This window comes from Vipera berus (assembly GCF_964194415.1).
Source record: "Vipera berus genome assembly, chromosome: 1".
In the NCBI taxonomy this organism is placed as follows: Eukaryota; Metazoa; Chordata; class Lepidosauria; order Squamata; family Viperidae; genus Vipera; species Vipera berus.
The window spans coordinates 16847303-16969198 of NC_138202.1; the positions used below are offsets into that span (position 1 = coordinate 16847303).

General features: G+C 42.1%; 2 protein-coding genes across 3 annotated transcripts; both read left to right on the top strand.

Moving 5' to 3' along the window:
* The first annotated feature begins 40381 nt into the window (after window positions 1–40381).
* PDE4C (phosphodiesterase 4C) lies at window positions 40382–97384 on the top strand. Of its 2 annotated transcripts, none has more exons than XM_081312940.1 (15): window positions 40382–40411; window positions 60176–60367; window positions 61023–61059; window positions 62555–62628; window positions 64908–64960; window positions 67622–67734; window positions 70871–70964; window positions 75025–75203; window positions 76475–76573; window positions 77069–77233; window positions 78686–78785; window positions 84969–85123; window positions 90230–90352; window positions 91161–91343; window positions 91728–97384. In XM_081312940.1, the coding sequence occupies exons 2-15, from the start codon at window positions 60336–60338 to the stop codon at window positions 92265–92267; spliced, it is 1947 nt and encodes a 648-aa protein (XP_081169066.1). In that variant the 5' UTR covers window positions 40382–40411; window positions 60176–60335; the 3' UTR covers window positions 92268–97384. The 2 variants fall into 2 exon arrangements, with proteins under 2 accessions (XP_081169066.1, XP_081169065.1); XM_081312939.1 differs by lacking the exon at window positions 40382–40411 and adding an exon at window positions 40669–41589.
* A 2573-nt stretch (window positions 97385–99957) lies between these two features.
* RAB3A (RAB3A, member RAS oncogene family) lies at window positions 99958–119446 on the top strand. The gene is made up of 5 exons (XM_081345491.1): window positions 99958–100064; window positions 109107–109334; window positions 112520–112638; window positions 115289–115413; window positions 117188–119446. Exons 2-5 carry the CDS (start codon window positions 109107–109109, stop codon window positions 117376–117378), a joined length of 663 nt encoding a protein of 220 aa, XP_081201617.1. The 5' UTR covers window positions 99958–100064; the 3' UTR covers window positions 117379–119446.
* Window positions 119447–121896: the final 2450 nt, after the last annotated feature.

Consider the following 121896-nt stretch of genomic DNA (forward strand, 5'->3'; position numbering starts at 1 on the left):
ATTCTGGGAGTTGAAGTCCATGAGTCATAAAAGGACCGAGTCTGAAGACCCCAGGAATAATGCCTTTTGCGGAGATTGGATTGTTACTTTAGTAATGGAGCACCTGGTTAGTGTGGATTGTTTTTCGATAGACTTGCTTTTTTAATTTGCCATTGTTTCCTTTGCTGGCCAGGATATCCAGGAAGGGTTACATGTTTTCTTTTTCCCTTGTGAATGTTATTCCTTTGAAGATAAGTTGATATCTAGTTGCTTCTTTTTTATTGTGATGAACATGCCATCTACATACTGGATCCATATTTTTGGTCCTACTTGTGGGGATGCTACAGCTTCTAGATCTGCATTACAGTCTTTGTTATGAGTTCTGTGAGTGGTTCCTCTGATTTGTTGATATATTTGTCCATCATACTGAAAGCAGGTAGCAAAGCAGAGGTGGTAGGTATTTCAAGCTTAATGTATTTGGCTAGATTTTATACTACTGCTGCCATGGATTTTGTTTCACTAGTTCTGGATCTATTTATCTATTAGATTTGATTGCCACCCATCTCGCATCGAGGTGTCTCTGGACAGCTTATTTATTGAGTTATTAGCTATGAAAGGCTGTAACATTGAATGAAACCATAATTTCGTCTTCTTCTACTTTTGATTTTCTGGAGGCACTGTAATGAGAAGCTGATAGAAGATTTGCTTCTCTCTCTGATTAAAAAATAAAATGAAAAATATTGAAGACATTAAACAGTAATAAAAATTATAGGAAAAGGGGAAGATAGTCAAAGAGGAACACGAAAGATACAGTAACAACAAAATGCCATTTCTTAGTGTGTATCCAGGCAAGTCTGCAACGTGTGGTCAAAAAAAAAAGTCAAGATGGTAGTTACAAAAGCGTGATCAAAGCTCCCTGTTTTTTTTATGAGTATTACAATATTGCAGAGCCAGCATTTTTTTGACCACAGCCTGTGGACCATCCTGGGCTTATCTAAAAGAGTAGGATTGGGGCTGTGTGGCTGCCTAAAAGGAGTGTGGATGCTGTTTCCAGAGAGCAAGTGCAGTGCAAAAGAAAGCACACCATCTGGGTCCCATCTGAAGATGTTGCTTTATAGCAGGGGTCATCAAACCTGGCTATTTTATGACTTGTGGACTTCAACTTCCAGAATTCCTCGACCAGAGTGCCTGGGAGATGAAGTCCACAAGTCATAAAAGGGCCAAATTTGAAGACCCCTGCTTTATAGCATAGGTGGGGAACGGTGGTCCCTTTATGACTTGTGGACTTCAGCTCCCAGAATTCCTTGGCTCAGGAATTCTGGGAGTTGAAGTCCACAAGTCATTAAAGGGTCATCATTCTCCACCCCTACTTTATAGAGTAGATGGAACTTGGAGCACACTGATGCTGTCAGATTTTACAGGACAGGTAAACATCACTTTCTGATTGATATATCCAGATGGAAAATGAGTTATTGGTTCTTTATGTTACAGCCAATTTAATTTATCAATTCTTTTATTATGCACATTTATCAGATAGGGGAAGATATTCAGCATTGGTTACAACTGAAGCTACTAACATTAGATTAATAAAATGGGAACATTGGAGATCATACAAAAGGTTTTTGGCATGTTTATATATTTTCCTCTACCCTCCTTTGAGTAGGGGATCTTCTTCAATTCAGGGTTATCTTTCCTGAAGTACATACAGTACATACATGAGACATCACTTGCACGTTGTTGTTGTTGTTTTTTAAAAAACCAATAGGCATGCACATATAGGAAACATTTATTCACTAATTCATCCATCTATCCTTCAAATTTCTAGGTTGCCAAACTCTAAAATGATTCTGTCTGTCTTTACAATGAAAAGAAAGAATACATAGAAAGAATAGCAATCACCCAGAGGGATCAAATAAACAAAATTTCCTCCACTTATGGCCTGACTGAAAGGGTCCTGACCATGCACTAAGGCTGGGGAAAAGCCAGATTTTAAAGCTTATTTAAAAATGAGTAGCATAAGGGCTGTCCTATTTCTGAGGGAATGCTGTTCCAGAGGGCAGGTACAGCAATGGACAAGTTTTACTTTCTGGGTCCTACTAGAAGCCCTGCCAATTCTCTTTTTTTTTTTATAAATGAATCTTTATTTACATTTTGTGTTAAAAACACACCATACACCAAGAAAGACAAAAAAACATATACAATATACAAAAAACAAAGAAATCGAAAAATTGAAAACCATTTCAAAAATTTCACATTATATCTACTTCTAAACTAACAATTATATTCCACTCATTAAGTCTCTTATAACTATTCAACTCCAAAGCTTATTCATTAACAAAGGCTATATCACTTCATTTTTGACCAACCTCCAAGCCACCCTCATTTCTTTAATCTTTTATCCATCCAAATATACCATTTATTCCATGATAGAAATGCTGGTGTCTCTTCTTTACCCTTCAACTTCTTGGTCAATGTGTCTGCTTCTGCACAATCAAGTATTCTCCTAATTATAACTTCATCCGGCGGGGTATGATTTGCCTTCCAAAATTGAGCATACCCCATCCTTGCCGCCGTTAAGATATGTAAAACCAAATACCATATTTTCTTCTTAATATTTCCAGGCCTGGAGCCAAGCAGATACGTCTCTGGTTTAAGATCAACTAAACACCTTGTGATTTCCTCTATCCATTTTTGGATCCTCATCCAATATCTAACCACTTCCGGACATGTCCACCATAAGTGATAGTATGTGCCAATCCCTTTACCACACTTCCAACAATCGGCCGACAATAGAGTGGAATCCAAGTCAGGGTGAACCAAAACATCAAGGGCCAAAACTTCCCATACCTATCCTGCCCTCTAAGACAAGCCTGGGGACCAACAAGATCATGGGCTAGAAGTGGTCTGCAGAACCTTTGAGTAGAACTAGGGACTTCCCAAATGCTCTTTGGCTTTTACTTCACTCTTCGGTCAACTCCAGTATTTCAAACTTTGCTGCAATGCCACAGTCTTCTGATGATAAATGATTCTGCAACCTTCCCAATAAGTAAATCCAAGAAAGAAATATACCATATTACAAAGTAAAAAGGGACGTGGTGGCTCAGTGGGTTAGGACACTGAGCCTGTCGATCAGAAGGTCAGCAGTTTGGCAAGTCGAATCCCGAGTGCCGCGTAACAGAGTGAGCGCCTGTTACCCATCCCAGCTTCTGCCAACCTAGCAGTTCGAAAGTACGTAAGAATGCAAGTAGAAAAATAGGGACCACCATGGTGGGAAGGTAACAGCGTTCCGTGCTCCTTTGGCGTCTAGTCATGCCGACCACATGACCACGGAGACGTCCTCGGACAAGCCCTGACTCTTCGGCTTTGAAACGGAGATGAGCACCGGCCCCTAGAGTCAGAAACGACTAGCACACATGTGCAGGGGAACCTTTACCTTTACTATTACAAAGTATGTTGTTTTGTTCATACTTGAAGCCTTACTGCTCAGCACAACTTGTAAAATGGCCACTTTTAGCTTTTCTCTAAGCATCCAATAAAAAGTTCTACTTTGAAAGTTAGAATGACGTTTTCCCTGATGCATGTATTCCAATTCTGCTGATGTTTCAAAAGGCCTTGAAGGACCTTTGGTGAAGGTAAATGAACCCTCAACCACCACCACTTTGTTTACTATTTTTTCTTCCCATCTGGTTTTTTGTCTTCCTTCCCATTTTTATTTTTTCTCTATTGTATTTTTTTTCTTGTAACTGAAAGTTGGACTTTGAATGATCTTGGAGGTCTTCTAGCCCACCCCCCTGCTCAGGCAGGAAACCCTATACCATTTCAGACAAATTGTTGTCCAGTCTCTTCTTAAAAACCTCCAGTGTTGGAGCATCTACCACTTCTGGAGGCAGGTTGTTCCACTGATTAATTGTTCTAATTGTCAAGAAAATTCTCCTTAGTTCTAGGTTGCTTCTCTCCTTGATTAGTTTCCATCCGTTGCTTCTTGTCCTGCCTTTGGGAGCTTTGGAGAATAGCTTGGCTTCCTCTTCTTTGTGGCAGCCCCTGACATATTGGGACACTGCTATCATATCACTCCTTCTCTTCATTAAACTAGACACACCCAATTCCAGCAACCCCTTATATGTTTTAGCCTCCAGTTCCCTAATCATCTTCTTTGTACTCTTTCTAAAGTCTCAACATCTTTTTTATATTGTGGTGACCAAAACTGGATGCAGTATTCCAAGTGTGGCCTTACCAAGGCATTGTACAGTGGCATTAACACTTCCCGTGATCTTGATTCTATCCCTCTGTTAATGCAGCCTAGGATTGTGTTGGCTTTTTTGACAGCTGCAGCACACTGCTGGCTCATATTTAAGTGTTTGTCCACTAGGACTCCAATATCCCTCTCACAATTACTATTATTGAGCCAGGTACCACCTATTCTATGCCTGTGCATTTGGTTTTTCTTGCCTAGATATAGAAACTTTTTTTCACCACTGAATTTCATTTTGTTAGATAGCACCCAATGTTCAGGTCTGTCAAGATCCTCCTGTATCTTAAGCCTGTCTTCTGGAGTGTTGGCTATTCCTGCCAGCTCAGTGTCATCTGCAAATTTGATGAGTTCCCCATCTATCCCCTCAGTGATGAAGATATTGAAGAGTACTGGGCCTAACACAGAGACTTGGAGTACCTCACTGCATACTTCCCTCAATGTAGATGCAGTTCTATATAGTGGGAAGATACCCCTAAAAAACTAAGTGATTCTATTGTGTAGTGGGTCCGACGCAAGGAAGAGACGCCAGCCGGTGTGTGAGTTCAGCTCTTTATTGGAGGGGGGTAGCGAACTGGGGAATGAGGGTTACCTGGCCTCCTTAAATACCTAGCCAGGTAAGCGGACAGCTAATGGGGTTGGCCCTAGGTTTCACGCCGAAACTGGGTTTCCCGCCAAAACCGTTCAGGCCATAACACCACTCCCCCCTTAGAGAAGAACCACATAACAATGAACAACTTGCAACTAACTATAACTATATACACTGTGTGTCAATGATAAAAAAAACAATGCAACTGTGTAAGGGTCATTTGCACACATAGTCCGACAGGTAGGCAGGTGTCCTGTGGGGCTGGGTGGACCGTCTGGGTGTGGCCTGGCCCTGGGCTTGGACGGCTGGTTCCTGGGGCCTCTGTGCTGGGTTGAACAGAACTGGATTCAGGAGGCCCTCCTCCTCTGGCTCCTGCCCTGTGTTGTTTCCGGTTGGGCTGGCCTCTCCTGGGGTGTGGCTCTCCGGTTGGGCATGTGTGGTGCGCTCAGGGACTCTTCCCCTGAGCTGGTCGATGTGTCGCCTTATGTGTCTGTCCCCCTCCACCCTCATAATGTAGGAGAGGTGTCCAGTTATTTCAACCACTGTTCCTGGAACCCATGGGTGCCCTGCCCCGTAGTTCCTTGCCCAGACCAGGTCCCCCACGTTGAGAACTCTGTGTGCTGGTGATGATGACGATGACGAGGGTGATGATGATGATGCTGATGGTGGTGGTGACCTAACCGTCTCGGGTGCTACCCGGTCTGGGTGTAAACAGTCCAGCTTGGTGATGAGGCGCCGTCCCCATCGTAGCTCTGCTGGGCTCTTCCCGGTAGCAACGCATGGTGTAGTGTGCTGGGCGAGTAGGAATTTGGCCAGTCTGTGGTGCCAGTCCCCGCTAATGATGCGCTGGAGTGCGTCTTTGGTCGTCCTTACCATCCGTTCGGCTTGCCCGTTGGTCGATGGATGGAAAGGTGCGGAGGTGGCGTGCCTAATCCAGTTCGCCTTCAAGAACACCTGGAAATCAGTAGCGGTAAACTGAGGCCCATTGTCAGACACAATTACGTCGGGGAGGCCATGTGTGGCAAAGAGAGCTCTGAGCACCTGGATTGTCCTCCCCGAGGTCATGTTGGGCACTGGGACTACCTCCAACCACTTGGAGTGGCTGTCCACCACTACTAAGAACAGCTGGCCCTGGAATGGCCCTGCATAGTCAATGTGGATGCGGGACCAGGGTGTGTGTGTGGCCTCCCACCTGTGCACGGGTGCGTGTGGCATTTCTGGTCTGGATCTCTGGCACGTGTAACAGGCCTTGACCCGTTCCTCAATGTCCTTGTCCAGCCCTGGCCACCAGAGGTAGCTTCTGGCCAGGGCCTTCATCCTAACCACCCCCGGGTGTCCCTCGTTTAAGGAGTCCAATACCCTGCCCCGTACTGCGGTGGGAATGATGACTCTGCTTCCCCAGAGGAGGCAGCCCCTGTGTGTGGAGATCTCATTGCACCTGGTGAAATAGGCCTGGAACTCAGGTCCCGGGGACTTGTCCTGCCACCCTGTGCAAACCCAGGAATGTACCCTGCTCATGATGTTGTCTGTGGCTGTGTGGCTGGCAATGTCCTTGGCATGAACTGGGCACTCTGGCAGCTCCTGCAGTGCTAGGATCTGTGTGGCTGGGGCTGGGGCTGGATCAGGGGTGTCTATGGGTAGCCTACTTAGACCGTCTGCGTGGCCCATCTCCTTCCCTGGCTTATGCACCAGCTTGCAATTGTAGAATGCAAGGAAGATGGACCATCAGAGCATTCTGGGGGACAGGATTTGTGGGTTCTGCCTGTCCATTGTGAACAGGCCCAGGAGTGGTTTGTGGTCCGTGTAGACAGTGAACTCCCTGCCATACAGATAATCGTGGAATTTTTTGATACCTGCCATGATTGCCAGGGCTTCTCTGTCGATTTGTGCATAGTTTCTTTCTGCTCCAGACAGCGTCCTGGAATAATAGGCTATGGGGATTTGTGCCCCATTGGGCTCAAGGTGCCTGAGTACTGCGCCCACACCGTAAGGGGATGCATCGCATGCGATGCAAATGGGCTTGGACTCGATGAAATGGGTTACTGTGGACTTATCCGACAGTAGTGCTTTCAAGGCCTTGAAGCTATGGTCGTGGGCGGCAGTCCAGACCCATGCTGCCTGCTTGTCTAGTAGCCTGTGGAGTGGCTCTGCAATGGCTGCCTTGTGTGGGAGGAATGCATGGTAGAAATTCAACAGGCCCAGGAATGCCTGTAGCTCTGTCTTGTTCTTGGGTGTGGGTGCTAGCTTGATGGCCCTCACCTTGGATTCTGTGGGGTGAATTCCCCTGGCATCTACTCTGAACCCCAGGAATTCTGTGGAGGGCACCCCTATGCTGCATTTCTCCCTTTTGAGTTTAAGTCCAGCTGTGCGTAGCCTGGACTGTACCTCCCTGAACCTACCTGCTAGTTCTTCTGCTGATGCTCCTGCAATCAGGATGTCATCAAAATAGGGGCAGACTCCTGGGATGCCCTTGAGTGTCTTCTCCATGACTTCCTGAAAAATGCCAGGAGCCACGCTAACTCCAAACTGCAGCCTGTTCACCCGGAATGCCCCCCTGTGTGTTACTATAGTTTGAATGTCAGCTGTAGCCCGCGTGACCGTGAGTTGCTGGTACGCCTGCGCAAGATCGAGCCTTGCAAAGATGGCGCCGCCTTGGAGGGAAGCGAGAACGTGGCTGACCGTGGGGACCGGGTAAGCGTGCGGGTTTAGGGCGCAGTTCACCAAACACTTGTAGTCGGCACAGATCCTAATTTCCCCATTGGATTTGAGGGGGGTGACGATTGGGGTTTCCCACTCCCCCCCATCGACGGGCTCTAAGATTCCCTGGGCCACTAGCTTATCTAATTCGCGCTCTATTTTTTGTTTGAGTGCGAAGGGGACTCGCCGTGGCCGGACCCTAATTGGGGGAACGTTCAAGTTAAGCTTGAATGATATGGGGGGCCCTGTGTACCTGCCCAGTGTCCCGTCGAAGACGTCTGCAAACTCCTTGCAGACGGTCTCGACAGGGTTCCCGGGATCCGGTGGATCCCGGTGACTGCGATTCCCAGGGCCTCGAACCAGTCTAGGCCGATTAGGCTGACTCTCCGGCCCTCTACTACTACAACCCCCAGGTGCTCTTCACGACCCTTAAACCCCACCGAGACAGTGGCCTCCCCTCTTACCTTGACCGGTGAGTTCTGGAAGTCGGTCAGGGTTAAATTTGTAGGCTGTAATTTAATCTGCTGCTTGCTCCGGCTATTTATGTAGTTAAGGATCTCGTCTGAAATGATCGAGACCACTGATCCAGAGTCAAGCTCCATGCTGCAAGGGATGCCTTGCAAGCGGATTGTTAATCTAATTTTAGGTTTGAGTAGCCGGCGGCTACCCGTGTGATTAATGGCCAGCCGGCTCTCAACATAGCCAATTCGCGTTTTGGTCGGGGCCCCAGTACCTTCGAATGGCGATTCCTCCGGCTGCAGCTCATGGATCTCCTCTCGGGGGCGGCGGCTACGGCAGACCGTGGCTATGTGGACTGTTTTCTTGTAGGCCTGGCACGTGGCTGACCGGAACTTGCAGAGGCTACGCACGTGGTTCCCACCACACCCTGCGCACTTCTGAGGGTTAGCGGCATTGCTGGGAGGCCTGGGCTTGTCTGGCTGTCTGGCTCGCTGGTCTGGGGTCGACTTCCGCTGGAGGAGGTCGATGCTCTGGTCGTCCTCCTCCAAGGCAAATTGCCGGTGAACGCTGGTCGCCTGGTTGCCGGACCGGGTTTCCTGGCAGGCTTCGACGGCCCCGCAGGCCGCTTCGTGGGCGAGGATGGCGTCCTCGGCTTCCTGGAGCGAAACCTCCTATCTCTCGAACGGGCGCTCTTGCAGCTGCCTGTCACGTAGGCCGCAGATCAGCCGGTCCCGTAGCCGCTCCTCCAAGTTCGAGAACCTGCAGGTGACGGCAGCTTCTCGTAGGGCAGCGAGGAAATCGGCACCGGTCTCGTCGGGGCGCTGGTCCCTTTTTTCGAATTGTGACCGCGCGGCCACCTTGGAGCGCCGGGGCTTGAAATGGGTGTTGAGTCTGGCCACGAGGTCCTGGTACGCGACAGTGTTGATGGCCTCCTGGGGGAACAGGTTCGCGGCGATCTCCAACAGCGCTGCCCCCCCGAGGCAAAGCAGTGCTGACACCTTCGCACCGTCCTCTGATATCTGGTTGAACCACATGTACAGTTCAACGTGAGCCAGGTAACGGGCCCAGGTCTCGGGGTGGCGGGTGTCGAACTCGCGGGGTTGTCCGGCTCTTGCCATGGCGGTGCAGTTGCGGTCTACGTCGCGGTGCGGTGTGTGGTCTCGGGTTCGGATGCGGTGACCAGCGTGGTCCGGTCGGCTGGTCGGCTGGCGGTCATGGGGGAGAAGGAAGGAAAATGCCTTTCCCTTCAGCTCGCGGAGCGTTTCCCCAGTGACTTCAGCTCTTGGTCGGCAGCAATCCCACCTTCGTCGCCACTATTGTGTAGTGGGTCCGACGCAAGGAAGAGATGCCAGCCGGTGTGTGAGTTCAGCTCTTTGTTGGAGGGGGGTAGCGAACTGGGGAATGAGGGTTACCTGGCCTCCTTAAATACCTAGCCAGGTAAGCGGACAGCCAATGGGGTTGGCCCTAGGTTCCCCGCCGAAACTGGGTTTCCCACCAAAACCGTTCAGGCCAACGCCCCCTGGTGGCTTTTGCTATGCAGGTCCCTGCATACATAACAGATTCTAAAATTCAACATGAATTTTGTGGCCAATTATCAACAGGAAATAAAATAATGATAATTTCCTGGAGTTATTTTTCCAGATATATATTTCTTAGGAGGAATGACATCAACTTAGCAATTGGCATTTGCAGCACCACTGCAGATTCCTCCCCACACATATTAGATTTGCTGTCACCCAAACAAGCAGACGGAGAGCTCTCCAACATATTCCAGCCTGCAGTTGTTATTCTGTTTTGAAAACAATTAATAAGCCAATATGTTTGTTACTTTGAAGTTGCTCCATCTGAAACTGGAATCTGAAAGTGTGTCTGTGATATGCAGCATTTGGCCCCACACTGCATTGTTGGTCAATGGTCAAAGGAAAGAAGCTGAATTTCCTTGTTCTTGCTGTCCATTGCCGCAAGGATAGGTGAGAAATGTGCACAGTAAGTGGAAAAATAAGCACATTTAATAATGTTCTCTGGATCAGAGATGAACTTTTGGAGGAAAGTAATCATCTTGTTTTGCCAAGAGTGTGGGTGCACACTGTACTCTAATGCGGTGTTTCTCAATCTCAGCAACTTTAAGATACAGTATGTGGACCTCAAATCCTGCTGGCTGGGGAATTCTATGACTTAACATCCATGCATCTTAAAGTGGCTGAGGTTGAGAAACTCTGTTCTAATCGACCTTTACACTAGCTTATGGAACTCACTATCACAAGATGACAACTGCCTATAATTCAAAGGTTACATACGATATATTCACAGAGTATAAGATCTGTTATGTGGAGGGGTGTCCACAGGGAATGGATAATAAATAAAGTCAAATGGATAGGGCAACTGGACAATTAAAGCTCTATTTTTTATGTGCTTCTTAACGCCTGGATACATTTGGGATCTTAATGCCTGGATATATTCATAATGGGAGAGGTGGTCCTTTACCTAATTAAACCATTCTTGGTTTATGTAGTTTCAGAAATATTATCTCTGAAAATGTTAGCTTTTGTCGCACAGTCGTATTTATATAATCCATTACTTTCTCCCAAAACTTATTAAGTGTAGGACCTTACTAAGTGTAGTAAAAACATGTGTTTTAAAGAAGCATTGTCCATATATGTCCAATGAAATGCTGTTTTGACAATTCTTTTCTACACAAACATGCTGCAATAGACTTCAATACATTTTAAATATTATTTTTGTTATAATTTGAGGTCCATTGATACTCTTGGCTATAGATGTTAAGACATGCTTCCATTGTCTACGGCAATATAGGAACTTCCAATTCTTTATTCCACTCATTTCTTACCAGTTGCATATCAAATTGTTTTATTGATAACAAATATCTGTAAAAACTAATTGTAGAAGTTGTTCTAGTATCTCAGATGTCTTAGGAGTTGAAAAATTTGCTGGTCCAAACATCCCTAACCTCCCTCTAATTTTTCTACCTCACAATTTTTTCCCCAATTTTTAAAGTTGGGTGTCACCATAAAGTAAATTTAGCATGGGAAAAGGGGTCATTTTTTTATTAGACATTACGTTTTATAACTTCCTAACCAAGGAAACTATTCCCAGAGATACTAGAGTTTTAATATATTTAGATCCTAATATAGTCCATCCAACCAAAGATATGTTGCCCAAATTGAGAAAACTAACACCAATTGTTGGCTTCTAACATTCAGTACTTGACAGTAAGCAAACATGATGACATAGCTCCAGATTCCGAAAACCAAATCCTTCTGGCTAAGGATTTGATTATTGCATTTTCTGCAAAGATATTCTTGGAATCAAAGAACCTCATACAATTTTTCTAAACAAACAAAGATGTGTAATTAAAATTATGAAAAGGAATAAATAATAATGTTTGCCCTCTTTGCAACTTTTGGACACTTTTCAAAGATACCGTAATTCCTCTACAAAATTTGTTGCAGTAATCAAGAGGCTGTAACTGTGTTACCAAATCAAAGCCTCTACATTCAATCTACCTGTAAACATTAAAATCTGGCCCCTATTTCTAGGATCTCCCAGATACACCTGGCTGGCTGTGAGAAACAGGAGAACACTAAACCAGATGGATGGGTGCTTGGCATTTAATTTCGCTGAAGCTGTGCACAAAGTTGTCCTAGTAAAACCAGAGCCATAATTGGCAGCCATTAATAATGGTTTTCTTCAAATAGAGGAAAATAATATTTCCATCAAGAGTAGGAAATAATGGGATTTAAGAGAGAAGAGCACAGAGGGCAGCTTCAGAAAAGAAGTGTGTGTGAGGAACAGTGACAAAAATATGAGTCACTCAGCAATGCCCTTGGCCCTTTTTTCCTTCATGCTGTGCCATTAAAGTGTTTTTAAGAGCACCAGCTGAACACGGGGAGATTGCAAATCTCCCCCAGGTCCTTTCAAGTTAAACCTTTGCCTTACCCATATTTTGGCTCTCTAGCAAAGGCAGGCAGAAGAAGCCAAAGCCTCTCCTAGCCAAGAAACCCATTATGCAGCAGGGAACCATAGAAGGTAGATGTGCTAGAGAGAAGTGTGTCTGAAAAGGAAGGGAAATTATCCTTCCGCATGTAGCCTGGAGGACAATAAAATGGCTGGGAAATCAATAACATAGGGCCTGATCAAAGCCCCAGTTGCACAGTCACCTGCCAGTTGATTACTCACAGATGACCCAGGAGCTGCAAATCTAACATTTCTGAGTGCATTTTTGCCGGATGAAACAGATGCCAGGAAATGTTTTTTGAATGAGTATATTTGGGGCTTCTCAGGAAGAATCTCCTGGAGCTGTTTGATGTAGCTACCCTTGGGGGCATCAGTCGCCATGGGTTCCCCGTCCCCCAAGAATATTCTTGGGAGGAACTGAAGCCACTTAGGGAAAAGGTTGCCTGCTTTGCTCTCCCTTTTATCTTAGCATCCAAAGCTGCAGCGGAGGGAGCACCAGAACATCCCAGATACATGTTCTTGGCCTTAGACTGCTACCCACAACTTTTCTACCCACTTTACTTTCTCATACAGGTTGGTTTCTCTTCTTTGGGAACTAAACGTACAAGACAGGCAAGACCGAGTGGCTGTGGATACCGGCATCTCGTATTGTCCAAAATGTTCCATCTCTTTTGATGGGGGGGAGGTATTGCCCCCCTCAGAAAGGGCCCGCAACTTGGGTGTCCTCCTGGATTCACAGCCTAACTTGGAGGATCATCTAATTGCTGTGACCAGGGGAGCCTTCACACAGGTTCGCCTGGTGTGCCAGTTGCGCCCCTTTTTGGACCGAGATGCCTTATGCACGGTCACCCACGCCCTTGTCACCTCTCGCCTGGATTACTGCAATGCTCTCTACGTGGGGCTGCCCTTGAAGTGCACCTGGAGGCTTCAGCTGGTGCAAAATGTGGCCGCACAGGTGCTTATGGGAGTTTCTCGATACTCCCATGTTACACCACTCCTGCGCGAGCTGCATTGGCTTCCGGTTGCCCTCCAGGTGCGATTCAAGGTGCTGGTAATTACCTTTAAAGCCCTACATGGCTTAGGCCCGGGGTATTTATTATTTATTTATTATTATTATTTTTTATTTTTATACTGCCCTTCTCCCGGAGGACTCAGGGCGGTGTACAGAGCAAGAAATATCAAAATACAAAGTACAAAAGTTAAAAAGGATTAAATAATTATGCCCGATATAATACAATAGTTAAAAGCCATGTTAAAACCCAAACCCCGAACCCATCAGACCAGGCCGGCTTGTTCAAATAAATAGGTTTTTAGATCCCGTCGGAAGGAGCGAAGGTCGGGGGCCATCCGGAGCTCAACCGGCAAGCAGTTCCACAGGTCTGGTGCGCCCACAGAGAACGCCCTCCCCCTGGGGGCCACCAGTCGACATTCTCTGATCGGAGGCACCCTGAGGAGGCCCTCTCTGTGGAAGCGCACTGGACGGAGGGAGGTTGACGCCGGCAGCAGGTGCTGCCATAGGTAATCCGGACCCATGCCATGTAGGGCTTTATAGGTCATCACCAGCACCTTGAATCATACCCGGAGGGCAACTGGAAGCCAATGCAGCTTGCGGAGCAGAGGTGTAACATGGGAGTATCGGGAGACCCCCAACACCACTCGCGCGGCTGCATTCTGCACCAGTTGAAGCCTCCGAGTGGTCCTCAAGGGCAGCCCCATGTAGAGAGCATTGCAGTAGTCCAAACGAGAGGTTACGAGCGCATGAGTGACTGTACGCAAGGCATCCCGGTCCAGATAGGGCCGCAACTGGCGCACCAGGCGAACCTGGGCGAAGGCCCCCCTAGTCAAAGCTCCTATATGATCTTCTAAGGAAAGCTGTGAATCTAGGAGGACCCCCAAGTTGCGAGCCCTATCTACAGGGGGTAATAACTCACCCCCCATAGTAAGAGTTGGAATAATCTGAATTTCCTGAGATGCTGGCACGTACAGCCACTCAGTCTTGTCAGGGTTGAGCCGAAGCCTGTTCCTCCCCATCCAGACCCGGACCGCCTCCAGGCAACGGGACATCACGTCGAGGGCATCACTGGGGTGGTTTGGGGTTGAAATAAAAAGCTGGGTATCATCAGCATACTGATGATAACCAACTCCAAAACCATGAATGATCTCACCCAGAGGCTTCATATAGATGTTGAACAGGAGAGGCGAGAGGACCGATCCCTGAGGAACTCCACAAACGAGAGGCCTCAAGGTCGACCTCTGCCCCCTGCCAACACCGACTGTGAACGTCCCAGAAGGTAGGAGGAGAACCACTGAAAAACTGTGCCTCCCGCTCCCAACCCCCTGAGACGCCGCAGCAAGATACCATGGTCAATGGTATCAAAAGCCGCTGAGAGGTCTAAAAGGACTAGGACAGAGGAACAACCCCTGTCCCGAGCCTGCCAGAGATCATTCACCAGCGCGACCAATGCCATCTCCGTGCTGTACCCAGGCCTGAAACCCGATTGGTACGGGTCCAGATAATCAGCTTCCTCCAAGAACAAAGGGAGTTGATGCGCCACCACACTCTCAACAACCTTCGCGAGAAAGCGAAGGTTGGAGACCGGACGAAAGTTATTTAATACAGCTGGGTCCAGGGCAGGCTTCTTGAGGAGGGGTCTCACCACCGCCTCCTTCAAGGCGGTGGGAAAACTACCTTCACTCAAGGAAGCAGTTATCACTGCCTGGAGCCAGCCTCGTGTCCCATCCCGGGCTGCATAAACCAGCCAGGAAGGGCACGGGTCCAATAAACACGTGGTGGAGCTCAGCTTCCCCATGATCCTGTCCACGTCTTCAGGAGTCACAGGATCGAACTCCTCCCAGATAACATCAACAAGATTACCCATGTCCTCTTCGTCAGACTCTGCCCAGTCAAAGTCCAAACCGGTCCGGATCCAAGCGATTTTGTCCGACAGATGTTGACTAAACTCCTCGGCACAACCCTGCAAGGGCTCCTCCCTCACCTCCTGATTAAGGAGGGAGTGGGTCACCCTAAACAGGGCGGCCGGGCGATTATCTGCGGACGCGATGAGGGTAGCAAAGTGGTTAGACCTTGCCATCCTCATCGCCGCGAGATAAGATCTCGTAAAAGACCTTAGTCGCAACCGGTCGGATTCAGATCGGCTGGATCTCCAACAGCTCTCTAGGCCCCGTCTCCGACGCTTCATCTCCCAGAGCTCCATAGAAAACTATGGAGCCCATTGGGATCTGCACCGGGTCAAGGGCCGCATGGGTACAACTCGGTCGAGTGCCTCCGTGGCTGCCTTTTCCCAGGCTTCCACTAGGGCATCGGCCGAGTTGCGAGCAAAGGAGGCAGGTGGGGACCCAAGCGCCACCTGGAACCGCTCAGGGTTCATTAAGTGCCTAGGGCGGAACCATCTCATTGGTTCAACAACCCCATGATGGGAGGTGGCAAAACGGAAGACCAACCGCAGCAGATGATGATCGGTCCATGACAGGGGCGTAACAATTGGAGAACCCCCACCCAGATCATCTAACCACCGTCCAGATAGAAAAACCAAATCGAGCGTGTGACCCCCCCCATGAGTTGGACCCTGAATAACTTGCATCAGGTCCATGGCCGTCATGGAAGCCATGAACTCCCGAGCTAACTCAGATGATCCCCCCAGGGATGGTAGATTGAAGTCACCCAAAACCATAAGTTTGGGGAACTCAATCACAAACCCTGAGAGGATGTCGAGAAGCTCAGGCAGGGCTGCTGCTATGCGATTAGGCGAAAAGTACACCAGCAGCAAGCCCAACTGAGCTCTAGGGCAACATCTCAGGAGGAGGGACTCACACCCGACTATTTGGACAACGGTGGCCTCCCGCGGACATAAGGTCTCCCTCATGACTACCGCCACTCCTCCGCCCCTACCTTGAGCCTGAGGCTGGTGCAGCACCCGGAAACCCGATGGGCAAAGATCAACCAGAGGGACACCGCCCTCTGGGCCCAACCAGGTCTCCGTAATGCAAGCCAGGTCCGCATGCTCCTCCTCAACCAAATCACGTATGAGAGAAGCCTTGCGAGACCACCTGCTGCCATTGTCAACCTCCCATCGCCCAGTTCGCTCCCACAGAGTCGGCCTCCTCAGGGTGCCGTCAGCTAAGCAATGCTGGCTGGCGACCCCCAGGGGGAGAGCCTTCTCTGTAGGCGCACCGACCCTCTGGAATGAGTTGCCTCCAGAGCTGCGGATGGTCCCTGACCTTCGGTCCTTCTGCCGTGACCTGAAGACATGAATGTTCCAACATTCGAGCCTGGACTGACTATAGTTTTAAATTTGGTTTTATTGGGTTAATTGTTATGTATTTATTACATTTATGGTTTAATTCTTTTTTAAATTTTGTATTTTATGTTTTTTAACTTTTTATTGTTGTGAGCCGCCCTGAGTCCTTAGGGAGAAGGGTGGCATATAAATTTAATCAATTCATTTCGATTCAATATGTGTCCTAGGATAATGTTGCAGGATCCTATCTGAGTCGGCCACCGGGACCAGAGGTTTTGTCTTCCTAGTTTTCGGACTCATGCCGAAGCCCATTCTCAGGGAATTTCTCTCTGTCTCCAGAATGTATACACTGAACTGTTCTATACATAGTATTTTTGTGGTGCCTGCTTGCGTGTGGCACCACATGAATACTACGCCTAGAACAAGCCAGTGCATATATTCCAGAGAAGTTCCTTGAGGATGGGCTCCAGCGTGATTCCAAAAGCTTGGAAGGCTAAACCTCTGGTCTCGGTGATCGACTCAGATTGGATCCTAGTACAGGACAGGTCCAAAGAACCACTAGACAGGCGTACCTCCTAATTGACTTTAAAGGCTTGGAAAACACTTATTCCCTGCTAATATTCTTCCTTTCTTATTAGAAATCATTTGCTACCCCAAGTAGACTAAGCCCTCCAATATGCAGGCTTTTTGTAAGAGCAAAGTTTGATGCATGAGGAAAGAAATATCTCGTCTAGCCTTTTATTTCCCCTGTGATCAGTCAAATACTGGGATAAAATGTCCGCAAAGAGAACAAAAGGTTTCTTCCAAGGCTTTTTTGCTTAGCAACGGCTATTCCAAGATAAACTGCTCCTGCATCTGAAGGTTCCATGTTATTTTCACTGTTACTTTCCTCTTCCATTACTCTGTCTAATCCTTTCTTTAAAGACATGTAAGATGGTAGCTTTCATCAAGTAATTAGCATTGAGAGATTTAAAATAATTTATTAAGAGATTTATAATTAATCAGACTACATTATACAGAAAACATTCTTCCATTTGGGCAGCATTTCAACATTTTTTTCTCTTTCTGGATGATGAACAGGAAAATATCTGGCAATAACTGTAATGTTACTGAATGAGCAAGTTTTAAAATTTTCAATTTATTTTTTTGGCATATTTCAGAGGGCTGGGGAATTATAAATGTGTGACTTTTGTGTCTCAGAGACTGAATGTATCTATTTCTGCCCTTGTTTGGGTTTGAAATATTAACAGCAAAATTGCTTTGCTAAAAAAATCAGCCTTTTTTGCTGCCAAAGTTGATTGCTAATATATATTTACGGGGGAATTAAGTAGCTATGCAGAGCCTACAAATTGTCACTCCTGCGTTCTGCATGATCCTGTCTGAAGGTTAAACTAATTTCAGTACTTTTTTCTCAAAATGGCCTGCCTGCTGAAGATTATGCCAATAGCAATTTGAAACACCCATTTCAGGAGAGGTTCCCTCGTTCGAACAACTTCAGAGTGATGGTTTTATATTTTAGTTTTAAATAAAATAAGATGCAAGAAAGGAGCCTTCTCTCAATTAGTACATCTCCATTGATCAGCCTTCAGTCTGCCCTTTCCAGGTACCCTGGATTACCAGACTCATCATTCCCAGCCATCAGGGCCATGGTGTCCAGAGAATGATGGGGGTGACAAGTTAGTAAAGCTAAAATGGAGTAGTTTGGAGAAGATTGCTCTAAAATTCTTTTCCAGATATATTTGTTGCACATTGTTTTATTGTGATTCATTTTAACAATACTAAATGATAGCATACGTGGGCCAAGGTATCATAGTTGTATATTAAATGATTCTTCTACCTTGTAACATTTCTGTGAAACAGGATCTTAGCTTTTCCTTGCAGTGTTAAAAGGGCTGATAAGGACTCTTCTATGCCGTAGCACTGACAGAGCTTGTGATTTTATTAATGCAGACAAACATTTAAAAGAGGCTGCATATAATTCCTTGTCATATTTCTTAGGGAAGCATGCTGTCTCTTTTCTCCAGCATGTAACACAACTGCATATCAAGCAGGACAAAACATTAGGCTGGAGATGAATTTTATTGGAGAGAAGAAAATTCAGATGCCAAAAAAAGTAATTGACTCATTTATTTAAACCCCTCTGCAAATAAGCAATCTTTCCTGAAAATTGTTGCATTTACACACCATCCCCTTCAGTTTGAGGCTTTGGGAGCACAACCCATCCTCCTCAGTCGTTTAGTGCAAAGCTTCTTCAGAGAAAGAAGTCCAGCTGTAGAGCAATATGGAGATGGCCCTGAAGAAGGTATTTGGGTACCATTAGGTAAACACCAACTTAGCTGTGAAAGAAGGAGGAAGTGAAGAAGAAACTCAGTTTTGCCCCACTTTGATTCTCTTTGGTATAAAAAGATAGAGAGAGAATCTGTGTCTGACTTTCAAGATTCTGTTATAATATTCTGCAAGAATATAATACAGGTAGTCCTTGTGCCAAGGTCCCAACTAATGAAACCAAATAGAGTAGAACTCTGAGGCTTAAGAATTCCTCAAAGAGCATATTTATTGGATACATATCGGCACGATCAAAAGTGAAACCAACACTAAACTTTCCCCCTGCCCAGAATTTTAAAGTAATTAAATGTAACAATTCCCTCCCTTCTATTATGCTAATGATCACATTATCCAATAAGTGCATTTGGCAGTCTTTTTGACAGTTCTTCTCTCTGCCTTCAGGGTCCAGTGATAATGACCTTGGTTCCCATGGGATCGTTCTATGTTTAGTCTAATAAAAGTAAAAGCAACCTGATCCCCCCCTCCCTTCTCTTTATGTGGCAACTAAGAATGAACGAGAAAGATGGTGTCAGCTAGATTTGTTGCAGAAGTTAACACCTCAGCTTACAACAGTTCATTTAGTGACTGTTCAAAGTTACAATGGCACGGAAAAAAGTGATTTATGATCATTTTTCACAGTTCCGACCACTGCAGCATCCCAATGGTCACATGATCGAAATTCAGACACTTGGCAACTGACTCATATATATGATGATTGCAGTGTCCCAGGGGCATGTGATCCCTTTTTGCCAGCTTCTGACGAGTCAGTGGGGAAAGCAGATTCACTTAACAACTGTGTACTAACTTAACAACAAACAACAAAAAAATTAGGCTCACTTGTGATCGTAAGTTTCCCAAAGCTTCCTGACACAACTCACCGATATAAGCCAATTCTTTTCTGTGGCAAACTTCTGCTTAATTCTGAACTGGCTTCATGCTGATTAAACTCATGATTTTTTTTAAAAAAAAAAGCTTTATAACCTGTCTGAACAATTTGCAATGGCAGATCTAAATTTTTCTCCAACTTCCTGAGAGAAGGTCATTCTATTTTGGCCCTTCTAGCACTTTCTCTTTTCCCTCTTTCTTCCTCTCAATTCTCCCCTGCAGGGAAGTATTGATGTGTGATATTGATAGAAGAGTCAAATATTCTGCCTAATTAAATTGTAGGAACCCAAATCATTTAGCTATGGAGATTAAAAATAAATAAATGCAATCTTATTAAGTGGAACACTTGCAGTGAACGTAAGCAACACATTTGGCAGGCTTGGTAATTTCTCTGTTTTGTAAGCAGTGGGAAATTTTACATGAGGCCACTGTCTCTGAGGCAAACTATAACAGCAGCCCAGGATGGAAAGATGGATAATAACTCCTTGATAAATAGATTCAGACTTTATATTCAGTTGAAGGGGTTATCATTAAAAGTAGGAAATTACTTACCGTAATACTTTCTTCTCATTGTGTCTTGTTCCATTTCCCCCTGTTATTCCAAAATACTGGCACGCTGGAATCAGGTTTACAATATAATTTCTTTTCTGATTTCTTTTACTGACTTGGAAAAAAGTGCTAATTCACCTCAGCAATGCAGAGTTGTGCAGAGCTCAGATCTGAAAGCAAAAAAAAAGGCTCTTTGGAGGGAAAGGAGTGCAGACAGAATAGCTACAGACTCCATAAATCCAAGGAATCTCTTCCCGGGATAGTGCAGTAGCTGTGAGGGCAAATGTCCCTGCCGAGAAAATGTCCAGTGCCTTAAAGGGATGCAGATGGGTGCTATGCAAATACCCTGAGTTTTCAAATTAACACTTGTGCCTTTGAAACCAAAGCACTGCACTGCCCCCCTCCGCCCCCGTTAATTTGGGAATGGGTTCGTTTGAGGTGTGTGGATTCATGCAGTGGTGGGATTCAAATATGTGAACAGCTGGTTCTCTGTGTGGATGCCGCTTCCGGAAGTCCATTCTGGTCCTGGGCAGCAAAAATTTACCGGTTCTGCCAAAATGGTGCGAACTGGCTGAATCCCACCACTGGATTCATGGCTCTTGGCCCATGGCTCTTCTTCCCACTGGCCCTGGAGATAACTAAGTTTAAGAAAAGTATTATTATTGTGAGGAATAAAAATTCAACTCCAAGGATGTTGGAAAACAAAACAAGTTTTATTAAAGCTTTTGCAAAAGCGGTGGAACTCCTGGTAATGGCAAATCCCAGAGTCCACACCTGACGCAATTTTTGCATAGGTTTTTATACCCTATCCCATACATCATGCCACATCCTTCCAAAGTGAGCCCAGTTGATAGGTCCACCCGGTCACATGCTTTCTGACCGCCTAGCTACCATTACAATTACTAGACCCTCGAATTATTAGATCAAATACCCTTTTGTTCCTATCTTGTCTTCATTCCCTTTTCTGTGACGTGATTTGTAACATCCTGCTAACTCGGGTATAGCCTTATCTACAAGGTGAACTGTTACCCAACCTGGATAATTGCAATTATAAAAGATTAATGTCTTCCTTTGTTTTTCTATAAGAATGCCTGCTTTGTATCTAGAAGCTATGTGTGTAACAGAGTTCATGCTTCGGTTAAACATGGCTGCACTTCGGTTCTTAGTTATACTTTATAATACTAATTCTAAGCAGTTTTTATAAAGAATAAGCCTTATATAAAATGAATTCATAAGCTATATGTTATTCTATAATAGTGTGCACTATTGTAAAAGTATCCTTTGTCAGTATATATATTTCCTCTCTGTTCCTTCATCTTATTATATGTCCTTTCCTAAATGTATCTTAGGTAAGTGCTCTATATGCCTATTCCTTTAACAGAATTGGAAAATTGCAACATGTACATTTCTCACATTATTACTCTGATGGATATGGAGCAATGGTTCTCAAACGTTTCTTTATGATGATTTAACAAACTCCCTTTAAATACCATTTGTGGTCACGGACCATGGTCATGGACTCCCAACACTTAACTGAAGGTTTAAATCATAACATTTCCTTAACCTTTTGCGGACTCCCTGGACATTGCAGCCCCCAGGGGTCCACAGACCACAGGTTGAGAGCCACTCATGTAGAGGTATTTTTTTTCAAAGCTCCAAAATTCAATCCATTATTTAATTTTAATAATATCTTGGTTTGAATCAGACCATCAACGACCAGCCAAATACATTTAAGACATAGAACAGGAAGAAAGGCAACAACCCCCACCATTGTCCTTAGTAATGGGTATTCCAAAAACATGGCTTCCAAACATAGACATTTCAAGTATATTTCATGGCCAGTAGCCATTGCTGGAAGCCCTCAATATACAGGTAGTCCTTGACATACAAGGATAATGGACCCTGACGGTTGTAAATTGGGTCACCCATCTGACTGACATGATTTTTCTTTCTTTTTTGCAGCAATCATTAAGCAAACATGGATGTTGTAAAATGAATGCACTGACCTTTAAATGAACGCCATGGTCATTAAGTGAATCCGTTGCTCAGGATGACACTGTTTTGCTGAAAACCGGAAGTAACTACCAGTTTCCGGCAAAATCATCCTAAAATGGGTCACATGACTGCAGGATGCTGCAAACAGTTGCAAATGCGGCCATGTTGCTGAGCCCTTGAAGTGCGGTCATGTGACTGCAGAGCACTGCAGGAATTTTGGAACTGGGTTATAACTCCCTTCTTGATGGTGGGCCACAACTTCAAATGGTCACCAAGCTAATGGGCATAAATTGAGGACTACCCATAATTCCACTTTAAAACCGTTTAAATCAATAACTGAAACCCCAGCCATTACGGTAAGGAGTTCTATAAGATTTCGTGAAGGACTTCCCTTTCCTACCTGAACAAACTAAAGAAGAGCCTTCAACTGAGAAAAAAATATTTGATGCAAAAATCAAGCAAGAGTAATTGGTTTGAAAAAGAATCAATCTTGTGGATCGTAGCCCACATCGGCAGATGTATAATACAGATAATAAATTATACACCAGGGCTCTGCAGAGCTTTGGAAGTGATTCAAAAAAAAATATTCCAGAGTGGGATAGATGCTTTAAAATGTTGCAGGCAATAACTATGTTGGTGTCTAAATGCTCTGAAGCACTTTTTTGAAATTAGATCCAAGGCTCTGCAGAGCCATTTTTTATACACACACACACACACTTCCTAAGTCTATACGACATATAGCCAATGAAACATAAACTTTCCTACACCCTTATATCAGCAATACCTTATAAAACGCAGTGGAAAAAACAGTGATGTGGTAATAATATAAATTAGTCTGACCTGCCAAAGCATCCAAGTAGACAGATGGATGGATTTTGTACAACTGCCCATCTCAGCAAGTGTCTCTTGGTTAAAAAAATGATATATTCATTAATAAACACTGCTGTAGTCTTAGGCAGAGATGTGATTATGATGATGGTGTTGTTGTTGTTGGTGATGATGATGGTGATGATGATGATGATGATCATCATCATCATCGTCATCGTCGTCATCATCATCATCATCATCATCATCATCATCATGATTTATAGATTCCCCCACTCCAAAAGTCTGTTCCTTCTCATCCAGACCTAAACACCTTCCAATCACTGGGTCAGTACCTCAACAGCTTCACCTACACAATCTGGGGGTGAGTGGTACAGGTGGGTGTCATCCTCATACCAATAATAGCAAATCCTGAACTGATGTATGACCTCATCCAGCAGATTCCTCTGGATGTAAATCAGGAGGAGAGAAAGCATGGAATCTTGAGACACCCCACACGGAAGAGGCCGTGAGTGTGTTTTCCCCCCCTCCCATTAACACTGACTGGAAGTAACCACTGAGGAAGTGGAGGAAGTACTAGAGTGCCCCCCACACCCAAAATCCACAACTGGTACAGAAGAATACAGTACTTTAATACAGATCAATAGTATTGAAAGATCAAGAAGCACAAAAATGGATGCACCGCTTCCAACATGGTCCTACCAAAGTCATCAAAAAGTGTGGCAAACTTTGTGCCTCTTTTATACCCTGAACTGAAAGTCCAGCAGGTTCAGCTAAGCCATTTCCTCCAAGATACCTGGTAGCTACCATTCAATCACCTTCTTTACAACCTTCCCCACAAAGGAAGATTGGAAATTGGATATAATTGTCCAGAACCTGTACCATATCTCATATTCAGTTGTTTTAATCTCCCCAGATTCATAAGGGTGTTGCTCTGAACAACTGGGGCATTACAGAATCTTGTGTCTAGAACTGGCAACAGAGGACATTGAAGCAGGCTCTGATAGAGGCAAAAATTTAGGATGATTAAGTCACTTTAAGTAACCCACTTGAAATTTAATTTTCTTTTAGATAAGTGGATCCTATAACTTTAAACTTATCTTTAAAGTCTCCTTGTCCTGATCTAAGCTAGAGTATTGTAGTAAAAAAAATCCAATTGCAGTTCAGGTATAAACCTATCCCACCAACTGCATCTATGTTTGTCCAGTGATATTAATGGTAGCCTTCCTGTGGTCTTCAAATTGCCTTAGTCCTTGGGGCTCAATAAAAAATTTGAACTCTTTAGTACCTAACTGTAGTTAAAAAAAATTACAATCAAGATTTCTGTTATAGAGAATTAAAATTTAGTTGCCTTCCCATCTTTGTATAGACAAGCACAAATTTCCCACTAGCAGAGATTAGTTTTCCAATTATACTAGCCAAATGAAAATATTTTGTTAAACATTTTGTCAAATATGCATGGACATCTTTTACTTGGAGTATAAGAACTTTAGGCTAGAAAGAGAAGATGAAAATATCCTGTAAGACAACACTGGCAATCACTTTTATAGGGCTATGGAAAAGAACTCTATAGAAATGAAATTAAGAAACAAAAAATGAACTCATGCAGGACAATTATTTTAAGCCAGGGGTTTCACCTGAGTTTTGAGTGCCAGGTAGGGGGCCAGAAACCTGAAAAGAAGGGTTAGGGTAAAGAATTAAATGGGGCTACATCAAAAGCTAAATATGATTAACTAAACTGAAAGTAAATGTAGATAATATGATTAATCACCAAGTATTTCATAATTTCTCCTCTGTTGTATTAATATAGCAAAGTTTGGAAGGAATCTGGGGACTAGTTGCACCTAAACTTTGGGGTAGGGGAAACTTGTAATGCGGAAGTGCACATTCTGTTATAACAGAATAAGCCAAACTATTATCAGAATCCTTGTTCAATAAGCTTATTGTTACCAACATTTTATATCAATCCAATAGATAGAATTCAGAGGATGACATTTATGAGACCTTTGGGGGATGTTTTTAGCACTGTTTATCAGAGGGCATTCTGCAGCTATTCCAATTTGATTTTTTCCCCTGTTTATATGGTGTTTTTAAAAGGTGAAGAAATAGAGAAGTATTGTGGAAAGCTGTGATATAAGCTGTGCCACTGATTATTTAATGAAAGAAGCAACTGGAAGCACCCATTCTCAAGCTTGCACATTGTGCAAATCCATGTATTGTTTAAGCACATTCTACTAAATAAGTTATTTGTGCTGAACATTAAACTATAAGCCATGGTTTCCAACCACAATAGTAAAGTTTAGACAACATGCTCAGCCAAAAACATACCAAACAAGTTATGGCTTAGTGAGATGCATGAACCAGGTCATTATCTCAGAAAAGGGTGAGTTTCTTTGCTACTTCCTAATGTGATTAGCCTATGTTTTGAAAGTAGAAGTAATACAAAGAACTGGATAGCATGGAAGAACAAATGGCTCACACAAGCTATGCAGTGGTGGGATTCAGCTAGTTTGCACCAGTTTGGCAGAACCGGTAGTTAATTTTGTGTTGCCCGGGCCCAGAATGGACTTCCGGAAGTGGCATTCACACAGAGAACCCATTGTTCACATATCTGAATCCCACCATTGAAGTTATGTTGAGGAACACACCTCTTCCATCATCATTCCATGTATCCTACTTGCTTTCTTGACCGTACTAGCTGGAACCAATTTCCTTAAGAGGCCATGAGTGTCCATTGAACACATTTAAGCAGAGGCTGGAGACCAATCTTCCAGTGTGAATTCTTGCCTAATCCATATGATTCTTTCAAACTGAGTTTATATGGCTCTGTTTGGTATAGGGAGTGAGGATGTGTTGCTATTAGAAGGGGAGTGCAAACTGAGAATGTGATTCCACCTGTGGAATTACATCTAAGTAAATGTAGCTGAACTTTAGTTATTTGAGATAACAAGGGGATTCCTTCAGGGATTGGGGATGAACTGGTTTCATTTGTACTTGTTGAAGTTGTTCCCCTTTGTTCAGAAGTACTAATATCAGACAAGTGTCATTGAGATATGAATGCAGAAGCTCATTCCCAGAGGGTTTATTTGCTGCCCTAACAAGGAACCACAGCTTCAACCAAAACAGGTTTTTTTATTTTATTTTTTATTTTACAAAACTGATAGGAAACAGGAAGAAGGCTCCAGATAACCTCAGTGGACTACAGTTTTCATTATTCATATGCAACATGCTGGGGATCATAGCACTGTGAAAATGATGAAGCCTGCTCTAGGTTATGGCTATGAAGCCACAGATTATTGTCTGGATCAGATTAATAAGCCTGTTTTAGTACAGTATCAGGCTTCAGTTTGGGGGATGAAATGATTTTTTGTCTTGTATTAATTTTGCTTTTTCTGTTTTGCTGGGCCATTTTGCTAGGTCATTAGTGAGAAATGAACAAAATGACTTCTCTAATGTACTGATTTCCTATTAGTAAAGCTGAGTGTTGGTTTGTAGACTGTTGTTGCTAATTGTTGATTTAAGCAAAACTGTTTAATGGCTTTTCGTTGCTTGGTTTCATGTCAGCTGCCTCTGGAAAGATTGGCTGCTGCATCATTGCATTTCAAACTTTACCCTTTCCAACTGTTTGAAGAGAAGCCTCAGCTCCCAATAGTGACAGAGATAGGCTCCTGTTTTAATCTTCTAGGGTCCCTTGTGTAACTTCTTGCAGTCCCCAGCATGAGCAGAAATGGGATAAATAATGGGGGGGGGAGTCACCAAGCAGTCATAATCCAAAAAAAAAGAACAGAACCCACCATTTCTTGGTGAAGAATTCTATAGTTTTGAGCACAGGGACAAGTCTCTGCAGAGTAAAATTACCTCCTATGGTGCTTTTCACGCTCCAGAATTGATGCTGAATGTGGTAGGTTTTCCATAGACAGAGTGCTGGGCCCTGCAGCAAATGCACAAATAAGGCCCTTGCTGTGTGCCAGGAAGGCAACAGCCTTCCCTCTCAACTGGAGAGTTGGGGAAAAATCTAATATTTCTAAACCCCTCTGGTTGTTTTCGTCTAATCAGCTTAGCACTTATCACCTCTGAAGATGATGTTTTGTTCTTGTATGGATAAAAATAATAATCAAGATGAGTGGGTGGCAAGCCTGTAGAAGAGCCTTTTCCATTTTACAAGGACTTGAGTAATCTTGTAGCTGTTGAATCAGCTCAGGTTTCATTATGATGAGCTTGCCATCACCCCACTTGGGCTAATCAGCAGCAGAAAAATGAGAGGGGGCAATGGTTTGGGGAAAGTGAGAAAACAAGAATTGTTTAAGAATCGACTTCTTAAAGCAGCTGTCTTTTTTTCCAAGCTGGCATTGGAGGCTGGTAAAGGATGGTTTAATCATAGCTGAGAGATGTTGTGCTTGGCAAGTCTAAGCGCTTTTTCTAAATCGTTTTCAAAAAATGAACAGCCCTAGTGTTTGCATAAGACATAGCACTTGTGCTTTGTTAACTCAAGGTTACAGTTAGAATGTTATGCAAACTCAGTCACATTAGTTTCTTTGTTTGGGGCTAAGTGCAAAGATTTAAAGATAATTGTGGTTTATTCAATTAACTATTATTAAACAAACTTAGCACAAAGTATGAAGCCATTAGGGTGCCCGAGGGCTCTGTTCTGGGCCCAGTGCTCTTCAACATCTTCATTATTGATTTGGATGAGGGGATAGATGGGGAACTCATCAAATTGCAGACAACACCAAGCTGTCAGGAATAGCCAACACTCCAGAAGACAGGCTTAAGATACAGGAGGATCTTGACAGACTTGAACATTGGGCACTATCTAACAAAATGAGAGGCATCTTGGAGTCCTAGTGGACAATCACTTAAATATGAGCCAGCAGTGTGCTGCAGCTGCCAAAAAGCCAACACAGTGGTAGGCTGCATTAACAGAGGGATAGAATCAAGATCACATGAAGTGTTTAATACCACTTTATAATGCCTTGGTAAGGCCACACCTGGAATACTGCATCCAGTTTTGGTCACCACGATATAAAAAAGATGTTGAGACTCTAGAAAGGGTACAGAGAAGAGCAGCAAAGATGATTAGGGGACTGGAGGCTAAAACATATAAGGAACAGTTGCTGAAATTGGGTATGTCTACTTTAATGAAGAGAAGGAGTAGGGGTGACATGATAGCAGTCTTGCAATATCTCAGGGGCTGCAACAAAGAAGAAAGAGTCAAGCTATTCTCCAAAGCACTTGAAGGCAGGACAAGAAGCCATGGATGGAAACTAACCAAAGAGAGAAGCAACCTAGAACTAAGGAGAAATTTCCTGACAGCTAGAACAATTAATCAGTGGAACAACCTGCCTCCAGAAGTTGTGAATGCTCCAACACTGGAAGTTTTTAAGAAGAGACTGGACAGCTATTTGTCTGAGATGGTATAGGTCCTCCTCCTTGAGCAGGGGGCTGGACTACAAGACCTCCAAGGTCCCTTCCAGGTCTGGTCTATTCTATTCTATTCTAATCTATTCTAATCTATTCTATTCCATAATGTTTGTAAATACTGGAAAGACAAAGGGGTTTTTTTTCGTTTGCCTGTATGTTTGCTCTCTTTTTTTAAACCTGGAATTTTGGGAGTATGAGAAAGGCTGATGAGCTTGGGAAACCCTAATTCTTTAGAAAGTCTTATTCCTTTTTCCTTGTTGTCCAAGACTTTGCAACCTTGGCATGGCAGAATGTACTATATAGGTTGTAATCTTAGAGCCCCTTATTCTAATTAATTTAGTTTTAATTTTATTTTTTTAAATAAAATTAAATTAAATTAAAACTTATAATTTAGCCATTTGACTTACACACACACACACACACACACACACACACAAATGCACCATTACAAAATTTCCAGTGACTGCTGCATATCAATATAAGACCTATTTTGGTAAAATCTGTATTCAAAGTTTGTGCCTTTCTCCTACCTATAGCGGTGATGGCGAACCTTTTAGAGACCGAGTGCCCAAACCGCAACCCAAAACCCACTTATGTATCATTGGGTGCCGGGTGGGCGTGGCCAATTGGGTGGGCATGGCCCATTGAGTGGGTGTGGCTGCCATGGTAAAGGCAGACTGGGTGGGACTAAAAAGTTCAACCAATCAATTCCAACTTTGCGAGATCTTTTTTTTTCCACGAGAAGTTGAAATTGATTGATTGAACCTTTCTTTTTTTTTTTGCACACGGCGGCGGAGGCCTAAAGCGAAAAGGTTTTATAAAACCCAGATGAAGGCCCAGGACTGGGGCGACGGCGCACGTGCCCACAGAGAGGCCTCTGCGTGCCACAGGTTTGCCACCACGGTGCTATAGCCTGGACAGCCGTTTCTTTTCTCTTGTTCTAGTAACAAACAGAACTGACCCCGCAGAAGGTCAATCAGATGCTACTAGCCTATATTACTTATCCTCCCAGCTTCCTTTGCTTTATAGAAGTCACGTGAATACCCAGGATTCCTTGGGGACTAAGCCAGGCACCTAGCAGTGAGACCACTCCTTTTTTTTAGAAATCCAGAATAAATAAAGCAGGCAGGCAGCTAACTCAGTTATGCCAGAGTTGGTTGCTTATAGATGTGGGAAATTTTCTTCCTCAGGGTAATTTGATTTAGAAAAATATTGACAAAGCAGAATTGAGGCAGTGACCAGGATTCAGGGATACGTCCTATAAATAATTAGGGCTTTTGCATCTAGGTCACGCAAAATAGAAATGACAATAACAGCAAACTTTGTGTTCTGCATGACTCACTCCTGAAGTCCCATGGGTCAATCCCACTTAGCAAGCTGATTACCTCCCCCTGTGATCTATACTGTAGCTAACAGATTGAAGCTGCTCTTGGTAGCCATTTGCCTAAGAAAACTTACATTGAGGAAGTGGGTTTGCACAGTACTTTAAGTCATAACGTGATCTCCTTTCTTATAGCTAAGAACAATGTGCAAATATTGTAGTTCAAAAAGAAAGAATATCTGTAGTTCAGGAGTGAACTATGGAGTTCTCTGAGCTTGGTTGTTTGCTTTTTAATGTTTCATGACCCAACTAGATAACACCATCAGTTCGAGAGCATCGCTGAATACCAAGTAGCAGGCACAAGACTTGATGAAAACTCCTTAATCTCACAACATGTGGACAAACTTAATCACACATGGACAAACTCGACCAAGTTTCAACTGGGAAATTACTGTATTAGCATCTTAAACCAAGCCTAATCTAAAAATGCTAGGGAATTTCTGGAAGCCTGGCTTTCAGACAAATAGGTTGTTGTCCCCAAATTCGGGTCTTAGCCTGGCATCAAAGCTGATGAAGATACCAGACTTGAAGTGCAGGATTGATTTCCTTTGATTGAAGCACTTCAGCAAAAGAGTTCCCAGCCAACAAAATGCCAGGACCCAGAACAAAGGATTCAGCAAGCTTTTATACAGTTTTTTAAGGCGGAATATAGAAAACATTGTCTAATAGGCTTTTTGAAAATTATCTGAAGGGTCCTCTATTGGCTCCACACCATCCCTATTTCTCAGTTTTAACTAATAAACACTTTAAAAGTTATCTGACAAGTATTCTATTGGCTCTACTTCAACCCTATTCCTAAAAGTTAACTAATAGGCAGGCATCCTAGAAGACTTTTAGCAAGTCTTCTATTGACTCTGTCTTAGCCCTGTTCCTTATCTTAGCAATATGTCTTGTAGGATATGACTGACAGTCAGCTCTTGTTTTCTAATTGAAAGGGGGCCCACCTGTCCACACTCCCTCTTCCTTTATCTTTGTTATGCAGGCTTTGCAAATACTCCATTCCTTCTGAGTTTATGGCATAACTTTGTATTTTTACAGCAAACAGCCCTACAGCAAATGGCCCATCCAGGTCATCAACAGACATATAGAGATAAACCACATTTACACATTCAAAAGAGACAACAAAATGTAGAATGGAAACAAAAATACTAGAACATATCCTCTCTTGCAGTCAGCATTCAGATAAACAGGGATTAACACCAGACAAACAACCAGGTGGAAGACAATACTGCAACCAAGGAGCCACTAAGGAGGAAAGTCTACCCCCCACCAACACTGGCAGGGCAAACTAGCGTATACTGTATAAACAGACAACAAACCTCAAGTTCCCCTGAACTAATGCAAATAACCAAACTTAGAGAGCATCAAGATTTCCATATATTGTAGTTTCATGTTTTGCAGTTTACTGTGTGTGAACCCAACACCTTGTGGAGTACTCAGTGGATTACTCAAGAAACTATGTTTATACAAACTATGCCAGGGTTGATTGAGCACAACAACAGGGACTTCTGAGAAGACATAAAAAGAATGGTAGTGTTAAAGCGACTCTTTTGCTTCATTAAATCCTATGTCCAAAGCTTTGACTGATCAATAAAACTCTCCAAATAGAGTCTTTGAAGAATCATGTTCTCCTGTGAACCAGCTCAATTACACAGCCTTAATGAATTCTGCCCTTTCTTTGAAGAGAGAGTGAAGAGGCCAATTTCCTTCAGTTACCTGGAGGCTGGACTCACTGAACTCTGTGGTGCCTATTTATGAGTCTAATTATAAAGATTTGTGCTAGCTTGTTTTGCTTAAGCTGTTATTCCTCAAGCGTCCAAGGCAAAGCATCAGGATGCCAAAACGATGAAACCTACTCAGTGAGATTATCATGCAAATATGCCATCTATGTGCACCAGTCTCTCTAAGACTAATGCAAACATGTTATCCTTTGCTTGCCAGCCCTTTCTCCAGGTCCCATGCACAGTAGCCTCCAGACTGGGGATAGGAGAGTAAGAAACAATGCATGCGCCCTAGACATGCATGTGATTCAATGCAACAAAAGAAATGGGGCTTTGATTACCTGGTTAGACCTTAAATCCTGTAATGACATGTAGGAATGGCCTTGGGAAATGGGGAAGAACAGCATCAGAGCAAGTGAGATAAGTTGCAGCTTAGCCTGGCAGAAGGAATGTGGGTGTGCCATAGGTCTCAGAAGGGCCTTTCCCTAGTTTCTTGGGCTGTATAGGTAGTCCTTACTTAATGACTCTCATCAACTGGCAACTCTGCCACTACCTGAAACAATTGCTAAGTGGGAAATCATTTGACTGTGACGGTGCTTCTCAGCTGGAGAGAGACAAGAATTGTCAGTTTCGCACTTTCAACTTTTGCTTACCTCCTAATCACACGCCCAGTTTTGGAATGCTCCAATGGTTGCTCAAAAGCAATGTGATTGCTGAGAGCCATTTGAATACAATGCAAACAACTTAAAGTACTCTCTTGAAATCTCTTTCTCTCCAATCTCTGTTTGGGAGGAGGAGAGAAGGGTCAAGCAAAAAAGAGATTTCCTACAGAAAAAACTTGCTTCCTTGCCCTTTCTCCACCTGAGCAGAGAGACTGGAGAGGAAGAGAATTCAAAAGAGTACAGTAAGCTGCTTCTGCAGGGCATCCACAGCTCCCACCCTGGGCTGCTGGAACAATTGCATTGCTTTTGATGTGTAGAATAGCAAACAGTTTATTATTTTGAAATCCCATTCCAATCTCTCTACTTCAAGGGTGGAGGATACAAATCAGGTACAGGACAATGCATATTGATTGTAATGGAGATCACCTTGGGAAGCTTGGGAAGGATTCCATGGATGAAAATCTTAAAGGGGAAAACAACTCAAAAAGCTTGAGGAACTCTGAAAAATGAGATTATAAAATTCCAGTCTAGCACAATACCACTGAGAAAGAAAAACAAGAGACCCAGAAGAAACCTGCATGGTTGCATAAAAAAACTCTGATTTACTGAAAGACAAAAAGGACAAGTATAAAAAATGGAAAGAGAGAGACACATAACTAAAGCAGAATACCAGCAAATAGTCTGAATCTGCAGAGATGAAGTCAAGAAAACTAAGGCCCAGAATGAACATTTTAACAAATGATAAGAATAATTTTAAAAGTTTTTTTTCCCCAGCATGTAAAATAACCAAGAAAAATGTTAAGGGAATGATTGGTCCACTATTGGGAGAAGATAGCAAGGAGGTAATGGGCCTCAGTCTTCCAATACTTGAGGGGTTGTCACAGAGAAGAGAGTGTCAACTTATTCTCCAAGGCACTTGAAGGCAGGACAAGAAGTAATAGATGGAAGCTTAACAAAGAGAAATTCAACCTAGAACTAAGGAGAAATTTCAACCTAGAACTAAGGAGAAACTGGCCTATACCATTTCAGACAAATGGCTGTCAAATCTCTTCTTAAAGACTTCCAGTGTTGGAGCATTCACAGCTTCTGGAGGCAGGTTGTTTCACTGATTAATTGTTCTAACTGTCAGGAAGTTTCTCCTTAGTTCTAGGTTGCTTCTCTCCTTGACTAGTTTCCATCCATTGCTTCTTGTCCTGCTTTCAGATGCTTTGGAGAATAGCTTGACTCCCTCTTCTTTGTGGCAGCCCCTGAGATATTGGAGCGCTGCTATCATGTCCTTCCTCGTCCTTCTCTTCATTAAACTAGAAGACATACCCAATTCCAGCAACCGTTCCTTGTAAGTTTTAGCCTCCAGTCTAGAAGACCTCCAAGATCCCTTCCCACTCTATTATTCTGTTATTAACTGACTGTGGAACATTGCAATGGTCATAAATGAACCATAAAATTATTTTTTTCAGCTCCACTGTAACCACGAACAGTTGCTAACTAAATGGTCAGTAAATGAGGATAACCTGTAAAGGCGACAAGGGAGAAATGTACTTTCAGATTCTGTTAATGTAATCTAACAATAGAGTAGAATTAGTACTTCTGGATATGCTTCTTGTCTCGATTACCTCGCAAAGCTAACAACCCCTGACTGAGTGTAAGCATTTTACAAGGATAAATGAAATGAATAATTTAAATTGGCAATAATTAATTGATTAGTTTCCATCTGTTGCTTCTTGTTCTGCTTTCAGGTGCTTTGGAGAATAGCTTGACTCCCTCTTTTTTGGGGCAGCCCCTGATCATCCAGTTACATGATCATCTGAATGGAAATATTAAGAGCTCACTTATTTTATTTGGGGTTATATTGTTTTAAACCCTGAGTAAGAAATCCGTGCACCATCCCATTTGAATAAGTTCAGAGTTCCTTTCCAAACTCAGAGGCACAAAGATATGATTTCTTTTCTGTAATCTTAAATAGACAGGAGGGGAAAATGCACCCTGAACAAATGAACAGGAGTTCAGCAGGGAAATTCAGCTGAGGAGAAGGAAGAGCCAGAAGACGGAGGAAAAGCTAAGGAGGGAAGAGCTGTTGACTGAAAACTGCCACTGTGCCCTGGGTGTGGGTGATGGAGCCTTGAGGTTGCACCCTGTGCACGACTGGATCGTTGCTTCCTGCCGAGCAAGGAGATCAGATCCTAGGGAGTGAGCTCACTGAGCAAGCAAAGGGGGCTGGTAGAAAAGGACCTTTTTTTTTTGCTTCATTAGAATATGTGGATTAAGGCAGGGGGTATAGGACGCTAAGCCTGTCGATCAGAAGGTCGGCAGTTTGGCGGGTCGAATCCCGAGTGCCGCATAGCAGAGTGAGCGCCTGTTACTCGTCCCAGCTTCTGCCAACCTAGCAGTTCGAAAGCACATAAAAATGCAAGTAGAAAAATAGGGACCGCTACGGTGGGAAGGTAACAGTGTTCCGTGCGCCTTTGGCGTCTAGTCATGCCGGCCACATGACCACGGAGACGTCCTCGGACAAGCGCTGGCTCTTCAGCTTTGAAACGGAGATGAGCACCGGCCCCTAGAGTTGGAAACAACTAGCACGCATGTGCGGGGGAACCTTTACCTTTACCTATGACATGTTTGTCTTCATCTCCGAAGATGACAAAACCTGCACGTGGCGCAAGTTGAAGCTTATTGTCCTCCGAGAAGAGAAGGAGAAGGAGCTTGGGGAAAGTTTCCCTGCGGTTTATCCGGGAAGGTGAAGAATGTTTGCATCAAATGGAGGCCTAAGAAGCTTCCCAAAAGACAAGAGGCAGAGGGGACAGATAGATCTTGACATCTTCATGATAGATCTTCATGACCCGACACAAAGGCTCAGGTGCCAAGGGAGACTCTTGCTTTCTGGAATTTCAAAATACACCAGTGTTTTGTCAGTGATGATGTTTCTGGACTCCTGAATGAAGAATGCTGCCATTAAGACTGAAGGACTGAAGAGGAAGCCATGGGTTCTGCAAAAGTGGAATTGCTTTTTTGGTCCCAAAGAGGAGGAATGATGGTGTTTGGACGCTCTCCACTGAAAGGCACGGAAGCAGCAGTGTTTTGGCTGGGCTGTCTATCAGGAGAAGCTTGACCAGAAGATTCTCAAGACTCCTTAAGCCCACTGTCAAATAACCCTTATTCCTGATTTCCATGGAGACACAGTCTTGAAGATACTGCAAGGGACTACGAACTGCTGGACAGGAGGTGAAGAACCCAGGGAAGGGGGATTGTTTTTTTTTTTATTCCTTCTTGTTGATGGCCCAGGGTTTGAAAAGGAGAAAAGAAGGAGGTGAGAACTGGCTATACAGAAGGCATTACTGAGAATGATTTGGATTCTCCGATAATGGGTTACATTTCAGAGATTGAGGACTCTGGACCTTATGGGAACTGAGAAACAGGCGTTCAGAAGGTACCTTACCAACCCGATCCAGAGGGATTTAACTGAGTCCTGAGTGGCAGGTGAGGGATCTCCCCAAAAATACTACAATCCAAGTCCCGGATGGATATGCAAAAGCTTTTCTCGCCAAGAACATTGTCCACCCCACTTCTTTTGAGACCCATCAACTCATAAACATTTCCCAAAAAAAAGTTGCAGTTGCTACCAGTTCTTCAGACTCAGTCCAGTCATTCTCCAATTCCAAGTCTACAGTGGCCAAAAGGAAAAACCCGAGAAGATTTGTGAAACCTTGTCCCTTTTAATAACGTCTCTTTATTTCCTTCCCAGTCCGACGAATGTTCTCATCACCCCATTTCTGTTCTTTTTTTCCCCTCCTTTTGCTCCTTCTGCTGTTTTGTTTTCCTGTGCAAGACAAAAATTATTAGTTTATGCATATGGAAAATTAATTTAATAAATGAGACGTTTTATAGGAAATCCATTTTGTTCAGGGATTGAAGAGGGCTTTAAGTGCAGAGAAAGGAAGAGGAAGAGGAGAGAGAGGAGAAAAGGGACAGTAGCCTCGTTTAGGTACTAGAGAAAAAGGTTAAAGGCAAACAACCCTCTCAAAAAATGAGCCAGTCTTAACCTTCAGGCTTGTTGTTATAGTCACTTGTGGTGTTCCAATATCTCAGGGGCTGCCACAAAGAAGAGGGGGGTCAACTTATTCTCCAGAGTACCTGAAGGCAGAAGAAGAAGAAGTAATGAATGGAAACTAATCAAGGAGAGAACCAGGGCTTTTTTTCTCATAGAATGCTCAGAACGGAGTTCCGGCACCTTTTTTGGATGGAACCTTGTAGGGTAGGCAAGGCAGGTTGTATGACATGTGTGAGTTCTGGCACCTTTTTCTTTTACAAAAAAAGCACTGGAGAGAACCAACCTGGAACTAAAGAGAAACTTCCTGAGAGAACAATTAATCAGTGGAACAACTTCCTCCAGTGCTCCAACACTGGAGGTTTTTAAGAAGAGATTGAACAACCATTTGCCTGAAATGCTTGAGCAGGGGGTTGGACTAGAAGACCTCCAAGGTCCCATCCAATTCTGCTATTCTGTTCTGCACCTTATGACCGATTCATTGTCCTCATTTATTTCTGTTCTTTTCAGCTTTGGGGATAAGTCCACCCACCCCTTATTTGGCAAGAGAACCTTGTCTTGTTATTCATTCATTTTCCCCACCGTTCTTCAAATGCTGTTAATGGTCTTAATCAATGAGGTTATGAAAAAAAATATTGTATTTGACTCACTTGAAATTGGAATTTAAACCATTTGTTTATATGCTCAGCCGCAAGGGGATTTCCACCCAGAATCCAATCTCTTAACTCTCTAAAAAATGTTTTACCATCTCAGCTTATATTGAACGAATTTATCCTTGGGAATGAGCAAATCAGAACGCCAAGCAGGTTAACTTTTTCCAAATTTCTAAAGTAAGTTTAAAATATGAATGTAGGAAAATGGATAGCAATTTCTTAATGCTGTGGATGAACGCTATCCTCCTAAATGAAAAGGAATCCAGCATTAACATGGTTGCTGTTTGTTGAATATTCTTCAGTTCCTAATGATGTAAACTGCTATTTTAATTAAAAAGTATCAAACACGGAAATTTCAGAAAATTGGAGCCATGTTCCAACGTGCACCTGACCATGGTGGAAGGATGTTCCGGCCATTTCTTTTTTCTGCTCTTTCCCTTTCATGTTGCCTTCATCTCATCCCCAGTCTGTGAGGCAGGCTTAAATGATCATTATTGTGTTAGCATTACTGGTGTTAATGCAGTGTTTTTCTCCTTATTCTGAGACCCTCCAAGGTCAGCCTCAAGATCTGTTAGGTAGGTTAGCCTTTGTCAGACACTGACTTGGACAGAAGTCAGGGAAGAGAAGCAAGAACAGCATCAGCAAATGGGGATAGCCAACATCCTGCCAGTCAAGTATTTTGCTAAGTAAGAGAAGGGAAGAAAACACACCAGCTCAACAGTGGGGAAAATCAAGTTTGTGTTGCAATAAAAATCTCCTTATTTAGAATTTTGGTATGGTAAACTGCTTCCATCTAGTGGAGCTAGTGGCATGTTGCAACAAATAAAGTCCAGATTTTTCTTAGAAACCACATTCATGATGGCATATGCTTTCATGGGTATGAATTTTCTTGATAAGTGCAACTCTCCTAATTCATCCTTTATGAAGATCTGTTTCTGGCATCTCCAGTTAAATGATGGTTAGGGAGGAGAGGGTAGAAAAAGATTCTGTAAGAAGGGCAGCTGTCTGTCAAAGTCTGTATGATAAGTTAGGGGAGTTAGAGAAATAGTTTGGTCTGTGTTCCTATTAATGTCATCTTCATTTAGTATCTCTCTCTCTTTTTTTTTCTTCCTCTACCTTTATATACACATATAAGGCAAATCTCCAAATAGAGGATACAGACTCTGATATTTTTAATGAGGCTGTATCCTCATTAAATACAAATTCCTGAGGACATGAATACAAATTCCTGAGGACTAGCACCCCTCAAACTGGCAAAAACAAGAAACAACCTAAACATGCTAATTTCAAAAGCAGCAGCGTTTGTGAATTAGAGCTGTCCAATTAATCCCCAAGCGATTCTTCCATCTACTAGATATCTTTAAAGCTGTCAGAAAAGGCATCTTTTTAGGTACAGGAGAAAATACAGATCGCTTTACTTCAGGAAGCAAAGGAGGTTTTCACAGGCAAAGCAAATGCTCTGCAAAGATTCTTTGTTAAATGTGAAATGTTTTCAGCATAGGTTCCTTTATTTTGTTGTTTTTTTAAAAAAAATGAAAATGCTAAACAGCATCAAGACCAGAATCAGAAAAATTTTCCAGTCTTCCTCCCAAATGTGAGGCTTTGTACACCAGAGTCATTTGTTTTTCTTTCTGCTTTATAACCTTATATAGTCACTTGGCAGGAGGTGAGACATACACTTCTAACCCAACTCCTTTGGAGGAAATCTGACATTCCTTTCCTGCCCACTGCATATCTGTATTTGGTTGCCCCAATTTTCGGAGCTCCCCAAATACCAGGTAAAGGTAGTGAGTGGTCCAGCAGCTCTACAGAGGGTGCATGTGAAGCCAAGAATCACCTAGCAAGAATCCAGGACCAAGTGGGAATTTACTTTTTTGCCCCCACCCCACCCTCCTGAGCCTGGATCTCAGCCATCTGAGATTCAAGGTGCTGGTGATGACCTATAAAGCCCTGAATGGCTTGGGTCCGGGATATCTGAGGGAACACCTGCTGCCGGCATCAAGCTCCCTTCGTCCAGTGCGCTCCCACAGGGAGGGTCTTCTCAGGGTGCCGCCGGTAAAAGACTGCCGGCGGATAACACCCAGGGGAAGGGCCTTCTCTGTGGGGGCGCCTGCCCTCTGGAACCAGCTGCCAGTGGAGCTTAGGACTGCCCCCGACCTCCGTTCATTCCGCCGGGACCTGAAAACCTGGCTCTTCGAGCTCTCCGGCCCAGGCTGAGAATTTTTAACTGGGGTTTTTAATTCTAGGGATGATTTAATCTTTTTTAATTTGTTTTTAACTTTTGTATTGGTTGTTTTAAATGCCCTGTAAACCGCCCTGAGTCCTTCGGGAAAGGGCGGTATATAAATTTAATAAAATAAATAAATAAAATAAATCTGCCTCTGATGAAGGGCAATACATGATCAGCCAGTCAAAAAGGAATTACCTTTGTGGGACTCTGGGTTTCAGCCCCCTTTTGATTCAGATCCTTGCAAATCCCTTCCTTGTTTGTTTCTTCACATTCCTGGAAGTACTTTGCAAAACATCAAGCCAAAAGGCCTTGTCAAAATGGTGTCCAACTTCACGCTCAATGCCACATGTGCCAGTTTATAGGATTCTAGCCAAAGAGCTTTTTTTAAAAAGAATTCCTGGGTAGAACTGGGTTGGAAGACCCGACAGACACAGTCTCACACTTTATAAAATAGCTCAATATTCTCATGATTTTTTAAAGGCCGATTGTCCTCTACAATCTCCCCACATGAATGAAGGCATGAATGAAGTCCCTCCCCCGAGCCCTACCTTCTGAGAGATTTAACTGTGAGATCATGGAGAAGACCTACTTGCTTAACCCATCATAGCCTCTTTCTCCTTCACCTGCAGATGCTTGTCTCTCTTTTAACTGGTAACCAGAACAATCTAGCCATGGTAGGGTAGACCCACCAGGTTATTGTTTTCTCTGTGCTCATAGAAATGAGGTGGGGAAGAAGAAGGAAGAAGGAAGAAGAAAGGAGGAGGAGGAGGAGGAGGAGGAGGAGGAGGAGGAGGAGGAGACTGGTCTGCTTTTTGGTGCCGAGAGGCGCCTTCAAGTTATCCTGGACTGCCTGGGCAAATCCCTGCAGGTTTTTTGGTAACATTTTTCAGAATCGTGTCATTTTCAGCCCTTCTTCCTAGGGCTGAGAGATGGTACTGGCTCAAAGTCATCCAGCGGAATTTGTTCCTAAGGCAGGACTAAAGCTCACAGCCTCCTGATGTTTAAGACTTGTGCCTTTAACCACTACACCAAACTGGCTCTCGCTCTTCCATTATTGCGCTCTGTAGAAAAGTCCTGCTAGGGGAGGATTCCATCTGGGTGATGTCCCGGGAGGCAATCCATCCCTCCAACTGGAAACGAATCTGCAGCTGTTCTCATCTACTTTTAGTTCAGTGGCACATCACATGTTTTGCAGGCAGTCGATCCCAGCCTCAGTCTCTGAACTGAAAGGATTCTTCTCTGACCAAGAAGAGTCCGGCAAGCTGTTTGCCTGTCAGAATAGTTAGTTCTGGAAAAGATGGGAAGCGCCATATGCTAATAGCCTAGATCAAGTTACATGCGCTCCCTCCCACCCACGCACCCTCCTGCCACACGAACTGTGCCAAAGTTAGCAAATTACAAGAGATTCCCCAGGGGCACTCGGCTGTCCCATCTTCATCACTGTTAGCTCGTTTGCATCGCTACCGTTCTTGTATCAGCCGGCTATTTGCAAGCAGCCTGGAGCAGCAACGAAAGGTCAGAGCAAATGTTTACATTTGCCAGACGGGTTTGGAAGACCGAGGGGGGGAGGGTTGGCAGAGGTGATCAACTGTCAGTGAAATTGGACTCACCCGAGGTCAAGGGGCGGGCTAGCAGAGGTGATCAACTATGGGTGTAATTAGACATCAGCATCACAAGGGCTGATAGGCAGGTTTGGACATAGCTGGTTTAGATTTCAGGCCTACTGTGCCCTGCCCTGCTTTTTGCTAGGGTTTGTTGTGACCATTTCCAACGGCTGTTGCTGCTCTGGGAGGCAGCTCTATAAATGCCAGTCTTTTTGCATTTGAGCTTCTGGAAGGGCTCCGCTGTCTTGTTAGGGCTGGCCAGCATCTGCAGACCCAAGCTGTCTACCGAGGATGGCCTAAGAGCGTTGAAGTGAGGTAGCTAGAGGGAGCTGCAGGTGAGTTATGGGGACAAGCCTCTTGCCCCTTGTCCCTGGCTTACCCTTGCTGGAGACAGTGACGAGAGAAACTTGGCCCTGCTGTCAGCTGGATCCACGCCAAGCCATTTGTTTAGCTTCCCGGCTGGGGGTGAGGCGACAGCAGAAAGTTCCCTAGAGCGGAGCGGATGGGATGGTGCCTGTGCGTGTCTCACTTTGGGCTTGAATAATGGCTGGGGTCCCTTCAAGGGGCCACAAAATCAGAGGATGGTGAGCTCCTTCGGGGCCAGAATATCTAACGCTGTGGAGGCTGTCACGTCTCTGGACACAGAGCGCCAGCACATCAGGACAACAGACTCCGAGGAACCAGAGAGAGGAGAGCTGGCTTCTGGCAAAGAGGATGGATCCCAGCCATGCTCCCTTCTGTGGCAGTGACTGTGTCCTTTCGGGTCCATGTTTTTGCACGGCGTTGGGCATTTCCAGCTCCAGAGTCTAATTTACCCTTTCGGCCATCAGCTCCCATCCATGACTTTGTGCAGAGCCTTGGGGACGGGGGCGGCGGTGGTTGCACTGGTGGCCTTTGCTGAGTTCTCTGCCTCTGTGGAACAGCAGCCGTGATGTAAGTGGGAATGCTCTCCTCCTGCTCCAAGCTACACAGCTCCCCAGGCGTTTCCCCATCCTCCGAGACCAGCAGCTCACCTGTCCTCTCCAAGAAAATGAGCATGATCCCCAAATTTCGTCTCCAGCGGAGGTTTACTGTGGCCCACCCGCTTTGGTAAGAGGACTTGTGTGTGGGGGGGGAGAGGACTTCTCGGGGGGGGGCCCTTGTATGCGCTCCTACTTCAGACATTCATAACAATGAGCTTGAAGAAAGCCAAACTAACATCTAACCCAATATTCTCCTTCTAGCAGTAGATGGTTAAATCTTTCTAGTAGCAATCCTCCCCTTGTTTTCCTCCAGTACTCACAGATACTCCACAAAGAATTTCCATTTAGCAGTTAAACCTGTTCTTCTTCGTGGATATGTTTCATTGTCTTTTAAAGTAAGCTCAGATATCCTGTAGGGCGAAAGTTTGCAGGTTAGCTCTCCACTGGACGAGGACAGGCATCCTGTTGTCTTGAAAGGGAGAAAAATGTCCTCCGTTTAAAATTCCATTTACCACTTTCTGGACAAGTAAAAGTTTGTTCATGCTTAAAGTTTGCTAGAAGCCTCTGTTGGTCCTTAGGAGCAAATCAGATGCAGGATAAGCAAGTATCTTCCAACCGGATTGTCTTTTATGTTCTTTTGTTATTAAATGAAATCTCCCACTGCAGAGTCAACTCTATCTGGGAACATGCAGAGGGAATAGAGCAGCTGTTGTCTTCTCTGCTTCTTCAGAGCTTCCTGCAGGCATTTTGTCTTTTAAGGCCATAAGCTTGATCTGGGATTCTTTTTTTTTTTAACCTCCCAAAGCAAAACAATAAATCTGCATTTAAGTAAGGAAATAAATCAGTTAAGTCTCTACTCTGGACAAAAAGGGATGTTTTAAATCTACTAGAGTACTTTCTTGAATGTTTATGATTCTTGGCAACATAGTGGGTTTTTTTCCTTCTGCACTCAGTTTTGCTTTTGACCATGGTGTGGGGGGAAAAGAGATTGTCTCCAAAGGGGGAGAGAGATAACCTCAGTCCATTGTGAGATTCCGGCATGTCTCTTCATCTCGCGCAAACCACACACTCACAAGTTGTTCTCGCCAAGTCCCTTCCAGCCTCATCAACAGCTATTTATAGGAGAGTTCCAGATTCCAAAAGTATCTTCCCCAATGGGGTCAGGAACAATTAAAGCAAACAAAGTGGGGTGGAATTCAAAACAAAAGTTGGGATGGGTCATTTGCCAAATGCTTTCCCTCCTCTGGCGAGTGAGTGGGATGGAGATTAAATTGAGCTGCTCCGTTGCGCTCATGAGGGAGGGGTCCTCCGTTCACATGCATACCTCACCACATCTGCTGCCGTTGTGCTGGGCCTTCGGTTTGGCTTTCCCAAAGCATCACGTGTTATTTTGCGTATTCCTGGAACACAATTTTAGAATCAGAGCATTGGAAGGTGCCATTTAGACCTGAAAGTCCAATTCCCTATATGGTGAGAGGATCCAGGTTAAAGCATCCCCATCAAGGGTCTAGCCAAAATGAAGCGCTTTAGTGAATTGATGGGGAGGGGGCAGGCTGCTGCTTCCACACTTCAGCTGTTTCCATTCTGTTAGGATTGTTTTTCTTAACATTCAGCAGCTATCACAGGTAGTCCTCAGCTTATCACTATTCATTTAGTGACCACTCAAAGTTACAATGGCACCGGAAAAAGCGACTGACGACTCACCCTTATGACCGTTGCAGCATCCCCATGGCCACATGATCAAAATCAGGACACTTGGCAACCAGCATATATTTGTGAAGGTTGCGGTGTCCCAGGGTTATGTGATCGCCATTTCTGACCTTCCCAGCCAGCTTCCAACAAGCAAAGTCAGTGGGGGAAGCCAGGTTTGCTTAATACAGGGGTCCTCAAATTGGCCACTTTAAGGCTTGTGGACTTCAACTCCCAGAATTCCCCAGCCAGCATGGCTGGCTGGGAAATTCTGGGAGTTGAAGTCCACAAGCCTTAAAGTGGCCATGTTTGACGAGCCCTGGCTTAATAGTCAAGTGAACATGACTCACTTAACAACTGCAATAATTCACTTAACAACAATGGCAAAAAAAAAATAAATCATAAAATTGGGTGCAACTCCCTTAACAACTGACTTACTTAGCAACCAAAATCCCAGTCCTAATTGTGGTCGTGAGGACTACCTGTAGTCCACATCATTCTTTGTGGGGGAAAAAAGAGATTTCTTGGCCTTTTTCTGCAGGTATTTCCAATGTGTTGTTATCGGAGGCTGAATGTTCCCAGTTCTTGCAGCACTTAAGGTGGGACTGGATCAATGAAGAATTCAGTGGAGCTGTTACTTCTCTTGATCCTAACATGATTCTTTAAGTGGAAAAAGCAGTGAGAGAAATGGAAAGAAAGAATGCACTGACGTTTTCCTGGTAGAGTATGCAGGTGTAGACCCAGATTTGTCAAAGCCAAAGACATCTTGGCTTCATTCAAGCTTGTTGAACTCCAGGCAGCGCCTAAAGAAATGGATGGCAAGGGCCGTGTTTGCAGAAAAGCCTTAATCAGTTCTGTTAAGAACTGATCCTGCCTCTTCATAATACAGTTAACGTAGGGTAGCTTTGCCTGGTTTGATTTTCTTTTGAAGGCTTTCATGCTGCACAAGCTTAGCAGCTGACCTGGTTATTTTTAGGGCAGGGGTCTTCAAACTTGGCCCTTTTATGACTTGTGGATGTCAACTCCCAGAATTCCTTAGCCAGCGTGCCTGGCTGAGGAATTCTGGGAATTGAAGCCCACAAGTCATAAAAGGGCCAAGTTTGAAGACCCCTGTTTTAGGGGTTGCGTGAACCTAGAAAAAACTTGACTAAGGGTGTAAGGTGTATATAGGCCTTGCAGCTTAGCTTGATAACCTGATTTACCTCACAGGGGACAGCAACTGAATTCCCATAACATGCCAAGTCACAGACAACCAAAAAAAAAAGCTGTGTGTCAGACAGATGACAAGGTGACCTTGCTCACTCTTACTAAAATATCCCCTCCACCAACAACTTCAAAAACAGCCATCTTGCCTTTGTTCAATTCATGTCTTTCTGGGCTTATGAAGTAATGTTTGGTTTATTTGAACTTGATTTTGGCTTCAGGCCCACACCTGAACTGCTGAAAACCCCGGAGTTTTCCTAGCAAATTTTCAGAAAAATGGGTTTGTGTCCATTTGTTTAAATGGAAACTGCATGACCAGAGGAAGTCTACCTCCAGGGATAAGCACTGGGCAGGGCTGATTCTTTCCATCCCTGCTTGTGGATTTCCTCCCATTCATCAGCTGCCTGATGTTTACAAGTGAATACAGTAATGAGCTGCAAGGGACACGGTGGCTCAGTGGGTTAGGACGCTGAGCTTGTCGATCAGAAGGTCGACAGTTTGGCAGGTCGCCTGTTACTCGTCCCAGCTTCTGCCAACCTAGCAGTTCGAAAGCACGTAAACATGCAAGTAGAAAAATAAGGACCACTATGGTGGGAAGATAACAGCGTTCCGTGCGCCTTCGGCATCTAGTCATGCCGGCCACATGACCACGGAGACGTCCTCGGACAAGCGCTGGCTCTTCGGCTTTGAAACGGAGATGAGCATCGGCCCCTAGAGTTGGAAATGACTAGCACGCATGTGCGGGGGAACCGTTATCTTTATAGTAATGAGTTAGACCAGGGATCCTCAAATTTGGCCACTTTAAGACTTATGGACTTCAATTCCCAGAATTCTGGGAGTTGAAGTCCTCAAGTCTTAAGTGGCCAGGTTTGAGGACCCCTGAGTTAAACCATGGAGTTAGTCCAAATGGACCTCCAGAAACTCTTGTGTTAATGAAATGAAGCCTCCCTGTGCTGAAAAAGTCTACCTCTGCCTGCCTTCATTCAGCAGACTTTAATTATCAGGCAGCAAAGGGCTATTTGTTATAATATTGCTTGTTTTTTTCACAATAGAAAGAAGCATACTTATGGGATTTTTCAGGGTCAGGTGCTCAAATAGCCTTAGGTGCTTTGAAGTGGAGAAGAGGAGATTGTTGTTCTGTTTTAAACAGCATAAGGTATTGCAGTTATGTGCAATAATTATTAAGAAATAAAAAGTGACTACAGGTAATCCTCGATTTACAATCATTCATTTGGTGACCAGTCAAAGTTACAACACCGGAAAAAAAGTGATTTGTGACTGGTTTTCACATTTGTGACTATTGCAGCATCCCCTTGGTCATATGATCAAAATTCAGATACTTGGCAGCTGGTTCATATTTATGACGGTCGCAGTGTCCCGGGATTCTATGATCATCTTTTCTGATCTTCTTTACTGAAGCAAAGTCAATGGGGAAACCAAATTCACCTAATAAACATGTTACTAACTTAACTGAATTGATTCACTTAACAGCTGTGGCAAGAAAGGTTGCAAAATGGGGCAAAATTCACTTAACAACTGTCTTGCTTAGCAACATGAATTTTGGACTCAATTGTGGTTGTAAGTGGAGGACTACCTGGTTGAGCGTAGTATGAGACAGGATACTGCCAGGGTTAGCAACAAGATCCTGGACTAGATTTGACCCTATCACCCTACTCTGATTAACAGCAGCCGAGTTAAAAGCACACCACCAAGCGATGCCACATTTCTGAGATCCAGAAAGTCTCTGTTGGATCCACTCTTTCTCTCTTTTCGACTCTTTCCTTTTTCATTGAGCTGAGTGTCAAGAAGTCTGCAGATTTCTGCAAAAAACTGAAGCGGTTACAAACCAGAACATGAGCAGAGTGCCTTTTCCTTGAGGCCAACTGGTCCCCCTGTGCTGTTGGGAGAGCAAAGGAGGGGCAGGAAGGAGCAAAGACCTTTCTGTTCAGGGTAGTCAAGGCCCAACGTAGCCATCATCTGGACTCATTCATTCAGGAACCGGACTGACATTTCAATGTGGCGAGAGAGCAACGCAAGAAGCTCCCATCGCTTGGTTAGTCACCAGGATGAATTGTTCATCCAGAAGATTTTGATCCACAATGAAGGCTTTGTCCATGTTGTGCCATTGGGAGAAATGAACCAGAAACAAAACAACAACCAGTTTTAAATGGAGTGGTTATTTTTATTTCTTTTTCTTCCTTTTTTTTTGCATTTACATTCATTCAAAAACCACACCGTCTTTTGGAAACAAGCTTCTGTCAGAGTAGATAGAAAGAAGGGCCTCTACCCCACCCCCCCGTACTTGGGGGTGGGGTTGCCAGTCTGAAACATATCCTGGCATTTCCAGAGTGCTCCCCAGACCCCAACCCCATCCTGCCCAAAGGCACTTCACGATCCAGTTTCAGGCTTGTACTCCAGAAACAATTGACTGATTATCTCACACTGCTGGGCTTCGGCACTGACGTGAGCTGGAACAAGCTGTTGAAAGGGTACTCATTGTTCCATACTCGAATGCATTTCATAGGAATGGGAGGCTGTCGGTGGTTATATGGAGGGTTGATATGGGGACCTGGCTATACTGTGTACAGAATCCCTTGGGGTTTAGGCACATCTGTGGCTTGCAAAGAGGATGTGGACACATCCTCCAGAGGCCCTTCTACACTGGGACGATCCCTGGTAAGATTAGTTCAGATGCTATCTTGAACCTTTGAAGGGTCCTTCAGCCCACCAATTCTCCTTCTCTCTGCAGTCCAGTTCTGGCTTTTGAGAAAACTGCATCTGGGTTGCCAAAGCACTGATCTCTCAAAGCTGTAATCGAATGAAAATGTCCAAGGAAGTACAGTAGATGACAAAGAGAGAAACTGCTCAGAGTTTGCTGAACTATTAACTTCAGATCCACCTTGCTAGCAGTGAGAAAGATGGGCACCTAGGCGAGTACCATCTGGGGGATGGGTGGACACAGCACTCTCCCTCTCACGTACTACCTGGTGTTTGGGGCTATCTAAGTAGACTTCGAGGGACACGGTGGCTCAGTGGGTTAGGACGCTGAGCTTGTCGATCAGAAGGTCGGCAGTTTGGTGGGTCGAATCCTGAGTGCCGTGTAACAGAGTGAGCGCCTGTTACTCGTCCCAGCTTCTGCCAACCTAGCAGTTCGAAAGCACGTAAAAATGCAAGTAGAAAAATAGGGGGACCACTACGGTGGGAAGGTAACAGCGTTCCGTGCGCCTTTGGCATCTAGTCATGCCGGCCACGTGACCACGGAGACGTCCTCGGACAAGCGCTGGCTCTTCGGCTTTGAAACGGAGATGAGCACCGGCCCCTAGAGTCGGAAACGAGTAGCACGCATGTGCAGGGGAACCTTTACCTTTACCTTTAAGTAGACTTCAGAGTGGTCAGCTGCTTTTCTCTCTTCTCCTGAACCCCAATGGAGAAAAGTTAATAAAATATCAAATTCTCACTTAATGAGTTAAAAAGTTAAGGAGCATTGGGAGAGGACAGCCAATTCTCTTTGTCGATTTAAGGACAGATACAGGCCAGCTGCAGAATCCACCTGGAAAGAGGGGGAGTGAAAAGACAAGATGGGTAAGACAGGGGTGACTGTTAAGTTCTGCTTGTTTCTGAATTTTTCATTCTCTTTTTAATCTGGAGCTTGAATTATGTTAGAAAGTAGTTTTCCTTAACCATAAACCATGCAAAGATCTGGGACTGAAGTACTTATAATCCTTAGTTGTGGTTTTGGATGGGTGATGACAGTTGTAGTCCAATATTTTTGAAAGTTGCAACTTTCAAGAAAGATGCTGCTAGCTAGAGAAGTTAGGAAATGCAGTCCAGCACCTCTGAGGACTGTTTAAAAGGAATACTGAGTTCCTGAACTAAATTTTTAATCCATAGAACTTTTTTGAAATGATAAAAATGGGGAAGTAGTTTGATTTCTTATTGCTAAAGATGCCAGCTAGCAAGGTTTTATTTTCCTGTTTGAGATTTGAGAAAAACAAAAAACGAAAGTTAGAATATTTCGGACATGTGATGCGACACCCAGAAAAATACGGCATACTCCGTTTAATCCTCCAGGGAAAGATTGAAGGCAAACGAGGTCCAGGCAGAAGAAGAAGATCATGGCTTCAAAATCTAAGGGACTGGTTTGGACAAAACTCAGCAGCACTTTTTCGTGCGGCTGCTGATAAAAACAGGATCGCCAGCGTCCGATATCGGATACGGCACAAGAAGTATGCGTGTGTGCCAGTGCCCATGATGCTAATATGAAAATATATCAGTGTTTCTTAACCTCTGCAACTTTAATATGTGCAGAATTCTGGGAGTTGAAGTCCACACATCTTAAAGTTGCTAACGTAGAGAAACACTGCTCTATACAGTATTCAGGGCAGCGTGTCTTTGAATACCAGTTGCTGAGAAAAACTACCTGGGAAAGTTGTTCTCTTTATGACCAGCCAAAGTATTTCCTCAAGCTGTTTGGCTGATCCTCAGGATAAACAGAGCACTGGATTAAACGGTCCTCAACCTGATCCAGCAAATTCTCATGTTCCCAGAAAAGATTCAGATCAACTGATAACTAAAAGCAGTGTCTTCAGAGTGATTGGCAATGACTGATAAGACTAGAACTTCCCTATTCAGAAGCAGCCTACTCTGAGTATCAGCTTCTGGGTGAGAAGGAAGTTGTTTACCTTAGCCCTGCTTGAATATGTTCAACTAAGGAAGAGAAAGTGGGTAAATTATATTAATTCTGATGCCGCACAACTCTTTTATGTTTGTTTGTTTGTTTGTTTGTTTGTTTGTTTGTTTGTTTGTTTTTTATAAATGGTACTTATAATTGTAAGGGACGCGGTGGCTCAGTGGGTTAGGACACTGAGCTTGTTGATCAGAAGGTCGGCAGTTTGGTGGGTCAAATCCCGAGTGCCGCGTAACAGTGAACGCCTGTTACTCATCCCAGCTTCTGCCAACCTAGCAGTTCGAAAGCACGTAAAAAATGCAAGTAGAAAAATAGGGACCACTCCGGTGGGAAGGTAACAGCGTTCCGTGTGCCTTTGGCGTCTAGTCATGCCGGCCACATGACCACGGAGACGTCCTCGGACAAGTGCTGGCTCTTCGGCTTTGAAACAGAGATGAGCACCGGCCCCTAGAGTAGCACGCATGTGTGGGGGAACCTTTACCTTTACCTTACTTATAATTGTTAGGTTCTCATGCTGTCCAGCCAGGGTTTGGTTCTTAGGAATGTTGTGAGGTAAGCAAAGATGCCTCAGGAACTCTCTCTGGACGTTAACCTCATGGCATCTCGATGACCTCCTTCCCTACTTAATTGGCTAAGGTTATTCAGCACATATGAAACACATTTTGGAGTTTTCTTGAACTCTTTGTACATCTGCTCCTCGTGATCCTTCCAAGAACCCTACAAAACAGACAGGCTGGTTTTTATTGCAAAGGTGAGGCTAAGGAATTAGCTGCCGGACTGACTTGTGTTCCTCTGGTTGAGTTCATGGCAGGAGTGAGCTGCAGACAAGAGGTGAGATGGTAAACATCTTGATTTGCAGCTCAGTCCGTGGGCTGCGTGGCAGTGCTAAGCTCTGTCCCATCCTTTGAGAAGTTTCCTCGGATTCATGATGTCTATAACACCTGCGGTTCTTGGCACGCAGCCTCTTCCCCACTGACTTCTTTTTCCTACTCCCCGGTGGGGCACACACTTTTTTTCTCACGGCATCATGGAAACAGGACAAGAGCCAAGAAGCATAAGTAATCCTGGCCAGTCGAGACAGTTACATTGGACAGAATCAAAGACTTAAACTGTTGGGGGGGAGAGAATTGGGGAGGAAGCTAAAATGTGTGTAAAAATTAGGGGAAAAATATATGCCTGTTACACAAAGAAAATAGGGGAAAAGAAGCATTTCTGTCTCAGTAACGCTAGTGCTGTGAGTTGTTTAGTGAAGGACTTTGCTGAAAGATGTAGAGAACTCACTGCCATAAAACATAGTGATTATGTCAGAGCTTCAGCCCAGACCTGGTAATAAATAACAGAATAAATAGAGTTGAAAGGGACCTTTGAGATCTTCTAGTCCAACCTGCATGAACAGGACACCCTATAGCATTTCAAATAAATGGTTGGCCAATTCTTCTGAAAAAACTCCAGTGATGGAGCACCCACAACTTCTGAAGGCAAGCTGTTCCACTGATTCATTCTAACTTTCTTCTTAGTTTTACATTGGTTCCCTCCTTGATTACTTTCCATCCATTGCTTCTTGTTCTGCCCTCGAATGCTTTGGAGAATAGGTTGACCCCCTCATCTTTGTGGCAGCCCTTTATAAATTTGAATTTGAATTTTATTGAATTTATATACTGCCCTTTCCCGTAGGACTCAGGGCGGTTTACAGGGTATATAAAACATTGATACAAAAATTAAGAACAATTAAGAAAGATTAAATTAAATCCCTGAAAAAATATAAAACCCCAATTAAAACCCCAATTAAAACTCAGCCTGGGCCGGAAAGCTCGAAGAGCCAGGTCTTCAGGTCTCGGCGAAATGATCGAAGGTCGGGGGCAGTCCTAAGCTCCATGGGCAGCTGGTTCCAAAGGACAGGCGCCCCCACAGAGAAGGCCCTCCCTGTGGGAGCGCACAGGACAAAGGGAACTTGATACCGGCAGCAGGTGTTCCCTCAGATATCCTGGACCCAAGCCATTTAGGGCTTTATAGGTCATCACCAGCACCTTGAATCTCACCCGGAGGGCAACCGGAAGCCAATGCAGCTCGCGGAGCAGAGGCATTACATGGGAGTAACGGGAAACCCCCATCACAACTCGCGCGGCTGCATTTTGCACCAGCTGAAGCCTCCGAGTGGTCCTCAAGGGCAGCCCCATGTAGAGAGCGTTGCAGTAGTCTAAATGTACCTTTGTTTACAAACTCTAACCTGCATTTGGGAACATGTTCCAAAGAATCTAGGACGAGGCTGGGATTGATAGGTTATTCTTATTTCAGATACAAGAAGCCCTAATAATGAAGAAGGGCAACTACTGCAGAACAAAGCCACCAGGCTTTCTGGTTTAAATCTTGACTTTCATTCACCCCAGCCTATGTAATATAAAGAGCTCTTCCTGTTCATTTCTCAGCCTTAGATCTGGATGACATTTGCACCATGTTTTAATAATGGATCTGTCTGGACTTGTTCTCTTCATTCGTGCTCCTGCCAGCTTAAGCCCTTGTCAACTCAAAGAATCAGATTTGTGGAACTGGAAGGGACCACAAAGAGTATTAAATCCAATCCTCAGGACCATCTGGTTCAACTCCAGTTGAAACCAATCTGGGAGATTTCCTCCTTCATATGAATATATCTGCCAAAAAGGGCCAAGAAAAAGATTTTATTTTTTTTGCTATCCACTGATTATTAAAATTGCTTATGAAATAAGGTGCCCCATTTATTTACAATGATGATCTCCATATTGTCAGACTGAACAGACAAAAAACATGTGAAGTTACTTCTGAGTAGTTTCTTTATTGTTGTTCACCTACAGACAGAACCATGCCAGACTAAAACAATGATCTGCATTTTGTTGTTGCTGTTGTTGCTGTTAGTTGCAAAGTCATAACTAGATATAGCCTGTGAACAGCTAGGGAGGGTAATCTTTCCCCTCTTCCTGCCAACCAGACATTGTGAGGTCCGCTGCCACTGGAAAGAAGCCCTTTCTTCCTGGTACTCCAGACTACACTACAATCTGCACATATCAAACCTTTCAGAATAACAGAGTTTGAAGAGATCTTGGAGGCCTTCTAGTCCAGGGCTTTTCAACCAGTGGTACGGGTACCACCTGTGGTACATTGGCACCTGGCAGGTGGTTCGCGACCATCCTAGAAAAGTGGTAGCAGGGGAGGGCAATGAGCTGAACCGGTGGCAGCACCGCACAAGCCTGAGCGAGAGACGCCTGGAGCTGCAGGGCTGTCAGGGCTCAGCGGAAGCCCCAGGATCAGTGCTTCTTCGGGGCTATCAGGACTCAGTGGAAGCGCCAGGATCAGCGCCAGGCTCCAGCTGGAGCTCGGCGTTGATCCTGGAGCTTCTGAGCCCAGAAGAAGTGCCGATCAGCTGGAATGTTGCAGCATCTCCAGGGTCTTGTGATTTACATTCAGATGCCTGGCAACTGATTCATATTTATGACGGTCACAGTGACCCAGGGTCATGTGAAGTGACCAAAACCTGCTGCAACCACCCAGCAGATGGGGGGGGGAATAAAAACCAAACACCCCCCACCCCTGCTGCCAATCCTCAACAGAAATGCTCACAGCAATGAAAACCTCGGACAGGAGGAAGAACGCCACCGGGCGGGCAGGCGTCTTGCTCGACTGTGGCTTGGGGAGCACTTTTTCCAGTGCCATTGTAACTTCAAACAGTTACTAAGCGAACTGTTGTAAGTCGAGGACTACCTATACTTCATCACTTTTTTCCTTTTTTTTTTTTGGTCATCAAGTTTTTGACACCTTGCTAGGCGAATGGTGGTACTCGGATGTTGCCATATCTTAAAAGTGGTACAATGGGTGAAAAAGTTGAAAAGCCCTAACCTAGAGCAGGCTTCATCATTTTCACAGTACTATGATTCCCAGCATGTTGCATATGAATAATGAACACTGTAGTCCACTGAGGTTATCTGGAGCCTTCTTCCTGTTTCCTATCAGTTTTGTAAAATAAAAAAACCTGTTTTGGTTGAAGCTGTGGTTCCTTGTTAGGGCAGCAAATAAACCCTCTGGGAATGAGCTTCTGCATTCATATCTCAATGACACTTGTCTGATATTAGTACTACTGAACAAATAGGAACAACTTCAACAAGTACAAATGAAACCAGTTCATCCCCAATCCCTGAAGGAATCCCCTTGTTATCTCAAATAACTAAAGTTCAGCTACATTTTCTTAGATGTAATTCCACAGGTGTCATAGGAATCACATTCTCAGTTTGCACTCCCCTTCTAATAGCAACACATCCTCACTCCCCATACCAAACAGAGCCATATAAACTCAGTTTGAAAGAATCATATGGATTAGGCAAGAATTCACACTGGAAGATTGGTCTCCAGCCTCTGCTTAAATGTGTTCAATGGACACTCATGGCCTCTTAAGGAAATTGGTTCCAGCTAGTAAGGTCAAGAAAGCAAGTAGATACATGGAATGATGATGGAAGAGGTGCGTTCCTCAACATAACTTCAGTGGTGGGATTCAGATATGTGAACATTCAGTTCTCGGTGTGGATGCCGCTTCTGGAAGTCCATTCTGGGCCCGGGCAACACAAAATTAACTACCGGTTCTGCCGAACTGGTGCGAACTGGCTGAATCCCACCACTGTGTGAGCCATTTGTTCTTCCATGCTATCCAGTTCTTTGTATTACTTCTACTTTCAAAACATAGGCTAATCACATTAGGAAGTAGCAAAGAAACTCACCCTTTTCTGAGATAATGACCTAGTTCATGCATCTCACTAAGCCATAACTTGTTTGGTATGTTTTTGGCTGAGCATGCTGTCTAAACTTTACTATTGTGGTTGGAAACCATGGCTTATAGTTTAATGTTCAGCACAAACAACTTATTTAGTCGAATGTGCTTAAACAATACATGGATTTGCACAATGTGCAAGCTTGAGAATGGGTGCTTCCAGTTGCTTCTTTCATTAAATAATCAGTGGCACAGCTTATATCACAGCTTTCCACAATACTTCTCTATTTCTTCACCTTTTAAAAACACCATATAAACAGGGGGGAAAATCAAATTGGAATAGCTGCAGAATGCCCTCTGATAAACAGTGCTAAAAACATCCCCCAAAGGTCTCATAAATGTCATCCTCTGAATTCTATCTATTGGATTCATATAAAATGTTGGTAACAATAAGCTTATTGAACAAGGATTCTGATAATAGTTTGGCTTATTCTGTTATAACAGAATGTGCACTTCCGCGTTACAAGTTTCCCCTACCCCAAAGTTTAGGTGCAACTAGTCCCCAGATTCCTTCCAAACTTTGGTATATTAATACAACAGAGGAGAATTTATGAAATACTTGGTGATTAATCATATTTTCTACATTTACTTTCAGTTTAGTTAATCAAATTTAGCTTTTTTGGTCATTAAGTTTTTGATACCCTGCTAGGTGACTGGTGGTACTCGGATGTTGCCATATCCTAAAAGTGGTACAATGGATGAAAACGTTGAAAAGCACTGTTCTAGTCTAACCCCCTGGTCTTGCAGGAAACCCCATAATATTCCAGACAAATGGTTGTCCAATCTCTTCTTAAACCATTCAGTATTGGAGCACCCACAGCTTCTGGAGGCAAGCTGTTCCACTGGATAATTGTTGTCAGGAAATTTACCCTTAGTTCTAGGTTGCTTCTCTCCTTGGTTAGTTTCCACCCACTGTTTCTTGTTCTTCACAAACAAGCTCCACTCTTTTTGAATCTCTCTAGGTAGCTGCTTTGCTCATTTCAGGTGGTTCAATGATTCCTCACCGAGAGACCAGCCTCTGTTTCAACAATCTCAGAATCTGATACATTGATAGTCCAAGAGGTCTTCCAACTTCCCATTAGAGGAAAGCTCTGCCCTTTAATATTAACTTAGCTTACCTGTCAAACCCAGAAATTAAAATAAAAAGTAACTGTGCATGCTAATCCCAACATCCCCCAATTTAAAAAAATGTAGAAAAAGAAGTTGGGGGAGGGGAGAGAGAGAAAAAGTTCTTTATGACCCAGGCATAAACAAAATGTCCTTTAAAAACTAAAACTTTAATTTTTAATACATATATGCAAGAAAAACCAAATGTACAGGTATAGTGTAGGGGGTACCTTGCTCAATAGTAGCAAATGTGAGAGGGATCTCGGAGTCCTAGTGGACAATCACTTAAATATGAGCCAGCAAGGTGCTGCAGCTGCCAAAAAAGCCAACACAGTGCTAGGCTGCATTAACAGAGGGATAGAATCAAGATCACGTGAAGTACTGCATCCAGTTTTGGTCACCACGATGTAAAAAAGATGTCGAGACTCTAGAAAGAGTACAGAGAAGAGCAACAAAGATGATTGGGGGACTGGAGGCTAAAACATATAGGGAATGGTTGCTGGAATTGGGTATGTGTAGTTTAATGAAGCTTCTGCCAACCTAGCAGTTCGAAAGCACGTAAAAATGCAAGTAGAAAAATAGGGACCACTACGGTGGGAAGGTAACAGCGTTCCGTGCGCCTTTGGCGTCTAGTCATGCCGGCCACATGACCACGGAGACGTCCTCGGTCAAGCGCTGGTTCTTCGGCTTTGAAACGGAGATGAGCACCGGCCCCTAGAGTCGGAAACGACTAGCACGCATGTGCGGGGGAACCTTTACCTTTACCTTTAGTTTAATGAAGAGAAGGGTGAGGGGTGACATGATAGCAGTGTTCCAATATCTCAGGGGCTGCCACAAAGAAGAGGGAGCCAGGCTGTTCTCCAGAGCACCTGAAGGCAGGACAAGAAGCAATGCATGGAAACTAATCAAAGAGAAAAACAACCTATAACTAAGGAGAAACTTCCAGACAGTTGGAACAATTAATCAGTGGAGCAGCTTGCCTCCAGAAGTGGTGAATGCTCCAACACTGGAAGTTTTTAAGAAGAGACTGGACAGCCATTTGTCTGAAATGGTATACGTTTTCCTGCTTGAGCAGGGGGTTGGACTAGATGACCTCCAAGGTCCCTTCCAACTCTATTATTTTTATTACATCTCTCCATGCATCTCATACCACCGTGTTATGGCAAAGTAAGTCTATACCCGTTGTGGCGAACCTATGGCATGCGTGCCACAGGTGGCACGCAGAGCCCTCTCTGTGGGCACATGTGCTGTCACCCCAGTCCTAGGCCTTTAGCTGGGTTTTATAAAACCTTTTCGCTTTAGGCCTCCGCTGCCATGTGCAAAAAAAAGAAAAGGTTTAATCAATCAATCAATTTCAACTTCTCGCGGGGAAGAAAAAAAATCTCACAAAGTTGGAAATGATTGAACTTTTTAGTGCCACCCAGTCTGCAGTTACCACTGCAGCCATGCCCACCCAATGGGCCATGCCCACCCGGCACCCGACGATACATAAGTGGGTTTTGGGTTGCAGTTTGGGCACTCGGACTCTAAAAGGTTCGCCATCACTGGTCTATACAATAGGATGAATTACTGATCTCAAAACTACTGCCCTAGAAGCCCTCTGTATCTATACATCCTAGCTCTGCCTCTTGCTTTGGTGATAGTGCTATCATTACCTTCAGTATCCTCCAGAGCAACCCCCCACTTTTTATTCTCCCCCTAATGTTGGAGTGTGCTTGACAAAGATGATTCTTGCAACCTTTGTTGCTTTATTGGCAAATAAGGAATGAAAGGAAAACAAAATAAAGTCAATAGCACCACATTCTGGTCTTCTTGTGTTGCGGCTAGAAGAATCAATCTTTTTTCTGTCCCTCCTTCAGAAGACAGACCAATCTCACAAGAAAGAAATTACCGTAAATTAATTTTTATTAAAAAGAAAAGCAAATGTAAAAATCCCCTTTTAGCTTTATATACAGTATGTGCAAAAATATTCAGTAGCAAAAGAGATAAAAAATGTAGGGCTGTTCAATCCACGGCAATTGTAAGGAATAAGCCCTCTAAAAGAAAACTAAGAAAGGTATTATGCGGACTTTGGAATATAGAAACTGATTTGTTAGTGATTACTTTGCAAATATAAGCCCAGACAACATGCTGTTTACCAAATATTAACGGTGTTTATGTTAAAAAAATCAATAAAATATACTCTTTTAAAAAAGAAAGAAAACTAAAAAGGAAAAAAATATATAAGAACATAACATTAGTCTGCTCCACTACAAAGCAATTGCAAATTGCATAAAACACACAAATTACTGGTTTTACACAAAGAACATCAATACAAGAGACAAAATATTAGACTTTTAATACTGTTAAACACGGTAACAAAAATTAAACTTAAGGTGCAATTCCAATTAGACTTGTTATCTATTTCTTAGGACCATCTAATGCTTGGGGCTAGAGTCCACCGCTTGGACCTTTTCCAGCATTTTGTGGATTTTCCTTTAATGGTTGCTCAGGAAGACGCTACTTTACTACTTTTCTTCTTTTCCTAGCCTACATACTGAGCTTATTCTATTGTTACAAAAGATAATCGTGTTTTTTTTGTTTATGGCAGAAAGGGAGATCTCCCTGCATACATACAGTAACCTCCAGCCTTACCTCATTCTGGAAGATCCTGCTTGACAAGGGAATGAGTATTTCCTTCTAGTTAACAGTTGTTCTTATGAAAGCCGAGGGGTATTGCAAAAGATGTGATTATGATTTGTTGAATAAGCCAAATACATAAGTTCACGGAAAAAGTTGAACTATCAGATATAGTTTACAAGCCACAATAATTTAATCCATGCAACCATACACTGAAAACAAATAAGACACATGATGGCTTAGCCGTAAATGTGAACCTGATTGGTAGTTTAAGATGGTGGAGTGGATGAGCAAAGAATTTTTAAAACTTGGCAAAGCAGCAGTTGATTTAGCACTGGGATTGCCTTTGGCCAGAGGTTCATAAGCTTTGTAATCCTGTTGTCATCTCAAATAATAAATGATTTTGTGTGATACTTCACCTGAATAAAACTAAGTACAGAAAATGGGTCTTCATGTGACCAGACCAGTTTTTGCAACCTTTTTGCAGTGGCCCTTAAGTGAGTGCGGTAATTATAAAGTAAATGCAGCAATTGTAAAGCCAAAGCAGTAATCATTAAATAATAATAATAATAATAATAATAATAATAATAATAATAATAATAATAATAATAATAATAATAATAATAATAATAATAATAATAATAATAATAGAGTTGGAAGGGACCTTGGATGTCATCTAGTCCAACCCCCTGCTCAGGCAGGAAACCTTATACCATTTCAGGCAAATGGCTGTCCAGTCTCTTCTTAGAAACCTCCAGTGTTGGAGCATTCACCACCTCTGGAGGCAGGTTGTTCCACTGGTTAATTGTTCTAACTGTCAGGAAGTTTCTCCTTAGTTCTAGGTTGCTTCTCTCCTTGACTAGTTTCCATCCGTTGCTTCTTGTCCTGCCTTCAGGTGCTTTGGAGAATAGCTTGACTCCCTCTTCTTTGTGGCAGCCCCTGAGATATTGGAACACTGCTATCATGTCACCCCTAGTCCTTCTCTTCATTAAACTAGACATACCCAATTCCAGCAACCGTTCCCTATATGTTTTAGCCTCCAGCCCCCTAATCATCTTGGTTGCCCTTCTCTGTACCCTTTCTAGAGTCTTGACATCTTTTTTACATCGTGGTGACCAAAACTGGATGCAGTATTCCAGGTGTGGCCTTACCAAAGCATTGTAAAGTGGTATTAGTACTTCACTTGATCTTGATTCTATCCCTCTGTTAATGCAGCCTAGCACTGTGTTGGCTTTTTTGGCAGCTGCAGCACACTGCTGGCTCATATTGAAGTGATTGTCTACTAAGACTCCGAGATCCCTCTCACAGTTACTACTATTGAGCAAGGTACCACCTATACTATACCTCTGCATTTGATTTTTCCTGCCTAAATGTAGAACCTTACTTTTTTCACCATTGAATTTCATTTTGTTAGATAGTGCCCAGTGTTCGAGTCTGTCCAGATCCTTCTGTATCTTAAGCCTATCTTCTGGAGTATTGGCTATTCCTGCCAGCTTGGTGTCGTCTGCAAATGAACCAACGGTTTGCTATGGGGATTTTTTTGCTGAAAATTGGGAGTACTGTAACTGCCGGTTTTCAGCAAAAACATCATAAAGGATGGTCATATGACCATGGGACACTACAAATGATCATAAATGTCCTAGTGCCTGAAGTGCAGTCATGTGATCATGGGAGAACAGAATTTGGTTGCACCTTCTGGGAGGTTTGTCAGAACTTCAAATGGTTGCTAAACAACTGGTCATAAATCAAGGACTACCTGTAATAGATTTTAGTGGTTTATTGCTGTGGATTTGGGTGCTTCCTGAGGAGCTACTGTATGTATTTCAGTTTTGTGTTTTATTTTTATTGTTGTTTCTAACTTGCTTTTTGTTGCACAGAGTCAAACATGAAGAGATGGTTATACAAATTGAATGAACAAATTAAACTGCTCTCTGGTTTTCTCCATGAGGTTTTAGAGCACCAAATGTTCCTCTCAAAATCTTATAGGTGCCAAATATTAGCTAAAGTGGTATACTAAGAACCATCATCCCATGATCATCCTGTGAATGACTATAGGTAAAGATCATCAGCCTCTAGTCTCCTTCCAGAAATTAAAATTTAGGCAATTCTTGAATTTTCTTACACCTGAATTTACAACCTTTTTATGGCAGTCATTAAACGAATGCAATGGATGTACAGCGAACATCACAATCATTAAGCAAAGTCTGTGACTTTTAAGTGAATCCACAGTCTGCAATGCGTAGTTTTTGACAGAAACTGGAGTAAATGTCAGTTTCCGGCAAAAAAAAAATTGAAGTCATGTGACTATGGGATGCTGCAAGCAGTCATAAATACAGGCTATTTGCCAAATGCCCAAAATGTGATCAGATGACTGGAGTGGGAGGGGGGGGGTTGGCCTTTGGAATTTTAAATCCAAAGGAGGTCTGTTGTAACTTTGATCAGTTGCTAAGCGAGCAGTCGTAAGTTGAGGACTACCTGTAATTTCATTGGAGGCTTAGTCTATTATGAGCCATGATTGCCATCTTCTTTAAAAATAAAATGTTCCTTTCAACAGGAAAAGACTGAGCAAAGCGACTGGAGCAATTGCTTTACATTTTGTCTTTCTCTGTCTTTCTACAGCTTTGATGTCGAGAATGGCTTCTCTCCAGGACGAAGTCCCCTTGACTCCCAGGCCAATCTGGGCCTGGGACTCGTTTTACAAGGCACAACACCCCACAGCCAACGTCGGGAGTCCTTCCTCTACCGATCGGATAGCGACTATGACCTCTCCCCCAAAGCCATGTCCCGCAATTCTTCCGTCAGCAGTGACATGTAAGCAGAGAGGGCAAGGGTTGTGTCAAACGCACGGGTAACCCCGATACATTTTTGTCTTTTACTAGAAGAAAGTGAGACTCATAAAATCAAACAAAGACCACCTTCGACATCTTCTGTTATGTGGAGTTTCTTGATGCTTCTCTTCTGGCTGTAAAACCAGAGCCACGCTAATCAGTGTTGTCTCCCAGGGACAACATTGTGTCTTAGGATGTTTGCAGTCTAGCTGCTCTAAGGCTAGTGACCAGCCTGGCTGAGATTAAAGAAAAATCGTGGAAGAATACAGTTTCTTCAGAATTCTTGTATTTGCAACCGGAACAATCCTCCTCAGCTTCCCATTCTTCAGCTTTTACATTTGGGAACAATCCCTTGTCAGGTTCAGTGGATTTCATGTAAGGCAGTGAGACGGAGCCTTATAGAATGGGCGCAGTGCGGATTTTGACCCAAGTTTCTGTTTTCAGCTGGGATATGTTGAAAGGTCTGCCATAGTGTGGAAAGAAAGTTCCAAGGCTGTCTATATATTCCAAGGCAGTTATTCTAGGTTAGCTGAGGAACAGAGGTGTAATCTGCATAGGGCACTTCATGCTGTGTTCAGAAATTGAACCCACTATTTGGACTTTGTAACCATTAACATCCTTCTCTTCTCCCCTGGCAGGCACGGAGAAGACTTGATTGTTACTCCTTTTGCACAGGTGGGTATCTCTTTAGGGTTGGAAGTGGTCAGCCCTTGTCGGTCTCGGCCTGCTGTGCCCCTATGCCCAGTTAAGAACATGTTCACAGCCATAATGAGATATGTTCCCTATGTGACTTACTCCAACCTGATATGTGAAGGCCACGGCTCGGTGTCCCCCAAGTCACTATGGTTGTGAATTCTAGCCTCATCTCTCTGAAAAGTATCAGGCTGGGGGTGGTTGTCCCTCATGGACCCTTCCTCACCTTCGATTATATATTTTTTGAACTCTTTCTAAAAGCCATTTAACTTGTTGGCCACATTTACATAACAGAGTTAGACATTTGGGGAATTAATGCTGCATAATTGTTTCTTATGTTTTTTATCTTCCTTATCCCCCCCGCCCCAAGTTTATATGTGCAAAAATAAGGAAATTCTCTGCTTCCAACATGCTATGTATAACTTTTCAAGCTTCCACTCTGCATCCCATTTATATCATTTATATCAATCTTCTTGCTGCTCTTAATATACATACCTCATACACAGGTAATCCCCTTCGTTTAACGACTGTTCAAAGTTACGGCAGCATTGAAAAAAGTTACTTACGACCAGCCCTCACACTTATGACCCTCGCAGCATCCCCACGGCCATGTGATCAAAATTCAGGCACTTGGCAACTGGCATGTATTTGCAATGGTCGCAATCTCGGGAGGCCACCTGTTTTGTCATTTGTGATCAACCCAACTGGCTTCCAACAAGCAAAGTCAATGGGGGAAGCTGGATTCACTTATTGACCACGTGATTCCCTTAATAACTGTGGCAAAAAAAGGTTGTAAATATGGTTTGCATATGGTTCGGCATTCCCATATCCCTCCTTTGGGATATCTCACTGCTCTGTAACAGTGTTCTACAGGAGGAAAACATTTTGTCTCTTAAAGGAAGGGAAGTACATGGAAGAATGAATTCACCACCTGGAGTGAGCAAGCAATTTTTCCCTCCTGGGATCCAGAGTTTTGGTACTACCTAGGAAGCAAGGTTAAAACAGCCTCGCCCTCTCCTTAATCAGACAGCAAGAGACAACTTCGATTTCTGCTAGCTGCAAGACCCCCGAGAGGCAGAGTTGAGAGTCAGGGAGGAAAAAGAGACTGACTAAAGACTGCAGCCTAAGTCTGCAAACCTCACAGTATTCTCCGAAGGAGGAAAGTTTCAGGGAAAAATTGTATGAAGGGAGGCCCTCCTATATGATTACATCCTCTTGGCTTTGGTTTGTATAACCTGGCCAGTTAAAAACCAAGGGCATAAAAGCTGCTAAACTGGGTTAATTTTAACCATGGCTACCTTTAGAGGCCCAGTTAATCTTTTGTTTCATTTATGGTTCACTGTAGGAGGCAAATCCAGTAACGGAGGGTTAATTAAATAACTGAAAACTGTATTATGCAAATCCAGCTAGCGAGCATTCGCATGAGACCAAGAGCCGCTATGCAGATTCTGAGGGCTGTTCTTCTCCCCGTTCACAGGTCTTGGCCAGCCTGCGGACAGTTCGCAGCAACTTTGCTGTCTTGACCCACCTGCGGGAACATGTCTGCAACAAGTGAGTGACAGGTTCAGGTGGGGAGGGAAGGAAGGAATCACGTGGGGTCTGGGCAATTAAAGGGGTGGTTGGCAAAACTGTGCCCCCTTTTGGCTTTCCATCAACCTGCAGAAACCCTTTTCTGATCCTGTAGTTCTGCATGATGATTTGGTAAAGCAAAAGTGGATACAGAAGGCATAATCTCTGGGGTCTCATCCTTTTGTCCTCCCTATTGTGTACAAAGATACCTCAAATGCCATTTGCAAGGACCATGTTCTCATGATACCCCGCCTGCTGCAGAAATAGCTGTTACAGTGAGGTTTTCTTCATTCTCCTGATATAATCTGATGGTGCATACCATTTGTGTGTCTGGAGGATATTATTGGTGATTGTGCAGTCCAGAATGTGGACTTGCTGAACTTCTATTGCCTGCTTAAGACTGTTACAGCCACACAGAGACACACACATTGTGTCACTGGGCCCTGCTCTCTGGGATCATTTTGGCTTGAATTGCAAGAGATCTGGGCACTTGGCTTCCATGGAAGCATCTACCCACGTATCCCCCAACTACTTCGTTTTATGAATACGGATCTGCCAGTTTTCTGGAAGACTGGTAACCCTGGTTTTTTTGGCAGACTTGTCAATAACTAATAGATCTGTATGCGTAAGAGTGGTCCATATAAACAAGGGAAGATACATCTCATTGATCATACTCCGAAATAAACATATTGCAATTTTTTGCTAGACCTAATTTGCAATTTTGTGTGTCCTGTGGGGGCTACTAGTTGCAAACTCCATCTTTAATAGATTACTGGGTTGTGAAAAAGGGAAAGAGCAAGTTCCCTTTTTTCCCCACAGGAATACTGATTTTCCAGAAGATATTCCCATGTTAAAAAAGAAGCACCACCAACAGTTGCTGGGATGTTGGAGGGGAGCAGGGTGATGCAGAAGAGAGCTCCCCTAATGTAGCTGTGAGCTCTTCCCAATTGAGACTGTGTTGTTTTCTTTCCCCCCCCTCAATATGACTCTTGACATGGACATATCAGTCTCCAGAAGACTGATATTCCCATGTCAAGAAAACAAACAAAGAAAAAAAAAATATCCAGTCAGTGGAGCACACAAGAGTAGCAGTGTGATGGGGAAAGAAATAAGCTCTTTCCTGCTCCGTTGTATGGCCACCAATCTTTGTGAGCTGGAAGAGCTGATCTCCAAAGACCAACTATCCATGTTTGCTTAGGCCAGGGTTAGGCAACCTCGGCTCTTTTATGACTCATGGACTTCAACTCCCAGAATTCCTGAGTCAGCATAGGAATTCTGGGATTTGAAGTTCATGAGTCATAAAAGAGCCAAGGTTGCCTACCCCTGGCTTAGGCCATTTGAAAAGGGGCTAACCTCCCCATTTCAGGTACATACTGGAGTTCCTCAACCTTGCGCCATTGGGCCACATGTTACGGAGAGCAATTCATGATAGTTTTTCCCATCCATAAGAGACCTATGATGGGAGAGGAAAGGAAGCCTGGGAATTAAAAGCTGTACCGCAGCCTTCCTCCCCAGCCTGGTTGCTCAGGCACAGTGAAGCTTACCTGTTGGCCTACTTTTCTTCTGATTCAAGAATGGGAGGAATGCTGATTTAATACAGCTATCCTCAGTGTCAGTGAGTTGTGCAGCTCTAAACAGAGGGAACATACCAAGAAACAGAGACAAAGATGGGAAGTACATTTCTAGGGTGAGAGCAGCTGTGTTCACAGCAGAGGTCAAATCGGATGAAGATGGCAAATGCAAGGTTACAATGCAATAAGGCCAAAATGCCCACAAGGAAGGGATCAAAAAAGTGAAGCGGGTCACTACAACCATGCGATCGAAGGGGTAAAGGGATGGAGCTTGCATTCATGACTAGATGTCGTGTCTGCCATCTTGCCTGTTTTGACCTGGCGGGGGGGAGGAGAAGAACCTTGCTGTGTGAGAGCCACCTTTGTCCCAGATTTCTGAAAAAGAAGTAGGGAAGACATTTCACATTAGTGCTCCCATCTAAAACTGTACTTCTTTGAAGTACAGCCTCTTGGCATATTGGCTGAGCTAGTTTTCAAATAAATTTGCTTAGGAATGCAGCCTTCTTTCAAATAGAGTTCATGGTTCAGTTATAATTTGTATGCCGGTAACTATACTGTAATCCTACATGGAGGAGGGGGATGAGCTCTTGAGTAAATAGCTTGTTGGGGGATTTTTCCCCCTCTCTCCAGCACCAGCCACCGAGGGCCACAGGGCTTCAGAGAAACTTAACTTTATGCTATATTTTGCAGACGAACGTCTGGTCCCATCAATCCCCTCACCACATCTAAGGTCAATCTATCAGGTAAGCCCTCTCAGCTGTCTCTGGGATGTTTTCCTCCCCTCCCCCCCAAAAAATACTGTCTTTGAAGTGAAGTGGTCTCGCCTTGTGAGGTGGTCCATATTACAAACTGGAAAGCTCGTAAGCTTGTAAAAGGAAATCAGCTGATATGGATCCAAGGTCTGCATCATTCAGCATCTGGCTTTCAAGAGAGGCCAATCAGATGCTTCCACAAAGTCTGCAAGAAAGATGCATAGGCAGATGTCCTTCTGTGGTTATTCCCAGTAACTGACATTCAGAGCTCTAGACTGCCTCTGACTATGGAAGTTTCAGGCTTCCTTCTCGGCTTAATAGCTATTAATAAATCTTCTCTACTGAATTTATCAATATCCCCTGTCAGCCATTGCTACATTTGGTGGGCAAAGAGTTCTATAAACTAAGCTTTATGCATAAAACAGCTTTTTTTTAAAAAAAAAAATTGGTTAACCTGTTAAATTGGAGGTGCTGCAGACTCCATTTTTTGTGAGGCGCAAGGAAAAAAAAACCACCGTCTCTATGTTCTTACAGGATTTTACTTCTCTCACATCCTGCTTTAGATGCTTTCTCACCCAGCCCCGCCCCCCCGTCCCCCATGCTTTACCCTTTTCCATTTCTGAATATTGGGAAACGATGATTTGCCCTTTTCCAAGTGACTTTGTGGCACAGAAATTCAAACTAAACATTCTTGGGGGGGGTGTTGCCCTCATAGCTCCTGCCTATGCAGTGTCAGCAAGCAGGCAACCGTACTGAAGCCGTGGAAAGAAAAAGAAAAGAAAAAAAGGTTTCTTCTGCCTAAAGAGAAAAGCTGGGGGGGGCGGTTTCGATACCAGCTCCTTTTCGTGCACTGTGCATGAGAGTAGTATTGAGGCCCGCTGCAGGTGATTCTCACGGGAGCCTCCCAGGGCCCGTCTTGCCCACTGTGGGATACTTGCCCTCCCACCCCTGCCCGCCACACCCCCCTCAGCCTCTGCAGTCTGTGTTTGCTCTGGGCTGCCCTCTCCCTGCCCCTCCTCCTCTGGCTCTGTTTCATGCCACCTCTGCGGCGGGTGGAACGTCTCCAATTGACGTCAGTTGTTCCATTATTCAAAACGGCTCTCTTTCAGCTGGTCTCTGCGGCCCCACAGGCCCTTCTGATGGGCAGCCCTTCCTTTCCTGTCTCAGGGCGACCTGAACCACCTCTCTCTCCTGCATTCTGCTAAACCTTTGGCCGACCCCTGACATCGGGCAAATCGGTTCCAGAAGCATACATCAACCTCCGTGGGCTTGTCTGACGGAAGGCAGGGTGTTGCAACAGAGGCACATGCTGCAGCAAATGGGGAGGGGGGTGTTTGATGGCTCCCAGTGAAATACCTTAACGAGAGGGGGAGGCAACTTATATACTAGTGCTATGGCCGAGCACGATTCCTAGGCTGTGGCATTCAAAAGTCCCAGAATGACAGGGAGGAAAGCTTCCATTACTTCCTTATCCCTTTCTCGACTTTGCTTCCTTACCTTGCCTCTTTGGACAAGGTAAGCAATGTCAGGACAGCCTAAAGCCAGGATTTTGCCCTAAAATTCAGTGTTTGGTTGATCATGATATATGGAATAAACCATAGCTCCTCGGTTCACAGATAACGCTAAGCCTCTGTGAATGAGCTTGTACATTAAAGCAAAAACAAACTAAATTTAGCCTTCTGTGAGGTGTGAGCCCAGGAAAGATTGAAAAGTAGATTATAAGCTCCTTGAGAGCAAAGACCTATCTTATTTCTCTAGCCCTGTGTTTTTCAACCTCAGCAGCTTTAAGATGTATAGACTTCATTTCCCACAATTCCCCAGCCAAAATTGCTGAGGTTCAGAAACATTGCTCTAGCCGTTTAAAATATACGCAAACTACTTTTCCAGCAGGCATTCAATGTCCAAACTGCTGCTTCAAGTTATTACAGAATAAAATTACAGAATAAAAGAGCTAATGCTAACAAAAGAATATCCCAAAAGCAAATTAAAATATTAGGACTGCAACCCTTAAGGAAAATGGTCCAGAATAAGAGCATTTATTTACCGTATGTTGCAACAATTCTAAAATAAATCATGAATAGTTTTTTCTGGCAATCCCATGTGGATCAGCATCTTGTTCCCTGAAGAGGCTAATATAATATTCTGAATCAAATGATCCTGTTCTGTTTATTGTGGGTTTGCTTACCAGTTGATTCCAAATATTCCAACTGGAATCTTTGATAACTCTAAAATGTGCCATTTGATTTAACCTTACTTGCAAGGTTGCTATGTCTCCATAATACTTAGCCCCCACCTTGATAGTTCTGAGAGGATGACACGTGTGAACTCCAAAAAATAAAACCTGGACCATTTTTTCCAAACTAGAACCAGTTTTTTGAACGTACCACTGTGGTTTCCACCTAAAGGTTATTGGCAGTTTTGAATCTAATTTTCAGTGAATGTGAAGACTCAACAATGCCACTCTTTAAGATGGCACAGACATGCCTTCTAGACCAGGGGTCTCCAACCTTGGCAACTTTAAGACTTGTGGACTTCAACTCCCAGATTCCTAAGCTGGCTGAGGAATTCTGGGAGTTGAAGTCTTAAAGTTGCCAAGGTTGGGGACCCCTGGTTCTAGACAGCATTTTCAGTGATGCTCTTTGCATTTCCTAGAGGATGCCTACCAAAAGTTGGCTATCGAGACCTTGGAAGAGTTAGACTGGTGCCTGGATCAGCTGGAGACTTTGCAAACACGTCATTCAGTCGGTGAGATGGCTTCCAACAAGGTAAGACATTCAACCTGGGTTGGGATTCAACTCCAAAGACAGGAAGTCCCCTCTTCTCTCTCTTTCTTGACCACTGTCAACCTCGGTTATCAGTTCCCCTTTTGGCAGAGAAATGGTTGTTGTGTTATGGCCATGGAGTCGTTTCTTTTTTTTAAAAAAATGGCATAAGGTTTTGAGAAGAAAAGAGGAAGCCAAGGAAGTGATACAGGCTTTTTGCCTGAAGCAGATTAAAATTTGAGGAACTGCTGAAAGTTGAGAAATGGGGTTGCTGTTTGCAACATTCCACAAGCCACCTTTGCAAAACAATTTTATGTTATTCCAGAAGTCTGCAACCCCTGTTTGTCCAGTGCAACTCTTCCCAAGATATATCCCTGTGCTGTTTCACCTGGAGAGTTGGGGAAGGCCTACTCTGGGCCTATGGCTGTCAAGCAGAGCCTTTCCACACAGTTCACTTTCATTCCTCCCTCTGAAGAGAAGCATTTGTGAACTTTCTGAAGGGCAGCCTTGGTTGACCAGTCATACAAATAAACAAACCATGATATCGGTCATAAGAGATCGGAAGTGACTGCTATAAATAACTTTTATGTATTTCAGCAGAAAAAAATGACAGAGGAGACAGTTGGGGAAAAATAAAAGTATGGGTCAGTATTCAAAATGGTAAAATGGCTGGCAACTTTTACTGCCTTTCATTCAAGGCAATAAAATAAGTTCTTTCCATTTTTTATACACCCCCAGTTTCTGGTCCATTGATTCCAACGGAATGGAAAATAATAATGAAGAAAAAAACAAAACACTGTGCTGGAAGCCAGTGAAAAGTGAGGATTTGTGTGGGGGACATTCCAAGCCATAAGAATGGGGTAATAACATCCATTTGCAAGGTTTTATATAACATGCAATTACTATCTGATTTCTTAATAAAATGGCCTGGAGCATAGACCAAACAATGCCAGGCTACCCAATTCAGTTTTAGCTTAAAACGTTCAGCCTATCTGTGGGGCAGGAAGGCAGGGGTATATTTAAATAAGCGTCTTCCCCTTGCCACTTTTAGATTCTGAAAAAGATCAGCCTTCCCTCGTATCACTGTGAGCCCTTTTAACCACCAAAAAAACTCAGAAGAGCCTCCTCCAGCCTTTGTTCACCCTAGGAAGACCACTCTCTCCAACTGTCAATGGTTTTCTTGAAGAAGGTGAAAGGGGGGCGGGGGGGCGGGGATTATCTCTGAAAGGCTTGGCTGTTGCTAAACAGTTTTTGGAAACAACTTCCATGCTCTGTTGTGCCTGGGCACCATCGGGGGTTAAAGCAAATCGCCTTCCTCAGAGGGTCTGCCAGCCAATCGGAGAGATGAGCTGGCTCCAGCCTCTGTGGCTGTGGCTTCTGATTGGATGGCAGCAGAAAGGAGAGGTACCTGATGCTGGAGCAGCCTTGGTACATCCATGGAAAAACCTTTCTTCGGCAGTGAAGCAGGGGGGACTTTGTCCCCCTCCTCAGCTTCTGTCCTGACTCTCAGCATTGCAGACAAGTCCTAGGCTCCTTGTTGCAGAGCTTGGGACGGTAGTTCAGGCCTCTTGGTAGAAGCATCCGTGGTCTGACTAGGGCACCTCAGAGAGAAGGGTGGGCTCGCGCACAAGCTGGCACTTTTGGCGTTGCGATGCCTGACGCCAGCACTTCGTTGTTCGCATTCTGGGACAGCAGCATCAAGGTAAGTGGGGACTCCCCGACACGATGTAACTCTTGGCAAATCTCTCCAGCAAGGGATGCAGGAAAGGGGTTTTGCCGCTGCAAAGATTTAGTCAGAGACACAAAAAACATCAAACACACACACAAACATATGCACACCCCTAAATGCATGCTATTCTGCAGCAGAGGGAATGCCTTTTTTCTCTCTCTCTCTCTCTCCCCAACTGTTCAGGTATCCTCTCCTTATCACAGGAGCTCAGGGGAGATTTCTGCTTTTGCTACATCCGTAATGCTTTTATTTTTTTTAACCTCGGTGAAAATACTCTCGAAGGAACTCCGCAAAACTGTGGCTGAATAATGCCGTCACCCAGAGAAAACATTACTTCAGAAGGGTGTCTGTCCCCCTCCCCAAATAATATGCCACTTGATGAAGAGATATTTATAAAAGAAGCTTATTTCAAAGTGGGGGGAAAAATGCAATCAAGGCAATCGTGTGTGTTTTGAGTTATACAGAACTCTTCTTCCCACCAACTGAATTTTTAAACAATTCTAGGAAAGGACCAGGTGCATTAATCCACATTGTAGAATATAACTCCAGATTGTTTCACATAAGTAGAATTCTTTTTCATTAAAGTGAGTCCTTTAATAGGATGGAAGGCTTGTTTCAGTATGGATGAGATCTAGCACATCCGACCTGGAACTAGGTCATGTTTGAGAAAAGCAGTACAATATACAACATGAATGTATCTTTGTATTTATCACCTTTATCAACTTTATGGAGTTTCCTGGGTATTCTCCTCTTTTCCAGAGATAAAAATGAATTTTTACACTAGTTTTGAAGCAAGATTCCTGAGCTCACCTTTGGTGTTTTAAAATTTTCACTTTTAAGAATGTAAAATTGAAGATTTATCTAAGATTTGTGCAATCAGAATTCCCCAAGTCATTGTTTTTTAAATTTTGTTTGATGTTTCTTCTTCTCCTTAGCCATACACGCTACCAATAATACACATAATTTAAATGCTTACAACTCAGCGAGAAAATAGATATTATGTTTCTGGCTAATCAAAAGATTTTGCTGTGGTTTAGCTTTTCCTCTGCATATTTCAATATTTGCTTTCTTTTGACTCATTTTCATGTCTCAGGTATTATACTACCTCAATACCTATTATTTTAATGTTTAAAAATCATCTTTGTTTGCAATTCGGCAATCCTTTCTCAGATTCTGAATATAACCAGAAGCCAGCTGAGAAAATTCAGAAATTAAGAAGGAAAGTAGATATTTTTCTGCTGCTGAAGTACCTTATTTGAAATATCTTTCCTTGTCACTGATCTCTTTCTTTAACAATGGGCTCCTGTTCAATGGTATCTTTAAGGCCAGGCCCATGGGGTTCAGATGCTCCTGATCCAAATGCTGTGATGGCTCCTTACAGGTTGCTGATTTCCTCTCCCCTGTCTCTAGTTTAGAAGAATGCTCAATCGAGAACTGACACACCTCTCGGAAACAAGCCGTTCTGGAAACCAGGTATCCGAGTACATCTCCAACACATTCTTGGGTGAGTCATCAGCTTAATGGTCTTCAAATGCAATTCTTCAGGAAATTGTTAAATTAATATGGAAGAGTGGGACAGTCACTTTTCTAAGGGGAGGCAGATGTAAACTGTTAAAGAAATGTTATTCTACAGGAGCCGACAATACATACTGCTCTTTTTGATCCTGGCACATAAGCAATAGGTCTTAGAGAACATTAGAAATAAAACTGAACGAAAAATGGAATTCTTTTGCTGTATTTTCGGATTTCAGCCTCTTTCTTGTGAGGTTATCACTATTCTCTTTTAAAACACCATAAAGAGAAATCTTGGAGAGCTGTGCTGTAGCAGACCTACCAAGCTGTCTAGTCCAGTGTTCTGTTCCTACTGTGATGAACCAAACATCACTGGAAATTCTATAATAAAGACATAAATGCCATCTCCTTCATGTACCGAGTTCCTGACCATACAAGTTGACAACCAGTGGAACAGAATGCCACATGAAGTGATCGGTTCTTCTTCACTAGAAATCTTTAAGCAAAGACTGTATAGTCATCTGCATAGATTTACTAGTGGATCCTATACTGAGCAGGAAGTTGGAGTAGACCCTTCCAACTTTATTCTGTATTTCACCATGATGAATATTCAGAAGTGTACTTCATCTGATACTGGTGGTGACATACACCCTCAATAATGGACAACCTCATTCTTGTCTAATCTCCTTTTTAAACTATCCAAGTAGGCATGTATCACTGTGACTTGTGATAATGAACGGCAAAGTTAAATTTTTTGTTTGCTGAAAAGTGCTTCCCTTAATTAGTCCCAAATATCTTGTCATTAAATTTCTGTTCCCGAGAGATACATTATCTACCATTGTTGCATTTTGACTATTCTAATTCATCTCTAGCATATGTCCACTAATGTATATCTTTTTTATATAAATTCCCCAGCTTTTTATATATTTTACATATTTTACTGATAGCGAATTAGCTTTAGCCCTACCTACATTATTTTGGCTATTCTTTCCTGCATCTTTTCCAGTATTATAAAATTATTATTTTTAAATGCAGCAATTGTATACTAGAATTATGAAAACGGTAGCTTGCTTCATTCATTCATTCATTCATTCATTCAATTTCTATAGCCACCCTTCTCAACCAAGTGACTCTGGGCAACTTACAATTATAACATTATAAAGCAATTTAAAAAACATTAAAAGAATAAAGACATCCACAAAATAAATGTATAAACAGCAGCTCTGATGATTTATCAACTAATAGCAAAGCCAATTTAATTTCAGTTCTTTTACTAAAAATTTCCAAAATGGAATTAACCTTTTGAATAGGGACTGCATGTTGAGTCTTGTTTGAGATAATCACTGCAAACCCAAGATCCTTTTTGTGGATCATCAATGAATCTAAAAAATTAGGTTACGCTGGGCAGTAAATGTACTTCAATTGTTGTCTAGAATAGCACTTACCAAATGTGAATAGTATAATGCAAACATATATAGAATAGCCAAATATAATGTGTACCTGACTTTAATTCTTCAAAGTTTATCTAATTCATGAAATGCTATCCTCAGTTTTCAGACAGACACATAAGCTGAAAGATGGAGATATATAGGAATAGAGAATAAAAAACTTGGTTAAAATGGTCTTAGGCCATTAGTACTTCTATGTATACCCTAATGAAGAAATTGGTATCTTGCATTCACATGCAAGTAGGCAAGTAGGTTTTCACTCTGGGGCAGCACCTGTATTGTGGCACAGGTGAAATTCACATGTCTCCAATTATACCTTTTTAGAATCCTGCTGAAGACCAGTACATTCACCTTGGTCTTCCGAATATGAAGGATCATTGAATGATTTCTCATTTGATTGTTCTCCTTTTTCCTCCCCTATTCATTTTTTTAATCAAGGATGGGCATAGCATTTAAAAGAGCCATTTCTCCAAGTACCTTTGTTGAAAATATGACAAGTCTGGCATGGCTATTTTGAAATCTTTCTCCGGCTCTCTCTGTATGCACATGTGTGCCCAGTTATTTTGCTTCTCTAACAGTTTTTTCACCTGTATTATCTATGCATGTATATACAGGCAGAGACAACTGGGACAGAAGCAACTGCATGAGCTTTGTGAGCAAAGTGGTTGTTTTAATGTTTCAAAGAGAAATGCTTCTCTTGTATTAACTCTGTTTAACCCTTTGCACAATCTATTTTTATAGCGATTTAGGTGTTGTCTTTATTATTCTATTATAATAATTTTGTTGTAAACCACCCAGAGAAACTATTGTAAGTGAAGTTATATAGAAATGTATAAAATAACAACATATACATCAAGTGCACTGATAATGCACGAGAATAGTAGGCAACAATACATGTATTCTGACTTTGATATGCAAACTGAAAGTCGCAAAAGGAGGGAAACAATGGTCGTTCTTAAGCTATAAAATAAATGCCTAAATTCTACTTCAAATCTGCCTCGTTTTTCAAGGCAGCAAAAATGCAGGCAAGATTGGTGCATTCTTCTTAGCTTTGCAAGAGAAGATACCTTTTAAAGTTCTTTGTTAGTGAATGATGTCAATAATAAAAATAATAAACAGAATTTATTTTATTTAATTATTTTAAAAATAAAAAATTATAAAAATCAATAACAGATGACCCTGAATAACTGAAAGTTCTCCTGCTGTTTGGAAGGTCATTGAAAAAAATAATGTTTAAAATACAACACTTCTAAAAGAGAGTAATTAGAATAGGGTGACCATCTGCAAGCTGAAAACATCTGGACCACCACTAGATAGCTGCAGCAAGTTAGAGTTGTCTAACTTCTAATTGCTGCCTTCTAATGATCATCCAGATATATGCAGTTCAGCTAATGACAGTCTTAACAATAATTTGTCTGAAGCTGAGTACAAACATTTGTTTAAAAAAAAAAGATCAAAACACATTCTAAGCAGTTATCTTGGAAGAAAATCCTAAACCTATTGTTCTTATTCAAATCTTATATCTATTAATCAAGATTATGCTTTGATTATGTCACTATTGGTGCTTATAAACAGTGATTTTACTTAGCAATTTTTAAAAATTAAAACATTATAGGAAAGTCCTGTAGTTTATAGCCTTGCTTTTTGCAAAATAGTTTAACAGAAAGTTCTTCCCGTTTGTTCTCTCCACGTATGTGACTTTTTTTTTCCTCATGTGCTATACAAGTATATACGTGTATGTGTATGTGTGTGTGTGTGTGTGTGTGTGAGAGAGAGAGAGAGAAGACAGGTGAAGTGGGGAGACCCTGGCTGGTCTTAGAAACATCACTTTGAGGAAAGGACCGACATTCCACCACGCATTGTCTCTGGTTGCCATGGTGTCTGTAATATTATTAGTTTCTGCTGACGTCAATCCTTCTGTGCCTCAATATTGGGGGAGGGTCTCCCTTTGAACAGCAGGAGACTTGTGCAGGGGTGGGGGCTTTTCATACTCCACTTTTTCAGCATGCTTAACTCTTTGGTTTCAGAAATGTTGTTTCAAGGAGGACAATTGTTAATGCTGGGCAGGGAATCTGTTAGCTCATAACAACTTTGAAATGAGAAGGCTGAGTTCCCAACTCCAAGTGGGGAGAAAGAGTATGTGTTTTTTAAAGGGTTTCACAAGATACAGTTTCTTCATCCTTCTCTATCTATCTCCTCTTACTTCTTGACTTGAATTTAGATTCTGTAAAGCTTCACGAAGATGGAAGGTGCCATATTACATAATAAGGCAACGGGGCTATGCTCCTCAGATTCATAGGAGCAAAGGTCTGATTTGGTTTATGTTGATTCTTTGATTTTCAAGATACTGTCACGACACCATTTTTTTTTAATCACAGATAAAGGAAGTTCATAAAAGGTCCTGGATTTTATTGTGAACCATCAAATCATTTAAGCTGTCAGCCTATATTTTGTTCCTTTCATTGCAGGGAATCTGTTTCTTTAGGGGAGCTTCTCTATTGTCATTCGTGATCTAAATAGGAATCCCCATAAGCTTCTGAAGAATTTGGAGGATCTACGTAATAGGACTTGTTCCATTGCTACTGTATTTTCTGTCTCCTGCAGACAAGCAGCATGAGGTGGAAATCCCAACCTCTGTTCCCAAAGAAAAAGACAAGGAGAAAAAGAAGCGGCCAATGTCACAGATCAGTGGTGTGAAAAAACTGATGCATAGCTCCAGCTTCAGTTGTGCTGCCATTCCTCGTTTTGGAGTAAAAACGGACCAGGAAGGGCCATTGAGTAAGGTGAGGAATACCAGGCACCAGAAAAGACTGGAACAGGAAAGCTGGCATGGTTCACTACATATTGTGGTTGTATATACTGAATTTTATCTAAATGCAGAATTGATGTTCAACATAAAGAAGTCCTACCACAAAGCATTTAAAAACAAGTTTCTAATCTTCAAATTGCATAGCTTAACGATAGTAAGAATATTAACTGAAGACTAGTTTGGATGGCGAGGGGTATTTTTTCCCCAGGCTTACAGATTAGTTTTGAGGCTGTGGAGAGAGGGGGGGATATGGAATAGATACCATTAATTGTGGCTCCACCGTTGTGGGACTCCCTTTAGTTGCTTCCTGTTGAGTCGTAAGCAAAAACTCTTTTCTTTGTAAAAATAATTAGCTGCTTCTTACGTGCATGGAAATCTGCCAGTTTCAGGTTGTTTTAATTGCTTAATGTTTCGTTCTTACTGTAATGTTTTTAAACCTGCTGTAAAACATCTTGATAATAATTTGATTGATCTTTTGATTGGTGGAAGAAAGAAGGACAACTGGCAGTGGGAACTAAGAGGAGGAGAGGAAGACAGGATTCTTCAGGGAAATAGAGGGAGAGAGGGAGGGAGAAATCCAGAGGGCGATATTGGAACTCAAATAAAAACTGAGAAGAGGCGAAGCAACTATGTCTAAGTGAGTGATGATAGAGAACGAAAAAATGAAAAAATAAGGGGAGGGCTGCGGAAGATAGAAGCATATTTAGGACAAATTGAATGCTTTGAAAGAAAAAGAAATAACGAGAATACAATAAAGGAATTGGAAAGATACTGAAACAAGAAAAAAAGACAAGAACCTGGCTTTTACACACCACACACACTCACAAACACACACTCATACTGTAGGTGTGTGTATGTGTGAATATAGAAAAATCTAGAAGCCATATATTCCCATTTCAGTCTTTGCAATACCACTTTGGTAAATGCTATCCCCTTTCAACTGAGCGCAATATATTGTGAATCAGTTCTACTTAATCATGCAACGCACCACAGTTCCTGAAATTCAGTTTGAGTTTTTTACGTCCTTACTCCTGCTTATTTTAATTGTCTACCTACTGAGCTGGCATTGAAAGCAGTACATGTGTGGATTGGGCTACTGAAAACTTTAGTAATTTTTTATATGTTGTTCAGTTATGCTAAATAAATCATCTTATATGGAGAGAGAGGGAGGCAGTTTGTCTCTACTTTTGTTAGTTGGCAGAATCCAAGATTGTAGTGACACCTTTTCTTGCCGCCCCCCTTTAGGAACTAGAAGATGTGAACAAATGGGGCCTGGATGTATTCAAGATTGCAGAGTACTCTGGCCACCGCCCACTAACAGTCATCATGTACAGCATCTTCCAGGTGAGCTGACTCTTTTTCACAGAAAGTATCAGGGTAACAAAATTGTTATTGAAATGTCAAAAGCTAAATGGCAGAGGAGAAATACTGCAGTTTTGTCATTAAACAGGGCCATTGGACTGGAAGAAGAGTCCAAAGAAGTAGTTCAGTCTATATGTATATTGATCGATCAATAATGTAATGCAGGTACATTAGGTAAATAACATTTTACGCACTAATGGTCACTTCCATGCTGCTTTGAAGCCTTACACATTTAGTTGTGATGCCTACTTTGCAACAACATCATACTGATTGATTTGGAAATTGTAGGGTGTTTTTTTTTTAGGAACTATGGCTAGAGTAAGAGATTTATTGTGTCCTTGGCTAGTTCTGACATCTCAGGAGAAAAGGACCGATTTGGTTTCATGAGTTCTTTCTCCAGCTCTCCTTTTCCCTGTTTCCCCGATGATTTAACCAGGAGGGTCATAGCAGCTTCCTTCTGTATTGTCCACATTACAGGAAAGGGACTTGCTGAAATCTTTTCACATTCCTGCGGATACCTTCATCACATTCATGATGACCCTGGAAGATCATTATCACGCTGATGTTGCCTATCACAACAACATTCATGCAGCAGATGTTGCCCAATCCACACATGTACTGCTTTCAATGCCAGCTCTGGAGGTGAGTCTACAAAAGGCTTTTGGGGGGAGCTTTGAAATAGACAGGGAAAAACAGACGGAAATGTCTATATCCTCCTTATTTTGCTGTAATGGTTGGAGCAATTCTTTCAAGTCACTTGGGGGGCTTTCTATAGGACAGGAACAAGCTGTGCAATTGAGTAATAAACTCCTACTAGGAAAACCCTTGAATTCTGTGACACTCAAAGAAAAAAGCTAATTCTTCCAAGAAAAAAATTTCTGGCATGGCCGGCCAATTTCTCCATTGTTCTGTTAAGCTATAAGAGAAGAGACCAGTAGTTCATAGAATAATAGAATCGTAGCATCATAACGTGATGTCCCGTTGCCTGGAGGCAGTCCGGGTTTGGATGGGGAGAAACAGGCTTCGTCTCAATCCTGCCAAGACTGAGTGGCTGTGCATACCGGCATCTCAGACTAACCAATCTTTTCCATCGTTAACTATGGGGGGGGTGAGGTGTTACCCCCGTTGATAGGGCCTGCAACTTGGGCGTCCTCCTGGATTCACGGCTCAGTTTGGAAGATCATATAGGAGCCGTGGCCAGGGGGGCTTTTGCCCAGGTTCGCCTGGTGCGCCAGTTATGGCCCTATCTGGACCGGGATGCCCTACGCACAGTCACCCATGCGCTCGTGACCTCCCGGCTAGACTACTGCAATGCTCTCTACATGGGGCTGCCCCTGAGGACCACTCAGAGGCTTCAGCTGGTGCAGAATGCAGCCGCGCGAGTTGTGATGGGAGTCTCCCGATACTCCCATGTAACACCTCTTCTCCGCGAGCTGCATTGGCTTCCGGTTGCCCTCCGGGTGAGATTCAAGGTGCTGGTGATGACCTATAAAGCCCTAAATGGCATGGGCCCGGATTATCTAAGGGAGCACCTGCTGCCAGCGTCAATTTCCCATCATCCTGTGTGCTCCCACAGGGAGGGCCTCCTCAGGGTACCGCTGGTCAAAGATTGCCGATGGGCGATCCCCAGGGGGATGGCCTTCTCTGTGGGCACGCCTGCTCTATGGAATCAACTGCCAACGGAACTCCGGACTGCCCCCGACCTTCGTTCATTTCGCTGGGACCCAAAAACCTGGCTTTTTGAGCTATCTGGTCTGGACTGAGGGGTTTAATGTTTTTAAATTGTGATTTTAATTTTTTGCGGCTAGACTTAATTTAATTTAATTTTAATTTTATATTGTATTGTTTTTAAATTTTGCCTTGTAAACCGCCCTGAGTCCTTTGGGAGTAGGGCGGTATATAAACCGAATTAATAAATAAATAATAAATAAATAAGATTGAAAGCAACCTTGAGGGTCTTCAAGTTCAATCCCCTGTTTGAAGTACCTGCCTGTATACACTGATATAGTGTGAAATCTCAGAGACTGTTCCATTCATATTTTATTGGTTTATTCCTTTTTTTCTAATGCTGTTTTTGCTCCTTTTGTTCTCCAGGCCGTTTTCACTGACCTCGAGATTTTGGCGGCCATTTTTGCAGCTGCCATCCATGATGTTGACCATCCTGGTGTTTCTAACCAGTTCCTGATAAATACCAGTGAGTGAACCACCTTTAATACCACAGTTTCATTTGTTCTTTAGCCTATTAATACTGTCTGGAGTCTAATCTATTTTAGGTCTTATCCACATGTCTTAGGGTTGTATCTTATATGTCTGCTTTCCTCCTATCCTTGGATTGAGAGGAATGTATGTCAACATGAAAGACTGCCCCACAGGCCAACATTTACTGTGACCAGCAATACAGCTGGTTAATTTGTTGCCTGGACCCAATGTACCATTGCATAATTTTAGGAAGCTCTGTTGAGCTTCCACCTCCATCTGACATTCTTTACCAGCAAAACATTGCTCCCTGCTATCTGGCAAGGCCTTAGAAAAGCTGAGCAACAACAAAGCTAGTGGAGGTGACAGTATTCCAGCTGAGCTATTCAAAATCTTAAAAGACGATGCAGTAAAAGTGCTACACTCAATTTGCCAGCAAATTTGGAAAACTCAACAGTGGCCACAGGATTGGAAAAAATCAGTTTACATTCCAATTCCAAAGAAAGGCAGTGCCAAAGAATGTTCAAACTATCACACCATTGCACTTATTTCACATGCTAGTAAAGTTACGCTTAAAATTCTACAAGCTAGACTCCAGCAGTATGTGGATCAAGAACTACCAGAAGTACAGGCAGGATTTCAAAGAGGCAGAGGAACTAGAGATCAAATTGCCAACATACGCTGGATCATGGAGAAAGCTAGGGAGTTCCAGAAAAATATCTACTTCTGCTTCATTGACTATGCTAAAGCCTTTGATTGTATGGATCACAACAAACTGTGGCAAGTTCTTAAAGAGATGGGAGTACCAGACCATCTTATTTGTCTCTTGAGAAACCTATATGTGGGCCAAGAAGCAACAGTGAGAACTGGACACGGAACCACTGATTGGTTCAAAATTGGGAAAGGAGTCCGGCAAGGCTGTATACTGTCGCCCTGCCTGTTTAACTTGCACAGCACATCATGCAGAGCACATCATGAGAAAGGCAGGGCTAGATGAATCAAAAGTTGGAATTAAGATTGCCGGGAGAAATATCAACAACCTAAGATATGCAGATGATACCACTCTAATGGCAGAAAGTGAAGAAGAACTAAAGAGCCTCTTGTTGCGGGTGAAGAAGGAGAGTGCAAAAATTGGGTTGAAACTTAACATTAAGAAAACCAAGATCATGGCATCCAGCCCTCTCAATTCCTGGCAAATAGATGGGGAAGAAATGGAGGTAGTGACAGATTTTATTTTCCTGGGCTCCAAGATCACTGCAGAGGGGGGCTGCAGCCAAGAAATTAAAAGAAGCTCGCTCCTGGGGAGGAAAGGCATGGCAAATCTAGATGGCATACTAAAAAGCAGAGACATCACCCTGCCAACAAAAGTGTGTATAATCAAGGCCATGGTCTTCCCAGTTGCAATGTATGGCAGTGAAAGCTGGACCATAAGAAAGGCTGAGCGCCAAAGAATTGAAGCCTTTGAACTATGGTGCTGGAGAAGACTCCTGCGAGTTCCTTGGATTGCAAGGCGATCAAACCGGTCAGTCCTAGAGGAGATCAACCCTGACTGCTCTTTAAAAGGCCAGATCCTGAAGTTGAAACTCAAATCCTTTGGCCACCTAATGAGAAGGAAGGACTCACTGGAGAAGAGCCTAATGCTGGGAAAGATTGAGGGCAATAGAAGAAGGGGATGACAGAGAATGAGGTGGCTGGATGGAATCACTGAAGCAGTAGGCGTGAGCTTAAATGGACTCCAGAAGATGGTAGAGGACAGGAAGGCCTGGAGGAACGTTGTCCATAGGGTCACGATGGGTTGGACACAACTTCACAGCTAACAAAAACAACAATATGGCAAGGCAGGGTTGGAGGACTCCAGGTCCTTCAGTCAGCTGAAATATTTTATGTAAGGGGGTTTCAAGGTCAATATTCATTTACAGCCTGTCCTAGTAACGTTGATCTGTCAGAAGACTGAGGAATTGATATTCCCATGGCAAAAATACTCCTGTTGTGACTCAGGGCCAGCCTGTGGGTCCGACAGCCGGGTCCGATGTATCGGAGGACTCAGATGTGGGGGAGGAGGGAAACGAACCGGCTGATGATGATTTGGAGGCTTTGCAGAGTCCTCAGCCGGGGACCTCTTCTCAGCTGTGTGAGCCCGAGAGTGCGGAGGATGATGACCCACAGCTGGCCCTGTTCAAGGACGCCCGACGCAGGAGGCAGACGAGCAGGGACAAACAAAGAAAGACTATGGGACTCCTCGGGAGGAGGCACAGGGAGACCACGCCCTGAGCTCTCTATAAAAGAAGTGTTTGGGGAGGGGCTGGTTGCTGAAAGCAACTTTTCCGCTTGAGAAGACAAGCTCTTGTGTTTTTGTTAACTGCGTAATTAAATCTTGGCAGAAGCCTTTTAGCCTTGGACGCTTTCCAGACTCTTCTCTTAATTAGGGGTTGCGAGAAGAGGGCTGGTTCAGAACAACTCCAGAAGAGTGCTTCTCACCCTGTGATCCATGGACCCCTAGCGGGGACGTGATGTCACAGGGGGACTGCAAAGGCTTAAAGAAATGTTATGATTTAAATGCTGAGTTAAGTGTTGGTGGTCCGTGGCCACAAAAGGTATTTAAAAGGGGTCCGTGGTGAAGAAAAGGTTGAGAACCACTGCTCTAGAATATTCCAAACTGTTTCACTGAAGCCCCTCATCAAACATTGAGAGCTCAGGCTCAATGTTTAGAACTCATCATAGTGAGAAAACAAATCACTTGATTTCCACTCTTCTGGAAACTGAGATCTGTCAGTAAGTTACCATTTTCAGAAGACCTCTTCTCCCCCTGCTATTACCTCCTTACTTCTGATGGGAGGATATCCTCATAGACCACCAATGATTTGGGACAAAATTTCAAAGAGAAACCCAGACTGTAGATCACTTCTTGAAACAGAGGTTATCTATACTAAGAGTAGAGTATCACAGATACATTTTGGAGTGGCCATCTTAAGCAGGTTAATTCTTGGAAAAAAACGCTAAGTGATTAATTCTACTGAATCAATAAAGCACTGACTTTTCATATGCTTAAAAAGTTCTTTCAGTACCTTTTAATTAATGTGGACATAGGAACTTTCTCCCTCAGGGTGTTCTGTGGTTTAACCAGGGCTAAAACTTACTACAAGGAATGCAAACTCGGATCAGTATTACAGTAGGTTTGAGGAAAGTGGGAGGCAAGGCGCACAAAATAAAAGGCAGAGTAATTTAACACAAAATGTTTTGACACCAAAAGTAAACTGATTAGAAAATTCAAATTATATAAAGAGAAGCTGGCTGAGAACTCAATCTAGAACTTTATACTCCTGAAGAAACAATACAAATGTCTATTACAAAACAAGAAAAGAAAATACACTATGCTTTTTGGCAGCAATTGATAACCCCTCAAGCCAGAAATACCATTCTACTTTGGTGCCTGATAGCTGGCACCAGATTGACAGGTGCCTTCCCCTTCCCCAATTCTTACCTTCCTCTATGTGGGAGGATTATTTTAGAGTATTATAGTCAGAAGAAGTGTCTCCTAAATTCAATTTAACTCGTAATGCTAACCTGTTCTCTAATTGGGCCCAAGTTTCAAATGCTGAAATGAAGATGTTTATAAATCATCTAATGCCTGGTAAGGCTTTTGAAATATTATGCAATAACTGGGAATGGTGGCCTTCAGTTCTTGCTTCTCTGTTCACTTATACTGATTACTCTTTGCAAATATCAGAGGATATTAGCCATCATACTGCCCATTTTTTTAAAAGGTACCTGAGACCTGCCTGCTAATTATAGGCCTGTTAGCCTTTTAAGTGTAATATGTAAGCTCTAGCCTGACCCTTATACAACAAATTAGTTGTCTGAATCAATCTAGACCACAGCCTGCCTCCATAAGTGGTGAATGCTCCAACAGTGGAAGTTTTTAAGAAGAGACTAGACAGCCATTTGTCTGAAATGGTATAGGGTTTCCTGCCTGAGCAGGGGGTTGGACTAGATGACCTCCAGGGTCCCTTCCAACTCATCATCATCATCATTATTATTATTATTATTATTATTATTATTATTATTATTATTATTATTATTATTATTATTATTATTATTATTACATTTGGCACACGAGCAAGTAGGCTTCATGTTTGGACATTCTACCTATGGACATGCCCTTATACTTCAACACCTGCCTGGATAATATACATCTAAAATAAGCTTAATGTTATATACTGCATTTACCGATTTTAGCTCCACATTCAATGTAGTTCCCCGAGCAAGGATATGAATTAAGCGTGTGAAGACAGGTAGTCCTCCACTTACAACCACAACTGAGCCCAAAATTTTTGTAGCTTAAGTGAGTCAGTTGTTAAGCAGGTTTTCTCCCATTTTATGACCTTTCTTGCCACAGTTGTTAAAATGAACCAGTGCAGTCGTTAAGTTAATAAGATGTTTGTTAAGTGAACCTGGCTTCCCTATTGACTTTGCTTTTCAGAAAGTCACAAAAGGTGATCACATGACCCCGGACACAGTAGCCATCATAAATACAAGTCAGTTGCCAAGCATCTGAATTTTGATCATGTGACCATGGGGTGCTGCACAGTCAAAAGTGTGGCACTGTAACTTCGAACGGTCACTAGACAAACTGTTGTAATTTAAGAATTACCTGTACTACCATCAAAAGATGATTACTGTTGCTTATGCATAGCGTTGATAAGAATTGTAGTATGAATTCTACACAACACCAACGAGATTCTAACTTTTGCAGGAGTGAGCCAGGAGTGAGTGTATTTTATCTCCTTGCTGTTTTAACAGCCTGTACATGAATCCACTCATGGCCAAAATAATTTTATTTTATTTATTTTAATTCCATTTATATCCCGCCTTTCTCCGAAGACTCAGGGCGGCTTACAAGCTTAGCAGTAGCCTTCATTCTATGTATATGCCTGCTTATTAGGGCTTTCACACACACCCCAAGCGGCATTATTACAAAGTCAGCTTAATTGCCCCCAACAATCTGGGTCCGCATTTTACCTACCTCGGAAGGATGGAAGGCTGAGTCAACCTTGAGCCTGGTGGGATGCGAAACAAAACGAGCAAACAAGACATATTGCAACTTTGTTGTACGCAGATGAAATAGTACTTCTATCACAAACAATGAACTCTGAATGCTCTGTCCAATTACTGCTCTGAGGAAGCACTTGCAATTAACCATAGTGAAACAAAGAGACCTAACCTGTGTGGCTGGAGGATAAATGGCCAGAGTGTTAAAAAAATGAAATCTTTAAGTATTTGGGTATGGTTTTCCATAGCTCCACCAAATACTTTGCATATGAAAATTATGTCATATAAAATACTCAAAACACAATAGCCGAAATTCAGTCTTTTTCACTGAATTTACCAGAGGAATATAGCAGCACATATAATGCCTGGTAAAATTAGTCAGACTTGATTATCCACTGACAAACTACCACAATTGTAAAATTCATCTTGTTTTGTTTTTATTTTATTTTTAATGTGTTAAAATTTGCAATTCTGTCAGTGACTATAATAAAAAATATTCATGTTATTCATAAATTAGTAGGAGTGCAAGTTCAGGGTTATACCATAGATCAGTATATACCGTAAGTCCGAAGAACATAGCAGATAATACAATGAACTGTATTGGATTTTGGATATGAATTCTTGTTTAAGAACATAAAAAGCAAATTACTGCATCAAAACAAAGCAAGTAACTTAGCACTTAACTTTGAAGTTAGGCGTATGACTTAAGGGAGTTTGCAATAGAAAAACAGCAAGATGGTCCATAGTTGTTTACCCTGTTTCAAAGAACTTCTGCTCCAGTTAGATAATTTCATTTAGCTACCAGGTCTAAGATCATCTAAGTTTATTTTTAAATCAGACCAAAGGCCAGTGTAATTCAACATCCTTTGGAAGATACCTAGTAATCAACAATCATATGATAAACAACATTTAAGCTGAAGTTTAGATATGAAATGTAAAAAAAGAATGAACTGAACAAGTAAGAAATTATTTAGTAAGAATGCATATAAAACCCGTAAGTAAACTTTTCAGCTTCCTTACTTTACTGCCCTATTTCTTACCAAACTGAATGATTGCCACAACCTTAAACACTGCCTGCAAGGCTGACTTTTAAACTAATGATGCTCCTCTTCCTTCCCTATTTAATTTGTAGATTCAGAACTGGCACTAATGTATAATGATGCATCAGTGTTGGAGAATCATCATTTAGCAGTAGGATTCAAACTCTTGCAAGAGGAAAACTGTGATATTTTCCAGAATCTCTCTAAGAAGCAACGACAAATGCTCCGGAAGATGGCCATTGACATGGTAAGAAACTCTGTTGGTCATGGTTATAATTTTGAATGAATCACAATATTTCAAGTGACATGACAGGTGTTTATCGACATGCATGGGACCGATTATTTTGATGTTGAAAGCTGTTTCAATGAGATTATTATTTAAGAATAAATTAATCACATAGTTAAGGAAGTAGAACAAGTTTTCACTATTTTAAAAGCTTGGCAAACTTGTTTGAAAGAAAGGTTTATCTCATGGGAAGTTTACATTCTTCCCAAGTTTACATTCTTCTCTTGGGAAGTTTGTGTTGTATCATTTTTATCCCTTGAAAAATAGTTGCTTGGCTTCAGTCAAATATAATGAAAATTCAGAGAACATTATGGTTTTATCAGTTATGGGGGGGGGTTAAACTTCTACACTGCATTTTGTACTTAAAGGCCATTCTAACCCACATCAGGATTTAGAGAATATGAAGATCTAGTGATCATTTTTATTCTTGGGATTCTAATTAAAAACAAATGCTGAATGATTAATAAGGCTGTTAATCAAAGATATCTGTCAAAAACTCAAGATGGTGTCCATGAACATGTGATTGAAGCCCCATTCCATTTCTACATTTGTCATTTGCAACATGGCCACCATCTTGGCTTTGTAAAGAATATAAAGAAATTGAAATAAAATGAAAAAATATGTTATGTGAGAAACTAAAAATCCGTCCAAACAGCTGCTTTAACATGCATTTATTCCACTGTGAGTTGGCACAAAAGTATGGCGGCATAAATTGCTCTACTCCAACAGCTAATCTGTATTTACTCTAGGAACAAGCAGGGCTATTCTTACAACGTTAAGGTGGGACAAATTAAAGAGAGCAAGTGGTTGCTCAGTTTCCACTCCTACCTGCTAGATGAGAAAAATAATTGCCTATTTTTCTCCTGAATACTGGGATGGGTTTCATTTACAGGTAGTCCTCCTTAACAACACTAATTGGGAGTCTGCTGTTAAACAACATGGTTATAAATTGAAAAACCACGTGATTGCAGTGCTGTCCCAGTTGCCACTGTTGAATGAGGACTGTGAGGATCATTAAGCAAGGACCTCTTGATAGACTGCAATTTGCAATTTCCATGTTGATTTTACTTGTTTGGAAACTGGCAGGGACACAGTGACAGTCAGCAGTGTGGGCCAATTATCTGAAATGCAATCACATGACTGATGGGACACTGTGATGACCAATTGTGGGTACTATTTGTTTAATACCATTGTGGCCATTGTAATTTCAAACAAACGTTGTATGGTCATTAAAAAAGGCCCATTTGTATTCAGTTTTGATGCCACTTACTTCAATTAGGGTTTGAGTGGCAGTAACTATGAATCAACTGTTTGATACTTCACCAGAGCTAATGTAATGATTTTAAAATCATATTGAAAATAAAAATAAATACTCTTGGCCACCTTTGGAATTGCCCTACTGTTGATCTTCACAGCAAACTTACTACTACCACACTCTTCCTCTATTTCCAATATTTAAAGACTTTTCTTTGTTTAAAGGAAGGTCTAGTGATACTTCATAATAAGGAACCCCCCAAATGACCTAATGCTTTGATACTTTGATAAATGCCAAATTGCCAGCGCCCACAAACTGGGGGGAGGGGGCATACCAAGAGCAATTAGATTCTGATTGTGCCATAGTCACTGGCAAAATGCTAGAAATTTTATGCAGCAGGGCTTATGCTGAGAGAGGATAGTAAGCATCCCTGTAACACCGAATAACTACAAAGTGAGCTGGGTTCGGTTATGGGCTGAGATAAACTGAAGGTAATGTGAGGGGTCTCCTTAACAAATGGCTAATTAGGCATCTTCAAGCCACCTTTAGGAGGATGTTGGATGAGTCCTATGAAAACTGAATTGAATTCAACACTTTATTCAGCAAATTGTGATTAGACACACAAGGAATTTGTCTCCAGTGCAGAAGCTCTCAGTATACAAGCAACAGAATAATGACCATCATCATCATCATCATCATTCTCATCATCATCATCATCACAAAAAGATAGGGGAATAAAGAAGATTATAAGAAGGATAAATAATAATACTACAGCCATACTACATGAGTAGATATACATAAACATTAAACAGCACTGTGAGAATTAGGTATTCAGCAAAGTGATAGCTGAATGATAGAAAAAATGATGACAAGAGTGATGGAAAAAGGGAAAGGTTTAAAAAATCTGAATGAAGGTAGTAGGATCTGGTGCAAAGCTGAGGAATACATGAAGGAAAATGAATGTGTATATTTGATTATGAATGAAAAGATTAAAATGTGTGTCAGTATGAATTGGTGTCATCTAGTGGTGGTGGATGCATACAAAAATCCATGTGTTGGTTCATGTGACACTCTTCCAAATAGTAATAATATCAGACCCAGGGATCAGCTTTGGGGGAAAATGTGCAATACTAAGAAAGTATGTAATCCAGATAAAATTATTCTATTAGCTAACATGAGTGGGTGGATGGGAACAAGATGACAGGGTACACAAAGAAGTGATCAAGCCATTCTGAAGCTCAAGAATTAATAATAACAGTAATTATTCGGGGCTTATCTGCTTAGAAAAAGACTTGTTTGAATGTGTGGTTTAAGCATAGATCTATATGGCTAAGGAATGAATATAAATCAAAAAGTGTGATTGATTTGAGAGTTTACAAAGAAAGATCAAGAGAATTAGTGAAGATGATGAAAGGTTCTGAATGTGATGCAGATCATTTTTATAGAAAGGTTTAAAGTGGATTTTGGAAATATATACATATTAAAAAAAGAAAAAATTGCAATTGGAGTGAAAGAATAATTAAAGGAAGGGAATATCAGAGGCTGTATAAAATAAGATTAAAAGACAGATTACACAAAAAGAATGGAAAGTGTATGTAAAGGAAACAGGAAGTGGAAAATGCTTGGAACAGAATGAAAAGAAATGTAATTACAGAGTGCCACAGAAGTGTGTGCATTTAAACTAATTGGAAGCAAAAAAAAAGCTTAGTGAAATGATCAGGTGATAGAGGCAGTGAGTGAGAAAAAAATATATATCAGAGAATGACTGCTGCAAAAAATAAGAATAAGATATAAAATCTTTCCCAGCAGAAAAAGAAAGTTTATACAATACAGTCAAAAAGAACAAGGAATGGTTAAGATTAAAAGCAGCAGAGAACAAGTGATATTAGTGATAATAAAAACTGTTTTTGAAGCGAGCTAAATAAGAAACTTTCAGCAGAGTAAAAAGAATTAAACATAAAAATAATGAAATTATTGGGAATCTGAAGTGAAACTGAAATTGAACTTTCATAGATTTATAGGAATGATACACGAGTAGTCCTTGTTTTAATGACAGTAATTAGGAATTTCCCTTTGCTAAATAATGCAGTTGTAAAGCATAATTCCAAAAGTCCCCATTGCTGTTGTTAAGTGAGGATTGTGAGTCATTGACTAACTCACATGATCGTGACTTGCAACTTTCTGCCAGCTTCTAATAAGCAAAATCAGCCAGCAAGAAGTCGCAAATGCTGGACAGCTTGCAAGCAGGCTGCTGGATGAGTGCCATGGAGTGTGGCCAAGTGACTGATAGTGTGCTGTGGTGCCACATGAGTGTGGCCATGCAGGGGGATGCTGTGGTGTGAGTGCAACTGGATGGGCGGGCATGGGCTATAGAGTATGGGTGGCAGGCAAGTGATACAGAGTATGAGATCCCTGAAATCTCTGTAGCAGGGTCCTCATGAGAAAAAGTGGCAGAAGAAACTTACCAGAGTGGCCTGGGATTTCTTGCTAGCTGTTCCCTTGACTCTGTAATGTAACTGTAATTGGTAACTGCTTAAAGAATGTTAATGGGCGATGTTAGAGCAATGTTGTTTGTGAGTAAGATTATACAAGTATTTCTATATGAGGATGATGCTGTGTTGTTGGCTAAGAATCTGAATGATTTGCATTGAATGTTAGAGAGACTGTATGATGTAACAAGGAATACAAATCTGAAAATCTGAATATGGATCAAAGAATGTTAGTTGTCTTTGACTGGGAATATGGAGGAAATGATTATAAGTTGGGTTTGTCAGAAAAATTATAAAAATGTGGTGGGAATGGGTATGGGTTAAAGTGTGTGCTATAAAACAAGAAGTAATAGGTAAGGTAACTAACCAAAGACAGAAGCAACCTAGAACTAAGGAGAAATTTCCTGACAGTTAGAACAATTAATCAGTGGAACAACCTGCTTCCAGAAGCTGTGAATGCTCCAACACTGGAAGTTTTTAAGAAGAGACTGGACAGCCATTTGTCTGAAATGATATAAGTTTTCCTGCCTGAGCAGGGGGTTGGACTAGAAGGCCCCCAATCTTTTGGGCACCATGGAGAAAGGTTTTTCCACAGACTGGAGTGTGTGTGGTTTTGTGTGCTGCTTGCATCCCACAGATGGGACTTTGCTTGTTTGTGTGGACTGGTTGCTGGCATGCTGTGGCCCGGTACCAGTCCACAGACCAGGGGTTGGGGACCCCTGGACTAGATGACCTCCAAGGTCCCTTCCAACTTGATGATGATGATGAATATATACTAACTGAATGTGGATTAAATAAGAAATGAGTGGCCATAATGAAGCAAATATTTCAAAGTGGTTTGGTCACAGAGAGGGAATGAATGAGGATCAGATCACCAAATGAATACATAAAGAAAGAGTGAATAGATTGAAAGGAAGGCTGACACTGAGAAAATCATGGTTGGATGCAATTGATGAGAACATGAAAAAGAGCAATGAAAAGTTTAAAAAATAAAATGAAGCTGCATGTGGATATGGAGGAAGTAAAGAAGACATGTAAGAACAGAAAAGTACAGAGAGGTATAATAATGATGTAAGTTTTAAATTTTTTGGCTTCCTCCTATTTCTTATTACTTTTCTTTACTCTGTGTAACACTGCTTTTCTTAGGTTGGTATGTACGAATGCATGAATAAATGTCTGCAGACATAACAATATTATGTTATTTTGTGTATTTTTTTCTAAAATTTGTTTCAAAACTCTTGTCTCTTCTTTCTAGTATTCTTGAAAATAGGGAGAGGAAGACAGAGAAGTAATTTTTGTATTTGTGGTGGGGGGTATAAATAGGTCTTGGCAACAGATATGTCAAAGCATATGAATCTTCTGGCTGATCTGAAGACAATGGTAGAGACCAAGAAAGTGACCAGCTTGGGAGTCCTGCTTTTGGATAACTACTCAGATCGCATTCAGGTAAGGCACTAAGGAGCAGGGATAAAATGGAGTAGAACCAATTTTAAACAGAGGTGTGAATTCCAAGCTCAATTCTTCAACAAACTTAAGAGCTGAGCTCAAGATTTTGTGGATAGTTATTAAAAGGGACGCGGTGGCTCAGTGGGTTAGGACGCTGAGCTTGTCGATCAGAAGGTCGGCAGTTTGGAGGGTTGAATCCCAAGGGCCGCGTAACAGAGTGAGCGCCTGTTACTCGTCCCAGCTTCTGCCAACCTAGCAATTCGAAAGCACGTAAAAATGCAAGTAGAAAAATAGGGACCACTACGGTGGGAAGGTAACAGCGTTCCGTGCGCCTTTGGCATCTAGTCATGCCGGCCACATGACCACGGAGATGTCCTCGGACAAGTGCTGGCTCTTCGGCTTTGAAACGGAGATGAGCACCGGCCCCTAGAGTCGGAAACGACTAGCACGTATGTGCGGGGGAACCTTTACCTTTACTTTACCTTATTAAAACCATGAATGTCAATGATAGTTCTATTGAAGTCCTCTTGTTCAGAACTTAATGTTATTAACTTTAAAGAGTATTATTAGTGTATATGAATCAATTTAAAATATATTCTTAAGATCTGTCTGAATTTGGTGCTAAGAAAAACAATAAAGAGGCAGAGAAAAATGAATGAGATACATACATACTTAATTATTAAATATTATTAATGAAATTGAAGTGCTGCAACATATTAATTGTGAAGATAAGATTTCCAATGATACTTCTTCTTTGATATGTTGATTTGTGATGTAGTTCTACTGTAAATGTTGTTTTCCTCCACAGGTTTTGCAGAACATTGTACACTGTGCAGATCTCAGTAACCCCACAAAACCACTAGAGCTCTATCGCCAGTGGACAGACCGAATCATGATAGAATTCTTCCACCAAGGGGATCGTGAGCGGGAGAAGGGCATGGAGATTAGCCCAATGTGTGACAAACACAACGCCTCCATAGAAAAGTCTCAGGTGACACTGCTAGTAAACAGATGGCATGGGAATGATAGCTGTTTAACTGTGGGTGGAGGTTTTGAAAAAAACTACAATACTCAAGAATTTTTTTTGCTAAAATGAAATAAAATACAAAGCTAAACACAATGAATGTAAAAGCTGTTTATAAGCATAGCCAACAATAATTTTTAAAACTTATTGAATGGAAGGGAACAGGAGAAAAGCAAACATTGGTATTTATAGTCAGAGCATTTTGAGATAGGAAACATTTGCTTGTATACCTATAGTTTTTGCAAGTGTAGAATTGGACTGGAGGAGGAATTAGATACAGATTTATAAAAATTAGGGCAACAATGTCTGCCCTAGCACATTTAACATTCTGTGTTTTTTTTCTTCTGCCAGGTGGGATTCATTGATTATATTGCACATCCACTTTGGGAAACCTGGGCTGACTTAGTTCATCCTGATGCTCAGGAGATTCTGGATACTTTAGAAGACAACCGAGAATGGTATCAGAGCATGATTCCTCATAGTCCTTCACCTCCCCCAGATGCATCAGGTTTAGAGAAAAATGGAGGAGACAAATTCAAGTTTCAGCTTACTTTAGAGGAGGAAGATGGAGAAGAATCAGATATTGAACCAGAGATTGAGAGCCCTCTGGAAGAGGATAATAGTGAATCCAAAACCTTGGGGACAACTGATGATTCAGAATCTGCAAATGAGCCATTGCCTTCTCCAACAGACAAATTGGGCAGCCCCCACAGAAATGCCCTAATCAAACAAAAAGGTGCACTGAACTTTGACAACCAAAGAACACTTTCACAGACTGACAGTGGTTCCATAGCAGATCCAGTTGAGTTAGCAAGAAGAGAGAGCCTGATTGATGCACAATCATGTCTTGACATGGAAGGAAATATCACCTTTTTGCCTCTTGGGACGTAGTGAAGGGACGACCCGATGATGATTACATTCTGGCAGGGCCAGAAGGGGACCACAATAGGCCACCCCAAATCTTGCTGCCAGCAACCTATGATTTCACTCCCCATTGTAAGGGAGTGTTACTATTAACATTTTCTTCCCCAAAGAAATCTGTAGCTTGAACCGCATTATTTGCCCAGGTGGCGAAATATCAGAGATCAGACTATGCCTGTCATGTCTTCCTTCCAGTGTTGCTACTCAGCATCTGAGTTGTACCTGGCAAATGGAAAAATTCTTCCTGCTGGACTTGTCTCTATCACTAATTTCTTATTTTGGTTTCAACTTGGAAATAGTCTGTATCTTGTTTTAAGAAAGCCCAGGTGGAAATACAGCTCTTAGTTCAATGTAAGAACAAATATTTTGCCTGAAGATAGACACAGGTTCAATCTCTGACATCTTTAGTCTTCTTTTTTAGAGATTCTAGGCTGGAAAAATGTTTTTTCTGACTGTGATCCTGGAAAGCTTTTTCAAGTTAGAGCAGACAGTCCTGGGTTGGTTGGACAAATGGTCAGACTTTTTTAGTCCTACACTTTCCAAGCATGCAAATTTCATTTGAGGAAAGGTTCTGTATGATCCTGCTGAAAATCAGAATAATGTAGTGGGTTTGATGGACCAATGATTTGACCCAGCAAAAAGGGAATCTTAAAATTACATGCTATTGCAGAAAGGGGAATTGTGCAGGTAAATATTATGTTTGCTTTTCTCAAGTGTAATAAAACCAGCATCCTGGGAAGTTTCACATAAAATATTCAAGTAGGAGGGAGTCTCTGTAAATTACACTGTGATAGGATGCTATCAAGAAATACAAAATTCATCCTGCTGGATGCATTTGGCATCAAAATCCTGATACTCAAAAAAGAAGGCCTTCCTTCCGACTGCATGTTGCCTCATTCTGGTAGCTGCATTGAAAATAGCCTCTTTTATGTTAATCTCCTAGATACCTTTTTCCCACATGAAAATATTTATAGAAAGTGATAAGCCCATTTCTCCAATTTTCAGAGATTTTGTTTTAATTTTTCCAGTAAGAGGGGAAAACCCTATTGTTTAAAATTGTTTATTTTATGACATGTATTTCTCTATAGCAACTGTAAAGAGTAAATTATTCATGTTTTCTTTTTAAAAAAAAAAGAGGAAAGTATTTTTATGCAGAAATATGTAGTCAATATTTTAAAAAATATGTAATCTTCCCAGCAATTTCTAATATAAATTGGCTATAGTAACTGGCAGAACTGCTTGCTACACAAGGGTAATTGGAAGCCTTGCTAATTTTCAAATTAATGTGGGAGGGGCAACGTGGATAATTTGACTCTTCTGACATTTTAATCACTTTGACTTATTCCTGTGAAATCAATGTCCCACTTTCTTGGGGCTTTGGGGATATGGGGCTTCGTTGTCCCTTTCTCCTAAAAGGAATGGGAGAAGCTATCCCAAGTGATGTGTTCATATTAGACTACTCATAAAAGTTTTGTGTGGTATGTACACTATTTATTTTGGATCTTTTTATCATTAACATTTTGCGGAAGAAAAAGACCTATTATTTTTAAAAGGCATGTTAACTTTGTTTTCTAAATACAAAAACAGAATTGTTTTGTTTTAATAAGTTGGTTTTGTGACATTAGGGGAGAAGCAATTTATGTGGAATTGTGAAAAAAAAATGTGGATTTACACGTTTTCTGCCTGTTTTCAGTATTCAAAGAAATCTATTAGTTTGTTCTTTCTGGGTTATCTGGATCTTGACTCCATGTATTTCACAGCTCACAAAAGAGGATTGTTACAACACTGAATTTGCTGCTCAACATTTCTTGATTTCATTCAAGTTAGAGATCCATTCTGTCCCTCTTATTCTACATCCCTATAATTAAAGAGTCTGTCCTATCCCAGAGAAGACTTGTAACTAGATAGTACTCTGTCCGTTGATTTTTTTTCCCCTAGAAGGCTTAATCTGCTGATTTGAAGAGATGCACTTACTGCTTTGGGTAAATAATGCAGTTCTATGGAGCCTCAAAAAGAGACAGGGTCCGTTGAAACTGGGGAATCATTAGCCAATGTAAGTAGCAGATAAAAGCTATGAATAGAAGAATGAGATTTAAAGATTCATTTGTAAAATTTTGGTGAGGCCAACTTATGATTTGAGCTTAAACTGCTGATTGATTATAAAGCTAGGGTGGTACCTCCATCTACTGTATTTACATATTAGAAATCCAGGGAGGGTGCAAGTGAGGATGATTCTATGCACCAAAATGATACTGTGTCTCATCATTTTCTTTCCATATACTGTACCTCTTATGAAAGGCCGGTTATGCATTACTACTGGGAAGGCTACCACTTTTAATTTATTTTCAGCAAGTATTTTTTGTTCTTTTTTTAAAAAAACAACTTTTGTAGCTTTATGCTTAATAATAAGTTAATGTGTAATAACCTCATCAATGGTTGGTTCAGGCAAATTTTATTGATAGCAATTGGTTTAACTGTGATTTGCACTCAAAATGTTGCATTATGTGTGTGCAAATGTATATATGTATATGTTGAATGTTTGTTTGTATACACATGTATTTCACAATGCACTTTGAGTTTGCTGAGCTGCCACTGGGGCTTGGCCCTACAGACTGAGTTACTGTTTCTTTGTGAAATAAGTATTGTCATAACCACAGAGAACATATTGGCATTTTTATCTGATTGTCTGGTTTTCCTTGCTACATTGTTTTCTGGCAACATCTTTTCTTTACATTGTATTTAAGTGTTAAAATGAAATGTTTGACTTTTTAAATTGTACTACAAATCTCCAGAGCTTGGGGGGAAAAAACAATCCTAATGAGATCATAGTAACACAGCATTTGTTAGTAGAATGGTAACTATAGGAGAGAAGAGATACTACCAACTGGAGTTTAGAATGTAGAAATTGTGGATGGAGATGGGAATGGAGTTATTCCAAAATAGAAAGGTAAATCTGAGCAAAGAAATTAGAGGAGGGAGGGAGAGATTATATGGTGATGCTTGATCAAAGTTTTAGGCAAAAAAAGCAAGAAGGTATGAGAACTGTCAGGACTTAGCCCAACTGATTCAGGAAGATTAGGATCAACTATTAGAACTGCAAAAGATGTAATGCTCTCCTCTTGGCAAACAACACTTTCTCATATATAATATAATTATTTTGAAAGGGTAGTGGATTGAGTGGTATTGTATATGAAATTTTCACAGTAACTGATGCAAAAATGAGTGAAGTTCTGGAAAAACAATAGACTGCTTATTTCCCAGAGGCCAGGTCCTTTTTTTCTCCCAGCAAATCCATCACTGACAAGCCTAACTCCCAAATAATGTAAATATTTAATCCCAAAGCATAAAGCTTATCTCTCATCTGTGTTTGCCTGTCTCTTGTATGTCCCTCAGTGCTCTTAATTTATACACACACATCGTACATGCACATCTGCCTAGTTTCACAAAATACTTTTGCCTTCTTGGGGACTTATTATGACAGTGATCCACCAACTACATTTCCTTCCAGGTGCCATTTGTTTCTTTCACAGATTACATGGTGGAATTATAAGGAAGTACAGTACCGTATAATCAAATGGCCAAGCAAAACTTAAACCAAAACTTTGATATTGGATTTTGGAAGATATTAAGATTACGTAAGATTTAGCAAAGCCCACAAATACACCATGAGGTTAGATGGGGATTGCTAGAATAGAATAGAGCTGGAAGGGACCTTGGGGGTCTTGTAGTCCATCCCCCACTCAAGCAGGAGAACCTACACCATCTCAGACAAGTGACTGTCCAGTCTCTTCTTAAAAACCTCCAGTGATGGAGCGCTGTTTAGACCCACAGATGCACTCAAAAACTGTACAAAACATTTTTCTGCCATATTTTTCCTTAAACAGATACTATGTAAGTGGAAAAAAAGGAAAAAATGCGAAAAGACAGTCATAGTAGTGGTTTTACAATCACTTTAGTGATGATTCAGTTTTGGAATGCATTTGAGCTTGCAGAACGTCTTTCAGCATATAACAAGGTGGATTTCTTCCTTGTTTCCTGTACTTTGCCAAGACTGCAGTCTGTGTGCCCCATACCTAGCTTGGGAACTATACAAACAAGTATGTTTGAGGTGTTCCCACTGGTTTTTTTAAAGTTATATCAGTCTCAGAAAAGATTCACTTTAGCAACATTAGAAGTTTAAAAGTGATGTTATGTTGCCATCTAATGGTCACGCACAGTCTTTGGACCTGCATTCACACATATCACTCTCAGTCTTCTGTTGTAAATAAGTTTAGGAGTAAACTTGTAGTCAACTGTAGTTGACTTTTTATATTCTTAGGAGGTATTGTACACTTCCTGTATGTATCTCTCACTATGATCCAGCCATCCCACTGAGTTAGGGATAGTTTGGTTTTCTTATAGATGGTGATTTTCGAGGCAGATGAGCTAAACCTATTAAAGCTCAGGATATATTTATGGAATTTTGCAGAGTAATGAATGAAACTTAACACTTAAAAGTTTTCTAATGATATTCCTCATAACACAACATAACACAACATTATAGAAGGGAAATTCTGGTGTTAGTCTTCTGTATCTAGATGCTTAAAACATTTTTTGTAAGTTAATTAATGGAAAGATTGTCAGTTACAGTATCTTACTTGAGAAATAGTACTACAGATACCCAACAACATGGATGGTTTGGTTTTAGTTTTGTTAGGAGCCCTAGTGGTGCAGTGGTTAGAATGCAGTATTGCAGTTTAACTCTGCTCAGTCTGGAGTTCGATCCTGATGGGGCTCAAGGTTGACTCAGCCTTCCATCCTTCCAAGGTTGGTAAAATGAGGACCTAGATTGTTGGGGGCAATATGCTTATATTGTAAACTGCCCACAGTGCTGTAAAGCACTAATGGGTGGTATATAAGTCTAAGTACTATTGCTATTGGTTTCTTTTTTCTCACTTTCCTGGCCATGATTGTTTTGGCCCATTTTCACAACAGTAGAAAAACTTGCTAACATTTTCAAATAGTTTTCTCATACTACAATATATGCATTTTATACACATTTGTTACTGTGAGCATGTTAGTAACTAACTTCTCCATAATAAAATACATTTGTCTATGCCCTTTTCATTAACATGTTTTAGTGTGCACTTTTTGTAATATAAATATTGTATGCATATTTTTGAGTAGTGAATTACATTACCAATTCAGACAAAAAAACCCATATAATTTGCATACACATTCAACTGGTATAAGTTTATATAAAAGTTCAGACTAGATAAATCTCTCCCAGTCCTTAGACCTAACTGGTTCTCTCATTTCATACTTTCGCCTCCAATAATAATAATGACTCAAACACTTTTATGGCCACTATAATCCTGGCCCTATTGCTAAAATTTCATTGGTATAGATTGATGTAGTGGTTACGTGCCCAGGTAATCACCAGCAATCAACACTGATTTGAAAGGAAACACATACACACATATTGCTGAAATGACAATAAATGGAAAATACCCCATAATGTTACAGAGGTATTATGATATAGGTAATACTCATTTGATTTAAGTGTAATTTCACTATCATTTCAGTAGTAAGAAAAAGATGGAAATGACACTGAGAAACCCTAACAGGATTACATTAGTGGGGTTTTCTTGATCCATCTATAAAATGTGAATAAACCACAGCAGAGGTGCCAGTTCTGGAGTGTAGAAATTTGGGTGATCAGTGAATAACAATAAAAAGATACAGAAAATTCCTTGCTAGTATCTAGTGGCTACTCTAATCTGGATAATATAATGCAGTCCTGTTGTAATAGCTTTAAATCACAATAATTCTATCTCTGATATCCAATGGAGAACCATTGTTTATGACTGAAGCGTTATCAGCACTGATTTTCAAAAGGACCTCCTGATTATATTTATCCTGTCTTAAAGGCCACATACTGTATGTCTAGTAAATTTTAAAATGGTATTATATTCTGGAATCTGGGCTGTCATTATTGACTGTAGTCCTTTGATAGAAAATGTGGACATTTATTAAGCCTTCTAATGTCGCAAACAAAAACCTAATATCAGAAAAGAGTCTAAAATGTTTTCCCTTCAGATTAAATAGCACACTTTCCAAGAGGTAAAATGCAATAAAAAAGAGAAATGGCTAACTCCGACATTTTTATGATCCCAGCCCTTCCTTTGCAGTCAGCTTGAGGTAAATCCCAACCTTGTGTTTTACAGCTACTGCCTATGAAATCTATACAACTCATGCTGAAGTTATTTTCTTATTCTTATTCTGTTACTGAATATTGTTCCACCTTTTGCAAACATTGTAATAAGCAGATATATACAAGCTTGCTTTTATCTTTCACCTTAAAAATCTGTTGTAATAATACTTTATACAATTTTTACACACAAAGCTACTGGATAATCCATAATAATTATATTATATAAAATTAATGGAGGAAGTCCTCGGCTTAAAGCCACAACTGAACCCAAAATTTCTGTTATTAAGTGAGACATTTGTTAGATGAGTCTTGCTCCATTTTATGACCTTTCTTGCCACAGTTGTTAAGGGAATCTGGCTTTTTCATTGACTTTACATTTGTAAAGTTAGTAACTTGGTTGTTAAGTGAATCTGGCTTTCCCATTGACTTTGCTTGTCAGAAAGTTGCAAAAGGTGATCACATAACCTCGGGACACTGCAACCGTCATAAATATGAACCAGCTGCCAAGCATCCAAATTTTGATCATGTGACCATAGGATGCTGCAACAACCATACAAGAGAAAACCAGTCATAAGTCACTTTTTTCAGTGCCGTAACTTCAAACAGTCACTAAATCAGGGGTCTTCAAACTTGGCCCTTTTATGACTTGTGGACTTCAACTCCCAGAATTCCTCAGCCAGCAAAGCTGGCTGAGGAATTCTGAGAGTTGAAGTCCACAAGTCATAAAAGGGCCAAGTTTGAAGACCCCTGCACTAAATGAATGGTTGTAAGGACTTCCTGCACATATTAAGTTGCTGTTTTTTGTTCCAGAAAATTCACAATTATTAATATGTTCAAAACTTACGAAACAAGCTATGGCAGCAAATAGGGCAGCAAATATCCGTGTCTTGTTTTACGCAACCAGCTGCTCACTAGACTTTTTGTGTGTTTTGGGGATCCGGGTCATGTTTTCGAGATGATGAGGTGAGGTAATAATATCAGGAACTTCCTCATGTTTTATTTGTGTATTCCCAGGAATGATATATACCTCTCTCTCTCGTGTGCAACATATTTCACTGAGGGCAGATAATACACGGTTAATTTTTCCTTCCGCGCAACGGAAAATATAAATAAGTAAAAATTTTTTTAAAAAAGTACGTAAGGAAATAATTTCCCCTCAGGACCACCCCAGGTAGCCCCTTCTAAGGAAAAAAGGTAAAATCAAGGAGGGATATATTTCGGTTAGAGAGAAAAGAGAATGGAGGGTGGGGGGCGGGGGAGAAATGGCAAAGGATTTAGCAAGGCAGGCTTACTCAGAAGTCAATCCCTCCGTGAGGTAAAGGATTACAGCCCTAATCAATCACCGACGTGTCGCCAATCGCCCAAGACGACGACTCCTCGGGCCCGCCCGCAGGAAAACCTGGAAAAAAGGGGATGGCCCTCCGCGAAGTCACGTTACTCTCTTATCTGCATATCCCCGCCCCTTTCGGAGCGCTGGTGACGTTGGCCCCGGAGCTGCAAGCAGGTGCTGTTCCCTCGCGCCGCTGCTGCTGCTGCTGCTGCATTAGCTAGGAGACCAGAAGCGCGTTCACGGGGTAAGTGCGCGCCCGGTACAATCCCCCCCCCCTCATTTTTTTTTATTTAAAAAAATCTTTTTCTAACCTAGGTAGATGGATGACACTTGATCTGTATTGCCTCTTTTCATTCGGTTGGCTCCGACGGTGGCATTGCTTTGAAACGGGGTGACGCGGCGGCGGGGGAGGGAGTGTGTGTGTGGGGGGGGGGGCAGGTTGTTAACCTTCATTTGACACATGTATGAGAAGTGGGGGAAGGGTGCAGCAAATAGATGGGGAGGAATGCGGGTTGGTAAGGGGCGGGGGAGGGTGTTTTTCAATCAAAGGATATATTGGGGCGGGAGGAATGTTGCCGATTTTCCAAAGGGGAAAGATGTTTTGCAATTTTTTTTTTAGAAAAAATAATAATAAAATAAAATAAAATAGACGGCACGGAATGAAACGGGAGATGGGCATTAAGTCGTGGCCTCGTCAGAGGAGGTTTCGGTGATGCAGATGGTAAACAGGAGGCTCTGGAAGAGAGAGAGCGAAGGGGATGGGAAAGAGGGAAGCAGCATCGCAGGTTGCAAAGGGAGCTAGTTCCGGCTCAACTGCTGCTCCTCATTCGGGTGGGCCTTTCTTGCAAGAGAGGGATTGGGCTGAGGGGGGGGGAGGGAAAGAGGGGGCATTTCGTCATAACAGCTCTTTCCCTCCAGGACAAAAAAAAAAACACAACACCCTCCACAAAGCTTTCCCAGAGGCTCTTCTGTGCCACTTCTGGTTTTGCTGTGGAGGAGAAATATGTCAGCAAGATCAGCTTTCTAATGTAATATTGACTTAGAGAGGTCTTTTTCTTCATTTCTCCCCTCCCAAATGCCCGATCTAGTTTTGGGGATCAGCACTTGGTGAACTTCTCCTTTGAAGATGCACCCTCAATTGCCCGGCTACTGAGCAATTTCATTCCAAATTTTATTAAGAATGTAGAAAGGGAAAGAAGATTGCTCTCTGTGGTCTCTGTTAAAGGATCTACATTGTAGCTAAAAAAGAGCCTATGGTAGGTAGTACGGTAAAAATACAATTTGGTATCAAACATTATTAATGTCTTATGGTGAAGACATTTACCAGCTTTCCTGAGGCTCAGCCTCTTGCATGCAATGCAGCATTAGGGGTTGCATTTGCAGATCAAGACAGTGGGGGGAAGGGTACATCACTATGTTTGTTTCATCAGAAGGAGAGTAACTTACCCTGGCTAAGCTGCGCTCAGCTATTCCTGCTAGCTTAACAAATTTTTCTTAAACATGCTACTGCCCATGATTACAATTGCCCATTAATTACAGCAAAAAGGTGGTGTGTGTGTGTGTGTCCAGACAGACCGCTTTAAATATTCAATAAGTGGGAAGCATTTGATTCAACATGAAAGCATTTGCAACTTGAGCACACTATGTCAGGCATTGCATGAACAGATAAGGCCAGGCCAAAGGATCCTGCTGGATAACATCGCACTTGGATGTCCTGGGAAACCAATGATTGATATTGAAAAGATTGAATAGCTTGACGTTGGCCTGTTCTGTTTTCCTTTCCGTTGCCATAAGCTATGATGATGATAATTTGCTTAGACAGCTTTAAAACTGGGTTGGACTTATGAAACGGAGAGAAGAGGCCTGTGTTAATTGCACTGTTGAAATGGAGCTTCCATGTTTGGAAATGGCCAGTGAAACAATTGGCTGCCCAGTATTAGATATGGTGCTGGGCAGGGCAGGGGAACATTCAATTCAAATTAGCAGGATCTTACACAATATGAGTCAAGTATATTCCTGGATTAGAGCAGTCTCCTCAAAACATTGGGTGCTAATAATGAATACCTATAGGAGTTGTTACTTTCATGTCTTGCATAACATTTTCCCCTCTGAGGCACATGCATGAAAGTGAGATGGAGGAAGTAGCAATCCATCTTAACAGAATAACAGATTTGGAAGGGACCCTGGAGGTCATCTAGTCCAGCCTCCTGCTCAGGCAGGAAACCCTATACCATTTCAGACAAACGGCTGTCCAGTCTCTTAAAAACCTCCAGTGCTGGAGCATCCACAACTTCTGGAGACAAGCCGTTCCACTGATCAAATTGTTCTCACTGCCAGGAAATTTTGCTTTAGTTGTAGGTTGATTCCCTCCTTGATTAGTTTTCATCCTTTGTTTCTTGTCTTGCTTTCAGATCTTGATCTTATCAAGTAATGCTCTTGGCCTAGATTAGACATGTCAAACTCGCGACGTCATGTGACATCACGCAACGTATCGGAGCTTTTTTGCCATTGCCAGCAATGGGGTGGGCGTGGCTTCCCGATGATGCATGTGGCCCACGGGCTGGCAGTTTGACACCCCTGGCCTAGATCTTAAGGAAGAAAGGAAATTAAGTAAGGGGATATTAGCTTTAGACAGATATTCCTATATATTAGAAAACCCTTTTTTAAAAAATCCCATTTATATCCTGCCCTTCTCCGAAGACTCAGGGCAGCTTACAATCTAAAGCACAAATCAATGTGCTTAGCAATAGCCTTCATTCTATGTATATGCCTGCTTATTAGGGTTTTCGCCCACCCCCAGCGGCATTATTACAAAGTCAGCTTATTGCCTCCAACAATCTGGGTTTGAAAATGTTACTCAGACATGATGCCATGATCTTGTCCCAGTTTCTGAAAGCCCAGCTGATGAGGTACTATTATGTAAGCCAATTCATTTTGGGAATTATTAGTAGCAACTAGGATTGATGATTGTTTACTACTTCCTGAATCACAGATATCTATCCTTATGTAAGGCATGCTATCACTTTCCTTGTCCATGCTGTGAGCATTACATGGCTGTTGGCCTGATCTAGGGTTCTTCTTGTGTTGATATGCTTCATGAGCCCCTACCTAGAAGATCCCTTATTCAGTAAGTAGTCCTGAAAATTGGAGCCAGTTTCAGACTAATCAGCTTTCAAAGAAGACCCTGCAACTGTCATGAGAACTAGAATCTTTGTTGTCAATTTGACATTTTGTTTAAAGTGGAAATGTCATCTGAAAACCTTCTGCACCAAATATCCAAGCAAATTCAAAAGCTCTGATACTCTTCATCCATGTTGGAGAACCAAGAGTTACATATCTGTATTGGCCTATATGCTGTTTTCAGGATTCCCACCCAACTTGCTTCCTCAACACCACATAAGGAGGGTCCCAGTGGCTGTGTAGATGCAGCATACTTACATCAATTAGTGATTTGCTGGGCTTCTACAAGACACCATATCATAAACTAAACAAAAAAAATGGCTTGATCCAAAATGGTAAAGTTGTCTTCAAATGCTACAATGGCCTTAGTGTTCAAGATGATTCGCCATTTAAATATTAACCAGAACCAACCCTGCTTAGCTTTCTAAATCAACTAAGCTAAGGTTTGCTAGGTCCTGTCACCTGCTAAAGTCCTTTGCATAACATACTAACCCCCCCACCCCCACCCCCACCCAAAAAATATCTAGCCAACAAAACACTATCTCAGCTTAGCATATTGTATGAATGAATTTGATAGACCCTGACTTGGCCTTGTGAAATATATTGATGAATACAATTCCAGGCAAATGCACATTGTTGTGGGGACATAAGCCTAGAAATTTGATAGCTTCATTTCTTTGCACTAGTCCTGGATTCTGTAAAGGGACATACATATTCTGCTGAAAACAATGCAGCATGGACAGACAGGATCTGCATTTCAATGGCTTGTCTGATTCTGCACCAAAAGTTCCTGGCTGAGGAATTCTGGGAGTTGAAGTCCACAAGTCATAAAAGGGCCAAGTTTGAAGACCCCTGCATTAAGCCATTATATGATCTGTTCAGCATGAACCCAATTGGCTGTTGCTTTTTCTATAATCAAGTTAAGCCAAACATGATTTAGCCCAATCTTTTCCATTGAATCCGACTATGTGCCATGCAGTTTAGTACTTACTGATTGGCAACACAAGTTGCGTTGATTTTCAGACCAAAAAGAGTCTTAACCAGCTGTATTTGGAGAATGAATTTAGATATATATATATTTTGCACCTCACCATGTGCAGCATCATTGAGCAAAGGCTATTTTAAAAATAGCAATTCTAATATAATTGCTATCCTTATAATAAAAAGAGTGATTTAAACAGAACCATGTGAACTTACCTAATGCAAAGTGAGATCTCACATTGGGACAAAGTCTTGATTTATTAAATTGGCTTATTGGTTATATCACAGTTAGCCAAGTTTCATGGTTTACAAACCTGAGTGGTCATATTCATGGAACATGCTAAAACCAAAACAAATGTAACTATGAATTAGTACATTGTGTGAACCAAGTCACTGAATCAGATGGAGTTTTCCCAGGCCTTGCTTACTTGGTGATGAAACTTCAAATTCTTCCCCTCTCCCCCTTCATATTCATTCTCTTTATCTCCAAACTCAGTGGGTATTCTTTCTTTACCTATATTTTCTTTCCTTGTCTTTTATGAGCCAGATTTACCTATCACCTGGTCTTTATTTCCATTAACTTTTAAAAAATTGGATGCAAAGCAGAACAAGACTGCACTCACATCATTCTGGAAGAGTGTAACTCAAGACTTTATCAGTTCTGCCCTTCCCCCCCACTTTTACTAAAATTCCTTGTTGCCTAGGTCAGAGGCCCCCGACCTTTTGGGCACCAGGGACCTATTCCGTGGAGAGAGGTTTTTCCTTGGACTGGAGGGGGCATGGTTTTGTGTGCTGCCTGCATCCCACGGATGATGCTTTGCTTGTTTGTGCGGACCGGTTGCTGGCATGCCGCGGCCCAGTACTGGTCCACGGACCTGGAGTTGGGGGCCCCTGGTCTAGGTATTTTAATTCCCAAACCAGAATACAGACTCAAGATCAGCTACAATGCAATCTTTACTTCTTTTCTTGAACAGCTTCAGCACTCTTTTATTTGGGACTTCCTTCCAGACAGATTAGCAAAGAATTGCATTCTTCTTTAATGGATAAGGATGCTTGTCAATTTGGTACCCACTGGTAAAATACTAGAATTCCCAATTTCATACAAAGAAGATCATAGAGGATTGAATTCAAGCCACTCAAATTTGAAATAACAGCTTTTCTGAAACAGAACATCCCCTGTGCATAATTTAGAAGCACTCCATCTCCCGTTCTGCAGAAGTCAAAAATGGAGGCTTCCTTTTAAAATGCTTTTAATAAGCATTTTAATGAGACGTTATTGAAAAGTTGTGCACGTATTCCCAAAGATCAATATATACATAGCATCAGAGGTGTCCACGGGATTTGGTTAAAAAAAGTCAAAATGTGGCCACAATGGTGCAATCCATCTGTTTTTTTATGTATGTCTCACTGACCTTTTTTAATCATACCTTGAGTCACCTCTGCATTTCAGTGAGTGTAACAAATAGAAGGAAAGAGAGACCCGCATTGAGAAATTTACCACCAGATTAAAATTTTACAGTGAGCCAAGATGACAAAAGATTAAAACTTAGCAGTGGGCCAAAGTGACAGAAGAATCAATACTTTTTTATTTCCAAAAATCTTTCAATCCAGTGATTTGACTCAGTTTTATATGTCACCAGTGACCAAGGAAAGGACAAAATGAGTGGCCAACAGTCTTAGGGCTGCTTTGCTGTAACTGAGCTTCTCACATTTTTTTCCCCTTTTGATGAAACAAGACAAAGCATACCTCTAAAATTCGATTTTGCATTGATTAATAGGACGGCCTGAGTTCTGATCTCCTCTTTAATCTCATTTTCTTGTTATCATTTTGGATTTGTCTTTTTCATCACAGAACACCCAAAGCCAGGATGAGGCATTCATCTTGGGAACATCTGCTAAAGAGCTCAGTGGGAAAAAACACAGCTGACTCAGAGCAAAACGGAGACTGCCTTCCAGCTGCTCCCACCAAGCATTGCTTAGCAGTTCCTTGCTGCAAAAAACTGAGGCTGTTTAGCTGTAGCTAAACCTTGTATTTGAGATTGGCCTTTAAGAAGATGTGAGAGGAATCCAGCTAAATCCTTCTTAGGCCCTAGGCATTATTTCAACCCCTTTGTTTGCTTTGTGTGATGAAAGTAAACCATGGGCTGTTTAATTAACTAAATGATTGTATTGGGTGGTGTGTCTGCTATAATGAAAAGAGAAGGTAGGCATATCTAGGGTGCAGTGTATAAGAACAACTGGTTTTGGGGAAAAAATTCCTCCCCCCAAAAGTGTGGGAAGTGTAGACCTCTGAAATAACAGAATAACAGAGTTGGAAGGGACCTCGTAGGTCTTCCAGTCCAACTCCCTGCTCAGGCAGGAAAGGCCTATACCACAGGTAGGCAACCTCGGCTCTTTTATGACTCATGGACTTCAACTCCCAGAATTCCTGAGTCAGCACAGCTCAGGAATTCTGGGAGTTGAAGTCCATGAGTCATAAAAGAGCCGAGGTTGCCTACCCCTAGCCTATACCATTTCAGACAAATGGTTGCCAGTCTCTTCTTAAAAACGTACAGTGTTGGAGCATCCACAACTTCTGGAGGCAAGTTGCTCCACTGATTAATTGTTCCAACTGTCAGGAAGTTTCTCCTTAGTTCTAGGTTGTTTTTCTCTTTGATTAGTTTCCATCCATTGCTTCTTGTCCTGCCTTCAGATGCTTTGGAGAATAGTGTGACTCCCTCTTCTTTGTGGCAACCACTGAAATATTGAAACACTGCTATGATGTCACGCCTAGTCCTTCTTTTCACTAATCTCGACATACCCAATTCCAGCACCTGTTCTTTATATGCTTTAGCCTCTAGTCCCCTAATCGTGTTGCTGTGTTTGTTTCTAGAGTCTCAACAACTTGTTTACATCATGGCGACCAATGCTGGATGCAGTATGCCAACTGTGGCCTTACCAAGGCATTATAAATTGGTTTTAACACTTCACATGATCTTGATTCTATCCCTCTGATAATGCAGCCTAGGATAATTGTTACTACCGTCAACAGACATGTAAGAAAAGTCTGTAGGTGGATCAAAATGAACCCATTACATCTGGCATTCTGTTTGCTATCGTGCCCAGTCAGATATTCCCACACAAAACAAGCTTATAGTTCTTTTGGTGTTGGGTACTTGTAACAAGGGCAAGAAGCTCACAACATTATGTTGGTGTTTTTGATTTTATATCTTTTTCTGTGAACAAGGCTGGAACAATTGCTCAGTGCTAAGAAAATTACCAACTCTGTTGTCTCAGCTGTACAGACGAAACAGAAATAAAGTGCATTCAGTTTAATAATAGCAGTCGGTGCACGTTTAAATAATGAATAAAATCAACACAATGCACTTTTAAATAATCTGTTCCACAAGCTTTCTGAAACAAAAAAAAAGTTGATGCTCTCCGAAAATGTTTCCATTTATGTGGTTTGGTTGACTGCTCAGAGACAGGAGCTCCATAAAATAACCCTGTTACCCAAAAGGCACTGTTCCAAGATGCAGGGCTTTTTTTCTCATAGAACGCTCAGAACGGAGTTCCGGCACCTTTTTTGGATGGAACCTTGTAGGGTAGGCAAGGCGGGTTGTATGACATGTGTGAGTTCCGGCACCTTTTTCTTTTACAAAAAAAGCATTGCCAAGATGGAATCTATATCAGCAACGGTGATGGCACCAGTTAAGGAAGAGCAATGCATCTTAACCGATTTAAGTGTTAGGTTCCAGTTGATGAGCTGTATCAGTTTGAATAACTCTGACATAGACCAAATGATGATCCAATGCCAATGAAATTCAGTAGCAAAACTGGCTGATTATCTGATTATTCTTAATCCTTGTGCACTTTCCAAAGCAACCTGAAATCAGCCTTCCAAAGCCTTGCCATTTTGCCAATGAAATTCATCCTTGGGATTTTTGCCCTTTGGGGCACTTGGGATCTTTGCCCTTTGTGGCACTTGGGATCAGGGAGGATGAAGGTAGAAATGGGAATTGTTGGCTTTCCAAACAGAGAGCTTAATTGCAACCTTGACTGCTGAAAAGTTGCCTGCCATAGTGCTAACTTGATTATCCTTGGGCAATAATCCAGATAGCTCAGAATTATTCTTTGAAAGGTAAGATAATTGATGACCAAAGAAGAGGCGGACGCAATCTTCTCTACATTTTGGAAAGTGTTTTGGGGATGTGGCATGATTTTGAGACAGTAGAGACTTGGTGCCAATTGAAGGACTAGACCAGGGGTAGGCAACCTTGGCTCTTTATGACTCATGGACTTCAACTCCCAGAATTCCTGAGGGAAATAGAGAGGGAATTTTTGATGATGTAACCTGAGATTTGTACAAAAGATTTTGTTATTGGACGTTTGATTACCCAATCACCATGTTGCTTCCTAATTATTTGGATGTAAAATTGGAAAATTAATAAAACTTGTTTTTAAAAAAAATTTGGTCACTTGGCAATCAGCATGTACTTAGAATAGCTGCAGTGTTCCAGAGTCACGTGATCGCCATTTGCAACCTTCCCAACTGGTTTCCAACAAGGTCAGTGGGAGAAGCTGGATTCATTTGATGGCCACCTGATCCATTTAACAGCTGCAGCAATTTCGCTTAGCAACCATGGCAAAAATAAAGGAATTTAAATCAGGCACAACTCACTTAACAAGTTCATTGCTTTGCAACAGAGATTCTGGTCCCAATTTTAGTTGTAAGTCGAAGACTGTAATTCATTTTTAGCTCAGTCTACATTACAATATTAAATATGTTCGAGCACCTGTATATGTAGACTAACAAGACAAATAAATAACATCGTTGAATGTGGATGGTACTTATCAAAAATAATTTAAGAAAATTAGCAGTGATTTTTCTTTTAAATGTTTTTAAAAATCCGCGGTGGGCTTAAGTTCAGCCAGATTCCATAAAATAGCTTGGGAAATAACTTGAGAAGAAAATAGCCTTAAAGGCTCTTGGGGATCTATCATTAATCTTAAAGAATCAGAGGACGTGGTTTTCTTTTTTCCCCCCATCTTATTGGGCAAAGGACAGTCAGACACCCCCAGTTGCAAATTGGGTGGTGTTTTCTGCCCCATCCTTTTCCTTCACCCTCCTCCAACTCTTTCCCAGATGGCTTCTGCAACAGATGCTCGCCATGGCCAAAAGGAGTCCTCAGACCAGAACTTTGACTACATGTTCAAGATCCTGATCATCGGGAATAGCAGCGTTGGGAAGACTTCCTTCCTCTTCCGGTACGCCGATGACTCCTTCACTCCGGCTTTCGTCAGCACCGTTGGCATTGACTTCAAAGTGAAAACCATCTATCGCAATGACAAGCGTATTAAACTGCAAATCTGGGTAAGGAAGCAGATGGAAGCTGTCTTGCCTTATAGCAGTGTTTCTCAACTTTAGCAACTTTAAGACAGGCTGCCTGGGGAATTCTGGGTGTTCAGGTCCACATGTTTTAAAGTTGCAAAGGTTGAGGAAAAACTGCCTTGCAGGATTGCTTGCAAACTTTACCAGAATAATTTCTTTCTGGCAGAAAATATTGCCAGCGGAAGGATCAGGGTCCCTGGGATGGCTGGGAAAGAGCTCGAAGGGGTCAAAGATCTTGCCAACTGAATTAAACAATATACAGTTGCAAGAAAAAGTATGTGAACCCTTTGGGATTACGTGGAGTTTTGCATGAATTGGCCATAAAATGCGCTCTAAACGTCATGTAAGTCACAACAATAGAAAAACACAGTCTGCTTAAAATAATACTACACAAACATTAGCTGTTGTCATGTTTTAATTGAACATAAGATGGAAACATTCACAGTGCAGGGTGGAAAAAGTATGTGAACCTTTGGACTTAATAACTGGTTGACCCTCCTTTGGCAGCAATAACCTCAACCAAACGTTTCCTGTAGTTGCAGATCAGACTTGCACAACGATCTGGAGTAATTTTGGACCACTCCTCTTCACAAAACTGTTTCAGTGTAGCAATATTCTTGGGATGTCTGGTGTGAATCGCTCTCTTAAGGTCATGCCACAGCATTTCAATCGGGTTGAGGACAGGACTCTGACTGGGCCACTCCAGAAGGCGTATTCTGTTCTGTTGAAGCCATTGTTTTGTTGAATTACTTGTATGCTTTGGGTCATTGTCCTGTTGCATCACCCATCCTCTGCGGAGCTTCAGTTGGCGAACAGATGGTCGTACGTTTTCCTGCAAAATGTCCTGATAAACTCTGGAATTCATTTTCCCATCAATGACAACAATCCGTCCAGGGCCTGAGGCAGCAAAGCAGCCCCAAACCATGATGCTCCCTCTGCCATGTTTTACAGTGGGGATGAGGTTTTGATGTTGGTGTGCTGTGCCTTTTTTTCTCCACACATAGTGTTGTGTGTTTTTCCCAAACAACTCAATTTTGGTTTCATCTGTCCATAGTATATTTTGCCAGTAGTGCTGTGGAACATCCAGGTGCTCTTTTGCAAACTTCAAACGTACTACAATATTTTTTTTGGACAGCAGTGGCTTCCTCCGTGGTGTCCTCCCATATACTCCATTCTTGTTTAATGTTTTCCTTATTGTAGATGTGTCAACAAAAATGTTAGCATGTGCCAGAGATTTCTGTAGGTCTTTAGCTGACACTCTAGGATTCTTCTTTACCTCATTAAGCATTATGCGCTGTGCTCTTGCAGTCATTTTTACAGGACGACCACGCCTAGGGAGAGTAGCAACAGTGCTAAACTTTCTCCATTTGTAGACAGTCTGTCTTACCGTGGACACATGAACATCAAGGCTTTTGGAGATACTTTTGTAACCCTTTCCAGCTTCATGCAAGTCAACAATTCTTGATCGTAGGTCTTCTGAGAGTTCTTTTCTGCGAGGCATGGTTCACATTAGACAGTGCTTCTTGAGACCAGTAAACCCAAAACAGGTGTGTGTTTTTAAAGGGCAGGACAGCTGTCAGCAACACATCTAATATCATCACACTGGTTGGAGTCAAGGTTGGCTCACTCCTGGCTCCAATTAGCTCTTGGAGAAGTCATTAGGCTAGGGGTTCACATACTTTTTCCACCCTGCACTGTGAATGTTTCCATGTTATGTTCAATTAAAACATGACAATAGCTAATGTTTGTGTAGTATTTTAAGCAGTCTGTGTTTTTCTATTGTTGTGACTTACATGACGTTTAGAGCACATTTTATGGCCAATTCATGCAAAACTCCACGTAATCCCAAAGGGTTCACATACTTTTTCTTGCAACTGTAAATATAATTAGACTAGTGCTCTCTTTTTGTGTGAGGAAGTGTCAGCCCTTCCAGATCAAGCAGGCAGGAAATATGATCAAATCTGATGAAATGTGCACTAGGAGCAGAGGGGGAGAATTTAACCAACTCATAGCTTCTCCAGAAAGACACACAAATCAAGAGACCAAGTGGTCCTAAACTGGCTGGAGAGGAGAGAAGAGATTCAGGGTAACCACATCCTAGAATATCTCAGGATAAAGAGCCGTGGTAGCACAGTGGTTAGGATGCAGTATTGCAGGCTCATTCTGCCGACTGCCAGCAGTTCAATTCTCACCACGTCAAGGTTGACACTGCCTTCCATCGTTCCGAGGTTGGTAAAATGAGGAGCCAGATTGTTGGGGACAATAGGCTGACTCTGTAAACCTCAGAGAGGGCTGTAAAGCACCATGAAGTGGGATATAAGGCTAAGTGCTATTGCTATTGGTATATTTAATAGTTGAGAAATTTATAGCTTTAGTTTGTCAAGATTCTGTCTATTAGGTGTAAGCAAATAAAGGACTGGACTTAATTGGCTCTCACTGTCTTGTCATGGGGCTTAGGCCTGATACCAGAGGAGCTAATTCTACTTTATTGTAAGGCTTCATTAATAGAATCTTGCAATACTGTCTCTTTTTACACTGTCTCTTTTTACAGCCTGCTCAATTAGGACAGGTCCTTCCTAACTTCCTTTCTCTGACGTTAAGCAAATGTAGGTTCCTCCATCTATCTGATCAGTATCTCTTCCCCCCCATCTCTCAAGATCACTCCCACATACCATTACATTAAGGTTCTTGTTAAATAATATTGAACTACCTTTCAGTGCTGTTATAAGGATTACAAAAAATACTCTGAAAACTTTGAGTCCATTTGAGTTGGATGGCTAATACATTTAAATAATTATTTTTTTAAAAAAAATATTTTTTTGGAAAATGAAAGCATGCTTACCGGTAAGTTTTCATTACCATTGCAAGAAATAGTCCTTGTATAATAACTGACCACAATTAGGGGGAAACATTTAGAGTAGAAATTCCCGACCTTGGCAACCTTCCCAACCATACTTCTGTTTTCCAAAAATATATGTCCTCCCCGCCCCCCAGGCATATGGATTTTAACTCCCAGAATTCTACAGGTATTACTAAGAATTCTGGGAGTTGAAATCCATTCACCTTCAATTTGCTAAGATAGGGAAACATTGCAGAGTATGGCAATTCCATAAGATACTTGTAAATACTATAACAAGTACTTCAAAGCCACTTTTTGTTTTTCTCAGGATACAGCAGGGCAGGAACGATACCGGACTATCACCACTGCCTATTATCGAGGGGCAATGGGTTTCATTTTGATGTATGACATCACCAATGAAGACTCCTTTAATGCTGTCCAGGATTGGTGAGTCAAAGTTTCTATGACTAGCTTTAATTAATTCTGAAATTTATAATAATTTTAATATTCAGATGTTCTCCAAGGATTATTTTGAACAAAGGCAGCTGGCATTTGAACAACCCATGGATCAAATTGACATCTTCAGTGTGTTTACTTATCACTTTCTATCCAACCTTCCCAAAGTTTATTTTTATTCGTTTTATTTGTATGCCACTGTTATTATTTTTACAAAATAACTCAAGGCAGTGAACATGTCCAACACACTTTCCTTCTCCTATTTTCCCCACAACTCCTCTGTGAAGTGTGTTGAGCTGAGAGAGAGGGACTGGCCCAGAGTCACCCAGCCGGCTTTCATGGCTAAAGCAGAACTAGAAGTCACGATCTCCTGTTATCAAACCTGGTGCCTTAACCACTAGACTAAACTGGTTCTCTTTCTGAGTTACTTATATCTTTCTAACAACACCTTGTGGTTACTTTTGCTCTCTAGTCTTATTTAATTTAGGTAGGACAGAATAGAAAAGTATAAAATGCCTTAAATGCTAATTAGGTAATCTTTGTTTAGCAACTGCAATTGGGGCCAGCAATTCAGTCATTAAGGGAAGCGGTTGCTAAGTGAAAAACCATGTGAACTGCAACAGTTCAAGTTTACTTAAGCTTTTTTTTTTGCTTTTATAGTGTCAAAAGGCTATGACCCCAAACAGCCAGGTGAGCCCAAATAGTAGGGAAGGTTTCTGAAACTCAATTTGCAAGGAAGAGACTGGACATCTATTTATCTGAAATAGTATAGGGCAGTGATGGCAAACCTTTTAGAGACCGAGTGCACAAACCGCAACCCAAAACCCACTTATTTATTGCAAAGTGCCAGGGGCGCATCAGCATTATGGTGCCCTTGGGGGGTGGGGCAGGGAGGCGCCTCTGGCACGGAAAAACCAGGGGTGCAAAAATGGGCCACCGTGTTGCAAGGCGCTGATAAAAGGCGCTGCACCACGCAAGAAGAGGGCAGGGCTAGTGAGTATCACGCAGGCACTAGCCCCACCCCATTTGCAGCGCATGCAAGCTCGCGGCCCCATGTGCACACGCACACATGTAAAATGCTTCTTCCTCCCTTTTCTTCCAGTCCGCCAATCGACAATGGTTGGTGACCTCTGCTCTACCATCTCTACTCGAGCTTGCTAATTGGCCGCTTCGCCTCCTTTGTGCTGGGCGGGGCTCCTGCTCTGGGCGGCGGTGGCAACCTGATGGACCTGCTGCTGGTGGCAGCGGCGCACGTGCCAACAGAGAGGGCTCAGAGTGCCGCCTCTGGCACGCGTGCCATAGGTTTGCCACCACTGGTATAGGGGCTCCTGCTTGAGTAGAGGGTTGGCGTAGAAGACTTCCAAGGTCCCTTCCAACTCTTGATGATGAAGAAGCCAGCCAAAAGGATAAATCTTATAGCCCTTTTCCCCCACTTCTCTGCTCTTTGGAATGCTTTCCCCATTGCTGGGATAATTAGCAAGCAGGTTAATATTTGTATTTACATTTATTGGAGAGGAAGGGGTTACAAGAAAATAAGCAGGCACACACAATGAAAAGAATGTGCTAGCACTGGCTGTTTGCCTAGTGCGCTGGGTCTCTATGCAGCCAAATGCTTAAGAGGCAAAATACGAATCTTCGGCGTGAAATTGATTAGGGCCTTGTCAGTTAGAGGCAGCACTTGGGAGGCAGTCCAGAGTTCTAATCAATTAATTAAGGTCAGAGAGAGCTGAGCTTGTTAACTTGGGGTGAGTATTTTCTAGGGAAATAATGTGCTGCTGAAAAAAGCAGCACCGGGAGAGATATCTTTTTGACGCAATCTCTCCTCTCTGTGAGGGGGATTACAAAAAACAGGCACAAGAGACAATGCCTATTAACTAACTGTAATGGTGAACAGGTGACTGAGAGATGCTCAAAGGTTATACATATGGGCATTGGTTGCAAAGTTACTTTTTCTTCATTGTCGTGCCTGCAAATTGAGCCGTGGTGACGCGGGGGTTAGAATGTACTATTGCAGGCAAGCTCTGCCCACAGCCAGGAGTTCAATCCTGATGGGGCTCAAGGTCGATTCAGCCTTCCATCCTTCCAAGGTTGGTAAAATGAGGACCCAGATTGTTGGGGAAAATAAGCTGACATTTGTAAACCACTCAGAGAGTGCTGTAAAGCACTGCGAACTGGTATATAAGTCTAAGTGCGGTTGCCATTGCTATTGCAAATGACTGCTCTTTGAGGCAGCTGCTAAACAAGGACTACCAGTATTTTATTGCATTCCTGTTGATTTGAGCAAGAATTTGAGTAGTGTATCTTCATGATGAATCCCTAGGTAGATGATGCCTGTATTAGGTCCAACCAAATGACATACATGTAGCTTAGTTTTTAGACTTTCCTTGCTTCTTTTGTATCTTATTTTTTGAATAATTGTGCTTGAAGGCTTCTCCAGAATTCAAAAACTTGCACATCCTTTTGTGACATTTTGTTGGATCCCAATAAAAATCTTGCCTGCCTATGGACATTTTCCCCCTGGAACAAACATGCTTCTGATTACTTTTATGAGTATAGCTGAAATATGCTCTTGTTTTTCCCTCCCATTCCTACACTAAGAAGTACTGACTGAATATAACTGAGTTTGTCACTCCAACTTCAGGTCAACTCAAATCAAAACCTACTCGTGGGATAATGCCCAGGTGCTGTTGGTGGGTAACAAGTGTGACATGGAAGATGAGAGGGTTGTGTCATCAGAACGAGGACGTCAGCTTGCTGAGCACTTGGGTAAGTGAACAACAATTGGAATGATGTATATTTGAGCTATAAAGATGAGTTTGATAAATAATATAGAAGTGGAATTTCAAGTCTTCAGGGTTCAAGGAAAAAATTGCCACCAGGAAAACAGAGGCTTTATATGGCTAGTGTGGATTAAATAAATTGTGCAAAACAGATTTATATAAGAGATACATTTGCATAATATATGCACAGTGTATAGAAAAAAATGTAGGTAGCTAATCTTTTTGGAACCATAGATAGGAAGCTGTTATTAAATGAATTAGACGTAGGTTCAAGTTAAAAAAATAAGACATTTGTTACAACATCTATCAGTAGTTTCTAAGATTGGTTGCTGAGATGTCTTTAAAATGAGATTAGATAATTTAACAGAGGAAGTACAGGGAATAAATGGGATATCACCTAAAAGAGATCTTGAAACTTTAGAAATTCTGTTTTAATTATTAGCTGATACTGTTGCTTCAAGACCTGTTTATGGCTGGATCCTTATTAGATACAAAATGCTGAACTTTATTAACTCATCTTGATGTTCTGGATTTCATAAAATATTTATAACAGAAGGGAGATATCTTTTCAGGTACTTAAAGAAGGCCATTACACCTGTCCATTCTCAAGGATAAACGGTTCGTGGTCCTTCAGTTACTCTTCACAGGACTTAATTTCTAGTCTTCTGATGTTCATTCTTTTCCCTCAACCTCTTGCAATTTCTCTGAATCCTTTTTAAAAATGGTGCCCATATTTTAACAGTACTTAAGGTGAGGGAACACTAACAGTTCATGATTGAACATCTACACCAGGGGTAGGCAACCTCGGCTCTTTTATGACTCATGGACTTCAACTCCCAGAATTCCTGAGTCAGCTATGCTGACTCAGGAATTTTGGGAGTTGAAGTCCATGAGTCATAAAAGAGCCGAGGTTGCCTACCCCTGATCTACACTATTTGCACTTACAGTTTTGGCAGCTAAATTACAATGCTTGTTCCTATTCCGTTTGCAAGCAACTTCTATTCCAAGGTTTTTTTCATAGGTACAACTGCCAAGCCAGCTTTATCTCTCTATTTCATTTTTATTTTCCAGGTGAATAACTTTGCATTAATTTTAATTCTTTCCTTTTCTACCCATGATGCTAACATATCAAATTATTTTATTTCAGTCTTCTCTTCATTCTGTCCTTTATTTATTAAATTTATATGCCACCCATCTCACTATACTGCTACTTAATTTTCCCACTCATTTGTGTCATCGGCAAATTAGATTAACTATTTTTTATGCCCCTTCATGCTAATCATGAATTAAAGATGATGAGTACAAAGCTTAGGATTGAAGCTTGGTTGTCTTATTAGACAGATCTCTCTGGTTCAATAAATTTATAATATCTCTCCGATGTGATTTTGAGTCATCGACGTATTCAGCTTGCTCTTAACAAGCTTGCTAATGAGAACGTTACAAGGTATTTTCTCAATGCTTTGCTGAAATCGAGATATATTATGTCTATGTCATTCACACAGTCTACCAAGAAAGTTACTAAGTTTATAAAAAGGGTAAGGCTCGTTAGGCAAAACCTGTTCTTAACAAAATACACACTGACCTCTGGTAAATCACTTCACTGTTTGCAAGAGGCTGATGGAATTCTTTTTTTACCCACCCACCACCACCTCGGAAATAAGTTGGTCCTTAATTTTCCTCAAGGCCTTCTGACTGTCCCGTGTTCCTCCTTCCTGTTCTTGTACATGCATTTTTGTATTTTGTCTTTTCCCTTCCTCCAGGATTTGAGTTCTTTGAGGCCAGCGCGAAGGACAACATTAACGTGAAGCAAACCTTTGAACGTTTGGTCGATATCATTTGCGAAAAGATGTCTGAGTCACTGGATGCAGCTGATCCAGCTGTGACCGGTGCCAAGCAGGGCCCACAACTGACCGATCAACAGGCTCCCCCGCACCAGGATTGTGCCTGTTAAGAGACTTTGGTGTGGATGCCCTGACTTTTCCTGTCCCACCCACCTTGCCTGCCTCATGTCTTGCAGTAATCAGAGCCCCTAGATTCTTGACAGTTTGTGCTCTCTGTCTGCCCTACCGCCGCCGCCACCACCACACACCATTTAGCTGTCCCATTGCTTATCCTTTTGGGGTAGGTGGTCGAGACTCAAACCCAGAGCTTCTCCACCTCTCTGTGGGCCTTTGAATGCTTCAAAAGTTTCTCCCTTTAATCTTTGGGTGGATAGCAGCTCTATCTTCCTGTATTCCCCCTTCCCCGGGATCAGAACTGATCAGCGTGAAAAAGGGGGTGGGGGCAGCGCTAGAACTTTTAACTGTTCTTAGTGGGTTTTATTTATTTATATATTTATAATGTTCCCATTTACACATTTGAACATCCTTTCCCTCTTCCTGCTTCATTTTCCTGCATTTTCCTGCACTCAGTATGGACAAAAATAGGCTGAAGCTGATGTCCCAAGATTCAAGGAGATCTGGCTGTGTCTTTATAGGAAGTAAAATATACCTGTCGGAAGCATCTCTTTCTTTCTTCCTGACCAGTGATCATGGGCTATAGAGAAAAAAATAAAATTGTTCAGGCAAACTGAGTTATCTGGAAACTATCCCATTGCCAGCTCTGAATTGGGCTAGATTTTGTAATGCTGTGAAGTGAGATTAACCTCAATGCTCCCTCTGGCTTAGCTCCAGGTCATGCCTGCTTCTTGCATGCTGTTTCCTCTACCGTGAATGAAAATAATAGGTTTTAAGGTGAAAGCCTTTCTTCACAGAACGGCAAGAATTTCCAGCTTAAAACTGTACTTCTGCTCACGTTGGATTCTAAGGCATTACGATCACTCTAGGTCTAGTTGAACCTGGTCACTTAGCAAGAAGAGGCTTGCACGGGTAGATCCTTTCCCATTCAGATAGAAGAGGAGGAAGGCCTTCCTGTATTTAGAAGGGGACCATATTTGGAGAAAGGACAGAGTAGACCCTTTTGCTCAACCAGCAAGGAATTTGTAACGGTGGGATTGCTCTCCTACTTGCACTCTGCTATGGCCTAGTCTACACCCAGATTTTTCCAGCTTCTCTCCTTGAGAAAGACAGGGCTAAATTGGAACCAAGGTTCATTGGCTGGCTGGTTATAGGAAAGAGGTTGGGCTATGTGTAGCAAAGCTCCTCACCTGCCCAGCAACACTGAAGGTGAAAGTAGATTGGAGAAGTTCTGCTGCCATTCAGTTGCCCAGCAGACGTTGGTTCTCCCACTTTCAACTTGCCGAGTGTATATACACCTGCTTGCTCCTCTTCCCGTCTTCCTCAGTGTACAGAAAATGAAAACGGAAAAAAAAGCAATCTCTCCGGTTACATGTAAATAGAAGTAGCTGGTGATGTTATGTGTGTATGGACCTTTCATTGCTGTGTTGTGATTTGTGTTGGTGTTTTTAGTTTGTTATTTTTAAAATAAGTCACCCTACCTGGTGGGTTTTCACAGAACTATGTATTTATTTAAGAGGAGAAAGGCGGAGAGGCAGCTGGAAAACCCATCTTGTCTGATCTAAAAGCCACATGAGAAAGTCAAAGAGTTCTTTGTCATTTTGGAATGGTTTCTCCACTGCCTGCCTTTCCTAAACAGACTTGAGTTTGCAGGAGTTAAGTTGAACCTGATGTTACATTCCCCTCAGTCCAGCATCCTCTTTCCCTAGCATGGACTGGGGCAGGTTGTGGTTGAATTCTATCAACAGCCACTGTTACCTTACTCCTACCCATACTCCTATTCCCCCTTCCCCATTGCTATCCTTAATTTATTTTTCATGGAAGCTCTGTAAGTTTGTTTTACAAATTCTTGGACACCATCTGCGCTCTCTCGCTCTCTCTCTCTCTCTCTCTCCCTCCCTCTCTCTCTCTCTCTCTCTCTTTGAAGTTTACTTTTATGGAAAAATATGCTGTACTGTATTTAACAAAACAAAACCTGTCAGAAGTGTCAAATAAATTCAGTTTCCTAAAATGAGCAAACAAAAATCACTGTACTAAGGAGATATTGTGAAGAAATAAAATGGCTAATCACAAAAGTTTGATGTCAGAGTTACTGTGAAGGAAATACAGTATAATTTTGCCAGAAACCGTGGTAGTTAGGGTTCAGTTAAAACTATCAGGGATGCAGATAAAAAAATACTTTCCCAGTCTAGATCATTCAAAGAGGTACTTACAGTACAGTATACATATTCAGATCCACCAGATTCATCGATAAGGAAATATAATCTTGTGTGGGAGAATAACTGCACAGTTAGCTGGCTTTATCTTCTTGTAGATAGAAAGACTTGGTGGTTACAATTTATTATTGCATTTTGCAGAGGTGCAGAATTGACCTTTTCTGAAGAATCAATGTTCAGGAACCTCTGGAATAATTTCCATTTATCTTGTGTACCATGTCAGTCTGCCCACCATAGCTGTGGTCCAGCAGATTTCCTAAAACGGGTGGGGAACCTTGGCTCTTTTATAACTTGTGGACTTCAACTCCCAGAATTCCTGAGCCAGTGCTGGCTCAAGAATTCTGAGAGTTGAAGTCCACAAGTCATAAAATAGCCAAGGTTCCCTACCCCTGTCCTAGAAGTTAGCTTTAATCAGAATGATAAGCTTTGCCTGGATCAACACTGCAGTTACAGGTGGTCCTCCACTTATGACCACAATTGAGCCCAAAAAATATTTTGTTAAGTGAGACATTTGTTAAATGAGTTTTGCCCCATTTTAGACATTTCTTGCCATAGTTGTTAAATGAATCACTGCAGTTAAGTTAGTAACCAGGTTGTTAAGTGGTAAGAAAGTCATAAAAAGTGACCCTGGGACACAGCAGCCATCATAAATATGAACCAGTTGCCAAGTGTCTGAATTTTGGTCACATGACCATGGGATGTTACAGTGGTTGTAACTGAAAAATGGTCATAAATCAGTGCTGTTGTAACTTTGAACGGTCATTAAATGAACTGTTGTAAGTCAAGAACTACCTGTATCTCCTATCATTTTTCTCAGGCAAGACAATTCTCCCAGCTTATTTTCAACAATACTGTAGATATGTTGGGTTGAGGGTGGAGCTCAAGACCATCTGCTGAGCACTGTGGCTAAGTGAGAATTTAAGCCTAAGTCTCCTCTGTATTTAGTATTTTAATCACTGAAAATAATAATAATAATAATAATAATAATAATAATAATGATGATGATGATAATAATAATAATAATAATAATAATAATAATAATAATAATAATAAGAGTTGGATGGGACCTTGGAGGTCTTCTAGTCTAACCCCCTGCTCAGGCAGGCAACCCTGAGTCCAACCCCAATTTCATTCAAATGGTTGTCCAATCTCTTCTTTAAAAACTCCAGTGTTGGAGCACCCACAACTTCTGGAGACAAGTCACTCCATTGGTTTATTGTTCTCACTGTCACGAAATTTCTCCTTAGTTCTAGGTTGCTTCTCTCTTAATCAGTTTCCATCCATTGCTTCTTGTCCTGCCCTCAGGTGCTTTGGAGAATAGCTTGACTCCCTCTTCTATGTGGCAGCCCCTGAGATATTGGAACACTGCTATCATGTCACCCCTTCTCATTAAACTAAAAAAGGTAAAGGTTCCCCCGCACATGCGTGCTAGTCATTTCCGACTCTAGGGGCCGGTGCTCATCTCCGTTTCAAAGCCAAAGAGCCAGCGCTTGTCCGAGGACATCTCCGTGGTCATGTGGCTGGCATGACTAGACACCAAAGGCGCACGGAACGCTGTTACCTTCCCACCGTAGTGGTCCCTATTTTTCTACTTGCATTTTTACATGCTTTCGAACTGCTAGGTTGGCAGAATCTCATTAAACTAGACATACCCAATTCCAGCAGCCGTTCTTTATGTTTTAGCCTCCAATCCCCTAATCATCTTTGTTGCTCTTCTCTGTATTCTTTCTAGAGTCTCAACGACTTTTTTTACATCGTGGCGACCAATGCTAGATGCAGTATTCCAAGTGTGGCCTTACCAAGGCATTGTAAAGTGGTATTAACACTTCACATGATCTTGATTCTATCCCTCTGTTAATCAGCCTAGCACTGTGTTGGCTTTTTTGGCAGTTGGGTACACTGCTGGCTCATATTTAAGTGATTGTCCACTAGGACTTCAAGATCCCTCTCACAGTTACTACTATTGAGCAAGGTACCACCTATACTGTACCTATGCATTTGATTTTTCTTGCCTAAATGTAGAACCTTATTTTTTTCACCATTGAATTTCATTTTGTTAGTTAGTGGCCATTGTTCAAGTCTGTCAAGATCCTTCTGTATCTTCCTAATTTCTTAAAAGGGACACAAAAGGGACTTCTAAAGTTAGGAATAGTATGAATAGTATAGTTTGGTGTAATGGTTAAAGGCATCAGCTAGACCAGGGTTCTGCAACCTTGACAACTTGAAGACTTGTGGACTTCAGCTCCCAGAATTCGTCAGCCAGCTATTCCTCAGCCAGCTTCTGGGAGCTGAAGTCCA

Coding starts and splice junctions, on each gene's coding strand:
- PDE4C (XM_081312939.1), top strand. CDS start 41,444: ATGCTCTCCTCCTGCTCCAAGCTACACAGCTCCCCAGGCGTTTCCCCA. Junction 76,574..77,068: donor TCATGTACAGCATCTTCCAG/GTGAGCTGACTC, acceptor TCCACATTACAG/GAAAGGGACTTGCTGAAATC. Junction 91,344..91,727: donor CCTCCATAGAAAAGTCTCAG/GTGACACTGCTA, acceptor TTCTTCTGCCAG/GTGGGATTCATTGATTATAT.
- RAB3A (XM_081345491.1), top strand. CDS start 109,107: ATGGCTTCTGCAACAGATGCTCGCCATGGCCAAAAGGAGTCCTCAGAC. Junction 109,335..112,519: donor GTATTAAACTGCAAATCTGG/GTAAGGAAGCAG, acceptor TGTTTTTCTCAG/GATACAGCAGGGCAGGAACG. Junction 112,639..115,288: donor TTTAATGCTGTCCAGGATTG/GTGAGTCAAAGT, acceptor CTCCAACTTCAG/GTCAACTCAAATCAAAACCT.